The following is a 101,750-nucleotide window of genomic DNA, read 5'->3' on the forward strand; positions in this document are numbered from 1 at the left end:
AAATTGCCAAAAATAAGGGAGATAACACTAATACCCCAATACGGCAAGATAATCCTCCGAGGCCTGTAGTTTCACCTTCGGCACTGAGCGGCGTGAGTGACACTTTACTAGACGAGCTGAAATTATATTCTGAGATCAAACTGCAAGAAGCTACTGCAACTTTCCTAACTCAAGTACGATAGCAAATTAAATCGGAAAAACAACAAACACATTTCACGAGGAGTTTGAGCAGCTGAAAGAAAGTTTAAATTACATTTCATCACAGTTTAAGGGTTGAAATAAGAAAGTCAGTGAGAACATACAAATCATAGAAAGCCTTCAAACTGAATACCAGGCACTGTGAAATCACTTAAACAATCTGGAACGACAGTCCAGATCTAGCAACTTAGAAATTCAATGTGTTCCTGAGCTTAAGTCGGAGAATCTCCTGTCAACCATCAAACCACTCGGAAACATGATTCTAGATGACGAGATAGTTGACTTCCACAAAGTGCAAAAAGTAAACCAACAGTCTAGTAGACCGCGATCCTTAATAGTAAAGTTTATAAGCCCTCGCATACGAGACGAATTGAAGTAGCTGTTAGAAATTTCAATCGAAAATACCCTAAAGAAAAGCTGCACTCGGGAGACTTAGGAATTGGCGGTAACAGACAGTCCATATAGGTTACAAAGCACCTATCGCCCATTAATAAAAAAACTGCATGCAGCCGCTCGAATTACCACCATAGAAAAAAATACGAGTGTTTGTGGATCCGTAACGAAAACATATCTGCTCGAAAAAAGAGGTAACAGACTGTCAATATAGGTTACAAAGGACCTATCGCCTACTAATAAAAAACTGCATGCAGCCGCTCCAATTGCCACCAAAGAAATAAAATACGAGTTTTTGTGGATCCGTAACGAAAAAATATTTGCTAGAAAAAAGAGGATAAAAGATCTTAGGTACAACATTTTTAGAAAAGACCGTTGCTCAACAATCTCATCCAAGAAACAAACAGGATGGTGGAAATGTATGTATCGCAGTACACAAAAGGTTAGATGTAATATAACAGCCAACATGGGGATCTGAGTGTGAGGATCTGTGGTTGACTATCCGCTATACTAGAAAATCTAAGCAGCTCAGGGTCAACATATGTGTAGCATACTTACTATCACCCGTAAAAATTGAATATTTAGAATTACTTCTGAAAAATATGACAAATGTACTCTGTAGTAAAATAAAACAACCATCAACTATAATTTTAGGGGATTTTAATATGAAGAACATCAAGTGGAAATTCAATTCAACAAATTCTTCCTGCGTAGCACTTAAGTGGATCTGTGGTAATATAGAAAATACCTTCATGGACGATATAACTTTAAATAACCTAAGCCAGTATAACATGGTAAGAAATACAGCAGACAGAACCTAGTACTAACGGATACACCCGAGTCAGTTAAGGTAAGTGAATGTCAGAACCCACTGATACATTTAGACAATCACTAATCACAATGTTGTTGAATTTGTGACACCTAAAGGCTCAACTTTCCTAAAGAGTGTCCAAAGTCGCACCCTAAACTTCAATAAATCTGACTTTACTAAAATAAATGAGGACCTGTCGCGGTTACAATGGTCGAATCATACCCTACTTGGTTAAGCAGCTCTTTAATTAAGTGTTCCAAAGAAAAACTTTAATTTCATAGAAGATAATATAGGCTATACCAAAATCCTAGAAACAAAGAGACTTTTGAAATCTTGAGAATTAGATATGAAAAATGTTAAGAGAATGTTATTGCACGTTTAAAGAAAAGGCTGCCATAACTATGAAAAAAAAACCCCAAACCCATATAGTCTTTTGTAAATATTTTAAAACGCAACAGTGGCACTTTACCAGTGGGAGGCTTCTTTGCACAGGACGCCGGCTAGATTATGGGTAGCACAACGGTGCCTATTTCTACCGTGAAGCAGTAATGTGTAAGCATTACTGTGTTTCGGTCTGAAGGGCGCCGTAGCTAGTGAAATTACTGGAAACTTACCATCTTATGTCTCGAGCGCAGTTTTAGTGCCATTCTAAATTTTTGGGGTTTTTCAAGAATCCTGAGCGGCACTGCATTGTAATAGGCAGGGCAATTACCATCAGCTGAACGTCCTGCTTGTCTTGTCCCTTATTTGCATTAAAAAGAAACACCAAGTTCTCCTAGGCTAGTTATATATACACTGGCCTGCAAAAGTAAGTATCACACTTTTCAAATTAAATTTTTTTCGTAACTATCGAAGGTAAAGATTTAAGATTAAAAACGTTTTGTTGCAAATTTTAAAGGCTTTAATTCTTAGTAACTAAAATTATACATTAGTAACATTTTTAACTTAAAAAAGATAAAACAATGAAAATAGACATTTTTAGTTTAGTGTAAAAAAATTCAACTAAAATGTATTACATGTTATTTAATTTTTAATAACTGGTATTGCCTCCTCGAGCTCTGATTACAGCTTCGAGCCGGTTTGGCATACTGAACACTAGGTTTCGAAGCCGATGTTGGGGAATATTCTCCCATTCTTCTACCAGGGAGGGTAGTCCCTCAGGGCACTAAAGCAGGCCACTAGGTCTGCGATTTCTGACTAGCCTCCCAAGCTCATCCCAGGCGTGTTCAATCGGGTTGAGATCAGGACTTCTTGATGGCCAAGCCATCACGCTGATACCAACCTCCTGAATATACTCTTGTACGATATGAGCCGTGTGTGGCTGGGCATTATCATGCATCAGCATCGATCCATCACCCATATTTGCTAAATACGGCCCTGCATACTCATTGAGAATCTCTTGAGCATATCTTTGCCCAGTGAGGGTGCCATTTTCTATGGCTACTAGCTCTGTGCCACCTTCTGAAGATATGCCAGCCCGTACACTGCCTCCACCGTATTGGACTCTTTCTGAGATGCAGGCTTGAAGGTATCGCTCACCAGGTCGCTTGTAAACACTTCGCCTTCCATCAGAAGTGTAAGGGGAGAATCGAGACTCATCTGCAAACAAAATTCTTGACCATTCTTCTTCATCCCACTGCATGTTCACGGGCGTATCGCAGTCTCGCTACTCGATGCTGTCTCTCGAGTTTTGGGCCACTCGCTGGTCTTCGGGTTTTCAAATTTGCTTCAGCAAGTCTTATTTTCACTGTACTGTCACTAATGTAGTCCCTCCGGGTCTGAAGTAGCTGTTGCTGGACTTCAACTGCATTTTGGTGGCTATTTCTTAACACAGTGGAAATAATATAACGATCTTCTCGGGCACTGGTACACCTGGGTCTGCCATTCTCCTCAGATGGTGTCCAGTCTCTTCGTACCTTCACTTTACCTTCTGGACCGTTCGTACCGTCACACCCACCATTCTTGCAGTGCGACGCATACTGATGCCTAGTTCCAGAAAAGCCATGATCCTAGCACATTCTTCATTGAAAAAGGCATGATAAATAAATGTTATGTGCTTTTGAGCATAAATTTTTAAAACAAGACCCATCGATCTTGGAAAAAATTTCAAACAGAAAGAAAAATGTGAATGGTAAAATTGTAATTCGGAAACGTCCACTTTGTTTTTGAAGTTTTTTTTCAGCCAATTCTTAAAAGAAGGTTACCGACTGTAAAGTTTTTATGTACAAAATTAAATTCTCTTTGGAGTCCTTTTTATTTCGAAAGTATATCTTGTAAACTTAAAACGTTATCCCAATTTTAAAAGTGTGATACTTACTTTTGAAGGCCAGTGTATATAAATATAAATTTTCCGTTAGAAAGTTGCTCCTCAGTAGGTGAAATTTCATTAAGTGAATCTGAGATTTTTACTAAGTTTATCAATCGATGGTACATCAGAAAATGTATTGGCACATTAAACAGTATATACACCCACCGCAGCATGGTTTGCAAAAAAACTCGACTACAACGAATTTAATTGGATTTATTGAGGAGGTCGCGAAAAGTATTGATGAAGGTAAGGAACTGCATGTTATATATACCGATTTTAGTAAAGCTTTAGACCTCATTAACCATGACTTATTACTGCGGAAGATTTTGGCAATGGGTATTCATGGTTCATTAAACAGGTGGTGCAAATCATATCTCAAACTTAGAACTCAAATCGTTAAAATCCAAGGTTATGTATCTAGAGCACAGTCAATACCCATGGGGGTATAACTACCTCAAGAATCTCACTTGGGTCCACTATTCTTTTTCCACTATTCTTTATCATATCTATAAATGATTTATTTATATATATTTATTATGACTTAAAATGTGATTTTAAAATGTATACTGACGATTTAAAATTGTAAATTAAATTGTAAAATATAAAAGAAAATACAGCAGGATGATGACAACATAATATTACAGGAGAAACTGAACAAAGTAAACAACTGGTGCATACTTAACAAAATGTTGTTGAATGAAACTAAGTGCTATTGCATATGCTTCTCTAACAAACAATAAAAACTTTCTCTATGAATTACTACTTGCTACTCACAGACTAAAGGAACCTCATCATTGTACTATATCTCAGAAGGTCAGGAAATACGCCATGTTTAATACTATTGTTCCGGCTCAGAAATAATGTCTGGGACTGTATTAAGGTTTCCTATAGTCGCCAGTTTTGGCTCGAAAATAAATGAATTTATGTACTTGCAATCAACCAAGAATCATGAGGAAAAAAGTAAAATGCAATCCACTAACCTTTGAACACTCCTACGTCACTCAGGTGGCGGCGGCGCAGCAGCTTCAACAGTCTTGACTGGTGTTCCAGGTGAACGTCACTGGCGATCGCAAGCTTGCAAAGTTTATATGTAGACACTAGTATTGAACGTCAACACTAGACTTGATGAGCACTGGTTACTCAGGGTAAACACGGTTTACATATGTAGTGCTATCGACCACGCCCGAGCAAAGATCAATTGTCTCTGTCCGCTTGTCAACCCAAGCGCGACTTGTGTCATCGGATAGTGGAGCACGTACAACTACCCTCATGACTCCTAATAAAATCAGCAAGAATCCGTCACCGAAATCATTGTAATGATTTCCAGGTAAAGGAAAATTAAAGTATTTATTTATGTATTTAATAAAATTTGAGTCATCTAATCTCTATATAAAAAAAGTATTAAAAAAACTTATGTAATTAGTAAGATAATAAGTATTATAAATAGTAAATTATGACTATGGATACATAATAAAGTTAACCTATTTATGTAACAACAATACCTACCATTACAAATGTTAAGTTCTAAATATTTAATGACAAAATGGTAACGGACATAACTTATTAACTGGCCGCTTAAAACAACGATTAACTGTCCGGACACTGACTACGCGAACGTCGCCGTCAGGACCAGGAAACGTTTCAATGACTCTACCTGATGGCCATTGCAAAGGGCAAGTTAAATCCGATTTAATTAAAACAAGGTCACCAACCTTCAAATTAGGTGGGGATACATGCCATTTTGACCGTTGTTGTAATGTGTGTAAGTAATCATGTGACCAAAGTTTCCAAAATGATTGTGAACATTTTTGAATGTATTGCTACTTAATAGGAACGTCCTCTAAATTGTGCTCAGGCACTGCGATTTTGGCCAATCAAAAAATGTCCAGCAGTTAAAACTTCAAACTCGTTTGGGTTATCTGAAAGAAAGCAAAGCGGTCGTGAATTCATCACGGCTTCAACTTTACCAAAAATTGTTGATAACTCCTCAAACGTGAGGGACTTGTCACCTGCGATATGCAGTAAATGATATTTCGCCGACTTTATGCCGGCTTCCGGAGGGTTGAACTTCCATGTAATACCTCGAGCTGAACAGCCATCAGAAATAGAAGTTCTTACTCCGTTATTACTAAGAAATTTAACGACATCTTGTAAGTACTTGTTTGCTGCTACAAAATTTGTACCGCAATCTGAGTATAAACTTGAGCACAAGCCACGACGAGCGGTAAACCTATCTAAACAGGCTAAGAAGCAATCCGATGACAGATCAGTGAGGACCTCAAGGTGTACTGATTTTGTGGAAAAGCAGACGAACAAACAAATATATACTTTGTATAACTTAGCGTTACGCCTCTTGTGCTCTTTTACGTTAAAGGGTCAACCAAGGTAAACACCAACGTGATGAAAAACCTTATTGGGTTCTAACCGAGGCTTAGGTAACATCCCCATACTCGGCTGAGCCAACCGTGGACTACACTTGAGTGAGAGAACGGAGCGTATGACTCTGCGAGCGGATACGATCCAGTACCTCTGACTAATTATACCTTGTAACGTACGAGGCCCTACATGTAAATAATTACGATGGAAATGTTCAATAATCAAAGTTGTAATATGACTACGTTTAGGTTAAAGCAAGGGATGTTTACGACTAAAAGGTAGACTTGTCTGTGAGATTCTACCCCTCACCCTGGGGAACCCTGCTTCGTCCAAGAATGGAGATAATTTTTTCAAAGTTTGAATTATTAATGTATTAATTTTAAGTGAATTAATTTCGTTGGAATAAAATTGTTTTTGAGTTAATTTAATTATAAGGTTATGTGCAGAATTTAATTCAATATTTGTCAAAGTTTTAAAATATCTATCACATTTTTTATTACGTGAGTTGTTAATGAATCGCAAGCACCAAGCGGTGACGCGCTGTAATTTATTAAAAGTTGAAAATTTTAAAAACAATTCATGATCCGACGGTTCTTTATTACTCAACAAATTAATTTTGATAGTAAAACACATCCCATCAACTCTAATGATGGGATTGAAAGATGTTTAATTGGGGCTACCTTAGTTTTACAAGTGAGCAGCCAGCCTTGTTTTAACAACGTTATTCTTGTCTATGCTACGAACGTACAGACAAGCCGCATACCCGCGCGTCGTGGCATCACATAACCCAACTATCTGAACGTCAGAAAAGTCCGTTATTAATAAATGACGCTCAATGCGGAGCTCAGACAAAGTTGACAAAGACGAAATAAACGTTTTCCATCTCTCACAAAGATCAGACGGCAGGGGTTCATCCCAGCCTTTGCTAAGTTTCCATATATCCTGCAGGAGGCATTTAGCCAAGAAAACACACGGTGCTAGAAAACCTACAGGGTCAAAAATGCTTGCTAATAATTTTAATACTGAGCGTTTAGTGAAAATATTATCTTTTAAATTATATTGAAACGAGAAACAATCGTCTTTTGGGTCCCTCTTTAATCCAAGGATTTTTAAAGAAGACGCATTGTCCTCATCAAAGTTTATAGACGCGCACTGGTCAACTCCAACCCGAGCGAGAAGTTCAGATGAGTTGCTTGCCCACTTCCTGAGTGTGAACCCACCGCGCTGCAATAATAAATAACGTCATCTTGCAACGTGCAAGCGTCTTGCAGCGTGGGTGTAGATCCCAGAAGATCGTCGACGTAAAACCCGTGCAGCAGCAAGCTCGCTGCTCGCGGGTGTCGCTCCGCCTCGTCGTGTGCCAGCTGACGTAACGTACGCACAGCTATGAACGGTGCACTACATAAACCGTATGTATTTGTTTTTAATTCAAATACTTGTATCGGCTCATTAGGTGACTCCCTCCATAAAATGTGTTGGTATTTACGCTCAGAGGGGTCTGTTAGAACGCATCTGTACATTTTTGTAATATCGGCCGTAAGACACATGTCATAAAGTCTAAAATTGATTATTATTTTTAAAAGATCTTGCTGTAATTTTTTGCCGATTAAAAGGTTGTCATTTATCGAAACTCTATTCGAAGTTTGAGCTGAGCCATCGAAAACGACTTGAACCGGTGTAGTTGTGCTGGCGGTGCGAACCACTGGATGATGCGGAATAAGGTATTGACTGGGCTCGTTCCCGGTGTACGGCTCCATGTGTCGCTGCTGGTACTCGCGCATGAAGGCTACGTACTGATCGCGGAGACCATTGCCCGGGCGAGGCGGCGCTCCACCTGCAGCAGGTGGCGCGGGAGTCTCCCAGCGGTGCGTGGCGCTCACGCAACAATAGCGGGCACTCGTACCTACCAGTTTCGTCGCGATACGTACGCGATGAATATATATTTTCCGCTTCTTGATCTAGGGGATCTGGAGGTACCTCACGCAATGTTTACAAAGAGCTATTTGTAATTAAATCCTATATATTTCAGATATATCTACAACAATTATAGTCATTTTAATGACAGACTAAAACATAAATATCAATAGTTGCCAACTATTGCCGGTAGGTGGCAATTTGCGCCCATAAATACGTCAGTTGTTAAATAGCATTAGTCTCGTGCCAGATTTTGGCGAGACAACACGTCCTGAGGATGCCTCGTGTAGAGGCGAAACACGTGTCGAATTGTTTTGAAGACAGATATTGGCGGAATTAACACTGAAGAAAACTTAAATAATTTGTATAAATAGCATTGTATAGGTACTCCAACTGCACGACTCAATTCATAAGCGTAGCAGTTCAAATTGCAGTTTATTAAATAGTATTGCCCTGCTGTTGCAGTTTTTTAGTTGAATAGCTCTGATGGTATGGTAAATCATAAAGAGAACATATATTTGTATTTGTATATAAGGGTAGTTGTTGGCTTATCCTAAGCTTTCTATTATTAAGTATATTCTTTGGCCCCAGTAGCCGAGCCATCATGACAAAAAAAAAACATATTTAATCAATATGTTTTGACTTTTGATTAATGAGCAATTGCGTTGAGTATATATTTACATTTTACAACTTTTAAACTGTATTGTAACCAACTTTGAACTTATTAGATTATTACATTAATTTTTGTTAAGTTCATCTGTTGTTGTTAGTGAAACATTCTTATTTCTTAACTTTCTTCACTGTACAAAGGATACCTAGTACCTACACGATAAACTCTTTAGAGTAAAAGTGTTCTGTGACGAAAAAACTCTAAAATTATAATTTAATTGTGTAGTTTAAATGTGAACTAACACTATATTGACGTAGTAAATTTGCATGATTAAGTAATGTGCATGTAGTAAATTAAAAAATTCTTATGAACATAATGGAGGATCTTTCGAAATTACAGGTAAGTACATTTAGCTACTTTTGTTAGATATATGTATTTATTTCTTTTGTATAAGTGTCATAATATAATAATAACAACCCACAATTTGCTAGAAGGCATTATTTTGCATATTATGTATTCACAGAGATAAGTAATACATACTAATAAAAAATATTACAGTTCTATGCAATGCTTACATATTCTGTATGGAAGTTATGTGGAAATTTTTTATTTATATTATTTACATTTAACATGTAACTAAACTTTTTACACAAATTATTGTGTGAAAAATTCAATATTAATTGAAGTGAAGAAAGCTGACCAATGGAAGGCTATATTTCACACAATGCCAGAAAAGCACAAAGTATAAAGCTATTTGTGCCAATAATCAGTGATGTGCAAACATTATTGTGTTTTGAAGGGCATTACAGTTATTGAAATTATTGGGCTAATGATACTTAACATCTTATGTACCAAAATGGGTATAATTATGATGCTACTCATCATTTTGGATTTTTACTCAAGATACCACAGCAGAATTGTAACAGGGCAGGGCAGAATGATAATATATATAATAATAATAATATATATAATAACTCAGGTGACTGTCTTGCTCTTTTGTAACTTTATTTATTAAAAAACTCATTATGAGAAATAAATATAACAAGTTTCATTTTATAATCTAATGCAGGGTGCATTTGACTCATGGGATCAATTTGATAGATAAAATTTAGAACAAGTAGTAGTGTCATTTGCAAAACAAATGAAATATATAGACCAAAGACATAAAATATAACACTAACGTACTACTAAAGTACCTAGTCTGGCAATAAAGGAAACATTTTTTTTTGTTTGATGAATAGGCCCACCTAGAAATGTGTATAACCTCTAGATTACAACAGTATATTTAGTTATAAATGGTGTGACCGGAATATTGAGAAATATGAGTAAAATATGAACCTAAAAATCATAAAGATATGTTAATAATAACATTTGTGTTTTCTCAAGATATAAATATTATGTTATATCTTGAGAAAACACAAATGACCATAATTAAGTAGGGGCTATCTGATATCAAAATAAACAGAGCCTGTCGGAAGAGTAAGTATACAGCTGATAAAAGATGCACAGAACAGATCACACAAGTATATTAATAGTCCCAGGCATGTGTACACCGACACCCCAATATGTAAGCTTAGCAGTCAGGGCACTAACCATAACTACTAAACTAGAAAGCTTACCAAAAATACTTAACAACCATCATTATAATTTGTGTCTTAAAATAAGTATTTCATATAAATAATATTATATAAAATAAAATCAAATCAAAATTTTCAAAATCATCTTTTATAGTTAGAATCTCATCCAGAAATGATGCAGGTGGCTCCATCTCATCTTGATGCCATGCCCTAGATACCACACAACAGATATTGCATGTGCTTAGCAACCAACTGTATGTCTACCCACCAAACAATTGCAACAGTATTCAAGTGTCCAGGTATCTCAGACACTAAATGTTTTCACACATTTTGATGGAATTGTGTCAACTGCAGCCTATTGTAAAACTGATTACAGCAGTTTTCTTTTCTGTTATTGTTATTGTATATTTTATTTTGGTGAGTGGTCTTAACATTTAAACATAGATATTAGTTACATACATCTAAATTAACTAACACCAACAAATTTTACACTATGGAGATCTGTCCTCCGGAACCACCGGATCCACCGGATATTCCGGCTCAAAACGACATCTAGAAGTTAGCTCTTCAGAAAACGCAGCGCCTAAAAAAACCAATACGGACATTGCCACTGCATCTATCCAAAATGTTTATAGTGATCCATCTTTAATAATAAATTGGTATCAAACAGTCAACACCATTAGATAAAGGATCTTTTTTAATCCATGTTTCCCGCACGGAAGAAGAACCTGCCACACCTACCACAGACATAAGATCGCCAATATTTGCCCTGACGGAATAAAAGAGTAGATAGAAATAAAATTTCGGGAGTATTTAAATGATAACGATTGATGATGTTGATGATAACAATTTTCTTGATAACCCACTTTTAGCAACTAATAAATATACAGCAACAATTCCCAACTATAACATCACTAAGATGGGTATAATCTGCGAGTCCCGGTGGACCTTTCGATGAATGAGTTTGTGGAGTCATTCTTTGGCTGTGGAAAGATTTTAAACTTTTAGCCTAAACAAGACTCAATAGGAAAGTTATTGAGGAAGGTAGAGTGACTTGGGTATCAACCCAAACCATTGTCTTAACATTTCAAGGCCAATTATATAAAACTTACCTCTTCCCTACTATCTAATGTCAGAATTGTTGCCTCTTTGGACATATCAAAACTGTATGTAGATCCAAGCCAAGATGCTTCAAATGTTTCCACTCCCATGCTGGTGATACATGCGAGGTTTAACATTTACCACCAACAAGACTTGTCCTGACATGGTTGACAAAAATCTATTAAAGCCATCATGTCTCTCTTATGAGGAGGCAACAAACTGTTGCCCAAAATCAGTAATGCAGTACTCTGAAATTCTCCTCAATCCCTCTGTACCCCATAACTCTTCCTCAACTCATACCGCTCAGCCACCCATTTCTCCTATTGTGTGTCAAGAGCATGATTTGAGTGTGGATTCATCTTTATGGCTTGATTACTTCTCAGATAGGATGTCCCCTCCTACAGTTCCAAATAAGGACTATTTTCTATCCCCTCCAAGCCCTCTAGCCTCAACTCACAATTTAGAGTCCCCCTTCTCGTTCTCAGAACTCCTTCTTGCTTTGATGGGCTAGTTGACTCCGCTCCTGGGGCAGATAGAATCCCCTATTCCTTCATTAAAATCGCATCAACTACATCCAAGGAATATTACTTAGATATAATAAATAAGCTTTTTGATGTTGGCATCATCCCTCCACTTTGGAAATATCAGGTAATTATTCCAATACTTAAACCAGGTCATATATATTATATAGAGCAGAAGTTTCTGAAATCATGATAAAACTCAGACTTGAGTGGTTTGTTGAAATCAATAATCTCCTTTCCAACTCTCAGTATGGTTTCAGATAGGGCAAGAGTTCCCTACAAAGTTTAGGTATCCTTACAACTGACATTAGAATAGCACTCCTTAGAAAAGAACACCTTTTGGGAGCTTTCCTTGACATATAATCTGCATATGATAATATATCACTTCCTCTACTCAGGAGTAAACTCAACCAGATGAGTATCCCTGTGAAGTTATCTTGTTTCATATGTAATATGTTAATGGAGAGAACAATCACTATTAAAGGTCCATCCTTTTACCTCCCTCCTAAGTCAGTTTGGTTTACCTCAAGGCTTAGTCCTTAGTCCCCTTCTATACAATCTGAATACCTTTGACCTCAATAGTACTGTATCCCCCTTCTGCCAAATATTACAATATGCAGATGATATTGCCCTATATACTTCTAACAAGTCTATACAGGATTCATCCAATCATTTAAATCATGCACTGAAATATCTTGCTGATTATTTAATGCACTATGGGCGCTATGGGACTATCAACTTCTAAAAGTAAAGTAGTTTTATTCACAAATAAAAGATGTTTTCCTCCTATCAAAATTGAAATTTATAATGTTGAGTTACCTGTTGTCTCTAACATTAAGTTTCTTGGTGTTTGGTTGGACCACAAACTATCAGGCCTTAAACACTTTGATTATATCTCACAGAAATGTGAGAAAAACATTAATATTCTTCACTCTCTATCTGGTGTCTGGTGGGGAGTTCACCCCGCCACCCAAAAATTATTGTATAGTGCAATCATTTGCAGCCACATGGATTATGGCACTATTTTCTTGATCCCAGGAAATAAAGCAGGCCTGAATAAATTGGACAAAATTTCACCTCTCTTATCCCCTCTTTCAATATTCCAGATTGCCTTTATTCACCATGCCTTCCAACTTTACTTTCCAACCATCAGTAATTCTAAACTTGGGCATTGATAAGTATACTATGAGTATAGAAGCCAATAAAACTTTCTCTCATATAATGCATTCACATTTCCCAAATTGGCATAAGATCTTCACTGATGCTTCAAAAACAGATATGAATCCGGTTGGTGTTGCAATTTGGATTCCCACTACTAGAAGTATACTGAGTTATCGCTGCCCTTCTGTCACTTCTGTTTTTACTGGGTAATCAATTGAAAGAGTGCTATGACCTCAATATCAACATAGTTTTAGCATGGATTCCAGGTCATTCAGGCATCCTTGGTAATGAGAATGCAGATTCCTGTGCAAGGTCAGCTACTCAAACAGGTTCCCTTCAATATTCTTAAACTTACATATCATCCTGAAACCCAAGATGTATGAGAGTTGGTCCAATATATGGCAAGTATCCAAAGATTCAAAAGGTAAATTTTATGGAGAACTCCAAACTGAAATCCCACAAACACCTTGGTTCTCCAAATTTAAGATTCCTGATAAAACAGTGATATCAACTATTTGTCATTTACACCTTAACCACACTTGTACTCCAGTATTTTTAGCTAAACTTAGGATTGGAGACTCTCCTCCTCCCTCCTTTTGAGAATGTGTTCTAGATGAAGGAAATGTGGATCATTTGTTCTTCAATTGTCCTTTAATGCAATTTTCTTTATACAATTTTATACCTGCTGAAGTTCCCCGCCCAACTTCCTTTAAATGTCTCCTCTCCCTAGTTTTCCTTTTGTATATATTTTGTGTAAATATATTAAAATAAATAAGATTAAGCTGTAAATAGTACTAAGTACTTATATCAAATAATTTAAGTAGTTATATTTGTGTATGTCCTTTATAGTCCTAACAGCATGTATATTTGTTTCAGGTATAAGAAAATAAAACTTGTTTCAATCTTAAGCACCGATCACTACTATTAAAATTAGTAAAAGAATACTCTAAGCTTGGTGGTCTACCTTAACATGACATTGGCAAACTTGTGGTATACCTTCCACAGGAGCCATAGTAGGAAGAATAGAACTTGATACTTGAAGGAAATGTATCAAGTGCCCGCCTTTTATTATAATTTCATAATCCGTTTTTACATATTTGGTTTTTGAAATAAAAATATTTGAATTTGATAAACTCCGACCACTTTCTCTCAACTTTTTGCTTTGAGTTTAAGCAATAATTTGTCGGCATTAGACATTTGAATTGATGGTTCTGCCTGTTTGTTAAAGCTCATAATAAACTTTTGATGATAATGGACATTTTTTTCGTAATTGATCTACTTTACATTACCAGTTTTTATTCCCTTCAAAAAAGGTTTTCATTAGATATGTGTTAATAATTTAAGAAAAATAGTATTATCCATTTTTTTATTAACAGGGTGACCAGAACGAGGAGCATCTTTAAATTCCCGGATTGAAAATGCTTAAACAAAATTTGTGGTACTCTTAATGACACTGCATTATGAGCCGAAGAGGTTTTATTGCAAATTTATACATACTAAGTAAATATGTGGAATAACTTTTTCCCCAAGCTATTATATTCCATTCTATAATCACATTTCAGATTACGTCTACGAGATGTGTCACCCCATTGAATAATTTCAAGTAAGGTGTGAAAAATCTCTGCAGTGAAAATGGAGGGAAAAAATCTAAAATGGACTCGAGAAATGATTCAAAGATTTGCGAAGATCATTGTGAGAACTCCAGCCATATATAACTATGATTGGATAAATGGAACCACTGATACAATTGTAAGTACTTAACAATCTTGTATGGCAATCTGTTATTTGTATAAATTTAAAATCAATTTTAAATAACTACAAATCAATTTGAAATAGTTATTAGTATGCCTTTATGTGCCTGACACATTACAGTTTACATAAACCTTCCAGAAGAGCTGAGACAAACTAAGTGTAAGGGAGACACCCTGTTAGTATTTTGAAACCTCCTCCTTCCTCCCCATTTGTACTTTGCTTTTGCAATTCCAGTTTAACTTTTCTAATGTTCCAATGTATATTTTGAACTAAATCCTTCGATTTGAGACAGCACACACACTGTTGTAGTGTGGCAATGTTTGTTCAAATAAGTATTTAGTATTTAAGTATTGTGTTTAGTATGGTCAACCTATAGATAATGTGCAGATTTCCTTGCATATAGTAAATAAAGTAAACATTTTTATCACTTCATTTATATTGTCAATCAATACGTAGTCTATCGCAGAGATCGCGAATCCACAGGGTTTCATAGTAAAAAGAATGGAGGAGGGGTTCTTATCCCAGTCTCTACGTCATTGCAATCGCAAAGATTAACGCATCTTGAATCCAAATGCGAAGATGTATTGGTGGAGATCAAATCGACTGATTGTAAATAAAAAATAATGACACGGTCGCCATTTATGGTGCTTATCTGCCACCACCGATACAATTTCATATAATTGAAGAATTTATCAACAATTCAACTCGCAATATAGCATCCACTTGTATTTATAATATTTTAATAGTTGGATACTTCTTCTCGGTCTTGGTCGAAAGTTCCCAATGAACCACATCTTATTGCTAATCCTTCTAATAGTACACTAAACAATTTGCTCGTCGATTATAGTTCTCTCCATTCCCTTAAACAATTTAATTATTTAACTAATAACAAAAATCGAATCTTAGATCTAGTTTTTTTGTAATAAAACAATATTAGAGTTCTCCTCTCTCAATTGTTGACCCAGCACATCCCCCTCTTAACTTCAGTCTTCCTTTTCGCTCTTATTCTATGCTTGACCATAATGATAATATAAAATTAAAATACACATATACACATAAAATTAAAATTTCACAAAGCTGATTATGATAACATTATCAAAGAATTGAACAGTACCGATTGGGATAAAATTTTAAAAGTTTATGACAACGTGGACTCTGTGCTATCCCGGTTTTATGATATACTTAATTTAGTTATCTCTAAGTATGTTCCAAAATACGTATGTCGATCTAAACAACCGGTATGGTTTTCTGCGGCTCTTAAGCATCTTATAAAAGAAAAGTATAGGTATAGGTTACGCGTACGCAACTTTAATAACCCTAGGGATGTATTGGTTTTAAACTTATTAAAAAAACGTTGTCAATTACTCATTAACACATGTTATAAAAATTATATAAGGCAATTAGAAGAAAATCTGAAATCTAACCCTTAGCTATTTGGTCTTTTATAAAAAATAAAAAAAAAATCCAGCTGCAACTACTATCCTTCCCAATTTCATTTAGACACATGTATCGCTTCAAATGGAAATAGCATTTGTGATCTCTTTGCCTTACATTTTTCTTCTGTTTATAACAGTAATAGAAATCTTACAATTCCTCCAGGTAGTAATGCAAACAGCCTTTCGAACAAATCAATTTCTTCAATTACGATCAGCTAACCGGAAATTCTGACAGGCTTAAAAAGACTTAATAAGTTTAAGGGTGCAGGCTCTGATGAAATCCCTTCTGTTTTTGCCGTTAAATGTGCAGATGCTCTCGTTCATCCTCTTTTTATTGTTTTTAATAAGTCCCTTATGCTGGTGTCTTTCCTTCGCTCTTGAAGAAATCTTTGATTTTACCATTGTTTAAGAACGTTTCTCGCAATCTTGTCAAAAACTGCAGACCAATATCAATCTTGCCCATATTTGCAAAATTATTTGAAAAATTAGTGTACCCTAAAATCCTTTGGCATTTAAAACACTCAATGGACCCCAACCAACATGGATTTTCTGCTGGTAAATCAACAAACACAAACCTTATTTCATTTGTAAATGAAATCTCCTTATGTCTTGATAATAGATTTTGTGCTGACGCTATTTATACCGACTTCCAGAAGGCATTTGACAGGGTAGAGCACAGTATCTTATTAAATAAGCTTTCAAGGCATGAAATATATAGAACTGTTCTTTAATGGCTTAGATCATATCTATCTGGTCGAACGTGCAGAGTAGTGGTTAACGGTTTCATATCTGCATCCTTTGAGGCGACGTCTGGTGTTCCACAGGGATCTCATTTGGGCCCCCTTCTCTTTAATATTTTCATAAGCGACATTGGTGAATGTTTTTGAATTCCACTTATTATTTATTTGCTGACGATTTGAAATTTTTTAGACCTACAAAATCTCCTCAAGGTTCTATTTTAGTACAAGAAGATTTAAACAGATTGATAGACTGGTGTAATTATAATAGAATCACTCTAAATACCTCAAAATGTGTTGTGATGAAGTTCTCACGAAAAAAATTCAATTTAGATTCTTTGTATAAAATCAATGGGACGGTATTAACTCATGTGGACTTTATTCGCGATTTAGGCGTAACATTAGACAGAGAGCTGAAATTTAATATACACATCGAAACCATCGCTAATAAAGCATTAAAAACATTAGGTTTTGTCATTAGGAATTGCAAAGAATTTAATTCTTATCAAGCTAAAACAACGATTTATAATGCATTTGTTCGCAGTATCTTAGAGTTCTGTGGTATGGAGTCCTCACTACCAAATATATAAAAGTAGATTAAAAAAAAATCCAAAAACGTTTTATATGGCATCTTTCTTATCAATCCAATCTATGCAATCTATTAGAAAACTACTCAGAATGTTTGCGATATTTTAAGTTGCACACACTGACTGATAGGAGGAATATATTGGATTGTCTCTTTTTATATAAAATTGTTAACAGCGGAATTGACTGCCCCGAAATTCTCTCGTTAATTAATGTATCCGCTCCCATGAGACTCCCGAGAATCAGCAAACACGATACATTTTCAACAAATACTGCAAAGTCTAACCTAGGTCACTTTCGTACTCTTAATAGAATTGTTCGCACTTATAATAGTCTTCCAAGAAAGTTGATCGAACTATAGACATTTTTAATGATAAGCTCTCTGCTTTTCGGTATAAACTCCGTAAATTGATATGTTGCTAGACAGGAATATAATTTGCTGCTCAACAAAAATTATTCATTTAATGTAATATTTTAGTTGTGCCGTATTTAAGTAAAATAAGTTTTGTTCATTTTTATTTATAATTGTATTGTATCTTATTATATAATTGTAATTAGTTCTTATGTTGTTAAAATTCAAAAATTGTGTATGTTTTACTTGCATGTGCAGGTCACAATATCAACGGTATAGCTGATACATATTTGCATTGAGAATTTGCAGCAACTTGTCAATAGCCACTGCCCAGAATAGTGTCTGGTGGATACCGTCCACCTTGTTATGTGTTTGCAAAGGCTGGGAGACACTAACTATAGACACATCTATTTAAAGTACCTCCTTTCTGACTGCAGTTACAAACAAAAAATGTGACCATGAAATTAACTTTAAAATAATTCATAGTAAAGAGAAACCAAAATATCAAGTAATAATAACATTATTTATAATGACGGTAAATGAAATATTCCTAATAAATCATGGAATTACATAACTCAAAGAGAAAACATTCGCAAATATTTTTTTAGGATAATATAACACATCTTTTTAATGATTTAACTGCTCGTTGCTTTGTAAGATAGCTTTGTCAATAGCGCTTTAAGGTTTGTTTAGCATTACTAGACGTTTATATAGTAACTAGCCGAACCCTGCGTACGTTGCTACGCCACTAACTAAAATAAATTTGAACGAAGATTGGTCGTACCAACTCTGAAACCTTCGTGGGCTCATGCACAACACTTTTCAGAAGATCATAACATGATCAAATGCATAGTTTACGATTCTATAAAGGACATACAGGCAAACAATCGTTAATATATATATATATATATATATATAATTGTAACTCCGCATGTTACGGAGAGTTTTAACATTTGTGTGCAACCATGTTTGATGTATGGCGTGCGGAGCAGGCGGACAATGCGCGGCGTGACGCGGCGCTGCTGCAGTGTGCGGCGCTGATGAAGCAGCCGGCCTGTGTGGACACAATGGTGGACTTGGTGCAGTCTTTCCTGGCCGTGCTCATCAGCAAGGTATGGCCTCGGTGCATACCTACTATATATACTCTCTCTATTATTATAAATAGAATTTACACAATTAAGTTTTACCGAAACAGCTCAACAATCTACTGTACTACGGTACAACAAGCACTAAAGGGCGCGTGAGGAGGAGCCACGTGCGGATTGGGCGTTGCCGGCCTCTCAGTTGGACGCGCTTTGAAGAAGACGCAATGAAGTATTTTCTATAGTCTGGTTGTGAATGAAAGTTAAATAAAAGAACATTGTAGATGAACTCCAGTGTTTGTGATGTTTTTTGATGAAATTCAGCGGCAGGAATTAACAAACAGCGTATATACTGTTCGTGCTCAGTAATAATAACTTTGAGCCGTGTGATCAAATAGCGATGTAAACAAAAGCTGTGTGGTTGATCAGGACTCTTCTATTTTAAATTAAAATAATAATACTTTTGAAAGTATTTAATCATGTGGACTGTTACATATTATATCGATATTTGGTACCAGCGCGAATGTACCAATCCAGCTCATTGTTTCCTCGCACAATACAATTAAAGCGTGTCTCCCACGTGGCAGGTGAAAGCGACCACGCCGACATTGCGCACCCGTCTCTGCCACCTCGACGCCGGGCCACACTTCCGCGAGTTCACCGTTCCTGTCAGGACGGTGATCAACAGATACTGCATCCTTGAGATTGCCAACTTGGTACGTGCACTGTACTGAAATTACTTAGTTTAAATTATTTTTATACTTTATAATATAATACTATTATAATTGCTAAATATTTTAACATATTCAAATTAACACTACTACTACTACTACTACTAATATTTACATGTAATTTATATAGTCTAGTTTTTTTTATGTAAGAGGGGATAAAGAGCTTGAGGTTCAACGGCTGGGGAGAGGTGAGGCAACCGTCTATGAACATCCACAACAACAGGTGTCAAGAGATGCGTTGCCGGCCTTTAAGGTGGGAGTATGCTTTTTCTTGAAGGTCCCTAAGTCGTATCGGTTCGGAAAAACTGCAGCTGATAATTGATTCCACAAAGTGGCTGTGTGAGGCAAGAAATTTCTTCCAAAATGCGCGGTTGTGGAATGCCAGACGTCAATGTGATGCGGATGGTACTTTGTACGTAATGTCCGGTGGTGGAACTCGGTCGCTGGAATCAACCCGAACGGCGACTCTGAGCACTCCCCGTGATAAATGCGGTATAAGATGCAGAACCAACCCACATCTCTACGCAACACCAAAGAATCAAGCTGATCGTCGATGATTCGAGCCGCTGTCCTTGTGTGCGGTCAAATGGAAGAACCAGCTTCTTCCATGTGACATTACTGGGGAGCACGCGTCTGGAGGAGAGAACACTACTCCATGTGAGGCCGAATTTGCTCCTTATATAGTATATATGTGGCGGTGGGTTACAGTTAAGTACTGTCTCGCCTTACTGAGTACACCAAGCTTTTTAGAGGCCAGTTTGGCCTTCTCTTCCAAGTCACCACGGAACTGAACGTCGCTCGATAAATCGACGCCAAGTATGCCAATACAGGCTGTGGCAGTTAGAGGAGTGATCTCGATTCGACGGAATACGAGAAAGGAAGACCTTTTAAGCGATGAACGCACAAATTTGTGTATTCTTGGGGTTGAAATGGACTTCATTTTGTCAGCCCCATTCCGAGACTTTGCAAAGCATAGTCTCGATATGAGAAAGAATTGTTTGTTTGATTTCTCGTCGACGCTATCCCGGGACATATTGGCACGGCCGGTGTAGGAAGCATACTCTGTGCTGTCGTCTGCATAGCAATAAATACTGCTGATTTTCAGCATATCATTGATATGCAGAAGAAACAATGTAGGGGATAGCACGTAGCTTTGCGGGACACCAGCATTTTTGGGTTTAAAGTCGGAGCATACACCGTTGCTGTGTCACATTTGCACAACATCTCGAGAAGCCCATAGGATGCCAGTTTCGCTTTAAGCGCTTCATACCACACCCGATTGAAGGCCTTCGCTATGTCCAAACTCACTGCCAACGCCTCTCCCTTCGCCTCAACCGCTAACACCCATTTTATGGGTGAGATATGCAAGAAGATCACCTGAGCCACCCTGACGGAAACCGTACTGGCAGTCGCTGATCAGCTGGTGTTCCTCTAGGCATCTCAAGATCTGACGGTTGTTAATCGACTCCATTATTTTGGAGAAAATGGAGGTTATAGCAATGGGGCGGTAGTTGGACGGATCCGAGCGTACACCTTTCTTAGGGATCGGGTGCACTAAACCCATCTTCCATAATATCCGGACTACGCCTTATCCTTTCCGGATCGGCGCGCTCCGCCGCTCGATGAACACCTTAGATCGGCAAGCGTTCGGCGCTCGCGCAGCGTTTTCCCCGTGCGTATTATTTTACGTGTAGTTATAAAATGCTTATAACTAGGGTGATCTGTCACTGAAAGCTATTGAAACAAGCTATAAGACCATGTATAAATTATTCATATTGTCTTTCTTTTTTATTTCACACAGACTTTTCATTCGACAATAAGTGTAAAAATAGGTATATTTTAAAATAAATATTGTTAATTACTTGTTTTATTTATTTCCTTTTATGTTTTTGTAATAAACATATAAAATAAAGCCAAAATCTCCACAAAGAACAATCTTCGTGCAGTCTTGATAACGACCGCTCGCTGCGCCGCCCGGGAACAAGTGAACACAAAAGTGCTATGTCCGTAAAGCTATGACGTCGAATATTGGTGGCCTTGAATCGTAACGGATCGAAATGTGTATGGGACTTCATTCGTTCGTAACTGCGTAGGCAAATAAACCATCTTGTACACATAATAAGGGTGAAAACTGGGTGAGGTAAAAGAGTGCCTCGGGGCACAGCCGCTCTCATTGTTTTTTGAATTACCAGTGCCCGCGGGCACGTCCGATGCGGAAAGGTTATGAGTAGCAGAGCTGCAAAAGACGGGTAAGGACCGGCGCCAATTCCGGAGCACATGTCCACAGAACTATCGGGAGAATGCCTTCGGGCCCGCTCGATCTATGAATGTCCACGGTGAAAAGCGCTTTAAGCTCGGCGCCATGCCGGAATTTACCTCCGGCATGTATGACTCCCACTGCGGAATATGCGGTCGTGGTGCACTTTGGTCATGCTGAGTCGAGTTGGACACGTAGAGGGACCCCAGGAGATCAGCTTTCTCTTTCGCGTCATGGGCCAGCAAGTCATAGTCCCTGTGCAGTGGCGGAATGCCTGGCTGGCAGAAGTTTCCTTGGACAGCCTTGGCGAGCGACCAGAACGCACGAGTTTCTCTCTTAGGAAGTCTCTCACCTATTCTGCCTATGAGCATCGACTTCAATAACTCATTTGGGGGACCTGGAGGCATTAATCATGCTATTATAGTGGTTCTTAAAGTTGCTGGAATTCTCATCCTTAGATACCACCGCAATGACCCAAGCCTGATAGCACTCTTGCTTTCGGCGAGAGGCCATTTTGCAGGAGCGGTCGAATCATGGTTGGGACCTGCCACCGATAGGCACCGAGGAGGATGTAATGAACAGCAACTTCAATATCCAGGCAGAGGACCTACCCCACATGTGCCACTGAGGATACTGCGCCTCTGAAATATGTGCAGAGGGAACGATGGCTGGTCTATGCGTGAACGGGTGCTCCTTGTGATGCCAGGTCGAATTGTTATAGAATTTGCCAACAAATACAATCATTTGTTAAAAAAATATATTGTGAGCTGTCACGGGACGCCTAGCTGGCAAATGTGAAACATCGAAATTATTTTGTACAAGTAATAGGCACAAAAGTACAGATTATGACAGGAACTAATTATGGCATGATAAAAAAATACAATATTACGTATTTTCTCTCGAAAATGATGACAGTTAAATTTTAATCTACCAAGAGAGTAGATTATACAATTACTATATTTTTACAAAATATACACGTTCTTAATGCAGGCAAATGCACACTTGAATCATAAAAATACAATTTACTTACTGATGACTTGGTATTGTATCATAGTGTGATTTTGCTGTCTGGACGTTGCACAATTTCACTTCTTGAATTATCGCTATCAGACATATTTGAATTAAATTTATAAATAATAAATATAAGAAACTAACAATGATTCTTTTGTGTAACAGTATGTAAGTCAAATAATTAATTAATTAATACTTATATAATTGCTAAAATAATTATGTCAGTTCCGATTTACAATATTAAACAGAACTTTTGAAATTCGGGTTATAATAAGGACAAATTTTAATAATGTACGTACTAGGTTATAATAACTGTTTCAGCATTTACTCAGCAAATGAAAGTATAATAATCATTAGTATTATATTGTTAAAATAATTATGTAAGTTCTGTTTTACCACAGTAAAAAAAACTATTGAAATTCGAAGTTACCACAAGAGAAAGTAATAGGTATAGATGGCGCTAACAACAATATAGCGTGGCGAAGCGTCGCCACGGCCAGTATCGCCACGCCAACAATCAGGTTTACCCTCCGCCTATAGATGTTTCACATCAAAAACAATGTCCATTAAGTTTCTTGTGTGTTCTTTTCACAAGCGCTATCTTTTCTGAGCATATTATAGTTGAACATTTAGTAATTTAACAGAAATATTTATAGTCACTATTCAGAAGTGCTTAGTTTAAGCCTAATTGAATAAAGTTTATTTGACTTGACTTCCCTGACTCTGGCAGAGCCGATACTCTGATGGGATAAAATCTCTTGAAATATCGCTGACATATTGTGATGGAAGGAGGGGGAACAGTTCTCCAGTTTAACCTATGCGGCACATAGCTAGGCAGCTACTTTATGGCCGATTTCTGTGCGAATGTCGTTCTAACCCGGATGATTCCCCACATCGAACAGCTCTCAGACGCCTATTAGACACCCTTGGGCCTAGGACTCTCCAATTCTTCCTATGACCTGGGGAAGCACAGGGCGAAGTACTTGATATATGTGATAATTTCGCAAATATAATTTTGTCATGAAGAGGGCGTTGGATGTCGACATTTAGAAGTGACTTTGTTTTGTACAAATCGCGGCAGATAAGATACATTGTCGAACCTTATCTCAGATTATGGTTGGGGCACAACCGGTCGGTCTCCTATGGCCGGGGCTTGGCTCGCGTACCACAGTTATAAAATAAAGTACTTTTATCTTGGGGGCGTTGGGGACGCGTGTCCAGATAGCAGACCCAGCGATCGCCATTTTAGTATGAATACTACGTGGACGGCCAGATCATTGTCTGTAACCAAAGAATAGTAATTACAATATGGCGGCGAAGTATAATCCGGCTAAGCTTGAAAGCGAACAGTTGCTTACTTTCTTATCACTGCACATTTCATACAGTAGCTTGTTTCTTAGAGGACATCGCTAGGCTGGCCTGTAACAAACAGACCATCATCCGACCTATCGATAGAAATAACAGTTTCTAAATCTAAACTTATACTTATTAATTACTTTATTAATATTAACAGGGTGGCAGTAACGGCCAGGATAAGTTTATCATGCGAGTACAAGTGGAATGAGAAAACTGTGTAATAATGTTGCAGGTTGAAACGATGAACAGGAGCGGACGGCAGAAGATAACGAAGTTGTGGCGCAGGACGATCGCGTTGCAGCTGCGGCAGTACGTGTCGCTCGCGTGCCAGCACTGTCTGGCGTATGGCGGGGCCGAGGGCGGCGCCCTGGCAGCGCGCCTCGTGCGGGGCGGCGGCGTCATGCGTGGCCTGGCCACCCACGTGGGCGTGCCGGCCGACCTGCTGGAGCAGACCTGGTGAGTGAACCGCGCCGCACGCACACCGGATGTGGGTGCCACTACTCGAGCTCCAACCTTTGCACTAAGGGCCGATGGCTTATTCCCTTAACACACCAAGGTTATGGTTATTTAGATATAAGCTTCTGTGCAATTTGCAAACGAACCACTTCTACAGATGACATGCCGTGCAGCCTCACGAGACTGATCATCGTATTGGATAATCCCTAAAGTTTTTGCCCTGTCCTTTCCCCGGAGCGTAAAAAGAATAGGGGAGTCCTAGGCCAAAGTGTCTTACCATTTAGGTGGTCAGTGATGAACAGCGTCCCGTTTACTATATATTAAAAATGTTCTTCGCAGGAGGAAGTTGTGCAAATGCACCATGAAAAAGCTTCTGGCTCTGAGCGCGGCGGGAGACAAGAGTAACGCGGCCGGGGACTGTCACCTGTCTCCGAGCGAGTGGCGCGTGGCTGACGTGGTGATGCTGTACGACGAGCAGATACAGTTACTGTACGAGGTGAGGCTATGTCGGGCAGTGTGTGTGTGTGCTAGTGGGTTTCTATATCAGATTTGTAAAAAACATCTTCATTAACTGACTTCAAATAGGAGGAGGTTCTCAATTCGATCGGTATTTTTTTTATGTATGTACACTGATAACTGAGATTTATGATCCCATTTACGTAAGTCTTCTTTAGTTCCAAGTGGAATGATGAGAATTTTACATAGTTTGGCCCAGTAGTTTTCATTTTACGTACATTTATTATAAAAATTTTTGTCTACGTGGATGATATAATTGTTTTTTGTATCTTACGCCTATCTTAGGAGTTCTCATTCCGGTTGATTATATATGATTACTAGCTGTCCCGGCAAACGTTTTTTATATATAAATTATTTTTAGAGTTAAATATAAATAAAATATAAATTATAAATATGAATTATTTTTAGAGTTAAACTGTTTCTTGGACATTGCAACATTACTTTATTTTTCTTACATAAAAGATTTTTTCAAAAATAAACGTAGCCTACTAGTACTCGTCAAAATCGGTCAAAACATTTTAGAGATAAAACTCACGTTGCACTCGTATCTATTTTTTCAAAAGTCTTTGAGAAAGCAATGTATGGCCGTTTGACAATTTTTTTTACAAAAAATAATATAATAAACAAGCAACAATTTGGATTTCAAAAAAACAAGTCGAAACATTAGCTGCATTTAAACTGGTTTACAAAATAGCAGAAAATATAGATTCAAAAAAACCAACGTGTGTAATATTTTTTGATATGAGCAAGGCTTTTGATTCGTATCACACACCATCTTGTTGGATAAGTTGGAGCAAAATGGCATTAGAGGACCAGCTCTTAACTGGATGGAGTCTTACTTAAAAGACCGTAAGCAATGTGTGGAGATCAGTTCTATCGACGAAAAGGCTACCATAATTGCCCAACAGATTTGGTGTTCTGCAAGGAAGCGTCCTTGGACCATTATTATTTTTAATTTATATTAATGACCTGCCTAGTGTGACAAAAAAGACTGTTATTTATTCGCCGATGACATATCAATAATTATGACATGTTATAAATTTTTAGGAGTACTTCTAGATAAAAATCTAAAATGGAAAGAGCATGTAGACATGGTATGCCAAAAAATTTATAGATATGTTTATGTGTTATATTGTGTGTTAGATTGCGTAAAACGGCTTTACCAAGTACAGTCCTGGCAGCTTATCATGGTTATGTCGCATCAGTACTTCGATATGGACTCATCTTGTGGGGAATCTCTAGCAAAGCTACCATTCCATCTTTAAATTTAAATTGTACTAGAAAATACTTTTAACTATTTTTATCCTGCTTACACATTTTCCATCCCTTTTTTTCTGTTCGATTTGATCCTGAACTTAATAAAAATTTCCATTAACTTTACAAAAACCCAAAAAATTCCATACACTGGTAGGTGTATCGAACCCGGGTCTACAGCGTCTAAAGTAAACACTTTTCCTCTGAGCTACGAGTATTGCTGATGGAGCTGTTGAAATTAACAATGTCATGAAGTTTGACAACTCTCGTCATATACTTCGAAGCGTTGCTACGCAACACTGCCCCCTCCCAAGACATGATCGTCCCGATCATCGTTGCTTCCGTAGTACTTAGCCCCCCGATCGACATGTACGATTTTCGGGGGACTTCGAGGGGTACGCTGGATCCTGAGAGTCACATAATTTATCCTTGTGATTACTTTGTATGGTCCCTCCCAACTTGGTTGGAGCTTCGGAGACTTCCCCTTTCGCCTTACAGAATTGTGTAACCAAATCAGGGTTCCCTCTTCAAAACTAGGAATATTAGCTCTTCGATCGTAGCGGGTCTTCATCCGTTCACTTGCCTTAAGCCCAGTTGTTCTAATTTCCTCGTAGATGTCAACCATCTTTTTCCTTAACTCCACATATTTTGTTATACTTTTCGGAGAATCCGGTAGACAGCCTGAGAGTAAATCAGCTGGCAATTTCAATTCCCTATCAAAATTGGCGTACGCAGGAGTCACCGTTGTCGTCTCGTGTATTGCGCTTCTATACGACATAAGAAACAGTGGAATTTACTCATCCCAGTTATCCTGATGACTGTCAACTACTTTTGCCAGATGTCGCTCCAATGCTTGGTTAAACCACCATCCCGTCCGACTGTGGATGATATGGCGTAGTTCTAGTCTTATGGATTCCCAAGATCTTGCAAACTTCTTGAAATACTTGTGACTCGAAGTTCTGCCCTTGGTCACTGCACACAAAAGCACACCGAATCTGCAGAAAACTTCATTCACCAGCTTCGTCGCAACGGTAACTGCTTCTTGATTCGGTAGAGCAAATGCTTCCTGCCACTTCGTGAAATAATCCATCACCACCATTAAGTAACGGTTTCCAGCTTTGGTGACTGGAAACGGTCCGGCTATGTCCAGAGCTACTCTCTCCCACGGAGCCCCAACATTATACAACTTCATAGCTCCTCTGCTCCGGGTCTGAGGTCCTTTGACAGCTGCACAACTCTTGCATTTACGGCACCAGTCTTCCACATAATCACGGCAATGTAACCAGTAAAATCGTTCTTTAATTTTTATGAGAGTTCTTCTTATTCCCAAATGTTCACCCGAAGAACCATCGTGATAAGCTCTCAGGATCTCGTTCACCTTCTCCCTGGGAACGAGCAATTGCAGATGGCAATCCTTTCCTTGCGGGGTTTCCCATTTCCGGCAGAGCAGCCCGTCATGCATCACTAAACTGTTCCATTGTGCCCAGAGACTCTTAGTAGCCGTACTGTGTCTAGCCACTTCAGACCATTTTGGTTTAAGTGAGCAAGCCAATGTAAAAGTGGTTGAAGATCCTTATCATTTTCCTGAGCTCTCCTCATTGCATCGTTGCTCCAGTTTTCGTCGATTGAATCTGTTCTGATCAGCCGGATTATAAAATTCTCTTTCTCCTCCTGACGAATGCAATGTTTGCATTCCATCGGACAAGGTCTTCTTGATAACGCATCTGCATTTCCATGACTTTTTCCTCCTCGATGCTCGATTTCAAAGTCATACTCTTGAAGTTGCTCAATCCATCTGGCCACTTGTCCTTCAGGATTCTTGAATTCTAGTAACCACTTCAAGGCGGCATGATTAGTCCTTACGAGGAATTTGCGACCCAACAAGTACTTTTTGAAATGTGTAATGTCTTTACTACGGCCAGTAACTCCCTACTAGTTACACAGTAGTTTCTCTCCGGCTTCGATTAAGATTTGCTAAAGTATGCAATTACAACTTCTTGATCTCCTCTCTTCTGAGCATGTCTTCTTACTAGTATAGTTCTCCACCGATTCCGGTGTTGCTAGCATCAGCATCCACTATGAATCTTCCCTCTTTGTCAGGATATCCGAGGATAGGTGATTCACATAGTCTTTTTTTCAACTCTAAGAAAGCTTGTTCGCCTTCTTCATCCCAGGAAAAGGCTCTTTTCTCCTCCGTCAGTCGATGTAAGGGCTTAGCAACATCGGAAAACCCTTTCACAAAGCGTCGATTATAAGACCATAGTCCTAGAAATGCTCTCACGTGTGTCTTTTCTGTCGGCGTCGGCCAGTCCTTGACAGCACTTATCTTGGCAAGATCCGTCGCAACACCTTGCTCCGAGATAACGTGCCCCAAGTAATTCACCTGACGTTGAAAGAAGGAGCATTTCTTTGGACTCAACTTCAAGTTGGCATCCTGCAGTTTTGCGAAGACGTTTTCGAGCTTCTTAAGATGATCTTCAAAGCTTCGTCCCATAATGATTATGTCATCCAAGTAGACAAGGCAGGTTTCTCCCAACATACCTGCTAGCACATGCTCCATCAACCTTTCGAAAGTAGCTGGGGCGTTGCATAATCCGAAGAACATTGTTTTGAACTGCCATAACCCTTTTCCGGTTAAAAAGACGTCTTCTCCTTGTCCTTAGGGTCCAGATCGACTTGCCAGTAGCCACTTTTCAAATCAAGAGTAGAGAACCACGTCATACCACAAAGTGAATCTAATGTGTCATCGATTCTTGGCAATGGATAACTGTCTTTCTTAGTTACATCGTTCAAACGCCGATAGTCCACACAAAATCTAGTTGATCCTTCTTCTTCACTAGAACCACTGGTGAATACCATGGAATCGATGATGGTTCTATCACACCATTTTCTTTCATATCCCGAATCATGTCTTCCACTTCTTGTTCACGTGCAAACGGAATACGTATTGGTCTTTGCCGTATCGGAACAGTGTCTCCTGTGTCGATCTTGTGTTTCACCAAACCAGTTCTTCCTATGTCCCCGTCGTTCTTCGTGAACATCTCGGCGTAGCGTAGCAGGAAATTTCTCGTTTTTATTAACTGTAGCTTGGTAAGATTATCCTTACAGCCATCCAGAAGTTTCTGTATGTTCACATCCTGGCTTGCAGCTACGGTCTTCCTCCCTTCTTCCCACTTTCTTAACCAAGCTATCTCCTCACAATCTCCTATCACTGTTCCTTTCCTAATGATTTGCTTGTCCTCATAAGGATTAAACACGGGAACCATCGCAATTTGGGAGTTTCCCACAACAGTCCGAGACAACAGGCTGAGATCCATGTCGTCTCCGATGTCTCTCTTCCTATTATAGCGCATTTACAAGGTCTTCCTCTGTCATCCCTTGGCAGGACTACCGGGACAAGGGTCTGCGATCTCGGATTTAAAGTAGTGTCTCGTAAGCACAACACTTTCCCAAAAGTTCCGCCTTTTATTGGAATTTCTTCACCTCCATGCTTCAATACACCATGTTTCATGTTAATCGTACACTGATGATTTCGAAGAAAATCCAACCCAATGATGCAGTCATCTGTGATATCCGCGATTACCACTTTTTGCCAGTACAACGTATTCCCGATTTTCATGGCCACGATCTTCTCTCCCTGGACTGGTATGCACTGGCCGGTTGCTGTTGTGAGTCTTATGTTTGCATTTTCTCGCATATGTCGTCTTCCGATGCTCTCTAGTCTTCTTTGGCTAACGACTGTACGTGAGGCTCCTGTATCCAAAGTGAAACGGCAAGATTTTCCATTTATCATTCCTTCTATAACTAAAGTGTTTCCGTCACATGTCTGCTTAACGAAGATCCTTGGGGCTTTGCTTCTACCGGCCAGCGCCCACCCCACTGCCCTGGCTTTTTCTAGTTTTCCTTCTGCTCCAGCGGTGACGTTGAGACCGCCGCATCCTTCCTACCTTGCGTTATGCTCTCACGCCTGGGGCAAGTGCTCCTAATGTGTCCTCGCTCCCCACACCCATAGCATACTGGGCTATATGCTTGCCTTCGGCTGGAATCTGTTGGTACAATTTTGCGGAGTCTCAACGCCCGAGAATCGTGGCGAACCGCTTCCACTTCCAACGCATGTGCCACCGCTTCCTTCAAGCTAGTATGATGACTCAGTCGTGCGGCTGCTCTTACTTCGGCGTCCCGCATTCCATCGATGAACACTTGGAGCAACATTTCTTCTATTGCAGCTGGCGACGACTGATATACTTTACGCACTAGCTTCTCAGCTTCCAAGGACCACTGCTACAGAGTTTCGTTGGCCCTTTGCTGCGGTCCTTAAGCTGCGCCCGATACACATGCTCAAGGTGTTTATCGCCATAACGTGCCTCCAACGCGTCAAGAAGGTCCGTGTAGGTTACTTCCTCCTTCCCAGCGCTGAGTGCTTCCAATACGGGAAGTGCTTCGTCACGCAGCGCTAGTGTGAGGGCAGAGTGTGCTTCTTGGTCACTCCAACCACTTGCCCTTCTGACCGTCTCTAATTGTAGCTTGAAGGCGGCCCAGGAAGACTTGCCGTCGTAAGGGGGTACTTTCAAACTTCTGGTCGATGTGATTCCGCAGGCTGAAGGACCTCCACACACGACCTTCCTATTGAGCTGATGAATGGTTGCTTCCATCTCCCCCATCTTCCTTTCCACTGTGTCAATCCGGGCGATCTCCTTTTCTACAGTGTCAATACGGGCGATCTCTTTTTCCACAGCGTCAATCCGGGCGGAGTTTTTCTGCACCACAGATAAAATTTCCTTGGAGAGGCCTTCATCAGACCTCGCAGCTGCTCCTCCTATCGACGTGCTTCCTCTTCCTGTCGGCGCACTTGCTCCTCCTGTCGGCGCACTTGCTCCTCCTGTCGGCGCACTTGCTCCTCCTGTCGGCGCACTTGCTCCTCCTGTCGGCGCGCTTGTTCCTCTCGCAAGCCCCGCAGCTGCTCCTCCTGTCGGCGTGCTTGCTCCTTCTGTCGGCGCGCTTGCTCCTCCTGTCGGCGCGCTTGCTCTTGCATCATGGCGGTCATCTGCTGCATGAGCGCGCTGATGTCTACGGCAGGTGTCTGCGGTGCTGACACGGTCGCACTGAGTCCAGAGCTGGATGCTTCTTGTGACTCATCCTCTGCCGCTGCAGCTGCTCCCGCTCGCGTGGCCATCCTTCTCGTTCCTGGGCACTAATGGCATCTTTCCAATCCCACTTCTGACACCAATTGACACGAGAGTGGGTCAGGGATTGGAAATAATACTCCGCTTATAGGAATGAGTCTTTATTTGCGTTCACTTTTTCTGAACTTGCACTTGCCGGTCTGCCGCTGTTCCTGTTGTGGGCGGCAGTACCTTCAACGCGTCACACTGCACCGAACACTAGGTCTCTTCTATTTTCTTCTTCTTGGAACACTTCCACTTTTCACTACTTCTTATTTTCTTCTTTACACTATCGAGTCAGAACTAGAACTGCCGTACGTCACGCTTAGTACGGCTTAGATACCCCCGGATCTGTTCCATTTTCAAAATGATTCTCCCATTCCATCTTTAAATTGAAATTGTACTAGAAAATTCTTTTAACTATTTTTATCCTGCTTACACATTTTCCATCCCTTTTTTTCTGTTCGATTTGATCCTGAACTCACTAGAAATTTCCATTAACTTTACAAAAACCCAAAAAATTCCATACACTGGTAGGTGTATCGAACCCGGGTCTACAGTGTCTAAAGTAAACACTTTTCCGCTGAGCTACGAGTATTGCTGACGGAGCTGTTGAAATTAACAATGTCTTGAAGTTTGACAACTCTCGTCATATACTTCGAAGCGTTGCTACGCAACAATTTTATTATTTATATGTGCTACCTATTGATAAAAAGGCATAAAAGGCATTTATTTTCTCAAAATTGATTCCTTTAGAATTCTTTTTCATGTCATTTCTAATAACTACTAGATACTACTACCGCTTCGGAAACAAATGGCGCTCTGAGAGAGAAGAAGCGGCGCAAGAAACTCTCCCAGCATTCTTTTTTTGCGCTCTTTTCAATAAAAATATACAATATTGTACAGCCATTTCTATCGCTATAAAATAATCACAATCTAGTCCTAGGCTGTCCGATCATTTAGATATTCAGCAGTGGAGTAATAGGATTTACGACAGAGCCATTTTTTTTTATAAAACATTTAAATTTATTTATAGATAATGCCTGAACAGTGGCTGGGACTTTATTATAGAAGTGTATACATTTACTCTTAAAGCTATTATGTATCTTATAAAGCCTACTAGAATTACTTACAAGCAATCCCTTATTTCTAGTGTTATAATAATGAAAATCACTATTAAGAGCAAAAAGGTGACGATTTTTGTGAACATATATTAAATTTTCATAAATGTACTGACAATAAACAGTCATAATATTTATTTCTTTAAATTTTTCTTTGACAGACTGTCTATAACCAAACTGATATATAGCACGAACAGCTCTCTTTTGCAGAGCAACCACTATATCAATGTCAGCAGCATGACCCCATAGTAAAATACCGTACGTTATGATGCTGTGAACATAACTGAAGTACACTAATCTAGCGGTCGCAACATTCGTGTACTCTCTAATCTTTGTAACTGCATATGCCGCAGAGCTGAGTCTATCTGCTGGATGGGCAATATGTGGACCCCACTGAAGCTTTTTATCTAACGTGATACCCAAGAAGACCGTATTATCCACAAGTTCCAATCTCTGGTCATTTATAAGTACGTTGGTTTGTACCTCCGCTGTGTTTGGTGTAAAGAATAGTAAACACTTTGTTTTTTTACTGTTTAAGTGCAGATTATTCGAATCAAACCATCGCACTATCTTTCAGAGTGCATTGTTTACCTCATCATCAATATCTGCACGTCGCTTCACTTTAAAAATAAGTGAAGTATCATCAGCGAACAATACAATCTCATGGCTATCATCTACCACAAACGGTAGATCGTTAATATATATAAGAAACAAGATAGGACCGAGAATAGAACCCTGTGGAACACCTATTCCCACAGGTTTACCCGAAGACCGATTGCCATTTACATCGACTATCTGAACTCTTTCGCTTAAATATGATTTTAACAGATGTAGGGCTCTATTTTTCACTCCATAATGCTTTAGTTTTAGGAGTAAAGTTTCATGGTGGACGCAGTAAAATGCTTTGGACAAATCACAAAAAATGCCCAATGCATCCTGTGACTCTTCCCAGGCGTCAAAGATGTGCTCAATGAGTCTAGTACCCGCATTAATTGTTGATAAGCTCCTAGTGAAACCAAATTGATTTTTGTTCATTAATTTACAAAAATGCATTTGTAGCTGTAGTTGAAGCAAAAGTTTTTCAAAAATTTTACTAAAAACATGCAGTACTGAAATAGGTCTGAAATTAGCAGGGTCAAAAGAACTGCCCGATTTAAACAAACGTATAACTTTGCAGTATTTCATGAGGTCAGGGAACACACCCTCATCTATGCATTCATTAAATATTATTGCTAATTCAGGTGCTATAATGTCAAGTATGTATTTTACAATATTGGTCGAATGGCCCCATAGGTCTTTTGTATTTTTTAGGTTAATTAATTTGAAGATTTTTATTATATCGCTACCTGTAACATACTTAAATTTCAAATCAGTGGAAGTTACTGGTGCGTGTAATTTAAGCAAGTTATGTGCTGCTTTTGGTGAAGAGTTAAGGTCTTTGGTCGTTATAATCGGGATTTCGGAGAAGTATTTATCAAATTCATATGCAATTTCTATTTCCGAATTTATAACGCGATTATTAATATTTAAACAGATAGAGGTGTTACAATCGATGGCAATTCGATCTACCAGTTTCATTGTTAATTACACTCCAAGTCGCTTTAACTTTATTATTACTGTTTTTAATTTTATCTGCAATGAAACGTGTTTTCGCTTCATGACTACTTTAAAGAGCTTGGAGTATTTTTTTACATATATTTTAAATTCTTCACTATTATTGTAATGTTTCTCATAATAAAGGTTATATAACCGTTTACGACTTTTGTGGATGCCCATTGTTGCCCAATCATTAAAACAATGTTTGTATGTCACCGTTACTGGAGTAAAAATCCTGTCAAATTCCTCACAGAAGGAATTGAAGACTAAGTTATAGTGAAAATTAGCAGTTTTTACCACAGTGTAAAAATTGTATCGTATTCCAATTACCAAATACCATTATTATGATTACCAAATTATTTCTAAACCTCTCAAGACGGCTACCCGTAGCTGGTATAATCGTCACCTTTTTTGGTCTGACATTGTCCAATCTTGTATTTACTTTTATAAGTTGCCCACTATGGTCGGACTGAAGATCATTAATTATGAGTTTACTAGTAATAGTAACATTTGTAAAAATATTATCTAAACAGGTTGCTGTTGTAGAAGTGATTCTAGTAGGTTCCCAAAATACATTGAACCAATTAAAACTTTGAAATAAATTTTTAAGGCTTTTGATAGTGCCTCCTCCTTTCTATGTTGGAATTGTTCATCTGATGCAAGGGGGGGGGGGGGTTTCTTACAATAATAAATTGCTCTAGTTGTATACAAGCTCTCTCAATGTGGTGGTGAAATATTAATGAGCTTTATATTTTGTATGATATTGCAAGAGTTGTCCTCCCTTGTCAAATAACTCAATTTAAATTAATTGAAGAAAAATCTTCATTGTAATATTTTTGTACATTAGTAATAATACATTTCCCAATAGAGGCTTGTATGTCGATTATTTTACAATTATGCCCAATAGAGGCATGTTTATTAAATAACACTACAGAGGAAGTAGTTTGTTGACTAAGACTAAAAGCTACTAAAGTAGCCAGCTGTCGCTTAACTCTAAATGGTAGGTATAGGTTACCATTGATTTATTTGTGTCAAATAAAATTAAATTTTCATTATTGTGGAATGTCGCATTATACAAAGTTATATTTAATTTAATTTTTTTTCTATTTTGCTCCTGTGTCAAACCCGAGGAGTATGGGAATGTACACATCATCACTTTAGATTTAGTGTTATTGCAAATATTAATTAATTTTTCTATATTTTTAATTAGGTCCGTATTTCTAATATTATGAGTGTTATTAGCAAACATTATACCTATGATCGTTTTATCTTTTAGATTTATTTTTGGTATGTGATAGGTTTTTAAGTCGGTGTCGTAACTTAGTTTTTTTGGCTTACTGTTTGACTTCGTATATTCGGTTTTCAGGACGGCAAGTTGAATGGAGAATTCATAACAGATCAAGATTCGCTGGAGTTCTTGTTGATTCTGATCAGCGTCGCGGTGATGCGGCTGCCGAAGCCTGTACGTGTGAAGGACGTGGTGTTTGGGGTCGAGGACGAGGGGCCGGATCCCTCCGACCCCTTGACGGAGCCGTCGATCGCTTACAAGAACTGGTTGAGGAACGTTTGGAGAGTGGTGCACTTCGCCTATGTTAGCAGGTGAATGTTCATTTAATATTTTTATCTACGGTATGCTTTAAAACCTCTATTAAAGATTCTGAAACAGTTAGCTTATTGCCAACATTAAAACACCCAATGTCCTAATAACCATTACACAATACAAGCGAGTGTTGTAATGTTGTACTGAATTTCATAACAATACTCCTTTGTTTTTTTTGATCACTTCATGCGCAAAGAGTTTCAACGGACAGCCACATTCTTATTGCTCGATGCGTGGTATCTGTATGAATTAAAAAAAAAGAACATTTTCGTTTACGCGCGTTCCCCACTACCAGAACATGGCGCGCCGTAAAAATATTTAGGTTATTCGAAACCCCGCCATTTTTCTTGAAAAAATGAGCGATTCAAGTTTTGACAGCACACTGCCGGATATTTTAAACGCTGCAAAATAACATAATATTCAAGTGAATTTTTATAATTGCACTATACAAAATGTAAATTACTACTAAAATTAATAATTGTTTCATTAATTCTTGGTTTATTTGTATATAATCAGTAAGGGATGATATTAGGTTACTATTAGGACTGGCTGTTTCAATGTTAGCAGTAAGCTGTTTCAGAATCTTTTAGAGGGTGTATTCTGGGTGTAGATAAAGTCTTGTATGCAACTGTTGATAATTAGGTATTAAAACACTCATGTGATACTATTATCACACGAGGCGAAGCCGAGTTCAACGAGCCAACCCACATTCGTGTTTTAATACCTCTAATTACACAACAGTTGCATAAATAACTATTATTTTATATAAAGTAAATGTAGATTATGAAAGCGTAAGTATTTTATTTGTGAAAACTTGTAAATAGCTTTCTGTTTTATAAAAGATAAATTTTTAAGTATGTACCTAGCTGTAAGTTTTCTAAAGTTGTAAATTGATAAAATAATGTTTACAGTTGTATAGACATTGACTACAATCACACACAGTATTATTAGTGAGCGCATAAACTACTCAATGTTCTGTTACTGACGACACGGTGTGTAAGCCTTACATTAAAGATAATGTGGGTTTTGTAAGCCTCCAAGAATTAAACGAGAACTCAATCGTACTCGTTTCCGTTAGTACGATTGAGTATTTTTATCATTACTTGTAACTAAAATAATTTGTGAAATGATGAAGCTGTATATATTGATCTTAAAAGAGTTAGAGGGTTAATGCTAGAATAGCTGAACAAGTTGTTGTAGCTGCTGTAAATAGAATGATTGATTTAAGATAAAGTCAATAATTATAAAATAAAATAAAAAATTGAACTAAATATAATTTACATGTATCCACCCTTTTGAAAGTCTTATGATATTGTAGAAAGTCGCAACAGTATTATTAATATATAATGTTAATTGTATCCAGTGGCCGCTCGGTGTCGCGCTGCGTGCTCCAGAGGCGCTGGCACGAGCTGCGTGCCACGACCAGTCGGCTCGCGGCGCCCGACGGGAGTGGACGTATGCAGGTTCCGCCGCGGCTTAGTTGTCTCCTGCTCGAGCGGTGAGTGGACTTAGAGAGGTTCCGCCGCGGCTTAGTTGTCTCCTGCTCGAGCGGTGAGTGGACTTAGAGAGGTTCCGCCGCGGCTTAGTTGTCTCCTGCTCGAGCGGTGAGTGGACTTAGAGAGGTTCCGCCGCGGCTTAGTTGTCTCCTGCTCGAGCGGTGAGTGGACTTAGAGAGGTTCCGCCGCGGCTTAGTTGTCTCCTGCTCGAGCGGTGAGTGGACTTAGAGAGGTTCCGCCGCGGCTTAGTTGTCTCCTGCTCGAGCGGTGAGTGGACTTAGAGAGGTTCCGCCGCGGCTTAGTTGTCTCCTGCTCGAGCGGTGAGTGGACTTAGAGAGGTTCCGCCGCGGCTTAGTTGTCTCCTGCTCGAGCGGTGAGTGGACTTAGAGAGGTTCCGCCGCGGCTTAGTTGTCTCCTGCTCGAGCGGTGAGTGGACTTAGAGAGGTTCCGCCGCGGCTTAGTTGTCTCCTGCTCGAGCGGTGAGTGGACTTAGAGAGGTTCCGCCGCGGCTTAGTTGTCTCCTGCTCGAGCGGTGAGTGGACTTAGAGAGGTTCCGCCGCGGCTTAGTTGTCTCCTGCTCGAGCGGTGAGTGGACGTATGTAAGTTCCGCCGCGGCATAGTTGTCTCCTGCTCGAGCGGTGAGTGGACTTAGAGAGGTTCCGCCGCGGCTTAGTTGTCTCCTGCTCGAGCGGTGAGTGGACTTAGAGAGGTTCTGCCGCGGCTTAGTTGTCTCCTGCTCGAGCGGTGAGTGGACTTAGAGAGGTTCCGCCGCGGCTTAGTTGTCTCCTGCTCGAGCGGTGAGTGGACTTAGAGAGGTTCCGCCGCGGCTTAGTTGTCTCCTGCTCGAGCGGTGAGTGGACGTATGTAAGTTCCGCCGCGGCTTAGTTGTCTCCTGCTCGAGCGGTGAGTGCTGTTGCGTCCGGACTGGATAATAAAGAAAGAGGCAATGGAAGCAAATTGCCTGTTTATGTAGAACTTGTTACACGGCCATTGTTCAGAGTTACATAATATGTTCATTTCACTCACCGCGCCGTCTCACCAGTTCCTGCGCAGGCTCCATATTATGGGTACCACAACGGAGCCTTTATCTACCGTGCAGCAGTAATGTGTAAGCAGTACTGTGTTTCGGTCTGAAAGGCGCCGTAGCTAGTGAAATTACTGGGCAAATGAGACTTAACATCTTATGTCTCAGGGTGACGAGCGCAATTGTAGTGCCGCTCAGAGTTTTTGGGTTTTTCAAGAATCCTCAGCGGCACTGCATTGTAATTGCGGGCAGTACCTATCAATCACCATCAGCTGATCGTCCTGATCGTCTCGTCCCCCATTGGCATAAAAAAAATCTAGTTTGCAGTAGAACCTATAACCTAATCAACATACAGTGCCCTCTAAATAGAAGTAAGGAGGGCCTACTTAACGGGTACCGGCGAAGTCATGGGAGTACAGTCTCGGCTCCTTTCACACACACTGTCCCAACCCTATTGAGCACACAACCGGGTTCAATAAACCAACGACTACTTTCCAAATTACAATTTTATAATTGCCAAAAAAATCTAAAAGCCACGTTAATATTTTGACAACTATCAAGCTGACTAGCTCACATACAATGATGATATGTCAGGACTTAATTTACACTGTCTTTTCTACATACTGTTGTAAAACAGTATGTAGAAAAGACAGTGTTATTAAGAAAGAAAAAGAAAGAAAGTAATTTCATATCATAATAAAGATATTGAAAAAAAAAAGAAAGAAAATCTTATCACGTGCTCGAGGTCGCCTCAGTCGTGCGGCTACTGGTGGATAATAAGTTAGTTCCTGCGTAGTTCGACTGGCGCTAGTGGCTCCGGTGACGGTCGATACTTATGGAGTCTGTGACGGAGCTCTGAGTCAGGTTTCTGATATAATATTAAAATAATTAAAATACTTCTCGGTGGGATGTTTCTACTATATTATGATTGCTTGGCACTGATTTATTGTTTGTAATGGATATTACAAACTGAGCCACGACCTGAGAGTTGAACAAGACGTATCATATATACCAAGATTTACGTTGGTTGCGGCACTCGGACGGTTGGCACAGTTGGTAATAGCGCTCGAACGGAACCCGAGAGGTGCGGGTTCGAGTATCGCATCGTGCATGAATTTTGGTACGAATTAAAGTGAAGAGGCCCGTAGTCTTTTGATTTATGATGACCCGAACTTTTAATTAAAAAAATACATAAATATTTAAATATTTCATTATATCGTAAAATGATTAATTCGGCACTTTAATTGACATATAAAATATAAGGCAAGTGTGGGAATTGGGGACATTTTGAGAAGAGGAAAGGTCCGCAACCCGCGAGCGCGTATGGTAGGCGTGATTATGTGTGTGTGTGTGTGTTTATTGTTGTATTTAGTTGAACGTATTGCCTCAAACCTCGGACCAATAATTACACTGGACGGAGTGAGCTTCAAATGCGTGCCAATTGTTTTCTATTTGTGTATGTTATTTCTACTTGTAGTAGTTGTAGATTTGTTATCATACTGAGAATATTTATTATCTTTAATTTTTATCGGATATGTAATACAAAATAACTAAGTATTATGAATAATTAGTTGTTATTCACTTACGTATGAACCAAATCGCAATGTTATGACCGACTAGACCGACTCGGTGTCACTCAAGCTGACACGATTTACACGTGCGACGTTGCCAACTTACATGAGCTTTCCTTATTACTCATGCAAAGATTTCGAGAAATGGACAATACATATAGTATACCTTTTTGATCTTAATAGTAATTTTCATTATTATAACACTAAAAACTCTTTCATTCGTTTCAGTAGGGGCTTATCAACAATTAATGCGGGTACTAGACTCATTGAGCACATCTTTGACGACTGGGAAGAGTCACAGGATGCATTGGGCATTTTTTGTGATTTGTCAAAAGCATTTGACTGCGTCCACCATGAAACTTTACTCCTAAAACTAAAACATTATGGAATGAAAAATAGAGTCCTAAATCTGTTAAATCATATTTAAGCGAAAGAGTTCAGATAGTCGATGTAAATGGCAAACGGTCTTCGGGTAAATAGAATAGAATAGGAATAGGTGTTCCACAGGGTTCTATTCTCAGTCCTTTCTTGTTTCTTATATATATTAACGATCTACCGTTTGTGGTAGATGATAGCCATGAGATTGTATTGTTTGCTGATTATACTTCACTTATTTTTAAAGTGTAGCGACGTGCGGATATTGATGACGAGGTAAGCAATGCACTCTCAAAGATAGTGCGTTGGTTTGAGACGAATAATCTGCACTTAAACAGTAAAAAAACAAAGTATTTACGGTTCATTACACCAAACACAGCGGAGGCACAAACCAACGAACTTATAAATGACCAGAGATTGGAACTTGTGGACACTACGGTCTTCTTGGGTATCACGTAAGATAAAAAGCTTCAGTGGGGTCCACATATTGCCCATCTTGATTGAGATTGACTCAGCTCTGCGGCATATGCAGTTAGAAAGATTAGAGAGTACACGAATGTTGCGACCGCTAGATTAGTGTACTTTAGTTATTTTCACAGCATCATGACGTACGGTATTTTAATATGGGTTCATGCTGCTGACATTGATATAGTGTTTGCACTGCAATAGAGAGCTGTTCGTGCTATATATCGGCTTGGTTATAGACAGTCTCTCAAAGAAAAAATTAAAGAAATAAATATTATGACTGTTCATTGTCAGTACATTTATGAAAATTTAATATATGTTCACAAAAATCGTCACCTTTTTGCTCTTAATAGTGATTTTCATTATTATAACACTAGAAATAAGGGATTGCTTGTAACTAATTCTAGTAGGCTTCATAAGATACATAATAGCTGAAAGGGTAAATGTATACACTTCTACAATAAAGTCCCAGCCACTGTTCAGGCTCTGTCGTAAATCCTATTACTCCACTGCTGAATATCTAAATGATCGGACAGCCTGGGACTAGATTGTGATTATTTTATAGCGATAGAAATGACTGTACAATATTGTATATTTTTATTGAAAAGAGCGCAAAAAAAGAATGCTGGGAGAGTTTCTTGCGCCGCTTCTTCTCTCTCTGAGCGCCATTTGTTTCCGAAGCGGTAGTAGTATCTAGTAGTATAAGAAATGACATCAAAAAGAAATCTAAAGGAATCAATTTTGAGAAAATAAATGCCTTTATGCCTTTTAAAAAAAATTAACAAAAACACAACTGACTTCAAAAACGCTATTCCAAAACAATAGATAGAAACTTTGAAGTATATCCTTTTCAATAAAAAAATCATCAATATCGGTTGGCGCGATATTGATTTATTCGTAAATTTGTAGTCTACATACGTATAGCAAATTTAAGACTTTTATGGTATTCTCATGGATGCCATTTATCAGATCTGGACCAAATTACAATAGGACCTCACGAGAAGCACTACCTTTCAAATAAAAAAAGAATTTTCGAAATCGGTTCACCCAGTCGAAAGTTTTGAGGTTACAAACATAAAATAAAAAAATACCGACGAATTGAAAAAATTCCTCCTTTTTTGAAGTCGGTTAATAAGGGATTGCTTATAACTAGTTCTAGTAGGCTTAATAAGATACATAATAGCTTTAAGGGTAAATGGCACTTTTATAATTAATTCCCAACCACTGTTCAGGCATTATTTATAAATAAATTTAAATGTTTTATTAAAAAATGTCTCTGTCGTTAATCCTCTTTACTACTACTACTACTACTTACAACTGATTATTTTATAGTATTAGCAATGACATATATTGTATATTTCATTAACAAGAGCGAAAAAAAAAGGAATGCTGGAAGAGTTTCTTGCGCCGCTTCTTCTCTCTCAGAGTGCCATTTGTTTCCGAAGCGGTAGTAGTGTATAGTATATTAGAAATGATATCAAAAAGAATTACTTATAAACGAATCAATTTTGAGAAAATAAATGCCTTTTTTAAGAGTGGCAACAACTTAAAGTGAGCTATAGCTCTGACCAGTGTAATAATTAGTCCGAGCCTCTAAACAGTATGTGTGTCTGTGCAGGTTCCCCAGCACGCAGGCGTCGCCGGTTCCGTCGTGGACGTCGCTGGTGCAGCACGGCTTCGTGTTGGACGATATGAACATGGTGAGCTCCGACCGGTACTTAAGTCTCCATCGAAACGACGATAATATTTTGCGCGCTGTAATTTTAGAGACAATCTTTGTTTTGCCATCGCTGTGCTTACTTAGGGTTAACAACAGAGTGTGTTGTCCGGAGAGAACAAAAATTCAAATTAATGTGCTAAAAAAATTGATATTTGAAAATGCTATTATTAGAGTTACTATCTCCCACTGACCTGTATAAATACCACTGGACAGGCTATTCCATACGTTTGACAGCAAATTTTTTGTGCCTATTTGAAGCGCCACTCGCGTCAAGAGAACTAATTTTGACGTATAATACAATTGGCTGCGAAGGAACGTACAATGCTCTGAAGTATTTTTGCATTTTGAATTAATTTCGCTTGTTTTTGTGCTATTTTATACCTCAATAATATATTAATACTTAATCAACGTAATGAAGTACACAATTTTTTTTTGTAAATAGTTTCCCACTATCTATTGTTGTTTGCTGAGGTTGTCATCACTAGTTTTAGTACCGCAGACTCTCGCTACATGACCAACAGCGCCAAAATGGCGAATATCAAACAGGCACAAAAGCACTTTGATAGCCGCCAATCCAGTGGTATATAGTAGAGGTCAGTGCTATCTCCGCATTATGCTGTATTATAATCGTGTGCACTCGATCTGCTCGATTGTGTGCTTAAAGACGTCGCCTTATTATGTGTCAGTCAATAATTTGACATTTTAACGCTTTTTCAATTTGAACACTATTCATAATTTTAATTATGTACCTTACAAACTCTTAATATTTTTTTAAAACTCCCAACTTTTTTTGAACATTTGGTAGATGCAGTTATTTAAACCAAATATCTACTATGAATAGTCTAAAACGCTTAGTTAAGCCTATTTGAACAAACTTTATTTGACTTTTACTTTCAGCTTCTACCAAACCATGGAATGCAATTTCTTTACGCGATAGTTCTAGAGTTAATGTAATGGTTAGGTACTTTAATAAAAACATGTAGTAACCTATTTTGGTATCGCAAGGGAGTTCGGTCGGTGGAAATCACTTTCGCTCTGTTTATATGGACTGATTTATTTATAATGATGATTCAAAATCCCATAGCTTAAGCCTAATTGAATAAAGTTTATTTGACTCTGATCAGATACGCTCGTTTGTCAATCACACTATCATCAGTTACAAGCCATCAGCCAATGTTGATATGTGAACCGGTTGTGTTTCCCAACTAATACTATGTGTGTGTTGCAGGGAGACACCGAGCTGATGGGTCTGCTGTCAGACATTGGTGAGTACCAACACACACACACACACACATATTAGGGCGGTGAAAAGTTTACTGTAGAAAAGACTGACGGAAGTTAAAAGGCACACAGAACTTCCGGCAGAAGCAGAGTTCTGTTGCAACACTACAGTAAACACGCCGGTGTCTTTTTATTTATTTGTAGTTATGACGACTCATATAGCCCAGGTTAGTGACCCTGTCTACTGAGTGAGAGGTCCCGGTAGGTGCAAACATTACATGAATATGGATGTTTGTTTCCGAGTTATGGATGTTTATTTGTATTAATGTATGTTTATTGTATTAAATATATCGTTTTCTTGCAGCTTTGGTATAGGCTTTGCCAAGTTTTGGGCAAGATAATGTAGGAAAAAGTGACTCAATATATATTTTTTTTTATGGAAAAGGAGGACAAATGAGCGAACGAGTCACCTGGTGTTAAGTGATCAACGCCGCTCACATTCTCTCGTACCAGAGGAATTACATCGCCTTAGGTTGCTTAGGATTTCCATACAATGCCTGAATTATACAGACTGCCGGTAACATATCAACCCAAAACATGGAGCACATACCTTAAATAGCCTACGAAGCCAGTTGGTCGAGTGATAGCGAGTCACCGTTTATAAAAGTTCGGTATTTTAAGTGCATGTTTCCTGCCTTAGATTATGAATATAGTTGAACAAATTAATAAAATCTTCATCAATCGTCCATTGTTAACTTACATTAAACATTTAAATTACACAAAAATGCAATTAACACTTGAACTGTTTTCAGTGGCAAGCTACAGCTCCGTCCCTGTCCTGGCTGCTGACTCGCTCATGTCCCTCTCCACGCCGTGCGTGTCTTATCTTGTGTTTCCCGCGCAGCCTCTATCGAACCTACACGATCTACACACGTCACAGCCTGTCGACATGAATATAAACAATACCGATAATCTCGCAACATCAAATACTGAGGTACACTTGGACATAATCGATCAGTTCCAATCAATAGATCCGACGAATGCTGAAGTTAGTATTATGTTTGACAGTTCCGACGAGGATTTGGAATTTTGTAGAAAATTTAACACATCTAATGGTGCTAAGAGTCAAAGTAGGGATGCTGATGATCTGAATAACGATAATGATTTAGATAACGGAATTTCTTCTGTTTATTTAAATGAAATAAATAATGTCAATGAAAGTAGAACAAGTGTGGGACTTGACAATTTCAATAAAACTATTGTGAAAGTTGAAAGTGATGGTACAACTACTGGCGACCAACAGTATAAAGACGAGAATTCAAATGAAGACAATGTATTTGTTACAAAATCAAGTAGTTCATTTATTATTGATGAGCCAGCAGGAGTTGAATCAACTGAAGGAATTGCAGTACAAACCGATAACTGTGAAATTGTTAATTCAAATAATGTCTGCAGCTTGATATCGAAAGAAAATGAAAACAAAGCCTCTGATCTTGCCAAAAAGTCAAATAGTTCCAGTGACATTAGCACAATGTGTACAGCACCTGAAAATGAAAAAGGTTACACAAAAAGTGCAGACATCAATGATAGCAGCTCAGAAGACGAATCAAATCTTATCATCGATGAAAACATATGCGTTCATAAAACAGGCAAGCATGCGAGAAGTGAAGAAAAAAATAATGAAACTGGAGTAATTGTAAGTAATGGACAAAAAGAGTCCAATAGAAAAGGAAATGAATTAATAAATTTAGATGAAGAAATGTGCCAGCAAGAAAATATAATGTTTCATCCAAGTATCGATGAGAGCTTTACTAACGTAGAAACTGGTACAGACGGTTGCAATGGTCGTCCCAGTGAGGACGCAGGAGAAGCTGCTGGAAAAGAAATGAAGATAGATGGAGATGAGCCTGCCACGTGCTCTCAGAACAAAAACATTGGTAAGTTTAGTAAGAATAATTTCTTGTGTCAGCCTACCTTCGTTGTAGAATATTTGACATTTAAGTTATAAGACATTTGGAACGAGCTGCAGTAGTTTTTTCTGGTCGTTCCAGTACATAGGTGACCAGGTCTAATTGACTTAGGGATTTTCAAGCTAAGAGTATACTATCGCCTCTAATTGAAGGCTGACAACATGTTCTTAAGATCTCTGACATTAGCGATGACTTAGGTCTTAGACTAATATAATATAAATAATTATTTTAATGTTAAAGAAACAAAAGACATCGCAATTTTAAAGCTAGATTAAAAATTATAAATTAGGAAGCAAATTATAGAATAAAATATACTACTGTATAAATCTGTGAGCACGCACTATGTATGATGTCTATGTATGATGAAATTCATTCCTTTTGAATACCATAAGATATTCCATACCACAACTATATTAACATAATCTACCATTATTATAAATTAAATTTGTACAGCTTAGAGATAATAATTCTTTTAACATATTAAATTATATATAAAATACTTTTTATTCATTAAACGGTTAGTCGAAGTTCGCTTTCTACGTATCTTTACTATTATGTATTAACATAGCTTAACTAAGTATTTGGACATTTCAGATAAAAAATTAGGAATGAAAGTGAAAGTAGTATTACCAAAGGTAAGTAAGCCTTCAGCATTGAATCGGAGATCTACACGAGGTTTAGAGGGCCGAAGCGGTGGCGGGTTCCAGGCCGTGTTGAGGCGGCATGGGGTATGTCGCGTGAGCGAGCGGTTCTACCGGCGGAACGTGCGTGTGATAACGCAGTGCCGGCCGGCGCGCCTGCGCCTGGAGCGCTTGCGGCGCGGTGGCGCGCGGGTCAGCCTGCGCGGGATCGACGAGGTGCGCCGCATGAACCGCGGAGTGCTCACAGCGGAGGTGGCGCCGATAGTGGCCGCCGCTGACACTCCGGCCGCGCCCCACTTGGTACGTGGCTACGTGCATTATCACTTCACAATAATATCAACATCATTTATTAAATTGTGGGATCTGCCTCTGCCGTTTCCTACCACTCATTTTTTTATTTATTATTTGCGGTGCTTCATAACCTATATTCAATATTATTTACAAACTTTTAAATTATAGTTTTTTTTTGTGATTCGATTGCACGAACTAACGATTGCCTTAGTTCACACAGAGCCTGATTGATGGGAATGGATTTTTGATGCCGGCTGACTTCACAAAGTCGGCCGGCATCAAAAAAAATCAGAGATTTATTGAATGATGTATTTAGTTTCACCACACTTTTAAAGATATACTAGCTAAATAAAATAGAAAATATAGGGGCCGTTGCTTTATTGCCAATCTGTGGTATCATTAAGAATGTAATTTATGTTATATTTTTAACTATTGTACATTTTTGCCAAGCCAGTAGTGTGGAATGTAGTACTTTGTACGTTAGGTACGGTGGTGGAATTGGGCCGCTGGTATCAACTCGAATAGCTCCTCTGAGCACTCCCCGTGATATATACGGTTGAAGATACAGAGAGAACTCGCACATTCTTTAATCCATTGCAATGTTACTCTGTTTAATTTGCAATGCATTCCAGTGTATAATACCACAGAACATGGTGTTATTTTTCAAACGCTAGCTTGAATTTCGGATGCACTACGGAAGTCTGTAAAAAAATGGGAGGCTCCTTTCTACATGATGCCGGCTATATTTAAGGATACCACAACGGCGCCTAATTCTACCGTGAAGCAGTAATATGTGTTGAAGCATTATTGTGTTTCGGTCTGAAGGGCGCCGTAGCTAGTCAAATTCCAGTAATTTAACTAGCTACGGCGCCCTTGCAAATGCCCGGAGCAAATGAGACTTAATATCTTATGTCTTAAGGATACGAGCGCAGTTGTTTCGTCCCTTATTTTCATTTTATAATTTTATGTAAAAAAGCCTTAAGCTGTAATTGTTGCTGCCTTCACCTTTCTCGCTATCCTACCTATCTCATACGGGATTCGAATCCGCGCCTCTGTGATTAAATTTGAAAAACTGATGACACTGGTGCTTGATGTATAATATAGATTTTTTTGATTGTAATTTAACAGAGACAGTGCTTGGAGGAACAAAACGGGCAATTACTTGTGGAGATGAACCCAAGAGCGCGTCGGGAGAAGTCGTCGAGTGATGAGGACAACGAGGTCCAGGAGAAACATGGCGAGGAGTTTACATATCTGGATGACCATATAAACAAAATACTGCAGGCTGTGGAAAAGGTAAGACTTGTAGTGAAACAGCAGTCGAGGGTACCGCACTCGTCCAACATCAACAACAAACACTTCATTATAAACTTCTGTTGTTGTTATTGTATGATAAAATATTTATTAAAATTGGCGTTACTTTGCGAAAATCCATAAATATCCAAATTTAATGAGTTATCTTGAGAGTAAATTCCGCTAGTATTTGTCTTCAATCAATTCAAATTATGGCACGAGTCTCGCGAGTCAACTTCTTCTGAGGATGTCTCGTGTAGGGATGAAACACGTGTCGAATGATTAATGATTTTGTCGAATTACATCATTGGGACTATTGTATGATATTGAAGTCTGTTTATTGAGTTGTAATATGGTACACATGAACATCCATGCATTACAAATATTATAAATGATGCAGCCAACCTATTTTTACTTATTACTTATTATTTTATATTTTTTACTCTGGAGTAGTAATTGTTCACCGCAATTAACAACAAAAGTGGACAATTTGTTATTGTTTTAAAATGATAATACAAGATTTATCAACGATACGTCACTCGGTCGGTTGGAAGAGCGCTCGCACGGAACGCGACATGTCGCGGTTTCGAGTCTCGCATCGTTCATAAATTTTGTTGTGTATCAATCGTTGAATAAAGTATTAAAGAATGTAAACAAACCATCGCAGTTAATATGAGTTTGTTCTTTCCACACAACAATAAAATGATTTTAATGAATATTTAGGTACCTATTTCGGTTAAAAAATATTTGGACGTCACTACTCCATTTGGTAAGCAGTAACGCATAAGTGGAAAAAACTCGTTACCACTCTTTGATAACAATATCAATTATAGAATCAGTATTGTAATAGTTATTTATGCAACTGTTGTGTAATAAGGGGTATTAAAACACGAATGTGGATTAATGGTGATAATAGTATCACATGAGTGTTTTAATACCTAATTATCAACAGTTGCATACAAGACTTTATCTACACCCAGAATATGAATACTTACTCTAAAGGATTCTGGAAAAGTTAGCTTACTGTTAACATTAAAACACCAGTCCTAGTAACAACTTAATATCATTCATTACATTACTGATTATATACAAATAAACTAAGTATTAATGAAACAATTATTTATTTTAGTAGTAATTTACATTTTGTATAGTGCAATAATTAAAATTCACTCGAATATAATGTTCTTTTGCAGCGTTTAAAATGAATCGCTCATTTTTTGTAAATAAAAAGGGTGGAACGCGCGTAAACGAAAATGCTCTTTTTTTGAAATTCATACAGATGCCACGCATCGAGCAATAAGAATGTTGCTGTCTGTTGAAACTCTTTGCGCATGAAGGGATCGAAAAAAAAACATAGGAGTGTTGTTATGAAATTCAGTACAACATTACAACACTCGTTTGGATGATGTAATGGTTATTAGAACATTGGGTGTTTTAATGTTGGCAATAAGCTAACTGTTTCAAAATCTTTAATAGAGGATACAAACAATATTATGTATCCATCAAAATTTCATAGTTTGTTTACGGCCATTCGCAATATTCAGTCTATCTCCGGTTGTGGCCTACCTGTGATAAAAAATCGTAACTATCGTTGACTTTTCTGTCTCAATAAACTTATCGACGATAACTCACCTTATCCGTGCACGCTCCCTGTCAATGGGACGTCGCGACGTACCTATAGATTACCAGCGATATAAAGTTTGTATGGAAATTGCAATACACGCGTCCCAATAAGGCGATAAGAATGATTTATCGGGTATATTGGGACAGCTTCAGATTATTGACAGCTAATTACTGACAGTAGAAGGTAGTAAATTATCTCTATCTGTAGATAGTATTATTATTATTTGAAGAGGGTGGCTGTTTCCTAGTCCTAAAAGATTCCTAGTAACACCGCATCCAGAAATGGACTATTGTGTTCGCCATTCATACTAAAGCTCATCGTCAAGCCCTGCCGCCTTTAAACCGCAGTAGTTCCTTGACGCGAGTGTTGCAAACACTATTTGGTGGCACGAAGTAGTCACCAAAGATTGTGTTACGCTTATGCATTAGTGGGCCGCAGTCGCAGAGTAGATGAATAGGTGTTTCATCCTCCTTAAGGCAGAATCTGCAAGCTTTGTCGCTTTTGATGCCGACCACACTGAGGTGCTTGTTTAGGCGACAGTGCCCAGTTAGCATCCTAGTGAGTATGCATAGATTTTTCCTGTTCAATGATAGGGCTTCATTCGCATAGCTGCTGTTGAATGCCCTTATCAGTGCTTTAGAGTGGTTTAAACCTGTAGAGTTGTTCCAGCGTTTAAGTGCTTCTTGTTTACATTGGTTACTCAGGGTGTGTCGTATGGCGCTCTTGGGCAGTCCACAAATGGGTTCCGGACCATATTGGACTGCTTTAGCCCCTAGCTCTTGCGAGCTCATCGGCCATTTCATTGCCTATGATTCCGGCATGCCCTGGGACCCATCTTAGAATCACTCTGTTTTTCATGCCTAATGAATTCAGGCATGCAACGCAATTATTGACTAACTTAGACGACGTCAAGTCAGTGTCTAAAGCCAACAATGCTGCCTGACTACTATCAGAGTGAATGTATATGTTTTGATTGAAGTAGCCTTTTTGGATATTGGTTTCCGCGTATTCCAGGATGGCGTACACCTCTGCTTGAAATATGGAGGTAAAGCTTCCCAGGTTTGTGCTGGATTTAAACCTGGGGCGTTCTCCATAGACCCCACAGCCAACTTCATTTTCCATTTTGGACCCATCGGTGAACCACATGAGGCTCCCGTCCTTCCACGTGACTTTGTTGTTCATCCAGTCGTCCCTGGAAGGTAGTTCCACGATATAGTATTTAACAGAGATTAATTGTGGAATCATCTGATCAGGTAACATGCCTAATATGTGGTCTCGCAGAACTGAGTCCTCTAAAGTCCTAAGCATTTGCGACATAGTTACATGGGCCCACACACCCCTGGGCGATTGCCCTCAGCATGCTTGCCTTCGCCTCTTGCTGTATGAACAGTGGAAGAGGCGGTAGGGTTAGCATTGCTTCAATGGCCGCACCAGGAGTAGACGTCATGGCCCCGGTTACCAACATACAGGCAAGTCTCTGCAGGCTATTTAGTCTGTCTGCAGTTGTTTTCCGGCTGGCTTTGTTCCACCACACAATGGAGGCGTAGATAGTATATTGGGAACGGCCGTTAGTAGCTAAGGCGTGAAAGCGTCAACCACCGTCTATACAGGTCGAACTTGGCGGTGATCATTTCTAGAAACAAACTTATAACTGAGCCACTTGATATATTGATACTATTAAGATCACCCATCCTAGTTGGAACCACGACAGAGGTTGCTTAACTTGCATTAGCGCTACGACTGTGTAAGCAATCGGGCTTCTCAACCACTCCTCATTGTATTATATACTTTAATGATAATTATGTAATACCTTCAGTCAGATATTTTGAGCCAATTCAACTTATCGGTTATGTTATTGCATTTTATTTGCAAATCTTTAGATTTATATAAGTTTTTTATTTATAAACCGATTGAAATGAAACATTAACTAAGTCTTAAGCAAAGCAAACTGCAACGCATCAGTGAAAACATGCATTCAAATCGATTAAGCCGTTACTGAGATTAGCTTACACAAACGTACAGACGAACTAACGAAAATTCTAAAATTCATTGTTTTGGGTTCGATTGCGTTCATAAGTCCCTCTGTTTTAGTTTTTATTATATATCTTCCATATACAGGCTGCCGGAATGGAAGAGGAGAAGGAGACAAACGCGTACGGGTCACCTAATGTTAAGTGATCACCGCTGCCCACATTATATATCACCACCACTCCTGTGATTAGGAGTGTAGCCAGCCTTTTAAAAAGCTTGACGCACTTTGTTAAAGGAAAGCAAACCGCCGCATCTTGTAACACCGGAATATTAATTTAAAATATCTACTTTCCAAATATATTAAAGGTATTTATTCTAATACGTAAACGTAGTGTTCGATTAATGTGCCTAGATGACGGTTTCTCTGTTTTCAGAATCCAATAGAAAAAAGAAAATCTACAGTAGACAGTAAAATTGACATTAAGAAACGTAAGATAAACAGAAAAGCGAAACGCCCGGAAATTATCTCGTCTGATGATGAAGTATCCGAGGAATTCGATTACGAGGAGTGGACACGACAGAGAAACATAGGGCTGCAATACTTTAATTTGCCCCATACGACACATAAAGCGAAAGATACTCCTAAAGCGGACAGCAATGATAGAATCGGTGGCAGAAGTTTAGAAGAAAACTCTATCCAAACACCAACAGACGCGCAAATACAACCGATTGAAAACATAGAAGTACTTACAGGCCCTAGTGAAATTCCTATGCAGCTTGTGAATTCCGTAAAAACAGCTAACACTGACAGTAAATTTGCTTGTAAAATCAAAGTAGTTTTCAAACCAACTAATGACCACAAAAGTGACCGCCTTGTTGAAAAAAATGATCCAAAAATTATAAATATCGATGATTCTGATGATGAAGCCAGTCGTGACGATGTTAAGGTCCTTGGTCAAGGTGAAGAGAATCGAGCTTCTTGTCAAATTTCAAATAAAGCTAGTGACACTGATCCAAATAATATAAACATTTTAAACAATTTCTATGTATCACAAGAAATAAAACCATCACTAGTTATTGATGGAAGTAGACTCGGTACTGTCGAAATTGGCCAGCAAAGGTACTTGCGTATCGCTCCGAAAATACCTCAACAAAGTTGCCACCAAGCCAAGGTTAATTTGCCCATATGCCCGGAGATATTAAGTCAGAGATGCCAAGATGAGGTTAATGTGCCTATACCCCTCGAGATATCACAAAAAAGGTTACAGGCTGATGTTAATGAGCCTGAAACTCCGGAGATATCACAACAAAGGTTACAGGCTGATGTTAATGTGCCTGAAACTCCGGAGATATCACAGCAAAGGTTACAGGCTGATGTGAATGTGCCCGAAACCCCGGAGATATCACAGCAAAATATACAAGCTGATGCTAATGTGCCCGAAACCCCGGAGAGCTCACAACAAAGTGGCCAGGATGAAGCTCAAGTTAGTAAATTTAATGAGATGGATACAGTAGAGATTAGTGATGACGAACCCGATGACACAGCGTTCGGCAACTATGCAGATACAGTGACTTTTGAATCAGGTGAGTACACCATAATATGTAAAGGGGTACTAACGCAAGATCTTGTAAAGGGAACATAGACACACTACGACTAACAACTTTAGTTCCACGACTATTTCTAATTCGATGAATATTTTTATACGGAAAAAAGAAATCTGTTCACTAGCTCTAAAATAATCTTACTACTCACACAGACGTCCGTGTTTTTTATTCCAGTTTGTTTATTTGATTGGATTAATGTCCTTAAAAATGGTGAAGCATAAAATGACATAAACAAAACAAACGTAAACGAAACACCTATGCGATTGCGAAGTTGCAACAATTTTCGAAACCTTTTTTACAGATATATTTGTTTCAACCACAAATTATTCTAACTCATCACCAGACTCCGCTCTTTCATTATTGAAAGATAATTTTCTTGAATGTGATAAGATGGAACGAGACGTCCCGTCTCGTTCATCGTTAAAGGCCAATCGTAGTCTATCATAACTTTCTTGTTGACTTAAATTGCATCGAAAGTTATATAAAAACATTGCACGAAAAATTACCCGCGTTGAGTTCATGCTGACGTGACACCGACAATTAATTCAATTTGCTGCACAGTCGTAAAAAATGACAAATGAATAAAAAACATACTCAATAATTTTCAAAATTAAAGGTATTACAATTCTAAAAACTTTCAGTGTCATACTCGTACATTGACGTAAAATAAACAATTGGACTTCCAATCGCCTATTAAAAGGTCGTCAAAAAATATCTGAGCGCCATTAAACGTGTGAGTCCTTCTCTCACACGTGGGATCACAGTAAAACAGTCCTCTTTTCTTTAAGCTTTTTGTTTTCTTCTTTCTTAATAAATCATTTATACAATATTTTGCTTTTTATTAAATGTAGGCTAATGGCCGTCCAATCTCACTTCATGATCTAATCTGTCTCTCTCTATCGATTGTCCTTCTATCGCGAAATTATATATAAATTCTTATTCCACCGTTTCGGTTAACCGCATAACAATGAGTTCAAAGGAGCTCCTTGTTATTATATATTTACATTAACTTATACAGATAACAATAACATTCAAATGAGTTCAAAGTCTTGTTTACAATCATTAGAAGGTCGAACGCGAACACGACGCAAAAATATTTTGTTTTAGTAATAAAAATGTAATCATTTAGCAAAATGATTAAAAACCTCAAGTTATTTACACAATTTTGTTAATTTACGACACTCCATCCTTTTAAGTATTGGCATTGTCATTGCGTGGCGTTTTATTAAAAGCGCGGTCGAAACACAAATGAACATAAACTCGGCCTAAAACACGCGTAGGCAGAGTTTTGCTTCAGACAATTTTTGAGCGTGATTGTGAATCTAGCTGTTTATTGTACGTCAATGCCCTCATATGCTTCTACCGCATACGATTTTATTGGCGGGCATCTGAACTAGTTATTTATTTATGAGGTGAAACTAATGTACTCTATGTTCTGTGATATCAGTACTCTAACGTAGAGTAAATTAAAGTGGTGCGAAAGCTAGATGTCGTAAATAAGCACCTATTTTGTGATGTGCCGACGCGGTTGAACTACAGGATTTCACTAGGGACAACCCAACCCGTACACCTATACAAAATTCTGAGCGGCATTGTATAGAAATAGGCGCTCATAAAAATTTTACCTTGTTACCTTGATTTTAGTGTTTTTAGTTAAATATACGTACTTGATGTTGGTTACGATATCTCCTTAAGTGTGATATGTATATAATTAGGTAAGTAGACAACATCAGTTGTATAAGATGTCATTACATTAATGAACATTGTTGTGTTGTGTCCGCAGACGTCATCACCACGAACACTCGACTGCTGTCTCTCGACCACGTCACTCGGGAGAACTACCTTCAGGTTGGTCACACATTTAATCACAACTGCACAACATTCTTATAACTGTCGAAAAAGCCCGTGAAAGCTGAAGTTCGCCAAGCTGCAGTGTAGTCTCCTACACTGTTTCTTCTGCATATCAATGAAATATGGTTGGATGCCTCCAACGCAATAATCTGTTAAATGTTCCAGAATTTTATAGAGGATTCATATTTCTTCTTTCTGGGTGTCTTGTATGCAACTGTTGATAATTAGCTAATAAAACACTCATGTGATACTATATTCGATAAATCCACATTCGTGTTTTAATACCCCTTATTACGCAACAGTTGCATAAATAACTATTACAACATAATCCCAGAAAATATACAAAATAAAATGTGTTACGAAATTCAAAAGAATTGTTAAAAGACGTTTATGTGGTTAAAGATTACTACAGCATACATATTTTCGTAATGAAACAACCACAGATTGAGAACTGAGAGACCGCATTTCTATCGTTTCTCATAAAGTTGATCATGGAAGGAATGTCGCGCCGGGTTGGACGTACTTCAAATTAAAAAAACTTAATTGTTATTTGCTTTACGTTCGCGCTACTGTGACTGAGCCCGCTGTCGTTGTCGCAGACCTCTCCGAACCCGTCGGCGCCCCTGCTCCGGCTGGACTCGTCGCGGCCGCTGTGGGTGGCCTGCTCCGACTTCTTGATACTGACCACTTGCCGTCTAGACTGCGACTTGCCCACTTACTGGACCAGCGTCCACGGGCCCGACTTCAATGCCTCCTCGCGTGTCCTGTTCGGCAACGAGGATCTGTTCCCGAGCTTGACGAGACCCAGGAGGCCGTCCTTCGTGGACCTCACCCGGCAGGAGGTGTTGGACGACGCAGACTGGTTCGACGCCCAGTCCGAGGGTGACGAGCCCCGCGCGCGGCTCACTGTCAAGACCACGGAGCAGCTCAACCAGGTACTGTAGTAGATAATCGTACCCCAGACAAGTGTTATCTTTCATTAGAATACTTTTTATAACGAAAGGATTGTAATTATCACAAAAGATTTACATTAGATCTGTACATAAAGTTACATTTTTATTATGTATTTATTAAACCCGTCGCTTTGAAGCCTTTAAAGATCAATAGAAAGTATAACTTAAATTAATATATCTATGTGATTTTAGGTCGCGCCACCGCCGCGTATCACGCTTTCCGTAATTAATTAACTAGATGCTTCAGCGCCGACTCAAAATTAAATCAGTTTTAGAACTTAGTTATTGAGGTTCAATAAAAAAGGTTTTATTTCTTTCGGTGGCTTTAATTTTTTTGTATACACAATACGCTTATATTTTGATTACTTTGGAAATTTAAAATCTGAGAGTTAACAATAAATCACCCCTATTTTCCCACCTATAGGCTAGGTATTTTTTTATTCCATATTTATATGGGACCAACTTCAAAGTATACCCACTCAAATAAAAATAAATTATAAAAATACAACCATTTTGTATAAGTTATACCTGGTCATACATTACAATCAGTGGGTGAAAAATCACATCCCCTGTTCTTATGGGACAAACTTCGGGGTATCTCCTTTCGAACAAAAAAAAAATCATCAAAATCGGTTCATAAACGACGAAGTTATCCGCGAAAACAAATATAAATCGAATTGGGAAACCGCCTCCGTTTAATTCGTCAGTTAAAAATAAAACATGATCATTGAGTACAGGATTATGTAGGTATGTGTAGGTGTAGTAATCCGTTCGGAACACGACTTAAAAAGGATTTTGTCTGAATAATTTATTGGTTTTAGTCATTCATTGTCATAAAATATTTTTAAAAACTTTCTTGTATTGTTTTAGAGCAGTATATTATATACATTTAGGAACTTCTATACATTACACATATAGTATTTTATTCTTTAAATACCCTAACTATATATTGGAAAACAAATACGTTATTTTTTTTTATCTTTATTCGTATTTAATAATAATAACAAAAAATATTTTGAGATTGATTTGTTACATTTACAATTTTATATTGTTATTTTTATTTTTAATCTCTGGTCTATCTTAGAGTTACTTTTCTGCATTTATTATTGCATTACCTATAATTCGTATAGGTTATTAGTGTGGGTTATTGTATTCATTGGGATAAATTATTTTATTTAGTTTAATTAATCGAATAAAATTAATTATTAAGTCGTATTCAATAACACATAAGGGGAATAGTCATTTGCCGATTATGTATGTCACACGTCTTGACTCTTATATGTATTGTTACATATATTTCTTATATTTTTTACACATTTTACATATATATAACAGTGTGTATATATTTTCATTATATAAATGGGTCCTAAGAAAATGAAGGTTGGTCTAATCAATTCTAGTTTGCTTAGTACAGGATATGACGACTTTGTGGCTGCGTTACTACGTAATTGGCTGTTAACGAGACTTGGTTAGTAAAAGGAGAGGACATGCGAGCTCGCATGTCCTGGATATCGCCTTCGTCACATCCCTCGTCCTTCAGAGCTTCACAGTCGGGGTGGTGGAGTTGGGTTTTATATCCGCCGGGAAATTAAGCACATGTACTTAAGCATTATATTGTAGCTTCAGTTGAGCAAATGTGGATAAGCGTTCGCGCTAACTCGAGGAAAATAGCCATCGGTACTGCCTATCGCCCACCCTGGTTGTGTGCCCATACGTTTATAAATGCCTTAAGTGAAACCATTTCAACTCTATCGCAGCATGACTACATTGTTCTTTTCGGTCTTAATATATTTTTTTTAAAGTGTATGAGGCAAAACTTCTGGCTCTGTATGACCTCACGTCCAGCTATACTCTTCAACAGTATGTTACTGAGCCCACTCATTTCACTCCCCACAGAGATACCCTATTAGATCTTATCTGTACAGATGCAAATGTGTCGCGCGTATGGGTTGATCACATTCCTTCTCTCAGTTCTCAAGCATTAGTTGCTTGCGAACTTGGTGTGCCTAAACCTAAACGTAAAACGGAACTTATTAAGTATGGACCTATCAAAGATATAGATCCAGCTAAGGTGCATGTCATCTATTAGCTGGGATGAGGACGTGCCGTCTGATGTAAATGAGTTTGCCTCCATTACCTCAAATCTGTTACAAATTTTCAATAACATTGCACCAATAAAAACAGCTAGAATTAAGGAACATAGCTACACCTGGGCCACATATAACATACGTTAAATGATGAAGCGACCTGACGAGGCTTATAAGAGGGCGCATTTAAGTAAACATCCTAGTCATTTTCTGTATTATAAGGATCTTAAGAAAGCTGTATAAAGTATTAATATCAGAGAAACAGGCATATTTTAATTCATATATAAATAATCATATAAAAAACCCCAACACTATGTGGAAACACATTAATCATGACGAAATTCTCCCCCCGAACTTATGTGACCCGGAGGCTATAAATAAATATTTTTAAACGTTCTGGGAGGATAGGGTATAACTCGGGCATACATAAATTCGTTCAATATGAACAGATTCGGATCTTACTCTTTAACTATTCAACCTGTAACAGAGGTTGAAGTTGCTAATACTTTACGAAAATTGCATTCAAACGCAGTTGGTCCTGATGGAGTCTCACTGAATATGCTGCTGTTATCTCTTCCTTATACACTAAGTACCCTTACCAAGGTAATTTATTAATTAATTTTGTAAGGGTGATACCCTTTGCTTTGCTTGCTTCAGATCTATTCCCGGATATTTGGCGTAATGCTCCAATTAGGACTATCCATTGAAAAACAGATCCGCTGGAAATAAACGAATTACGACCCATTAGTAGTTTGCCTTCTGCTTCCAAGATTTGGGAGAAGATTGTATATAGTCAACTTCTGACCTATTTAGAAAAAAACAATATTCTACCCACATTACAATCAGGCTTTAGGAAACATCACAGCACAACTACAGCCCCAATAAATGTAATAGACGATATACTTTCTTCTCAAGATGCAGGGGAGGCTACTGTTATGGTTCTAGAGCATTCGATTCCAATAATTTCGATCTTCTCTTAGCTAAACTGCGATTCTACGGCGTAGAAGAAAGAACTTAGCGGTGGTATACGAGCTACTTACACGACAGACGTCAATTCGTTGAAATTACAAACCATGAGGGAAATGTCATCACTTCGCGTCCTCTCCCAATTAAAAAAGGGGTCCCTCAGGGGTCTATCCTAGGTCCCTTATTATTCACTCTGTACTCAGCGGACGTGGTTCAGCATATTAAATATTGTAAATTTCATGAGCTGATGACATACAAATTTACCTGTTTAATGCACACAAGCCGTATGTTATAGAAGTTTTCAATAAAATTACCTCAGATCGTATCTTTGACCGGTCGAAATCAAATAGATTACTATTAAATTTAAAAAAAAACGAAATATATGATTATAGGGACTCGGCATCAAGTTGAAAAAGTAGTAACTGGTAAACCAAACATTAAAATTAATAATGAGCTAATAGAGAGGGTAAACGAGGCCCGAAATCTTGGCTTGCTCATAGAAGAAAACTTAACCTTCGAAAAATATATACTTGAGATAATCGTAGTTGCTTTTATAGACTAAAAGTACTGTACCGCATCAGAAACTCAGTAAAGAAAGACCTACGTGTACTCCTCTGTGAAACCTTGATTCTTTCCAAATTTAATTATATGGATGCAGCCATAGGTCCACGCTTACTGGAGCGTACTAAACGTCTCATACAATGATACAACGTGCTCAAAACGCTTGTGCACGGTATTGTTTCTCCATCCCGCGTCGAGACCACGTTACTCCTTATTTGAATAGAGAATCTTTATTAAAAATGGGGAGTCGTATGAAATTGCACTTTACAACTTTACTGTTCGGTATCATAAAGAACGAAATCCCTAAAAAGTTAAAAAGCTAAAATGGAGAAGTGATGCTAATATTCCACATAATATCACTAGCACTTCGCACGACACTTTAAATTTACCCATCTTCCGCACATCGGCATTTCGTGGTAGCTTTCGCTACGCAGCCACTAAGTTTTGAAATAACCTGCCACCGCCTTTTCGAAATTTACACACAAAGGAATCTTTTAAAAACAACTATAAAAAGCTATTATTGCTGCAATAGCAAAAACTAAATTAAGTACTTTGATTCTAGTGAGGATGGGTATCTTAATGGATATCTTAAATGTATATTATCTTACTCTTCTCTACTTGTTTATTTTCTATTATATTATTTATTTATTTATTGTTAACAAAAACAGCCTATAACCAATTACACTTATTAACACAGAATATAATATTGTTTACAAATAAAATTAAATATAACAAAATTCAATTAACAATAAAATTTAAACAATGTCAAAAGTAATGAGAAAATTTTAAATATACACAGATGTTGATACAACACACGAATCAAAGTCGTATTAACCTTTGTCAATCGTCGTCTTAAAAAAAAACATAATGGATTAGTCAAATAGAACAATTCTTAATAATAATAGCAGAAAAATAATAATAAAATGATAATAACAATAATAATTCCTATTTGTAACATCCTCCTGGATCGCCATGCAAGGTAAAGGAGACACTGTGCATGCCCAAGAAGTGTCGGTAAGCCGTTCACCATAAGAAGAAACAGCAAAGGACCGAGTATTGAACCCTGACTTACTCCCGAGCGCGTGTGGTAAGGTGCGGATTAATAAATACCCAACCTAACGAACTTCTGCCTGTCGCGCATGTGCTAGGAGTAAAAGCTCGGGTGCAAAACCAATGTTACTAAGCTTCTTCACTAAAATGTCATTAGACACAGTCGAAAGCTTTTTTGAAATCAATATATAGACGTGTAGCTAGTGCGAATGTGCGTTAATACGTGTATCCACATCACTACCTACGTGATCATCTTTTCTTTTAAAATTTATAAAATTTTTGCGTTTTGTTGGTTAAAGGAGAAGATAAATATTTAAATATTATTATTATTTTGTTCACATATTACTGCCACGATAGCTAACACGGAAAAAAAACCTAGGAAGTTCATAATATCAGGGTTAGGATCTTACGTCCTAACGTTTGCTGAGAACTTTCCTTTTTGCGAATCCCGCTGCTGCCTCGTTTGTATCATTTTAAATTGTTAAAATAATTCTTCCATGTTTTTATAGAATTAATCTCTTTTTTTACTTTTTTATAACATTTGTATTGTTTTTCAAAAAAGGAGGAGGTTCTCAATTCGTCGGTATGTTTTTTTTAATGTTTGTTACCGCAAAAGATTCGACTGGGAGAACCGATTTTGATAATTCTTTTTTTATTTGAAAGCTGGTGCTTCCCGTGTGGTCCCATTAATTTGGTCCAGATCTGACAATGGCGTCCATGAGAAAACCATAAAAGTCTTAAATTTGCTATACATACGTATAGCAAACTGGATGATAAATTTACGAATAACTCAATATCGCGCCAACCGATTTCGATGATTCTGATGATGATGATGAAGTCGGTGTCATCCAAGATAGGTTTGTATCTACATACATAGTTATAGGTGAGGTGTGCTTGAGTCGTGAGGAGGCGAGACGATTCCGAAAAATTACAATAATCGTAACTAGAATTAGATTTATTAATTAGATTGTATAAAAATACTTAATATTAAAAAAATATATTATTACACATTAAATTACATATTAAAATACGTAATATTTTTCTACTTTTTAGTGCATATTATATCTATTGTTTTGGAATAGTGTTTTTGAAGTCAGTTGTTTTTTTGTTTATTTTTATGAATATAATGTTAATTTTTCATTTCATTTGTAATTATTAAAAAATTTAGTGGCAGTTTTTCGCAAATAAAGATTATTATTATTATTAGTGTGTAGAATAGTGTAGGTGTAGGTTATGTTATAAGTAATAGGGGGAGGTAACGCATCTTACAATAGCACGTGTTCTCTAGAACCTGGAGGAGCAGCAATGTGACAGCCGGCGCGGTCGCAAGCCCGGCAATAGTGGGAACGGCAACATTTACAAGATGGTGTCTGAGTCACCGCCCATCTACGCGCTGGTGAGTCTCTGACACTAACAATACATACGTCACACTGAAATTATCTGGATTTTTATTAATAATTCCAGACATTTTAACAAGGTCGTAGCGAGGTACAGGCACTTAGCACACGGGTACTTAGAAGATGCAGAAATGCTCACAAAACATAAAGTAATATTACGTAGGTAGCCTATTAATAAACTAAAACTAACTTCCTTGTGCGGTGTTTCCGGGACGATACGACATGGGTACCTTCAAGAAAAAGGCGTACACCTTCCTTAAAGGCCGGCAACGCTCTTGTGATTCCTCTGGTGTTGCAAGAGAGTGTGGGCGGCGGTGATCACTTAACACCAGGTGACCCGTACACTCGTTTGTCCTCCTATTCCATAAAAAAAAACTAAGTTAAATCTATTGGCAGGCGAATTTTATAAGATTTTATCTATGAACCTTTTACCTTGGATATATTCTTAGATTGCCTACGCCCACGCCCTTGTATATTACAATATATTCTGTTATAAATATAAACAAGAAATTCTTCGAAATTTATTTTGCGTATCTCGTAATCGGCTTTAAAGATTTAGAAGAAATTTATTACAACGGGATTTTTGGGGTCTCTATACCGATCTTGTTATGTCTCACATCTTGGAAAACACATTTTCTGTTAATCCTCAGTAGGTAAATGCATCACCAAATGCTCTTTCTAACTCACATTTATCTAATAAGCGCAATAATTTTTTCTTTCTAATTCAGACACACAATTTTTAAAATATTGCCACAATAATACACAACTATGAATTTTATAAGTTTATTTTTAAACTTCAAGATGGATTCGACTAAACTAACTAAACACAACTGCCACTATCTAATTTGAGCTGAATTGTGCTACACATTAGGCTAAGTTCATATGACTTGAACTATACTACAAGTACAAAATCCGCGCGAGTTGAGTCGGACGACGCATAGATTCGAGCACTGTTAATGCGTCACTGCCGCGCGAACATATCCCTTGATGTGTATGCTCCTACCGCGCAGCGACGCGCGGCTTCTCGTGGTCAAATGAACTTAGCCTTATGCACGACATGTGTCGTCACTCTAAACAATGTAATTATATTAGTTAATTGATCCAAGCATAACATCAACAGGTACTTAGTATTATCCAAGAGGTGAACACATTCAAGAAGTTAATCGATAAGAAGAAACAATTGTACTTCTTCTCGATGACGAACGGCACGCTGTCATTGCTCTTGAAGACGGAGGACGTGGAGGCTGGCCACGCAGACGTGAGCCTGCCACCGTCCCTTGCGCCGACTACTGTGACGACTGCGCAGAATGTGGCTGCGACGACCTCTTCGGACGCTTGGAACAATACCTCCACTGCACAGGCTGACCTTGAAATCATTCCTAATATGAAATTCAGAATTATTCCACTTAGCCCTAATTATGACTTTAAAACAAACCCAACGGAAAATAATGTTTTGGGCACGTGTATTAATGCTAATGTTGAGCAAATTAACGAACCACTGCAAAATATTCAGCAACAACGACAACAACAGAAAATTGAACCGCGGCAAGAACAAAAACAACAACCACAACAACAGAATATTGAACCGAGGCAACCACATCCACAACAACAGAAAATTGAACCGCGGCAACAACAACCACTACAACAGAAAGTTGAACCGCAGCAACAACAACAGCAACTACAACAACTGAAAATTGAACCGCGTCAACAACAACCACTACAACAGAAAGTTGAACCGCAGCAACAACAACAGCAACTACAACAACTGAAAATTGAACCGCGGCAACAACAACAGAAAATTGACTTGTGTCAAGAACAAAAACAACCAGAACAACAAAAATTGGTACCGCACCAAGTACAAAAACAAAAACCACAACAACAGAAAATTGAGCCGTGGCAAGAACTTCATACAAATGAAGCGCGGCAGCAACAACAACAACGCCCACTGGTAATTGTATCGACGCATCAACAATTACAACAACAGAAAATTGAACCGCGGCAACATCGACAGCAACTACAACAACATAAAAATGAATCGCAGAAACAACAACCACAACAACAGATAATTGAACCGCGGCAGCAACAACAACAACCACAACAGAAAAATGTTCTGCGGATACAACAACAACAACCACAACAAGAGAATATTGAACTGACGCAACAACAACAAAAAACACAAGAACAGAAAATTGAATTGCAGCAACAACACACACAACAGCAGAAAATTGAACCGGTACAGCAACAACAACAACCACAACAGAAAACTGTACTGCGGATACAACAACAACAACCACATCAACAGAATATTGAACCGAAACAACAATACCAGCAAATACAACAACATAAAATGAAACTGCAACAACAAGCACCACAACAGCAGAAAATTGAACCGTTACAGCAACAACAACAACCACAACAGAAAATTGTACTGCGGATACAACAAAAACATCCACAACAACAGAATATTGAACCGAAGCAACAACACCAGCAACTACAACAACATAAAATTGAACTGCAACAACAACCACCACATCAGCAGAAAATTGAACCGAAGCAACAACACCAGCAAATACAACAACAGAAAATTGAACCGCAGCAACAACAACCACAACAGCACAAAATCGAACCGGGGCAGCAACAACAACAAAGACAACAGAAAATTGTACCAAGGCTTCAACAACAACCACAACAGAAAATTGTACTGCGGATACTACAACAACCACATAAACAGAATATTGAACCGAAGCAACAACAACAGCAAATACAAGAACGCCAAATTGAACCGCATCAACAACAACCACAACAGCAGAAAATTGAACCGCGGCATCAACAACAACAACCACAGTTAATGAAAATTGAGCCGCAACAACAATTTCAGAAAATTGAACCGCGGCTTCAACGACCACAGATAATTGTACCGGGACATCATCAACAACAACCACAGCAGAAAATGGTATCGCGGCAACATCAACTACCACCACAACAACAGAAAATTGAACCGCGGCAGCAGCAACATCAACCACAACAGAAAATTGCACCGCGGCAACAACAACAATCACAACAACAGATAATTGAACCGCGGCGACAACAACAACAACCACAACAACAGAAAATTGATCCACGGCAGCAACAACAACAACAAAAACCACAACAACAGGTAATTGAACCGCGGCAACAACAACAACAACCACAACAACAGAAAATTGATCCACGGCTGCAGCAACAACAACAACAACCACAACAACTGAAAATTGATCCACGGCAGCAGCAACAGCAACAACAACCACAACAACTGAAAATTGAACAGCGGCAACAACAACATCAACCACAAAAGAAAATTGCACCGCGGCAACAACATCAACTACAACTACAGATAATTGAACCGCGGCAACATCAACTACCACCACAACAACAAAAAATTGAACCGCGGCAGCAACAACATCAACCACAACAGAAAATTGCACCGCGGCAACAAGAACAACCACAACAACAGATAATTGAACCGTGGCAACAACATCAACAACAACAGAAAATTGAACAGCGGCAACAACAAAAGCAACCAGAACAACAGAAAGTTGAACCGCGACAACAAGAACAACAACGGAGGCCACTACCAGCACTGAGACAACTACAACCTCTGAGACAGCTACGACCACAGAAGCAGCTACAATCACTGAGGCAGATACGACGGCAGAGGCAGCTACAACAAAATACGTCTGGCGTAGTGGGGCTGTCGTATAAGGTGCAGAGTGGTGACCGCGGAGGCGAGGGCATGCCCAGCGTGTTGCGGAACATCCTACACTGTACGGAGGAGCAACAGAAGGGATCGTCGCCGCCCTGGGTCAAGCACGCTCAGAACATGCCGCACACAATCAACGTGCAGCAGGCGGCTGCACCCGCGCCGCACCCGCTCGCCTCCGTGCAGATCTCCAACGTGCAGCACGTGGCCAGCATGGACGCGTTGCCACCGACGCCCGCGCAGCCCGGCCTGCTCATCACGCAGCAGAACCTGGCGGAGCTGCTCCAAAAGGTGCAGTACACGCCCGCCAACGTGTTGCTCACCCAGACCACCATCACCCAGCTGCTGGTGGGCGAGACGCCCGCGACCCACCCCACTGTCGTCCAAGTACAACAAAACTACGGGCACTATCCATAGCTGACTCCGATATACACTGACACTCCGTATATTATTACTAATATCCGGACGACCAAGCCCTGCTCGAATTTTTAAGAACCTTGAACAAAAAAAAAACTAATAGTACATCTGGATTCGAACCGGGGTCTGCTGCTTTCCAGATCACATAATGTCCCATCTGAGCTATAGTCTTGTATATATTGGCGAAATTTACCTTTGTATTCTGATTTTAGCAGTTTCTCATTAAAACAGGGATAAAACTTCATTTTTTAAAATGGAAACTAGGTAGCTAAATCGATTTCTCGCCCCTGAAACTACCTGTACACAAAATTTAATTAAAATTCCTGGAGCCGTTTCCGAGTGTCAGATTATATACAAGATATACAAGAATTGCTCCTTTAAAGATATAAGATATTGTTACTGAATGAAATAAATAAAATATTAACTTTGACAAACTACTCGGAAGATAAAAATGAGTCACATTTTTATCTTCTTCTTCTTCTTCCTCGACTCTATTCTTGCTTCTTCTTAAATTTTGCTATTTTAATTTGTTGCGATGTGTATCGTTATATTATGTATTTTAAATGTAATAAAGTAATGTTAATAACTTTACATTTTTAGGTTTTAGAAGTTTTATTGAGATATTTTTTTCACTGTTATTTTAAACAGCAATAGTTTATTAAAACAGTTGAATCAACTTTATTTTGTGTTGCCCAACAGAGTAAATTCATCTGGCAGAACGACCACCTTGCTTTACTTTGAATCAAATTTCCTATCAATTTAAATCTATGCTTTAAGACCGAATTTTAATGCAAAATGTTTATCACAATGATTTAACGCGTGACTAAAAGTTTGTCTTTCTTCTATACCAAAGATGTAAGTGTAATGAAAATTTATAAGGTATAAATAAGAAAAATCGTGTATGAATCAAAACACTGTATTAGGGTAAAAACTAAACAAGTTTAACTAAGTTAAACAGTATCTCGCGGCTAATAGCCGCGTGCGCGCGTGTCTCCAGGGAGTCTACCAACAAACAATTAAAACTTTTCAAAGATCGGGCTCTATTCCACTAACAGTCACTATATGACCTCGATAGGTTACCTTTCTCCCTGGCAAATACACATATTATGTCATGAATTTACCGAAGATGGAATGCCGTAGACGGTCGAACACCTGTGTCTGCAGTACTTTTAGTTATCTTCGTCCCATATTGGAACACACTTGCTCTCGTGACCGCAAACTCGCAAGTTCGTACCCTAGTCTTTGACCGTTGTAGAACCGACATTAAATGTATTCTTCAAAATTATCTTACCTTTAATCGCACAACACATTGTTATATTTGTTTAGGATACACTTGTTTTATATGGCATCAACCCTAACATAACCCACCAAATATTTAGACATGGCTTGTTTAGTGAGATGAGAAATTTAGTTAACTATTGTTATTTATTTGAAAATTCAAACATTAAATAACTCTTATGGTCTCGTGATACGAAAATAAGTTTTTTTTACTAATCATGTCTGTGAAACAAGTTCGCTGCAGTACTTGTCATAATAATCAACTTGTTTCAAATGAATGTTATATTCTGTCTCAACAGTTCTACAATAGCATTTGTAAATATTATGTAGTACCCATTCGTGTTGTATGTAGGTACCTAGGTGTAACGTATAAAACTCCTCTGCAAAAGGTATATTCTGTAGTGCAAAGAACCATGTGAGTGAATGATATGGCTGTTCTTGTGAAATATTCTTATTATTTCTCGTTATTTATAAATTTTCGATTAGGTACATTGTGCAACTGTTGATGTAATTTGTTTCATTTTAAACACGGTTAATGAATCTATATAAAAGATTAGGTACTTTAAGTATTGTGATTACTTTTATCGTGTATTGTTAAAATAATAAGTTAAAATAAGGATAAATTTGTGTGTACTATCAGATATTAAATAATTATAACAATGTTTGTGTTTTAGTTAAACATTGATCATTCATATTGTGTAAAATTAAAGGTAATTAAGGTTAAACTATGAAAGGAGTGCAGAAAAATGCAAAAATTTATTTGGTAAAATATATTTATTTAAGGCGACACTAGATGGCAGCGACCTTGATCGATAGGAGTTCATTTAGCGGCCGCCCGCCCGCCATATTCTATGAAACAACATAGAAGATATTTTTTTTTAAATTGTAGTGTTTCTATCTTTACCTTTATTTTAAATCATTTTGATATTTATCAAGTATTTGCCATAAAACCATTTGTAATAAAGGTTTTTACTTTTTCTTAGTTTCATAGTAATTTTAGAGCAGCACAGTATGTATCTTTTTTATGTGATCGACAGTAAATCTGAAGAAATATTCGTGTTTAACACCGTACAATTTTTGCGTAACATTTTAATTACTCTCAATTTTTTAATGTGCATATGTGATTATGTGACGACTTCAATGTGATAGTGTTTTTCCTTCTTTTGGCAATAAATGTGATAGTGGCATCCTCAAATGTCATAGTGATGTGTTAATCATAGATTAAAAACCAAGTTTTTTTTTCTGTTGAGCTTTTGGCTCGGTTTTCTTTAAGCCTCTAAAACTAAATCAAAGACATTACGTGCAACAGACTATAAAAAACGAAGTGAAAAGAAAATTGCAAAACTTGTGGAATCTAAAGTATGTGCTTTGAGCATTATCACTATCAGTCTTGGTATTACAACGGAGAATTTTCACAAGGAGTCAAAGCATAGTAAAACTAATTGGAATTGTAAAATTGCCAAAAAGAAGGGAGATAACACTAATACCCCAATACGACAAGATAATCCTCCGAGACCTGTAGTTTCACCTTCGGCACTGAGCGGCGTGAGTGACACTTTACTAGACGAGCTGAAATTATATTTTGAGACCAAACTGCAAGAAGCTTCTACAACTATCCTAACTCAAGAACGACAACAAATTAAATCGGAAAACAGCAAACACATTTCATGAGGAGTTTGAGCAGCTGAAAGAAAGTTTAAATTACATTTCATCACAGGATTTAAATAAAAAAGTCAGTGAGAACAACAGTCCAGATCTTGCAACTTAGAAATTCAATGTGTTCCTGATTCGGAGAATCTCCTGTCAACCATCAAACCACTCGGAAACATGATTCTAGATGACGAGATAGTTGACTTCCACAGAATCCAGAAAGTAAACCAATAGTCTAGTAGACCGCGATCCTTAATAGTAAAGTTTATAAGCTCGCACACGAGACGAATTGTTAGTAGCTGTAGTCAATTGAAAATACTCTAAAGAAAAGTTGCACTCGACACTTAGGAATTGGCGGTAAGTGGTAACAGATAGTCCATATACGTTACAAAGCACCTATCGCCCATTAATAAAAAACCGCTCGAATTGCCACCAAAGAAAAAAATACGAGTTTTTGTGGATCCGTAACGGAAAAAAAAATATTTGCTCGAAAAAACGCTGTATCGAAATCGTTTATTATTGAGTGCGAGAAAATACTAAAAAAGCTGTAATCGTGGTTGGAGTTGTTTCTCTGATTCTTTTCATTTTTTCAGATTTTTTATTTATTGATTTGTATATTTCCAAAATTCTATATATTTATTATCAGAATGTTAGAGGCTTGAAAACCAAATGAGAGAAATTCCGCTTAAACGCATTACAACATGATTATGACCTAATAGTTTTGACTGAAACCTGGCTAAATGATACAGTTTTTGACCATGAGTTTCTGATCTTAGGTACAACATTTTTAGAAAAGACCGTTGCTCAATAATCTCATCCAAGAGAAAACAGGATGGTGGAGATGTATGTATCGCAGTACACAAAAAGGTTAGATGCAATACGAGGGCGGCACTGAAAATTTCGGGAATCAAGGAAGTGACACAACATTACTATTTCAAAATGTATTTATTGCTTTTCGAAGTATTCTCCGCGATATTTGACACATTTTTCCATACGATGGAACCAATCATTGAAGCAACCATTCCATTCGGAAGGGGTCTCCAAAATGGCCGTTTTATAGGCGTCCATAGCTTCTTCAGGTGATGAAAATCTCTGACCATACAATAGAAATCATTAGGGCTTAGGTTGGGGCTGTACGGCGGATGGTCTACTTATTCTATGTTTTCTTGCTCAAAACACTTTTGTTCTGTGAGCGGTGTGAGAACTCGCATTGTCGTGATGGAGGATGATGCGGCGGTTGCAGTTCTATTTACGTAGTTCAGAAACAACCTGTGGCAAACAAATGCTAGCATACCATTCTGCATTAACCGTTCTTTGTCCCTCAAGAGGAATAGTCGCAACATGGCCGGTTTTGGAGACAAACGTGGCCACCATCTTTTTTGCAACATTCCGTGAACGAATAATTTTTGTTGGCTTTAACTCATTTTCGAACACCCAAACTCGTGACTGGTTTTTGTTTCGGGTTCGTACGCGTATATCCAGGATTCATCACCTGATACGATGTTGTATACAGCATCCTGCGTGGAATCTTTCGAGAGTTCTGACGCACCAAGTAATGGGAGGCGCTTTTTGCTCTTTACAGAGCAAATGAAGTATCCATCGGGAAAACAATTTTTTTACACCTAATTGTTCATGCAAGATTATTTGTATTTGACTCATGCCAATATCTAAAGTTGCCTGAATTTCGCGGTATGTCACATGTCGATCTTCCTCAATCAGCTTACGCACAGCATCAACGTTTTCTTTGGTGACTGCAGTTTTTGGACGACCTTGACGGGGATCATCACTGAGCTTGACACGTCCACGTTGAAATTCAGCAAACCAGCGATAAATTGTGGTTTTGGATGGGGCTGCATCACCAAATGCAGAAATCATCCGGTCAATACACTGTTTTTGTGTTAAACTACTTCGAAAGTCATAATAAATCATCTCTCTAGAATTTTCTCAAGTCAATTCCATTTTCTCAACGACTAAACAAGTTTGAAAAGACCTTGTGACAAGACCGAGATCTTCTTTTTTTAAATAAATAAATGGTATTCGATTTTTAAAACCAAGGAGTTTTCAATTAAAAGGATTTTAATATGATATGAATATGAACAGTGGAAATATTCCATTCCCGATACTTTTAGTGCAGCCCTCGTACAACAGCCATCATGGGGATCCGAGTGTGAGGATCTGTGGTTGACTATCCGCTATACTAGAAAATCTAAGCAGCTCAGGGTCAACATATGTGTAGCATACTTACTATCACCCGTAAAAATTGAATATTTAGAATTACTTCTGAAAAATATGACAAATGTACTCTGTAGTAAAATAAAACAAACATCAACTATAATTTTAGGGGATTTTAATATGAAGAACATCAAGTGGGAATTCAATTCAACAAATTCTTCCTGCGTAGCACTTAAGTGGATCTGTGGTAATATAGAAAATACCTTCATGGACGATATAACTTTAAATAACCTAAGCCAGTGTAACATGGTAAGAAATACAGCAGATAGAACCTAGTACTAACGGATACACCCGAGTCAGTTAAGGTAAGTGAATGTCAGAACCCACTGATACATTTAGACAATCACAATGTTGTTGAATTTGTGACACCTAAAGGCTCAACTTTCCTAAAGAGTGTCCAAAGTCGCACCCTAAACTTCAATAAATCTGACTTTACTAAAATAAATGAGGACCTGTCGCGGTTTTAATGGTCGAATCATACCCTACTTGGTTAAGCAGCTCTTTAATTAAGTGTTCCAAAGAAAAACTTTAATTTCATAGAAGATAATATAGGCTATACCAAAATCCTAGACACAAAGAGACTTTTGAAATCTTGAGAATTAGATATGAAAAATGTTAAGAGAACGTTATTTCACGTTTGAAAAAAAGGCTGCCATAACTATGAAAATAAAACCCCAAACCCATATAGTCTTTTGTAAATATTTCAAAACGCAACAGTGGCGCTATACCACACCATAACTTTACCAGTGGGAGGCTCCTTTGCACAGGACGCCGGCTAGATTATGGGTAGCACAACGGTGTCTATTTCTGCCGTGAAGCAGTAACGTGTAAGCATTATTGTGTTTTGGTCTGAAGGGCGCCGTAGCTAGTGAAATTACTGGGCATATGAGACTTACCAACTTATGTCTCAAGGTGACGAGCGCAGTTGTAGTCCCATTCAGAATTTTTGGGGTTTTTCAAGAATCCTGAGCGGCACTGCATTGTATAGGCAGGGTGTACCAATTACCATCAGCTGAACGTCCTGCTTGTCTTGTCCCTTATTTGCATTTAAAAAAAACACCAAGTTCTCCTAGGCTAGTTATATATTATATAAATATAAAATTTCCGTTAGAACGTTGCTCCTCAGTAGGTGAAATTTCATTAAGTGAATCTGAGATTTTTACAAACTTTATAAAACTTAACCAATATAAAGGTATGGGCATGGATGGAGTTCTCAATATTGTATTAAATAAATGTGCTGAAAATTTATCTGTTCCTTTGTGCAGGTTGTATAATAAATCTATAAGGTGTGTTCCCCTCAATATTCAAAACGGCGTGCGTGACACAAAAATGGAAAGAGAAATGGCATCTCAAATTATCGTCCAATATCCATCCTAACTACCAGCTCTTGGGAAAGTTTTTCAATCGATGGTACACCAGAAAATGTATTGGCACATTAAACAGTATATACACCCACAGCAGCATGGTTTCTGGCCAAAAAAATCGACTACAACGAATTTTATTGGATTTATTGAGGAGGTCGCGAAAAGTATTGATGAAGGTAAAGACCTGCATGTTATATATACCGGTTTTAGTAAATCTTTAGATCTCATTAACCATGACTTATTACTGCGGAAGATTTTGGCAATCGATATTCATGGTTCATTATTCAGGTGGTGCGAATCATATCTCAAACATAAAACTCAAATCGTTAAAATCCAAGGTTATGTATCTAGAGCACAGTCAATACCCATGGGGGTACCTCAAGGATCTCACGTGGGTCCACTATTCTGACTTAAAATATGATTTTAAAATGTAAACTGACGATTTAAAATTGTACAAGAAAATACAGCAGGTTGATGACAACATAATATTACAGGAGAAACTGAACAAAGTAAACAACTGGTGCAGGCTTAACAAAATATTGTTGAATAAAAATAAGTGCTATTGCATATCTTCTCAAACAAGAAAAAATCTTCCTCTATGAATTACTACTTGCGGGATCACAGACTAAAGGAAGCTCAGAGCATAAGAGACTTAGGAGTAATAGTTGATAGGTCATTAACTTTCAGAGAACATTTTAAAAGCATTATTAAAAGATCTTCCAACCTTTCCGGTTTTATCTCCAGGCTTATTAAGCTTTTTAAAGACGTGCAGCTCTTAACCACAATATTTTCAAGCATCATCGGAAGTATATTAGAGTACAATAGTTGTATATGGTCTCCAAAGTAATTGGTTCACTCTGCAAGATTGGAAAATATTCAAAAGAATTTCTTGTACCAGCTATCTTTTGCAAATAATAAATGTAGAAGTTTACCAAAGTATGAAAACAGATTAGTATATTTTAAAGTGGAATCGCTAAGCACTCCTCGTAAAATCTTGGATTTAATATACTTATTAAAACTAATGCGTTGCTTCGTGGATTGCCCTGAACTGCTGGCGCTTGTGCCGATACATGTTCCACGCGACAGCTGCCGGCTCATGAACCGGAAGACCTTTCATTTACCGTATCGTCGAACTAACGTTGGTAGAAACTCGCCCATTTCTTTTCTCATTATAACTCTATTTCTCATAAAAAGGATATTTTCTATGGGCCTCTCTCCTCAGCTAAAGCCAAAATTAAGGCTATAATATGAATTAATAAACATAATGAATGTTACCTTATCTACTTATATACTTGTATAAATGTCAACTAAAACTAAAAAAGTAGCTTCTGTTTATTTGAGTGTGGTGCCCACCGTTTATAGGGAAGTCTCTGTATTTACTGTATATTGTATTGCCTTAACGTATGTATTGTATGTCCCAATTGGTGGTCAAAATAAAAAAATATTGAATAGCCTGAGGGCGGTCGCTCGATTCCCAATCTGTGGTATCATTATGAAAGTAATTTATGTTATAGTAACCTTTACCTCACAAACGTTTCTGGGATCTTGTTGTTAAAGCATATACAACACCCCACAAGACACACGATGTCAGATAGAGTATCGGTTACTTTGTCATATATAACCTGGTTTCTTTTTAGTTTAAATATGAGTGAAGTCATCGCAGTCATCCGCAAACAATACAAACTATATTTTTTCCTATAAGGTTAGGAAGATTATTTATGTACATAAGGAAGAGGAATGGTCCAGGAATAGAACCTTGTGGTATACTCATACTGAGAGGAGTCCCAAGAGATCTCCTGCCATTTACGTCTTCCTTCTGAATTCTATTGTTTAAATATGAAATCAGAAGATCGAGCGCAGTTCCTTTAGTGCCATAGTGACGTAGCTTCATGAAGCTACGTTGAATGTTGAAGACAATCAAAGGCCTTAGATAAATCACAGAATATACCAAGTGCATTCTGTCATTCCTCCCTGGCATCAAAAATATTTTTCAGGACGACAGTTAGTCGGGTCAGGAGTGCATCCCGACTTAAATATTAGTGTTATTGTACTATATCTCAGAAAGTAAGGAAATACGCCATGTTTAATACTTTTTTTAAAAAACTATTGCAAGATATAGTGCTGTTTCATCAATTATTGAACTTATAGTTTTGACAGAAGTTCCCCATATATCAGCAGTTTTTTTCATGTCAAGATTTAAAGATTTCAATTATTTCTGCAGGGCTTACAAAAATCAAACTGAAAATTTGTTTACACTCTAACATTTCTCAGAAAAAGTGACTCAGCAACGCTGGTGGAGGAGACATGAGTGTTTATGATTGAAACTGGAATGTCAGAAAAGTATTTCTCAAAAGCAGAAGCAACTTCCTTTAATAAAAGAAAAATCAAAACGCTTCAGATTATATGTTACAGAAAAAAGAGCATTTTATATTCAATGTTTTCAAAAATCTTGAGATCCCCTGACTTATTTATTCTACTGAACTCCGCTCAATGGCGGATTCCTATCAGCAGCTGAGCGGCGACTGAAAACGAATAAGGCGGGGCCTCTCGCACCGTTGTACGCCACTGTCGATCGGCGGCATCGGTCAAAGACCGATCGCGGAAATAAGAATAATTGCTTTACAAATTAATCACTATATACTCTCACTTCACCAGTATATATATTCTTTGCACTTCACCCAACTACCCAAACATCATGAAATCAATTGCATGATTTTTGGTGTTGCTAGTTTGTTAGTTAGTGATAATTTATGTGCGTCATGTATTTTAACATGCTCATGTGCCTACGGTTCAATAATTGTAACTACGCCGCAGCTCATACGCTTTAGGAACAAAGTTATGTACTCCGCTTGATTTGGACGCATGATTAAAAACACTAATTCAAAAATATTTTGTTTAATTTATCTTAGCTTATTATGATAACCTTACCGAAATACGTAGCAAGTTTGCCTGCTCTTAAGAACCTTATTCCCTGTAACTAGTTACTCATGTGGTTTGGAGTTACCATCTCGCAATGCTCTCCAGCACCTGCACAACAGCCATGCAGCGCTCTGACTCAGGCCGGCTCCGGTTTTTTGTTATGGAAGAGGAGGACAAACTAACGAACGGGTTATCTGGTGTTAGATGATCACCGTCGCCCACATTATCTTACAACACCAGAGGAGGAGGGTTCGAATCCCGCATCGTTCATAAAATTTTGTTTTTCAAATTTTATTTGTGTATTAATCCTAGACGTGAGGGTTATCACTTTAAAAACATAACATATTGTTTAGATTTACAAGAGCGACATCTCAAGACAATTTACCATTATGCAAATATTGGGGTTGAGCAGGTTATCAACTGTAAAGTAGAAACGAAAAAAGAACCTGATAATAGGTTCTTGATCTGTTATATTCCTATTTATTAATGATAGAGTTATGTGTTTCCGGGACTCCACCATTTCATTTAACTGTTTATTATTTTCATTTTATATTCTGTATATAAAATTTATTATAACCACTCATTTTAAAATTTTCACTCACTAAATAAAATAATTGAGAATAAGAAATTTAAGGTTAGATTATTATTAATACATATCAATCAAACAAAGTTGTTATTGAAAATTAACGATTATGGCTGTGTGGGCTCGAGCACTTTGCCTGTCCTAATAATGGACAAAAATAAATTCACAAATGTCGCAAACGTCATAAAACTCTTAAAAACTTTTATTTATTAGTTATAACAAGAGTAGTAAGATAAATAAACAAAATACAAATACACTTGGAAATTTTCATAAAATATTACTGAGGAATTTGAAACAATTTTTATAAATACATTTTAAATCATTAAATTATAACGGATAAAAATTGCTTCACTTGATTTTCTTATTTTAAAGTAATGAGCGTTACTTCCGTCAGAAAAAAGTTTATTTTTACTCCAAAATTGATAAATACGATGCCATGTGTTGAGATCAGAAACCTGATAATGTCGGTACTTGTCGATCACTTTCACAATTTACAGACTTTCCTGTATCTTCTGAAAGTGAAATGATTTAATGAGATATTAAATATTCAAATTAAATCTGAATCCGTCGGCGATCTCTTACAGAATGTAATTACTATACTGAATGCAGTTTAGTGCTTATTGATTGAGTTGTTATTGGAGAAGAATTGTATGGTGTCTGCTCGTCGAAATTTAAATTCAAATTCTATTTCATTTATTTTGTTACAAAATTAAGCACGCATTCGAGATGATATGCTTCTTAAACTCTCCCAGCATTCTTCGTTTGCGCTGTTTCTAATAAAATATACAATATTTTAATATCAAATATAGAAATTTGGAATTTGACTTTTTTTTTTCGAGTAGGCATTACTTATTGTGAATTGTAAGGGGACACATTGTCCACATATCAGTGATTATTGTAATTCTAATTGGATATTTTAAAATACAGATGTAACAGTTTTATTAAGTGCGTTTAAATTACTAACCCCTTCTACACTAACTCAAATGTTTATAATGTCTCCTATGGATAGAACATATAAATCTAAATAAATAAATAACTTAGTATTTGTTTATCCACTCCTTACAAGAGTATTTATTGGTATTTAATTCTCAACTTTTCAGCAAAAATAAAAAAAGTCATACGTCCTAATACACACACAATATATATTATATCCTAAATGCCACAAGAATGAAGTCAAGGACAAAAGCTGTTATAGTATAAATAAGAAATAAAATATGTTATAGTTGTAAAAATATAGTATATTTTACTGCAACTACTAGTACTAAAACTCCTACTACGAATACCAGTAAACTGTTGCGAGTAATGTTTGGCGACTGGATCGATGCTGACGATACTTCTGATTGCTTATAGTTTAGGAAATAAATTAATATATCGCACAAAAAATGAAAACCCAGGAAACAGAACGCAACGTAGTTTTTTTTTCAACAGACTTATACCAGTGGGAGGCTCCTTTGCACAGGATGCCGGCTCGATTATGGGTACAACAACGGCGCCTAGTTCTGCCGTGACGCAGTAATGTGTAAGCATTACTGTGTTTAATTTGCATTGTAATGGGTAGGGCGTATCAATTACCAAAAGCTGAACGTCCTGCTCGTCTTGCCCCGTATTTTCATTAAAAAAAAACACGTAAGTGACGTGGTGGGCGGTGGTGAGTTATTTAATAAATCTGTTTTATATCTGCGTTGAACATTGATAAAATTGATAGTATTCATAACATTTCAATTAGCGCCGTGATTATCAAGCCCTACGGTCGCGGTCACTTGACTGCGGCTCCTGGGGGGGGGGGGACAGGGTGGCACCTGCCGCCACCGCTATAAAGAGGCGTCCGGCTCCGGTGACTCCTCACTGACACTCGGAGCCTCCAGTGACGTGCGAGTGACCGCGGCTGCCCGAGCTACAACCGCCTCTCAACTGTTGTGAGTCGAATAACTTTTTTAGTACCGACATAACACTAAATTAATTGTTCTTAAGTATATTCCTAATAGAGTAGATAGATAATATAATGTAGTTAGGTAACAGTTAAATCCTTTAGTTTGAAGTTAAATTAACCTAATAGGTATCTTTAGTAAAGTGTGGTTCGAAAAGATAGGTCCTGGTAACAATTTGATAATGATGCTTTTTTATATGAAAATAGGGGACGAGACGAGCAGTACGTTCAGCCGTTGGTAATTGATACGTCCTACCCATTACAATGCAGTGCCGCTCAGGATTCTTGAAAAACCCAAAAACTCTGAGCGGCACTACAATTGCGCTCGTCATCTTGAGACATAAGATGTCAAGTTTCATTTGCACAGTAATTTCACTAGTTACAGTGCCCTTCAGACTGAAACTCTTCACGGCAGAAATAGGAGCCGTCGTGGTACCCATAATCTAGCCGGCTTCCTGTGAAAAGGAGCCTCCCACTGGTAAAACTACTAAGTGTTATATTTGACATAAATAATATAAATCTATTCCAACGATATTAATGAGAGAGCCATTTTGATGATGATTATTAAATAATTCCTATTTTTTATTTAAATTTTATTAAATATCCTTACAGCAGTCGCTCCAATCCCAATCTGTGGTATCATAAACAAAGTAATTTATGTTATAGTAACCTTTACCACACAAACGTTTTTTACACAAATTCTTGTAAATTTAGTAACATATTATTTGTACATTTTCTAGGATATTTTTGTAAAATCATATGTATCGTCCACTAAAAGACTCACTCACTCGATATAACAGTGTTGTAGGCAAGTTTATGTTTGTTCCTCGTGTTAAAATTATGATTGTCGCATTTTGTAGTTAATTCGTTAATGTTTATGAACATAAAGTACATTATCAAGACTATATTGAGATTGAACAGTCAAAATGTAGCTATATTTGTTTAAATAATGATTCTTTCGGACCTAGGTTATAAATAGCGTAAGTAGCCCTCTTCTGCAGCACATAGATTGTATTAATATTGGCTGCACTGTCCCATAAGAATATACCATAAGCCATAATACTATGAAAATAACTTAAGTAAACTAGTCGCCCCGTATCAATTTATTGCTTTTTTTGAATCACATATGTTGCAGCACTAAGTCTATACTTCACTATGGGCCCCCATTACAATTTAGAATCAATAGTAATAATACCCAGAAATATAGCATATTTCGCGGTTCGTCTCCATTTACTAAACCATTCGCATGTTTATTTCTGACATTTGGCGAAGTAAAGTTAATATATTTAGTTCTCTGACAATTTAACAATAGGTTATTGGCGCTAAACCAGTACACGATGTCAGATAGAGCATTGTTTACTTCATCATATTAATCTTAACGCTTCTTTTCACTTTGAATACAAGTGAAGTACCATCTGCAAAAAATACTACCTTGCATTTTTTTCTACAAGGTTTGGTACATCATTTACGTAAATTAGGAACGGTCTAAGAATAGACCCTTGAGGTACTCCCATACTGAGAGGAGACCCAAGAGATTTCCGGATATTCGCATAGACCTTCTGAATTATATTATTTAAATATGAGATCAGAAGATCTCGCCCAGATCCTTTTATATACTGCTTCTATATATTTATTTCTAAGACAGTCAATTCACCTGGTCTCTTGTCATTTAATGATTGGGCAACAGCTGGTATTCATAGGAGCAGGCAACGGCTATGTGAACTATATAGTGAGAGATCATTATATATATATTTTATCGCGTATGTTAAAAAATACTCTATTGTATAAATTACTAGCTGACCCAGCAAACGTTGTATTGCCATATAAAGTAATAAAAAAAAATCAATAATAAAAATTTGTGGGGTATAAAAAATAGATGACGACCGATTCTCAGACCTATCAAATATATCGTACATAAAATTTATCGTACTACTATAATCATTATATTCGATTGCCATCTTGCAGCTTGCGTATCTGTGGATGGAATAGAATAATATTAAAATCGTGATACAAAGAAAGGGGTTGGTCGTGGAAGGTTGAAAATTTAGGGTTGTATGTATTTTTTAATTTGTATCATAAAAAAAAATAAAAATAGGAGTGGATTACTCCTAACATTTAGGGGGATGAAAAATAGATGTTGTTCGATTCTCAGACCTACCGCGACACGAGAATTTTATATAGTAGATTTAAAAATGTTTGTTCTTTTATTGAACTTGATTAAACATATTCTTGAAATTTTTTGTATAAAAAACTAATATTTAATCCTCTATTTTAGTTATTGGACCTTTTGTGATACAGATTGGGAATGGAGCGAATGCCGTCAGAATATTTAATAAAAAAAAATATAATACGATATTATGCAATATAATTTATTATAACGAATTTTAATTTAAAAAAAAACCTGTGGAGTGTTGTGCGCCCGTGAGTAATGCTATTTTGATTTGACGGTAGTCTTGACGTTCAGTAAGCAGTAAGTGATTTTAAATCCTATTTTGAATTAAAATATTAGATACAAATTCTAATTAACAATCGAAACCAAATTTCCGACAATATGACTCAAAATCCATTATATGGGTACACACACTTAACCATTAACTATTCGCGCGTAAATAACTTGTACATATTTCCTTATTGAAGCTAATTTTGTGCTATTAGCTACCTATTTAATTTTATTTATTTGACATCAAGTTAAAATTAAGCTACAAGATAAACAAGTGATATATCTAGAGATGAGATTAATTAATAATAATAATCATTTATTGAACTAATAATATGTACAAAATGTTTTGTGCCCTACCCTCTGAGATAGGATACCCTGAGTTGCAGAGGCTAGGTCCTTCCGAGAGGCTATACATTATTAAACATAATTAGCAAACTCACTAAAAAGAGGTATGTGTTTGTGCGTGTGTGTGTATGTGTGCGTGTGTGTGTTTTATTAATTAATTATATACGTTTATCTATTGCTATCACTTGTTATTCTAACTAAATTAGTTAATAAGGCTGGGCTTAAGGTTCCGTAGCATCAAGTAACATAACATAAAAGTTACTACGTACGTAGTCATCTAGAGTACGGGTCTCAAATTTGGAATCCCTGTTATAAAATATACTCAGACAACATCGAGAGAATCCAAAGGAAATTCACGCGTTACCTGTCATATAAATTTAATATACCAATGTCTGAATATCCACAGCGAAGCCTGATGTTCCATCTAGTTCCATTACATCAGAGGCGAAACATATCTGACATCGCGTTCTTACTGAAATTAGCCCAAAATAACATTGATAGTCCGGAGCTTCTTAGCAAAATTAATCTTAATGTTCCTACTCGTAGTCTTAGGAAACCGGCTTTGTTTGGCATCGATTCCAGCCACACTAACTACCGGAAAAATAGCTTTTTTCCTCGTTGCATGCGGCAGTTCAACAAGCTTAACCATGATAACCGTTTTGACCTCTTTACTTGTAGTCCTCGTGTAGCTAAGAATGTGCTTACCAAAGACAGTGTCGATGTAAGTCTAACATAAAAAAAAAGAAAGCACTTAATCTCATAAGTTAGAACCTATTTTGTGTTACAGTATTGTTTGTGTTATATATTAATCTGAGCTTAAGCAATTTAAAAACATATGTGGAAGCTTGTAATTAGCATTTATTAATCTATTTGTTGTGTAAAATTTGTAAAAATGGCTGTAAGTTTCCCAAATAAAATAAAATAAAATATAGAATGGAAAATAATATTAAATTGTTTAAATGGAAAAGGCAAAACATCTTTGCTCAAAATCATACGGTGCGTTTGAGCTCTTAACATTATACGTATTAAAAAAAAAAAATCTAGATCTCGTTCAAACCCATTTTCGGTGGAAGTTTGCATTGTAATGTACATCATATATTTTTTTAGTTTTATCATTCTCTTATGTGAAAATGTTAATGCGGTTCACAGAATACATATCTAATTACCAACTTCCAACAGTATAGACATGACGAATCTATAAGGGGTCCGTTTTTGCCATTTGGCTACGAAATGAGTTGCACCGTTTTACAATTTTAAGATTTAATTTGTATTTAGACACATATTCACTATACTTTGGACAACCTACGGGTATCCCGTACTGAGCAGCCGTATCGTCCACTTAGAACCCCCCCCCCCCACTGTTTCAGCGTTAGTCCGTCACTTCGCATTAGCAAAAAGTTTGTATTAGGTGTTATTATAATGAGCGAGCCAGGGGCGATACAACAACATCGGACGGTGATCTGACTTTCCGTATAATTTATTCAAAAAGTTTTGTTAATGTATAAATTAGATTTGATCCGTTTTAATAATCAGCTTGTTGTTTGTGTTTGTGTGAGGGGCAGGTCTTATTACATAATTATGATAATAATCCATTTGTGGTATTAATTTCACAAATTTTAATTTCGACTACTTCTCTTTTAAAATCATTTGACAGGGTGCACTGTTGCATTTAAAAAGATTAACGCTATAGCTGTTTGGCCGTATTGGCTCTGATAATATAAAATTATGACTTTAGAAACGACTAGTCAGTGGCGCCGGGCAGGCTATATATAAGATGCTTTCTTAATTATAATATTAGTGTGGATACCACATTGGAAATGGGCCATTCGCAATCAGTTTATCAATTAAACATTTTTTATGTTTTGCGATTAAACAATAAGCCCGCTATGTTTCTTGCACTCGTTCTTCCCAGATATAAGCCTTAACTTCTCTTCGATTTAACACATTCTAACTTTCAATAACTGATAAAAATATCCCTCATTGTATAAAAATATTTATATTGAGATTTCAATCTGTATAAATCTCTTCAAATCGTCATCCCTAACATTTCATTTCTCGGTGTTGCGGATATCCATGAGTCAAGGATCTTCTATCCATCATTTGAATATAAGTTCGACTGTGTCGTATCAACAACATCATTTTTTTTTATATCTGTACTGTTTGTGAGAATAACACTTCAATATTATATAAAGTGATTGTTTTATGGTTGTCACTCAACACGTACGAACTCTTTCACCTGTATGTATGTATTGGACTGATAACAATACATTAATTTGATAATATAATTTTCATCTATCGTAGTTCGTCATAAGGCAGGAATTGATGATAATTTGAAATAAAAAAAATATCTATTATAAATAATATTTTGAGTGCATATTGGATAGGTCTGAGAATCGAACAACATCTATTTTTCATCGCCCTAAATTTTAAGGGTGGTCCACACGATTTATTTTTTTAATTTGTTTGATTATGAGTCAGTATTAAAAAATACATACAACTTCAAATTTTCACCCATCTACGATCAACAGTTACTTTTGTATCGCGATTTTAATATCGGCAATACAACGTTTGTTGTATTTAAATAATATTCTATAAAAAGCGTGTTTTTTAGTTTTTTAACTACTATTTTATATTGTTACTGAATGTTTACTATCGAGTGTTTTCATCTGTATTATTGCAGCGCCAGCAGGCATGTTCGACACGCCGAGGATGTGGCGACAGCTGTGCGTGATCGTCGTGGTATGCGCGCTTGTGTGCTGCGACCTTAAGAGAGCCAATAGTATGTACACTGTGTGATACTCGGCCGTGGCGCGATTGAAGCTTATGATTATGTTCTGTAATACAATGCCTGTCTAGATTTTTATTGTTCGAATTAAAATATCTAAATCGTAATTTTAATTAACCCGATGTTTGGTTAAATAAACTTTGCTTTTTTATATTAATATCTGCAATCAGACTCCAAAGTATGAGCAGATGTGTTGGATATCTAGAATCTTGTGGGAAAAGTGGTCCATCGACCTATCTTCCTTTTACTTCAAGTCCAATTCGACAGTGCTATTACGTTTGAGACTCTTTGGATGGTTTATAATTATTAGTAACTCTAGTGTCAATGGGCTTGGATGAATTGCTAGGCGTTTTATTGTAGTTTGAAGAGTATTATTTTATTTCTCTCTTCATTGTTTTAAATTTACGTAAGGATTCGATAGATTTCTTTCTTCTTCTGCAAGCTGATCCCCAGAGCTTGATACCTTAAGTCCAGATTTAGAGCCACCTTGTATATAAGAAGATTTTTGTCTAGACTTAATAATAGAATCCTCGATACTTTTGGTTGAATGGCTCTCGTTTCTTTTGAAGGTGTGCTTTCCAAGTACGCTTTGCTTTCAATCCAATCGCATGCCCAGGTACTTTAAGTACTCTTTGTGCGGCAGTGTGGCCTCACCTAGGTGAACAGGTGGACAGTCTCCTGGTTGCGGAGCGTAAGTTACTTTGGTTGACTTCGACTATACCTTTTATTGGCAATATTTTGTATAAGGACTTCTTTGGTATATTTGGTCAATACTGCTCTCTTATTATTGTCAAGTCTTGATAGATTTTGTATACCTCTCTAGTGGTAATATTTATTATAGGGACATCTTATTGTAGGTTTTGGGTCGGTGCATCATCAATGACAGTGTATTGTGAAAGTATCTATTCTTTGTTGTGTGGTTCTGGACCATTTACCATCTTCCAGCTTGAGGTGTGGTCTGGTTCTTTTCGGTTGGTTAAAGTCCGAGGTAGCCTTCCAAAGAGAGTAGTTTGTAGACTTTGTCGCTGTAAGGGATTCCAATTGCCGTGCAAGTGTTTCATTTTTGGCATTCCCAATAAGTTCTTTTAGTTCAACCGTAGCATAATTGTAGGCTTTTTTATCATCGTGGTGTCTACTCGAGTGCTATGCTCTGTGTAGTCTTCTATTTTCCTGGATTTTTTTCCTTGTTTCCCAGGTAACAGAATTGTGTTTGGGTTTGTTGGCAGGTTTATCAGGAGTAGTCAACCAACAAGCATCTTGGATTAAGTTTATAATTTGAGTTGCAGCTGTTTCAACATCTTCCGGTTTTTTTAGTGATGTTTTCAAATTTAGTCTTTTATTGATGATGCCCCTAAAAGAGTCCCAATCTTCATGTTCTAATAGTATAGTACTGATTGTCGGCAACACAGGAGTGTAGTTCGAAGGCGCATCTAGAGTTGAGGTGGTTGAGGTGTAGTACTGTAACATTTGCATATAAATAAGTTTATGTCGGGTAGTTTGTCTGTCCAATGTGTTGGCTTTGTTGTAAATAGTTTTGTTAGATTATTACTATCGATTACGAGCTTGAGTTGACGTCCTCGTGTGGTCTTGGGCCCCAGTGCGGATGCTTGGCATCTCGTTCGTTTCCGTCTGTAAACCTGGGACCAGGAGTACTGAAGTAGTGTCAATTGTTCTTCTTTTAAAACAATTGTTTTTTGTGTGGCCATATTCGTCATTATTATCTTCATCATGCCTCATCGCCTATACCTCTAGATTTCTCCTTCCGTGTATATCTTCATGTTTTCTATGATCAAGCTATAGCCCTTCTGCGAAAAAGGAGGTTATTGAAAAAAATTGAGGTTCAGGTAACTCACAATTTCGTGCTCATAAGCTGTGTAATACCACGACACGTGGTCCTATATATTAGGATAGAATTATGAAAGTATAGTCAGATATTGAGCTCAAGTGTATGTGTTCGTGTGTGTATGGCAGCAGGTGGGCGCCAGGTGCGGCAGGACAGCGGCTTCTACCTCAGCGGGCGCTACGGCCGCTCGCTGCAGACCGTGCTCTCCGCCAGGAACGACAGGTGCTGCTGTGTTGTGTGTGTTTTTGTGCGTTTGTCATGCTTCATTCACTGGTACATGTAGATACATTCATTCATTAACAGCATCATCCGTCACAAATACCCGTTTCTATCGAAGGTATTTTCTAAAGCCCCCGAAGAGTAATGGTGAGCAGAGCTATCCGAATTATTGAAGTAGCAGTATTCTGTTAACGTATGGGTCTCTTGTCGTTGGTTAGAGTTCATGCCACATGTTTACATTTCCAAAGAGACTAAGATTTTCCGATACCTAAAATTAGATGGCAGTATCGGAACTCACGCCGGTGGTTATCTCATCATATATCATCACATCACGTTGTGCACAAAGAGTAGTTTAAAAAAAATCTGCTACGTAAAACAAAACCGTGGAATGTATATTCCCGTTATTAACATCGTGATGTGCGCGCTCGTGTTTCTTACTCGCGCATCGGGACCTACAAGCTCAGAGCACACTCACACTTCAACGGTGGGCAACGCATCAAGACTGCAATCTATACAGACTGTTAAGATGCAAATCCGAATTCACATAAAGAGACCAAATGGTCGTTTACAAAGTTTACATTCTTAAACAGTTTGGACATGTGTCCGGGATCGCCAAATAGCAGGAAAATAGAGAATAGTATAACGTTGAAAACAATCAAGCAACAACAGACACAAAAACGAACTGGGAGTTTAGTAGGGTAATACGCCACAGTATTCAAGGACTAGCAGCAAGATTAATTGACAATGAGCGAGAGGCTACTCACTGGAAAAGCCTCCAAATATTTATTTATTGGAAAACAAACAGCTTAAGTTATATACACATTGTAACACATAATTTATATTACACAAGCCAATAAAGTTTCCACTTAAATATAAACAAAGCAGGAGTGAATATAATACAAAATATAACGATTTTATATACAATTAAACATAAGGCGAAAAAAGTACACAAAAATACAAATGAAACAAAATTTATCAAATTTATCGGTTGGACATATTTTAAGAATGTTTAAGATATTCTTTAATTTTTTTAGTAAAAGTTGGATAGCTGCTATGAAAAATGTCTAAGTGACTATAATTATTATTATAAGTGTTGCATGCTCTTATAATAAAACAATTGCTAGTATAATTAGTTCTACGAATAGGGATAAAGAATGTATCTATAGAACGTGTATAATGTTTTGGACAGTTAAGTTTAATGTTACTTAAAATACGATTGGAATCAATTAAGTCATGTAATATTTTGAAAAGGAAAACTTGATCTCTGTATTCTCTACGCTGTTGTAAAGATAGGTAATTAAATTGAGGAGTATTACAATTTTGAAACTTATAATTTAATCTTTTAATAAATTTATTTTGTACACTTTCTATAGCATCTATATATTTTGTATAACGTGGGTTCCAAGCAGTCAAGGCATATTCTAAATATGGTCTGACATAAGCATTATATAAAAGATTAAAAGTATGAATATTTTTGAAGTCATTTCCCTGTCTGAATATAAAACCAAGCATTTTATAAGCTTTTGCTGTCATATTGTCTATATGATTTTCAAATAAGAGAGCTGAATCTAGCTTTACCCCAAGGTCTTTTATTTCTGACACACTTTTTAAGGGGTTTATTGTTTATTTTATATTTGAATAAAATTGGCATTTTTTTCCTCGAAAATGTTATCATACAGCATTTGTCAACATTGAGGTATAAGTCATTAGCGGAACAATAGTTTCCTAACTCAATTAAATCGCTTTGTAGTTCAACACAGTCCTGTTTTTCTTTTATTATTTTAAATATTTTGGTGTCATCCGCATAAAGTAAAATATTAGAATTTTGAAAAGATTGCAAAACATCATTAATAAATATGTTAAATAACAATGGGCCTTGGTGAGAGCCCTGAGGATATAACAACATAATACAGACATATTCAGTCGGCACATTGTTAGGCCGATTGCCAAGAATACAATTACGATTTGATTTGATAAGAGTTACTTTCTATATTTCTATCACTATTCGCCGATAACACAGACGGTATTGAGAGCCATTCTATTATTGGTCACATTCGCTCTGGTCTTTGCTGTTTGTTATAATATAGTAGTATAGCTTGTAAGTTTTTTTTATGGTTTTCTGTGATTGTTGCTTCATGTTTTAAACTTTTACATTTGTATTTCTAGAATAGCGATCTTTTTGACTATCCACCCTATGACCACTGACATTGTTGGCAATGACAACAGTTTTTCTCTTTCTTAGATATTAGAGAATATCTTGCCGTAGTGCTACCACTTTATGGTATATAATATATTTCAGTCCTTTTATTGCCTTAATACAAATAATTGCTGGCTATAGGTTGATAATGTATATGAGTTTTTGTTTGGCCCACATCTGCTAGTAATGATGTCACCATGTACTGTGTTTCCAGACAATGCAATTTAAAAACTACTGTTTCGAAACAATAATTATAACAATAAAACGTATTGAATAGTTTTATCGTTATTATTCAATCTTACTTACTACCTCCAATAATAAAGAAATGTGTCTAAGAATAAAAAATATACGTGATTTGAAGGTGTTCTGATGTCCAAGCATTATTTACACTTCCGTATTGAAATAAACGAGGAAATTAATTCAGAGTTTTCATTCTAAACAAAATACTTCTAAACTCATTCTAAATTTAAATCGATTCCATATTAATTTTTTATTAACGAGCACGTTAGACGCCGTTAAGGTTGAAATAATATTTATCATTGAACTAGTTTTTCTGAGAAAAATATAAATGGAATATTACAGATCTTTCGAAGAATTCGATGAACAAATTAATTTCAACTTAATTTGACATCGATTTAAAGTACATCGCTTTACGTAGTCTTATTTTGAATGGGTCATTAAGAAACCGTCGTTACTTATTTATGGATTGTTAAATATTTATCGTTTGAAGATTCATTAGGATCTATGTTGAGGCTATATTTTGCTGTTTTGAGTCTTGTCAGTGAATTGCACCGCGGCAGTTTACCATGTTACACAGATATGACCTTTAAAAAGTACATAATATGTTATTGTATGATATGTGGATGAACGTTCTTTCTTGTTCTCTACTAATCAAATATTAAATACCAATATGTAGAGCTTGTTTATCAAGGCTGGTGAACACATGTTTGTGGCTCCGTCAAATCAGAACTCCTCGGAAATATCTCTGCTAGAGATCTCAAAACATTGTAAACTCGTGAGTCTTGGCAGCCAACGTGCATCATTATAAGTATGATGGTTATTTACCACCATCGTATGTTTCAGATTCATATGCTCCTATCACTGGAATTCATTATGTTCATTTATTCCAATGGATTATTGAATCGCATTTGCTGTATTTAATTTTATGAAATGTAAAGAAGTTATAATGAAAGAATGGCCAGACTTACAATTTTACATTTGAAGGTGCCCACACTCTCTTGCAGCACCGGAGGAATCACAGGAGCGAAGGAGCCAATCCTGGACTTTGATGAAGGTGTACGCGCTTTTTTTGAAGGTAAACATGTCGCCTCGTGCCAGAAACACCGCACAAGGAAGCTCATTCCACAGCTTTGTAGTACGTGGAAGAAAGTTCCTGGAAAACTGCACTGCGCCTTTCTTCTATTAATTATATAAAAAAATGCATGTGTAGTATATAAATAAAAGTAAATGAATTATGGAACAGGTTCTTCTTGGGCCAGCGCTATGGCAAGAGATCGTCTGCTCCGAGTGCCACCCTCGAGCGTTGGAAGAGAAACATGTGTGAGTGTGCGCCGTCCCATCTGTACACGAGGTAAGTTGCCTTAATCGCATAGCGCTACGGCTATACGTCATTAGCTCCGAGCGTCACCCTCGTGCACTGGAAGAGAAACCTGTGTGAGTGTGCGTCGTCCGATCTCTACACGAGGTAAGTTGCCTTAATCGCATAGCGCTACGGCTATACGTCATTAGCTCGGAGCGTTACCCTCGTGCACTGGAAGAGAAACCTGTGTGAGTGTGCGTCGTCCGATCTCTACACGAGGTAAGTTGCCTTAATCGCATAGCGCTACGGCTATACGTCATTAGCTCCGAGCGTCACCCTCGTGCACTGGAAGAGAAACCTGTGTGAGTGTGCGCCGTCCCATCTGTGCACGAGGTAAGTTGCCTTAATCGCATAGCGCTACGGCTATACGTCATTAGCTCCGAGCGTCACCCTCGTGCACTGGAAGAGAAACCTGTGTGAGTGTGCGTCGTCCGATCTCTACACGAGGTAAGTTGCCTTAATCGCATAGCGCTACGGCTATACGTCATTAGCTCCGAGCGTCACCCTCGTGCACTGGAAGAGAAACCTGTGTGAGTGTGCGTCGTCCGATCTCTACACGAGGTAAGTTGCCTTAATCGCATAGCGCTACGGCTATACGTCATTAGCTCCGAGCGTCACCCTCGTGCACTGGAAGAGAAACCTGTGTGAGTGTGCGTCGTCCGATCTCTACACGAGATACGTAGCCTTTAATGGCGTAGTACTACGGCAATAGGTAATTAGCTCCGAGCGTTACCCTCGTGCACTGGAAGAGAAACCTGTGTGAGTGTGCGCCGTCCGATCTGTACACGAGGTACGTAGCCTTAATGGCGTAGCACTACGGCAATAGGTCATTAGCTCCGAGCGCCACCCTCGTGCACTGGAAGAGAAACCTGTGTGAGTGTGCGTCGTCCGATCTGTACACAAGGTGCATAGCCTGCATGGCGTAGAACGCTACGGCTATAGGTCATTAGCTCCGAGCGTCCATCCAGCCGAGATACAGAACATCCGAGGGCTTAAAATTACATTTACGAATTTGTACGGAGCGTATTCCCCCAGAACTTATAAACAACTTCGTCCAAAGCATGCTACGAAAAATTGCAGCTGTTATGTCAGCCAGTGGAGCTACACTCGATATTATTGATATATATTAGAAAATATTTAATTACCAAATTAAAGTGTTTTTACATCAGTTATAATATTTATTTTATTTTGTTGTATCAAACTTTGATTGTTTATACTTCTAGATAGACTATGACAGCTGTGAAAGCGTCGAAAAAAATTTAGTTTAGAACAAACCTCCTTTTTTGTTAATACTATATATAAAATCAAATATATATATAAAAAGTCGAATATACGAAAAGTGCCCGTTTTTTTTTACAAAGGAGTTTATTTATCGCAAGTATGTTCATATGCCAATTTGTAAAGAGGCACAATCACGGACGAGTAAAAAAAGGAGGACTCCGCGCCGTGATATTAACAAGTGAAGCACCTTTAAGCTAGTGTGTGTGCAGTTACGGGGGATACCAGCTAACACAAATTATATCCCTTTATTAGTCATAGTATTATATAGCCACATAACTTTTAACTCCGATTATCTAATTTCTGATAGTCAGATTGTTTCCTAAAAAAAATATCCTATGCATATTATGTGTAAATAAATAAATAACATAAAATGTACAAGTACAAATTAAAAATAAGGATTGCTGGTTTTATTTCTATGTCCGTGTCATGTTTGCAGTATCTTTGTCTAACTGATATAAAAATGACGTACTAAAATTTCTTATTTTTAAGAATACCTACACAAAATTCATTCTTAAATTCGTTTGTTTGCCACTGACGTGGTATCAAATAAGTATTTTTTAGAGAACAAATAACTATGTTCCTTATAGTAGCTATATATTATATTCCTTATATTTGGTTGCTAGGTAAATACACAAGTGATGCAAATTTTGCAAATCCCCGACAATTCGGAGAGCTCTGCGTTGCACGCGATTTAATGCTTAGAACTGATACTGGGATACACCAGATCAATGATCAGACCGATTCTGGTATTGGTTAAGACATACCTGTTATCATAAATCACTGCATCTTGAAACAGATAATGATTTATCTTCTTAGAACACCATTACATGGATTACCCTATTTTTCGGGTAAAGTCCCTGTTTATTTACCGGCCAAACTGGAGTCACTGTCCGTCACAGACGATGGCAGATGTCATAATGGCGGCTGATCGGCTTATATTAGTGTAAGTGTGATGCTTTACTGTTATGTAGGTGACACGGAGTCCTTATTATTTTACTCGTCTGTGGCTCAATGTTGATTTTACTATTTTTTAATTTTTTTTTTGTGATGACTGTGTATCTTGAGTTTTCATATACAGATGAGTTCACACCATGAAATCATGTTTCAGGAGCGGAAGCCACAGAAGACCAGGAGTAGTGGTGTGAGTACCGTACCGTGACGTCACTGGCAGCTGCATCACCAACACGGCCCCACGAGCCCGCGCCTTCCACACCTGAATACAATTAATACTTTTAAAAATTAATATTAATTATTATTCATAAGTGTATTTGTTATATGTGACATACCGACCGGTCTACATCGACTTAACAATTAATGTTACGGTAATGATAGAACAAGAATAATACTGTCATTGTAGCCTGATGCAGTAGGTCTTGAACACCACTCTCGATTTTGGAAATATCAATTTATAAAAATATAAGCCGCCGCCCGCCATTCAGGTAAAATTAAATAGTTGAAGTCCTTTTTACCCGCTTTTTATTAGCTTCACTTGTTTGTTTGTAACCGACTCATTTGGGCGTGATTTCGTTCAAACTTCGTAGATTTATCGAGGATCGATGACAATACAATTTGCAAAAAACCAAAATAAGTTTTTCGTAAATTTATATCATTTTCATCTAATTTCATCATCATCGGTAAGGCAGGAATTGACGTTAATTTTAAATGTCAACCATTATCTTTAACCGACTTATCTAATATTAGGAAATTTTTGAATACCAAAGAGAATTCGGAGCTTTTTAGCGTGTTTTTTTTAGTTTTTTTTTTAAACTATTAAATAATATTATTACGTTTAAATAAAATTGAAGTTTCTGTTTGTTATTCTTGTAAATTATGAAAGGTCCGATTATGTTCTTGAATATGATTAACTATCTTCCGAATATGATTAACATTAAAATAGATACAGGATGTCTATAACACACTTGAATTTTTTGTGATGATTTGATTTAGAATCAAATCCGAATTTGATAATAATAATGTGTGATGTGTTTGTGTTAGTAATGTATGCTCATTGGCTGAGGTGAGCATGCGATATCGACGCAGTTTGACTACCTCTGTTTAATATTATATTTTGTTTTTGAAAAGAAGGTTAAAGCTATTGAGTACTAAACCAGTTGTGTTTGTGACACCGACTGTATGCCAATATGTATGATCTCATTAAGTATTGTATTATCGTCTGTATGATCTGTCTGTCTACCACACGGTCTACAGTGTGGTGTACTGTGTAGACATTGTTGTTCCATCAATAAATATTAAAATGAATTTGTGTTTTCATTGAATCTGCCACTGCCAAGTCCAAATTTTAAGGGTTCAAATATGTTTCTTAAATTTACCAAATGCGTTGATATTTTTATTGCGTTAAGATTTGTAAATGTTATAAAGAATTTATTTTTAAATAAGTTTATAATAAATTTATTAAATAAATTTATAATTGGGTTTCGATATTAGTTGATAATAATATTGTAAGTACTTCACTGTCTGTAAAACATAAGAACGGACTTTATCCACGTTAAATAAACTTTTTTAATGTAAACCAATTGGAATCAAACATAAAACTAAATGTAAAGTAAGTAAAAATTACACTAATGACGAACACATTCAATGGTTAATCCCTTTCTGAGATTAGCCTGCGCATAATAAAACAAACAGCCAAAATTCTAAAAACTACTTTGTCTCTTTGACTACATAAATACAAGCAATAATACAATAACAACTTTATTGAAAAACTACCTGCTGCCTGCCAGAAAAACATTTCCCGGGCCCCGCTCTCCCTCTCGCCTTGACACGGCGCGCGTGCGATACAAGCACTTCTCACCTATAACTATGTATGTAGTTACAAACCTACCTTGGCTGAAACCGACTCCAGAATACCTGGGTAACACTGAAAATGTTTAGAAAATGAAAAACGGCTTAATGTAGAAAGTTGTCAATACTTTTATTGTTTTTCGAAGTAATCTCTGTTCCTCTCCATACATCGTCGCATTCGATGGAACCACTGAGAAAAGCAGTGGGCCCATTCTTCCTTAGGGGTCTTTTGTATGGCATTTTCGTACGCTTTCACCGCATCTTCAGGGCTCGTAAAGCGAATACCTAGAATTTTTATCTTTCGTTCTTTGGAATAAATAAAAGACGCAGGGCGCCAGGTCAGGACTGTATGGCAGATAGCTCATTATCTCGATACCTGCCATAGTCAAATATTCAACAGTCCGTTTTGCGGAGTGCGCTGAAGCATTGTCGTGTTGAAGGAGGATCCTGCTTCGAGGGCGCTGCTGTCGAATTGTTTCCAAGACAACAGGCAAACAGCGATTGACATACCAGTCTGCAGTAGCTGTCCTTCCATCTTCTAGCACAAAAATGAAATGTCGCGAAATGACCTTTCTGATCAAAGAATGAGGCAATCATCGTTTTTCCTTGACTTCTTCCTTTCTTTATCTTAGTTGGCCGATCCTCGAAAGGAAACACCCAGCTGAGTGGGTGTTTCCTGATTGTCTTTCGATTTCGGGTTCATAGCAATATATCCAGCTTTCAAATGATGTCAAATACAGCATTTGAGTCAACGACGTTGAACATATCTAACATTTGGCGACATCAGTCCAAGCAAAGGTGTTTCTGGTCGTCGGTTAAAGTATGGGGAATCCATCTGGTACAAAGCTTCCTGACGCCTAAAAGTTCGTGTAATATTTTTAAACTTGACTCATACCAATACTTAGGCTTGCCTGTATCTGCTGAAAGGTCACTCTCTTAACTTCTTCTATCATGCTTCGCACAGCACTGATGTTATCTTCAGTAGTCGCTGTTAAAGGACGTCCCTCACGCGGATCATCATTGAGATTGCTACGTCCACGCTGAAACTCGTTAAACCAATTGTAAATAGTGGCACGAGATGGGGCTTCATTTAGAAATGCTAATGGCTGCCTATCAGAGCTTTGTTGTTGAGTAATCCCACAACGAAAGTCATAATAAATCATTGACCGAAAATTTTCTCGCGTTAGGTTCATTTTCACGTGTAACAAGAGTTACCGTGAGTTCACAAAAACAAATGACAAATGAATATAATATACTAAATTCGGTTACCCAACAGTTCTTAAATTGAAATTAAAAAAAGTTTTCATTAGCAATGTCCAGTTCTAAACATTTTCAGTGTTACCCTCGTACAATCGTAACTAGAGTTAGATTGATTAATTGTCTGAATATGTGTAGACCTACTAAATTTTGCAATGCTAGAATGAACGTAAACACATTGCAATTTCATAACTGACAGATTGAAATTCTAACACAGATCCCATTACTTTAAGTTGATCAGAATCGATATGGAGTTCCATTGATCATCATATTCGACTACGACAATTACTTGACCATAACGACGTTACGGTAGGTGACTCAAAACTCAATATCCGGATGGATATCAAAAGATTCGGCTGAGTATCCATAATTTGCTCCTGAGAATTGAAGAGTTCCGTTAGTTTGTCATCGATCCAATAGTCAAAACCTCACCAAACTGTCGTCAAACCATCCTTGAAGTACCAACCATCCCAAAAAATATAATAATCGAAATCGGTTGGCGTGATATTGAGTTATTGGGCCATTTGTAGCGCACATACCTAATGCAAATTTAAGACTTTTGTAGTTTTCTCAAAGATGCCAGATCTGGACAAAATTTTAATGGGACTAGAGGGGAGCACCCGCTTTCAAACAATCATCGAAATCCGTTCACCCAGTCGAAAGTTCTGAGGTAACAAACATAAAAACTTTTATTTTGTATTAATTTACATTTACTTTTGACTTACTTGTGTAAGGACTAAGTGCATTGACTATTTGACGTTTGAGTATTATTTTGCATGACTTTACATATTATATTACATTTATAAATATATTATAAAACGATGAAAATGTAAATGTTGATCATGTGCTTCGGAATTGGCGCCGGTCCTTACCCGTCCAAATAAACAGACAGTCGAATAATCTCAATGATAATATTTGTTAAGAATATTGTGTCACTGGCGAGTGGCAACCTGCCTGGCTCAGCCTAGCGAAACTCTCTAAGAAAAAAGCGATTCACTCGATTGTATGAAACGTGCAGTCAGTGATAGATTGACAGATGACTGCTATAATCTTGTAAATAACGGAAGCTAGCCGAAATCCACTAACGGCCGTTCCCAATATACTATCTACAGATAGAGATAAATTACTACCTTCTACTGTCAGTAATTAGCTGTCAATAATCTGAAGCTGTCCCAATATACCCGATAAGTCAATCTTATCGCCTTATATTGGGTCGCGTGAATTGAAATTTCCATACAAACTTCTATCGCTGGTAAGCTATACGTCGTCCCATTGACAGACAGCGTGTACAGATAAGGTGAGTTACCGTCGATAAGTTTATTGGGACAGAAAAGTCAACGATAGTTACAATTTTTATCTCAAGTAAGAGATAGACTGAATATTGGGAACGACCGTAAGTTTTAAGCAACTGTTTGCTTTCAAACTTAGCCGGATTATACTTCGTTGCCAATCGCCATACATTACAACCATTTCAAACCATTTGAAATTTGAATATCAATTTTTACTTAGGCAGTCCCCACTCCTTCTTACGTAGCATTTACATCCTCTTTGGCCCGGCGGGCGATGCTCACTAATTATGTTTGGCATCACATCTGTCAGAGCACAGGTGCCATGTCACATTTCGTAAACAGTTAATTATTTCCATCCCGTCCACGAAAATATACAAGCGAAGGTGACAGAAATAGTGAAGGTGGAGGATGGATGATGTATTTGTGTGTATGTTTCAGATACATCCTTCACATTACTTAATTGAAACACATTGTCATGTTTATTTATAGATTTAATAAAAACGGCGAATTAAGTCTTACAGATTGTTTATTCAACATAGAAATATTATTTTAAGTTTAATGAAGTACTAATAAACCAGCTTTAAGATTTTTTTCTTTATAGTTACGTTTAGGTTTGAATTTAAGGTAAAGTTCAATTTAAGACAAGCGTATTTTAGGGTTAAGATTATTAAAAGGTCTTTTCCCGTTTTAGTTCAATTCTGATATGACCAGAATATGGCTTTGTGCCACACAATAAATACTTTGCATACCAGTGAGAGGCTCCTTTATACAGGAAGCCGGCTAGATTATGAGTACCACAACGGCGCCTATTTATGCCGTGAAGAAGTTATTTGTAAGCCTACCACCAACACCTACTGTGTTTCGGTCTGGGCACCGTAGGTAGTGAAATTACTGGGCAAATGAGACTTAAGATCTTAAGTCTCAAGGTGTCGAGCGCAGTTGTAGTACCGCTCAGAATTTTTGAGTTTTCCAAGAATCCTGAGTAGCACTGCATTGTAAAGGGTTGGGCGTATCAATTACTATCAGCTGAACGTCCTGCTCGTCCCGTCCCTTATTTTTATAAAAAAACCTTATACAATAATAAAATTAAAAGTACTTATGTTTCCGCTCCCGTCACTTTGTTTGTGGCCACCGCGGCGCTGGTCCTCTCCTGAAACGACGATGGGGTTTGGGCGACAGAATCCCCCTTCCTTAGTCGTCCGGATCTTCTGGAGGAGAACGACAATCTCCTCCTCCGCGACGGTTTAAAAACCGCAGAGGCACATTACCAAATAATGCACGCAAACTTTGATACAAAAAAAAATATTTTTATAGTTACACCAGAACTATTAGTTTCAAGGGCGTGCATTGGTTTTCCAGCGCGGTAGGCACTCGAAGTCTAACTAGTTGTTTTTGCGATTAATATTTAAAAATTTAGTTCCTGTTATGAGAATAAATATAAGTTCACTTACCAACATTTTTCTGCCGTTCTGTCAGATTGATCGTGTTTTTTAGCAAGATTTGTCAAATTATTCAAGTCACCGTAACCAGTATCATTCCACACAGTTTTTGTTATAGAAAATAAACAGCAGGGGAAGCACAACAATAAATTGGAATGGCGGCATCCAGCTAGCGAAGTGTATTTTCCGTAATACTTGCTTGGTATTGAAATCCATACTAATATTATAAATGCGAAAGTAACTCTGTCTGTCTGTCTGTCTGTTCCTCTTTCACGCCTAAACGGCTGAACGGATTTTGATGAAATTTGGTATGGTGATAGATGATAACCTAGAAATGGTCATAGGCTATAAATAACGGCTGAACGGATTTTGATGAAATTTGGTATGGTGATAGATGATAACCTAGAAATGGTCATAGGCTATAAATAATCACGCCATCGTTCTTAGGGGGTAGGCAGTAGGCAGACAGATCTTGATGAAATTTAGTAAGGTAAATACTAATTGATGAAATTTAGCGAGCGAAGAGGCGGTGCGGAGCGAGGGGAGGGCCGTGCCCAACTGTGCCTACCCAAGCGGGCAGACGCACGAGGGCAGACGTCGTCGTCGCACGTATGCGAATATTGAAATATTGCGTTACGAAACTCTATTCGTTGCGTATTTTTGGTTAGGTTTGTCAGGTGCATAGTTGTTTAGGTTCAATACGTTATTGATTGATTTAGATATTTAGGTTATAAGTAAAAAGGTTTGCTTTATCGAAGTTTTTATAAAAAATTGTCTTACGTTGTAGTTTTTAAAACTACCGATTTTAAAGATCTTTAATTATTGTTTTATTGTTTTCGATATGCCACGCAAACGTAAATCCAATCTAAGCCGTAGTTCTAGCAGAGCTCGAACTGCAAAAGTTGCTAGAAGCCAAGAATCTGAAGAGCAGACTCAGACGCGTCAGATGTTAGATTCTCAGCGTCATGCGACTCAAAGAGCTTCTGAGACCTATACGCAGACTCAAGCCCGTAGGACCTTAGATGCTGAGCGCCACGCATCTCAAAGGGCCTCTGAGACGTTTACACAGACTCAAGCCCGTCAGGCCCTAGATGCTGAACGCCACGCATCTCAAAGAGCCTCTGAGACGTTTACGCAGACTGAGACCCGTCAGGCCCTGGATGCTGAACGCCACGCATCTCAAAGGGCCTCTGAGACCTATACGCAGACTCAAGCCCGACAAACCTTAGATGCTGAGCGCCACGCATTTCAAAGGGCCTCTGAGACGTTTACGCAGACTCAGGCCCGTCAGACCCTGGATGCTGAACGCCACGCATCTCAAAGAGCTGCTGAGACAGTGGAACAGACTCAGACACGTCGAGTTTTAGATGCCAAACGTCACGCGCAATTGATTGCGGCAGAGACTGACGAAGATTCACAAAGACGACGTCTTTTAAATGCTGAACGGCAGGCAGAAAGAAGACGTACGTTTTCAATGAGTACGTGGGAGGCATTTAATGGTGCCGCTTTTGAGTATGACCCTTTGATCGACTATGTTAATCACCGATTGGTTATCATTGGGAGAATGGATAAAAATGCAGATATTGTGAAGCACTGAAATGGAAAGAAGAAACTCCAGGTATGTGCTGTTCTGGTGGAAAGATTAAAATTCCATTACTTGGCGAGCCAGAGGAACCTCTTAAATCTTTACTTTTATACGACAGTAACGAATCGCGCCGGTTTTTAAGCAGGATTAGAAAGTATAATTCTTGCTTTCAGATGACGTCATTTGGTGTAGATAAGGAGGTCGTAATGCCTGGATTTTCACCTACTTTTACCATCCAAGGACAGGTGTATCACAGGATTGGTTCCTTACTTCCCGCAAATAATGAACAACCAAAGTTTTTGCAACTTTATTTCATGGGCGATGAAAAAAACGAAGCTGATCGCAGGTGTCAAAATATACAAGGAATCGAAAGGGATACTGTTTTAAAATCCAGAGAATGTTGCATGAACATAATCGCCTTATCAATACTTTCAAAACAGCACTAGAAAGAATGCCGGGAGAGGATTATAGGTTGGTGATGCACCCCGATCGCACACCAAGTGGGGAACATGAAAGGCGGTATAATGCACCGTTAATAAATGAAGTCGCAGCCTTGGTTACAGGCGAACAGTTTGCTTTCCGTGATATAGTTTTACAGGCCCGAGATGACACATTAACCAGGGTGCCTGATACTCATAAATTTTATGATGCGTTGCAATATCCGATCATATTTAGTAAGGGACAAGAGGGGTACCACTTTCAAGTTCCTCAAATTAATCCTGTAACAGGTCTTCCCTTGCATAACAAAAAGGTTTCATGCATGGATTTTTATGCCTACAACATGATGATACGAGAAAACAACTTTAACATTGTACAAAGACGCAAGCAACTGGCCAATCAGTTTTACGTTGACATGTACGTTAAAGTTGAAAGCGAGAGGTTACGGTACATATCATTAAATCAAACTAAACTAAGAGCAGAGAATTACATCCATCTTCAAGACGCTGTGGCAAATGACGCTAATTTAAATCCAAATAACTTAGGTCGTATGGTCATTTTACCATCTTCATTTGTAAATAGCCCGCGGTACTTACACGAATATACTCAGGACGCGTTTGTTTATGTGCGTACACATGGTCGCCCTGACTTATTCGTCACCTTTACTTGCAACCCAGCCTGGCCCGAGATAGAATAGAAAGAGCAATTTTAGCGCCGACGAATGAAATGGTGGGACAGATAAACGAGCAAATTATGTCACGCGTGGAAGGTGATATTGTTGAGTTTCTCTCTGTAGACACTGTAATGGATACTGAACAAGTAACATCATACCCTGTAGAATTTCTTAATTCTTTAGAACTGTCGGGAGTACCTTCACACAAACTGAGGCTGAAAGTAGGCGTTCCTGTCCTTTTAATGCGGAATTTTGATGCACCAAGACTGTGTAATGGCACACGGTTGCAAGTGACACACCTCGGTCGCAATATTGTAAAAGCAATCATTATGACTGGAATGGCAAAAGGAGAGAACGTTTTAATCCCCCGTATACCCATAATTCCGACAGATTTGCCATTCCAGTTTAAGAGATTACAGTTTCCGCTGAAAATCGCATTCGCTATGACGATAAATAAAGCTCAGGGGCAAACATTAAAAGTAGCCGGCATTAATTTAGAAAAGAGTTGTTTTTCTCACGGACAATTATACGTGGCTTGCTCACGTGTTTCAAGTCCACAGAATCTCCATGTGTTGGCCAGAGAGGGAAAAACAAAGAACATAGTTTACAAAAATGTACTACAGTAATAAGGCCTCTTATTTTTAGCTTCCTACATTATTATACTACTTACATTAAGTTAGTACTTCCTACGCAGATGATGTGACGGATGTCACACTGTCTAACATCGGGGGTTGGCAGGTAGGTAGTTAGTAGTATTTTAAACCGATTTACATTATTTACTTTTTATATTTACTAAGGAAACATTCGGAGCTATCCATTATGTAGCTTAGGTTGCTTTTGAACAAATTTTGATGTGAAGTTGAGGACTGGAACACGATAGTGGGACATTGTTGCAGGGGGATTTATAGCCGGGAGAAAACAAAAAAACTTATGCGGACGAAGTCGCGGGTAAAAGCTAGTATCTCATAATTTTACCTTTTTGTTGAGTTAAACTAATATTTTTGCATTGGTCTATAAATAGAAACAATTTTTCTACGAACGAAAATTGTGCAAAAGGATACATACCTAATTTATGTAAACAAATCGTATTTTCGCCACAATCCCGACACTGGAATTCTTCCAATATATTTTAATTCCTTACTAAATACCTATTTTAAACACACAGCAACTTCTTTTTTTTCAATACAAACACTAAATATAATTAACAATAAACAAATCAACACAAAACAAATAACTAATGTAATTAGCTTAATTATTCACGCCCGTATACGTACACGAATGACGAAAACACAACAACTAAAAAAATGGCGCTGTCAGTGTTGATTAGTGAACAATATATTTT

General features: G+C 37.7%; 1 protein-coding gene and 1 long non-coding RNA gene across 21 annotated transcripts; both read left to right on the forward strand.

Annotated features, from left to right (window-relative positions):
• The first annotated feature begins 8,661 nt into the window (after positions 1–8,661).
• Positions 8,662–68,200, forward strand: LOC126975374 (uncharacterized). Of its 20 annotated transcripts, XM_050823220.1 has the most exons (19): positions 8,662–9,009; positions 14,533–14,719; positions 18,825–18,944; positions 19,502–19,630; positions 24,502–24,725; positions 25,065–25,221; positions 35,741–35,973; positions 37,338–37,472; positions 42,524–42,605; positions 43,854–43,890; positions 44,659–45,783; positions 46,411–46,757; positions 47,877–48,044; positions 52,071–52,897; positions 52,949–53,220; positions 55,025–55,089; positions 55,692–56,027; positions 61,998–62,105; positions 63,227–68,200. In XM_050823220.1, exons 2-19 carry the CDS (start codon positions 14,603–14,605, stop codon positions 66,260–66,262), a joined length of 7,518 nt encoding a protein of 2,505 aa, XP_050679177.1. In that variant the 5' UTR covers positions 8,662–9,009; positions 14,533–14,602; the 3' UTR covers positions 66,263–68,200. The 20 variants fall into 20 exon arrangements, with proteins under 20 accessions (XP_050679177.1, XP_050679176.1, XP_050679178.1 ...); XM_050823219.1 differs by having other exon boundaries at positions 52,071–53,220; XM_050823221.1 differs by lacking the exon at positions 37,338–37,472 and having other exon boundaries at positions 52,071–53,220.
• Positions 68,201–78,141: 9,941 nt separating this feature from the next.
• Positions 78,142–92,444, forward strand: LOC126975335 (uncharacterized). Its single transcript, XR_007731692.1, has 5 exons — positions 78,142–78,204; positions 83,681–83,779; positions 85,760–85,850; positions 89,528–89,635; positions 92,034–92,444. It is a non-coding gene; the product is annotated as an uncharacterized LOC126975335 (long non-coding RNA).
• The last annotated feature ends 9,306 nt before the right edge of the window (positions 92,445–101,750 follow it).

The sequence above is a fragment of the Leptidea sinapis genome, chromosome 35 (genome assembly GCF_905404315.1).
Source record: "Leptidea sinapis chromosome 35, ilLepSina1.1, whole genome shotgun sequence".
In the NCBI taxonomy this organism is placed as follows: domain Eukaryota; kingdom Metazoa; phylum Arthropoda; class Insecta; order Lepidoptera; family Pieridae; genus Leptidea; species Leptidea sinapis.

Excerpts from the sequence above, each read along its gene's own strand:
- LOC126975374 (XM_050823219.1), top strand. The coding sequence starts at position 14,603 with ATGGAGGGAAAAAATCTAAAATGGACTCGAGAAATGATTCAAAGATTT. Across the intron at positions 19,631-24,501 it reads TCCTTGAGATTGCCAACTTG|GTTGAAACGATGAACAGGAG; the intron begins GTACGTGCACTG and ends ATAATGTTGCAG. Across the intron at positions 37,473-42,523 it reads AGTTGTCTCCTGCTCGAGCG|GTTCCCCAGCACGCAGGCGT; the intron begins GTGAGTGGACTT and ends GTGTCTGTGCAG.